Source organism: Leopardus geoffroyi, chromosome B2 (assembly GCF_018350155.1).
Source record: "Leopardus geoffroyi isolate Oge1 chromosome B2, O.geoffroyi_Oge1_pat1.0, whole genome shotgun sequence".
Classification (NCBI taxonomy): domain Eukaryota; kingdom Metazoa; phylum Chordata; class Mammalia; order Carnivora; family Felidae; genus Leopardus; species Leopardus geoffroyi.
Window position 1 is genome coordinate 119078953 of NC_059332.1, and position 144179 is coordinate 119223131.

General features: G+C 39.2%; 2 protein-coding genes across 2 annotated transcripts; one reads left to right on the forward strand and one right to left on the reverse strand.

Moving 5' to 3' along the window:
* The first annotated feature begins 5269 nt into the window (after window positions 1–5269).
* ENPP1 (ectonucleotide pyrophosphatase/phosphodiesterase 1) lies at window positions 5270–79498 on the forward strand. Its single transcript, XM_045499636.1, has 25 exons — window positions 5270–5524; window positions 37574–37646; window positions 40760–40876; window positions 41694–41819; window positions 42957–43017; window positions 45532–45629; window positions 48070–48149; window positions 49053–49172; window positions 50463–50572; window positions 51378–51443; window positions 51751–51823; window positions 54650–54758; window positions 55713–55844; window positions 57386–57417; window positions 58596–58723; window positions 59893–59962; window positions 60877–60964; window positions 62404–62573; window positions 64280–64331; window positions 65881–66035; window positions 67560–67689; window positions 68791–68871; window positions 69728–69860; window positions 71948–72110; window positions 75417–79498. The coding sequence occupies exons 1-25, from the start codon at window positions 5285–5287 to the stop codon at window positions 75585–75587; spliced, it is 2778 nt and encodes a 925-aa protein (XP_045355592.1). The 5' UTR covers window positions 5270–5284; the 3' UTR covers window positions 75588–79498.
* Window positions 79499–121387: 41889 nt separating this feature from the next.
* On the reverse strand, window positions 121388–124580 carry CCN2 (cellular communication network factor 2). The gene is made up of 5 exons (XM_045499637.1): window positions 124274–124580; window positions 123935–124157; window positions 123542–123793; window positions 123199–123410; window positions 121388–122818 (listed from the first exon to the last, which is right to left on the reverse strand). Exons 1-5 carry the CDS (start codon window positions 124337–124339, stop codon window positions 122522–122524), a joined length of 1050 nt encoding a protein of 349 aa, XP_045355593.1. The 5' UTR covers window positions 124340–124580; the 3' UTR covers window positions 121388–122521.
* Between the last annotated feature and the right edge of the window lie 19599 nt (window positions 124581–144179).

Below are 144179 nucleotides of genomic sequence, written 5' to 3' on the forward strand. Positions count from 1 at the left end.
AGTTGACCGATGACAGACAAGTTGAGAAATATTTATTCTTGAAAAACTGCTAGGGTTTTGGATAAGAACAGTGAGAATTTGAGGCTTTCAGCCACCAGAGGGGTGGACTTAATTTGGTGGGGTAGTGGTGAGGTATGAAAATGGCAAAGGTAGAAAACAGCAGGACAAATCTGTAGCTATAAGTCCAGGGGAGTATTAAAAAAGGTCAGAAAAAATAATCAGAATCCAGAGTTGCTACAACACATTACCTGACAGCTCAGCTTTCAACGCAAAATTACAATACATGCACAGAAACAAGAAAAAGTGATTCATATTCAAGGGGGAAAAAATCTGTGTGTGTGTTTGTGTGTGTGTGTGTGTGTGTGTGTGCATGTACTCTGTTCTCTTAATTTCTCTAAAAACACATAAGGTTTAAAATAATAACACTGCATCATTGGCTTTATAACACATATAGACTAACATTAAGAGCAAAAGAAAAGGATGAGGAAAGGAAGATGTATTACAGAAAAAAAAAAAAAACCACTGTATTTTCCCAGAATTAAGTCCGTATTAATCTGAAGCAGGTGATAAGTTAAAGAGCCCTGTTATATAGAGTAACTGCTAAGAAAAACTCCTTTTTTTTTTTTTTAAAGTTTATTTACTTTTGAGACAGAGAGAGACAGGGCATGAACGGGGGAGGGTCAGAGAGAGAGAGGGAGACACAGAATCTGAAACAGGCTCCAGGCTCTGAGCTGTCAGCACACAGCCCGACGCGGGGCTCGAACTCGCGGGGCTCGAACTCACGAGCCGTGAGATCATGACCTGAGCCGAAGTCGGACACTTACCCGACTGAGCCACCCAGGCGCCCCGAAAAACTCCTTTAAAAAAGCTGAAATATAACAGAGGAATTAGCCCCGTATAATAAAAAAAAAAAAAAAAAAAAAAAAATTAACACAAATGTAAACAAGTGAAGGAAGAGCAGAGGGGGGAAAAAGACATGAGGCACCTAGAAAGCAAATAGCAAAGTGGCAGACGTGAATTCAGATTGTTGGCACCTTGAGGTTTTGCTGGACATGAGGTATGAGAGATGACGGAAGTGGCAGAGATTGCGGCCAACCGGAAAGTGAAGGAGTGGGCTGGACAGCAGCTCCCTCTAGACGGGGTACGTGTTTTCCATCTTTCCACAGTGTCTATTACTCTCAGTTACAGTCTACACTTCACTCAATTTTCTGTCTGCTTGATGACAAACCATGGCTCCTCCACCCCCGAGGGGCAAGCATCCCTTCCGGACCCCACAGGCTCTCCTTTTATAGATGCATTTTCAATGGCAGCTCTCAACCCTTTCCAGGAATTAAGTGTAACTCATGCATTATTTTTTAAACATTTTTAAATTTTATTCATTTTTGAGAGAGAGAGAGAAAGAGAGAGAGAGTGAATGGGGGAGAGACAGAGAGAGAGGGAGACACAGAATCTGAAGCAGGCTCCAGGATCTGAGCTGTCAGCACAGAGCCTGACGCAGGGCTGGAACTCAAGGACAAGAGATCATGACCTGGACTGAGGTCAGACACTTAAGAAACTGAGCCACCCAGGTGCCCCTAAATCATGCATTATTTATGTGAAAATTAAATTGCTTTATTCTGTTAGGGATGTCAGTTGAGTGATTTAAATATGGAAAGGGTACACTTATTTTTTTATTATTTTTTATTTTTTTATTTTTTGAGACAGCATGAGTGGGGGAGGGGCAAAGAGAGAGTGAGAGAGCGGGGGACAGAGGATCCGAAGCTGGCTCTATGCTGACAGCAGAGAGCCCCATGTAGGGCTCAAACTCATGAACCACGAGATCATGACCTGAACCAAAGTCAGATACTTAACCGACTGAGCCACCCAGGCAGCCCTAAACATGGAAAGAATACATTTAAACTTTTATGTACGTTGGGGAAATATTAACATTTTGTTGGCATTTGGAAATAATGGTGTAGTTTTATGGTATTATTTGTAATACCAGTTTATAAACGAGGAAGCCAAGACTCAGAGGTCCTGCAATCTATCTGGACAAGGTCACATAGTTATCCAAGCTTCTCCCAGAGAGTGTATTTTTGTGCTCACAAAAAAGAAAGAGAAAAGATGTCATACAAAATCTTAATAATAAGTTAACACTATGGAAAACATTTTTTTCCACGTCTTACAAAGATGAAAGAGCCATGTAGTTTTTTAGACCGGGCTAGATGTCTTTGGTGTTTTACTGGAGAATTGGAGAAAGCTGGAGAAGGTGTGGGGCAGCTGGTAAAAGAATTACTCTACAGCATATTTCCGTTTCTAAAAGCCAAGAAGAGCTGTTCCTCAATGTTGAGAAGTCACAGTTCAAACATAGATAAGTCAGTTTTATCTGGTGTTTTGGTCTTATCTGTGTCTCAAGTTTCAGGCAGCAAGGGAGAAACGTTTACATATGTCTGTAGAGTAAAACTTAAGGAATCTCATAAAATCTTAAACTCTCATCTTTACTGTTATACTAGATTAGAGTCTTCAATCATTAAAGCAAAGTGGTTTAGGACCAAGGATGAAACATTCAATACTATTTTTTTAAGTTTATATATTTATTTTGAGAGAGAGAGAGAGAGAGAACGAACCAGCCGGGGAGGGGCAGGGGTGGGGAGCACAGGATCCAAAATGGGCCCAGAGAGCTCCATGCAGGGCTTGAACTCACAAACCATGAGCTCATGACCTGAGACATTTAATCAACTGAGCCACCTAGGGGCCCCGAAACATTCGTATTAACCTTGCCCTAACCAAGAAAGTTGTGTTGCAGATTTATGTTTCGTGGTTCTGTTGTACTTAGGAGTGTAAACCGTCTCTCAGACTATTTGGAATATAAACAAGACTAAGGCAAATCTTTGCTACAGGCATCTTGATGTCTGTAGCTAAATAATCTGAGTGGCATACTTGATCCATTCTTATTCCTTTGATTTCACAATTTCAATTAGAACTTTTATAGTTACCCATAGATGTTCTGACCGGCACAGGAGAGGCCTGAGCAATGTCAGAGGCCACATCCTGGTGGCCTGTTTGCCAGGCCCACCCTGCAGATGTGTTACATTTTGTTTGGCCTTTCAAGTGTTTAAAGAAATTGTTTTTCTGAGTTTTGTAGACAAAATTTTGCAATCTGGAGAACTCACACAAACATCTAAATTTCCTGTTTCTCTTGAGAAATCTATCTGGCCACAATGGGCACACAATCCTGCTGAGTAAATGCCTCACCCCTATAACAGGGCACACGGTTCACCCACAGTGGGGCTGTCCCTCTTATTTAGGGCATTTGAGTTTGTGACTGCAGACTATGCTGACGGTTCCCATGGGCGAAGCCTTCAAAGTGATGCTACAGTGAAGACACTGATTCCCTGTGTTTTATTAGGTTCAAAGCCACTTTGGACGTCTCTGTTGAGTTTCTTTTAGATTTGATACTCATTTGACCGGTCTCCGTGGCACAGATCTTTGTCCTTGAATCTGATTTTTGGAAGCAGTTAAAGGAAAATTTGGAGCCAAGTTTGGGGTAAAAAATATGTGTGAGTATGAAATAGTGAAAACCTGTTTCTCTTGGGTGGTTTGTAAAGCTGACTCAAAGGTAATTAAAAAAAAAAAAAGAGCTCAATAATGTTTTGAGGGATGGCTTTTACTTCTTCCAGATGTCAGTTACCTTCCCACTAAACTTTCACAATATCCTATTTGTGACTCTATGATGCACATATGACTTGGGTTTTATATTATTTTGTTTATTTTCTTTACCTACTTCGACCAGACTGAGAGCTATTTGAGAAATATGTACTTTTATTCATCTTCGATATGGTATATATAGTTGGAGGTGAAAAGATTGAGTTGAAAAATTCATTATTGAATGAATGAATGAATGAATGAGTCAATATAAACAGAAAGCACCCTAAATTGACCATCTTAATGTTTATTTATTTTTGAGAAAGGGGATTTGAGCAGAGGAGGGTCACAGAGAGAGAGAGAGAGAGACAGAGGGAGAGAGAGAGAGAGAGAGAGAGAGACAGAATCTGAAGTAGGCTCTAGGCTCTGAGCTGTCAGCACAGAGCCCCAGGGGCCCAACTCAGGAGATCAAGGCCTGAGCTGAAGTCTGACTCAACCCAGGGAGCCACCCAGGCGCCCCCTAAATTGACTACTTTAAAGGGAACAACACAAACTTTATATCTATTAAATATCCATGAATTGCCTACATTCGTGTAACCAAAGTGGATTGAAAATGGATTGGTTTTTTACTGTATAACTTTCTTTGGTCACTGAACTCAGTCCCTGGCATTGCAAGGCAGTTGAAAGTCACCGGTTTCACCTTGACAGAGAAGAATCACTTCGCTACACACGTGTGGTTTTTCCAACTGATGAGCCAGGAAATGTAAAAGTTGTAGAATCAAAGGCGAATCAAAACCCATCAAGAATTATAGCCCACCGTTCGTGTCCTAGTTCAAAAATAAGGTTTCAAAGTATTTCAGACTGTGTTAAAATGTTCAATATTGCTAACCAAGCATCAGGGTCAATTTCAGAATAAGGCAGCATGGGCATTTTGAAACCTTCAACACAGAAAGTCTAAAGGAACTAGTAAGTAAATATATTAAAGCCGGATCAGAGACAAAAACCCAGAAACAACACAACACCGTGAAAAACTAAGTATCCATTATATATGAGCACTTTTGTTAACTAGACATGTTAAGGTTGGCTACTCCTGTCTCAGAGTAGAGTCGTAGTGGGTAGCAGGGCTTTGAGGGAATCCTCGCTCGCTTCTACGCAGGAGGAAAAGGTGGCCCTGTCCCACCCTCGACCCTCCGGCCGATTTGCACGTCCACGTAGAAACACAGGTCGGCCCGACTCCACTCCCCCGGCGTTAAGAAGCGGCACCAACCCGGGCTGCATCCTTCTCCTCCTCCCGCTCTATTTTGGGACCCCATGATCTCATGCCCTCTGCAGACCACATTAGGCAATTCCAGTCCAGGGCGATTGCTGCAAGTGTTCGGAAGGTGCCCGGGGCGCGGCGAGGGGAAAGCTCTGGGGGAAGTTAAAGACGCGCCCACGTAAACGACCCAAAATAACCGACGCGCAGAGTGCCCGAAATCAGACAGGAAGCCAAATAATCCGGGGCGTTGAGTTGCTTTCCCCTCACTTCTAGCGCGGGGCGGCGGGCGCGGCGCCAAGGGTCTGGCGGCGAGGGGCGGGCGCGGCGGCGGGCGGGGCGGGGCCGGCGCGGAGCCTATTAAAGGCGCAGCGAGGCGGCGGGGCCGAAGCGCTGGGGGCCACGATGGAGCGCGGCGGCTGCTCGGGGGGCGGGAGCAGCGGCGGCGAGGGCGGCCGCGGTTCCCGGGAGGGCCCGGCGGGGAACGGCCACGACCCGAGCCACGGCCGCGCGGCCCAGGCACCCGGGGAAGGGCAGGCGGCCGCGTCCTTACTGGCCCCCATGGACCTGGGGGAGGAGCCGCTGGAGAAGGCGGCGCACGCCCGCACCGCCAAGGACCCCAACACCTACAAGGTGCTCTCGCTGGTAGGTCCGCGGCCCGGCGCCCGGGAGGGCGGGGAGGGCGGCGCCCGGCTCCTCCGCTCCGTGCGCGGTCAGCACCCGGGGCCCGGAGAGAGGCAGCGTTTCTGCCGCTCCTCTTCGCCTGCACGCGCTCCTCACTGTTCTTCTCTTTACCCCGGGGGAGTAGGTCACGTTCACGTGTGCCACCGATGCTTCTAAGGGCCTGCTTAGGAAATCACAGTGTTCATAGTGTGATCTTTGGAGATACCACCTCGCCCCCCACCCCTCCCCGTGAGAGTACGAAGTTTTTAGAAGGGAAAAATGACCAGCCCGCCAGCCCGAAAGTTGTCGGTCTTAGGAAGGACCAACTTTTTTTTTTTTTTTTTTTTGCGACTGCAGTATTGATGACTTTCTTTGCATTAACTAATTTCACTTGAAAAGATTTAACAGAGCTCTTCAAGTTTTGTCAGGAACTTTAGGAAAAACCTTTTCTTTTGGCTCTACTCAGGAATTTCCTTGCAGCTGTTCCGAAATTCATCAATATTCATGTTATGCGAACGTGAAGAAACGTTTACCATTCTTTGTCTACTCTTTTAACCGTCGGTTACACGGTTTTTGTTGCTAACAAAAGTAGCCATTATTCCTCTGCTATTTGTTAGGACAGTTGCAAGATCCACAGTCACTTTTATAAAGTGTTGGGGGAGGGGGTGGGAATTCATTCTAGATGGATCGTAGGAAGTGCTGGATGGAGTCAGAGCCTGGGTTCCTGGTTTAGTTAGTAGTTGCTAAGGCCTTGTATAGCTCTCCCAAACCTCAGTTTCTTATTTGGTACAATGAGGACATCGTCTTCATTGCCCACTGCATAGAATTATTGTGGGGATCCAATGGGAACAACGTCTGTGGTGAAGTAAATTGAAACTTGCAAGGAGCCGTAATTTTTATTGTATTATATGGAAGTAACATTATCACTTGCTATGACTGAACAATGCTGTGTAGAGAATATCTTTTCTGATATATGAAATCTCCTTTCATAAGCATTTCCATTTTCACTATGTTTTAGGTTTCATGGAGAGGTTATAATGCTTTGAGGAACCAACATTCCTAAAAAGATGGTGTCATATGCTTAGTACTTAGAGGTTAAGCCTAAGATTGGAAGGGTTGCAAACCACATAATGTTTGTATCTCAACATATATTTTTGCATCATATAATCACTGTTTGAGTCTAGAACACGTGTTATTGATGAGAACCTAGGTTTTATCTATTGAGTCACCTTTTTTCTTTCTGTTAATGTGAGACTTTTGTTTCTAGAACATGATCACTTAAATGATTTAGTGTCACTATTTTCACGTGTTTAGCCCACTACAGGTTATCCAATAATTGTACATTGAATCTGTGCATAAGTCTAATGTGAAATCATTTCTAAATGCCTGTAGTCTTGAAAGGTTGCTAAATTGCCAATTGCTATATTCAGTTTTTAAATCTCTCCTACTCATTTACTTATAGATCCACAATAGGTATAAGCAAAGTCCTATTTTTGAAACACGCATTTCAGTCTATGACACGTGCAATCAGCTAAACAGCATTCCATTGTGCTCTGATGGTGCACCTCTAGGGACTGGACATGGAAATGTCTTAGGTCTTCCATAAGTAGTACAATCATGAATGTCACTTATCCCATTAGGCGGGGTCTTTTGCTGTAACACATATTGAATTGGCAGAGAATTCTTACCTCATGACTTTCGATGAAATACTGTGGGACATTAAATATACACCTAAACTCATTGCTGTATTTTTGAAATCTTAATTAGTAACTAAAGTGAATGTGAAACCTTTTATCCATTCTTCTTCCTCTTCCCTACGTCAGTACCCTTCTTTCCCCCCACTCCCTCCTCCCTGACCTTCCCCAAATGATACAGTTCCAAAGGGAAAAGTCTCCAAAAGGATTTTGACAGTTGACATCAAAGAGTTCTGGAGCATGTCTTCTAGAAAGGAGCTGCACTTACGGGTTCCTTTTTTCCAGTCAAACATCAACACACTTTTCATAAACTTGGAGAAATGGACTAGTTGCATCTGGTGTTTGGATTACTAGAGGCCAATCACTGATATGGTCCTCAGCCTCATGGTTTTTATCTAGCAGGATAATCACAAGAGCTGCCTTCCAGAGAATAATCAGTGGCAACTCTTGCATTTTTCTGAACATACTTCGGATAAGCTTAAATGATGCAGTGAAGAAGGAAAGATCCTGCTCTACCCTCCCCTCTCTTTAAGTATGGTGTTTGATCCCAGGGAAAGAATTGCAGTCTCTGGTGGCTTTTGGCCCTGGGCCCTGGAAAGGCCCTGAGCCAGACTGCGGAAAACTAAGAGGGCAAGTACAAGTATTATTCTCTATATGCTTCAGTAGATATGTTAAATACTGAATGCCTTTCCCTGGTTCCAAATTAAATTTTGAACTGAAATTTTGACTTCAACTGAGGTCGGACTTGAAGATTTGAAACAAAATTCTTCTTGTTCCTGGTATTTTAAAGGGCAGAAAACTTTCTTTAAAAAAAAAAAAAATTATTTATTGTGAGGGGGGAGGGGCAGAGAGAGATTGGGGAGGAGGGAGAGAGAATCCCAAGCAGGCTTCACACTGTCTACACAGAGCCTGACACAGGGCTCAATCTCACAAACCATGAGGTCATGACCTGAGCATAAATCAAGAGCCGATGCTTAACTGACTGAGTCACCGAGGCACCCCAAGGGCAGAAAACTTTCAGCCGCAGTGCAGTACATTTTTCCATTCTCCAGTGAGTTCCTCTACAGCATTACTTTGTGTTTGTGACCTTCTGCTGTGCTTATGAATACATACACCTGCGTATGTGTACAGGGCCGTATGTATGGGTGGTAGTTATGGAGGACTACTTTCACCTTTCAGTTAAAGAGTTCTTTGTAAGTGGCCGTGGTTGCCCTTGTTTATCAGAAGTTTGGGCATGAAAATTATTACTTTGGTTAGCGTTTCTCCCCTTTTTGCAACACATTGTCTTATCTCTAAAGTACAATGTGGAGAACAATCAAGATGGTTCTCTGCTCTTAATCAGATTTGGACTTGGCATTATTCTTTGGTTTGCAAAATTTAACATCCAGCCAGCCATGGTTTCGCATATTTCAACATGACCAGAGCGTCTTAGAGGTCAGAGAAGGCTCCTGTTTGCCTCTTACGGTTTTTGTTTCACACATTGTGATAAAATGCATCACAGATTTCTAGGAGCCAAGTAAGGTGGTTGTGTTTACTACTGGACCTAAGAAGGTGCCTTCCACTCAATGTTGGCTTTTGGTTGAATGAGTGAATGCGCTGCATTTTTGCTTAGACCAAGTGACACTTTACCTTGGCAAAGGGCAAGATGGGAAGACAGAATATACATCTATAGACCCACATGACCAATTGAAGGTCAGGAGTCTCAGGAATCTAAATATAGATGCACTGGTAGGTAGGGCGCTTGGATATAAATTCAGGGATAAGATCAAAACTGGAATATCATTCCATTAGGGCGTTGGGAGATGGAAGAGGCAGTGAATGGGCTATGAACAAGTTTCCAGCCAAGGCCAACCTTAGGACAGGCCAGACAAGGCCTCTGTGATCACTTGCATTCAGAATCAGGATCTCACTACTGGGCATTCTCTCACGTTCAAATGACCCAAGTGTGGCCATCTGACATGCACAAGGTAGGTCATCCTGCAGGTACAAAGGAAAGTCTCCTTCACTTGTATCGAGGCCTCTTCTGTTTTGGTGACTTTGCTATCATACTCCAAATTCAGTCTTTGTGGCTTTTGTGGGGTATTGTTTTCTCCAGCATTGCTTTCTATTACTTCCTTTCTTCTGCTTTGAGTCATATTCTGGTTACTCTCTGTCACCATTGATACCTCACCTATTTTCGCTCCATGGGTACACAGACATCCTTTGAACATTTTCTTTTTTCCCATCTATTCCACTTGTTCAGTTAATTCTGGACACTCAGTGTTGCTGTCCCCCACCCCCATTATTTCCTAATCATGATTCTGAAGACAATCCCTAGTGGCTGTGTTAAGAGACCTTATACATTGTGTATAATACAGAACTGAGGACCATTGGCTCATAATATTTATAGAAATTCGTACCATCTTCTCATCTTCCTCCAGCTAGCTTTTTTCTCAGATACTAATATTAAAGGTAAATGAAAATAGTTTTATATTTGGTTTGAGTTTGATAAATTCCACTGCAAAGTATCTGTGTGACTTGTAACTCATAGCAAATGTATTTCATCTGCGTTTATGGGCTTTTTGGACAAGCTAGAGAACTTAATTATGATTCATAATTGGGGGGGTAGGGAGAGAGACATTTCATGTTTCAAACAACTTAGGAACAAATAAGCTTTTGGAATACAACTTGTAATTAGAGAACTACCTTGGTTAAAATAAACATGCCTTTATCTACCATGAAACCTTTTAGCAAACGAGTTCAAGGCAGAGCATAGATTACTCTTTTAAGCCTAACAAGAACTGATATTCAGAAAACTGACTCAAAATAAAAATCCTTTGACATCAAATCAAATCTAAGTGATGTATTTACCACGGAAAGAAAATATAATAATATATTTGAAAGGGCTTTTCTAAAGTGACCAGAATGTCCAGCTAAATATTAACTAGAACACTGTTTCCTGAGTATTTTAGTTATCTGAGGTTTAATTATAAGAATTAAGATAAATCTATAATAATCTTTATTTTATCCTCACTCACATTTAGATTTTAGAATAAGATCTGATGGAAATGTAGGTGGTAAAAGTTTATCATTCACAAAGCACTTTGCAGTTTTAGAAAACATTTTCCCAGATCCTCAACACGTCAGCAACTCTGAAACAGTAAAGTATGGTGACAGTTAATCCTACTTGATAGATTAGGAAACTGAGGCTCACAGGCATGCAGTCAGGTTTCTCAAACAGCAGAGTGCTTAGGAAACAGCCCAAAACTGTTAAGGACAACAGATTGCTGGGCTCCAATCCCAGTGGTTATGATTCAGAAAGCTTGAAATTGTTATGGACTAAATGTCTGTGTCCTTCCCACATTCATATGGTGAAGTCATAAGCCCCCAATATAATGATATTTGGAAGTGGGGTCTTTGGGAGTTGATTAGACTCAGATGAGGTTGTGAGGGTAGGCTGTCATGATGGGATTAGTATCTGTACAGGAAGGGGAAGAGAGAGGAGAGCTGAGCCGGCTCCCTCCCTTCCTTCCTTCCCCCATGCCCATCTGACACTGAGGAAAGGTCCCATGAAGACACAGTGAAAAAAAGAAGCCAGAAAGAAGAGAGTCTTCACCAGAAAGCAGTTTGGCTAGCATCCTGATCTTGGACTTGCCAGCCTCTAGAACTGTGAGAAATTTCTGTTAAATTACCCAGTCTATGACATTTTGTTACAGCAGTTTGAGTGGCACTAAGATAGGAATGGACCCAAAGAATCTTGCATAATTATGACATGTACCTTAAGTTATTCAGGTGTAGTTGGTGTATTTACTCTATTTCTAGAAAGAGTAGGTTAAATTTATAGGCGAAAGTCATCTGCCATCTGTAAGTAGAAAACTATGCAAGGACTTTTAACTACAGATTTTTATTCTGTATTAATGGCAAATGGCATCCCATTCATACGCCTTTTTATCAGTGTGATGTCAATAATCACATGTTATTCTGAACTTCCAATGTATACAAATTTTGAGGAAAACGATTTTCATCTTCTTAATTTGAGTTTCCTTATTTTTTTAATTTATTTTTTATTTTTTTTAGTTTGTTTTGGGAGAGAGAGAGCATGAGAGGGGCAGAGAGAGAGAGGGAGAGAGGGAGAGAGAGGGAGAGAAAACCTCAAGCAGGCTCTACACTGTCAGTGTAGAGGGAGATATGGGGCGGGAACTCAAGCCGTGAGCCGAAATCAAGAATCGGATGCTTAACCTACTGAGCCACCCAGGCACCCTTGAGTTTCCTTTTTAATACATTTTTAAATGTACCAGAATAGGAAAATAGAGTCATGATAGAAAGTCATTGTGAAAGGAGTAAATTTTCACAAGCATGTCTCATTTGTGGATCGATCATTTTCTCCCCATATCATAGGATTTTACACAGATTTAAGGTGGCAAACATTCTATCATAGGCATGGTCTGAGATCCTCAAAGAGCATTCTAGCTTGGTTTTCAGGAAGTATTTCAGAGAAAGTAGCTTGTTTCTAAAGCTGATTTCTTTCCCTTGAAACGCTTTTTGACATTAGTAAGCGTCTGGGGCCTACGGTCTGTCGTGGAGAGAGAAATGGAAAGCAACTCAAGTAGTTTTTTATGATGCTGTTGTGCAGCAAAAGAAAATACAGCCGTCGTTATGACATTTTTCCAGATAGAGTCTCTGTTGCTCCAGAGTACCTTTATTTTGAATAGATATGTTTCTAAGCAAAAGACAATACAAGTAGAACAAAGTTTCAAGAGCCCACATCCACGTAGTTTAGACCGCAGCCCTCAACCTGCAGTGGGTGGCCAGGGGCCATGGATTGCAAACGATTTTAGCAACAGTAGTCAGATGTCACCTGCCCTTTTCACTGTGCTGACCTTGACACTGAGGGCATGAAAGCAGTGGCAGGGACCACTGCTGTCGCCTTAGCAGGGATCAAGGCAATGAGTCGCACCAGCAGCTGCCTGTAGCCCTGCACTTGCGACTAAAACACAAAGAAGTCAGTTTCACTTAAAAGAGTGTACTGGATAAGGTGGTAAAAATGTCCTTGATGAAGCAGATTTTATTAAAGCTCAACCATAAACTACCTACCTTTTTAATAGGTGGGAAATTGGAAGTATGCACTGCCGCGTCTGAAGTGCTTTTGTTTTCTGGAGGGGAAACTCTGTGATTGAGTTGTGAGCTGGACTGGCTGCTTTTTGTTTTTTTTTCCTGGAACACCAGTTTTCATTTTTATTTGAAAGAATGGCTGACACGCACTGGTTATTCGGATTTAGTATTTGGCCCACATTTTCTCAAAATGAATAATGTTAGCTTGTCACTTCAAGGAAAACAAATTAAGGTACCTGTTGCCTATGGTAAAAATCCAGTCTTTTCAGTAAAAATCAGAATTTGGGGGAACTTGTACCTGTTATTGTATGATTGGTAGCTTCCCAACTTTTAAAGACTTTTGTGAAGAAATTGATGGAGATAGTAAGGAGTTCGACTTTTTTTTCCCATAAGGTATGATGACTTGTGTCAACATTTGAAAGAACTACGTAACTCAGTGAACCAGTATTTTCCAAGGGACCAATGGATGATTTACAAAACTAGGAATGGGTGTAAGTTTCATTCAAAGGGCAAGAGAGATTAATGGATTTTAATGTAACAGTATTGAACGTTCGTTAATATTGTTTCAAGTCTGTGTCCTGAATACGTGGTCATTTTTCTTGTGGTTATTGATAAGCTTTAGTGTGACTGAATTTTTTATTTTTCCTTACTCAGGAGACATTCACATCCTTGCTACTCAAGGTGTGGTCTGCAGACCTCAGCCTCACCTCCTTGGCACCTGTACAAAATGCAGAATTTTGGGCCCCACCCCCCCAGACCTTCCAAACCAGAATCTCTGTTTTTGCAGATCCCCAGGGATTGGTCTACACGTTCAAGTTTGAGGAGCAGCACTCCTTAAGGATCATGAACTGGTAGAGAAGGCACACCAGCCCGAATTTCTTGAGCTGGGGCTGCTAATTAGCCTTTGTTCTTCCACAGACCTCATACATGATGCTACGATTAAAAAAAAAAAAAATCCTGACTGTTCCTTAAAGACCTCAACTGTGTTGGCTTTGGGTTGAAATGGCGCTGCTGCTGGTTGCATTTGGCCCCTTTCTTTCCTTGGACCTCAGCGGCGCCTTGCTTAAAAGTGCCCATTCATTGCTCTCGTTGCGTGTACAGGACATGACATACACTGTCTCTTCCCTCCCATCACGTGTGCAGTTTCCATGTAGCAGGAGCTGACCTGCGCTCTCATTTGTTTCTTGTGCTTTAACTGCCTTTTCCTCACTCTGTCCTGGCTTGTCCTTTAATTGCTCTTTATTGCTCTCAGCTGTGCCAGCTTCTGCCTTTGCTGTGACCTGATAATATTTGGATGTTCCTTCCAATTCAAACATCCATCTGAATACCCAGCGGGTTTCACTTTTACATCACACCATCAACAGAACTCTTCAGTTCAGACTTTCCACTGCCAGTACCTTCTCAACGATCAACAATATACTTGACACAAAACCAAAACAAAGAAATCTTGGACCAGGGCATTTTCAGGTGGCATTGAGTCAGGTGAAGTGTCCTTGGTGCAGAGTTTATTCCATAATATTTCATCATCCAAACACATAGGCTTCCTATAGAGAGCCATCCAGCATCACTTAGATTAGAATCTCCTGGAAACTAGGAAACAGGTGAATGGAGTCTATTCAGGTGGGAAGGGTGTGGGTTAGGAGCATTATGAATAGACCGTGTTGTTCTTGTCTCTCTTTGAATTAACCAAAGAAATAAGTACAGAACAACTCTACATGTACACTAAAATACCTTACCGATCAGCTCAAAGAAGTAAATGTGAGGAATGTTGCCATATAAAAGTATTTATACATTTGTCATCTCTTGGAAAGTGTTTTTGGTAAAAAAAAAAAAAATGTTTACTTATTTTGAGAGAGAGAGAGAGAGGTTGTGGGGGAAGGGTGGAGAAAGAGGGTGACGGAGAATCCCAAGCAGGCTCCGTGCTGTTAGCACAGAGCCAAATGCAGGGCTCAAACTCAAACCGTGAGATCATGACCTGAGCTGCAGTCAAGAGTCGGACGCCTAACTGACTGAGCCACTCAGGCATCCCAGGTCTGGAAACTTTTAAAGGAAAAGGGGACATTGATTTTTCTGGGATGACTCAAGCAAGTTTTAAGAGACAGGGGTCATGTAAAGAGCCTGAAACTTGGAGTTATAGGAAGTAGTTGCTGTGTGACCTTTGAACATTTGCTCTGCTTCTCTGACTTTCAGTTTCTTTGACCATGATACAAGGGGTTTGGAGTAGGTGGCTTTCTTCTAGGTCTAAAATCTTTGTATAGAGAGCTTATAATTTTCCCCTTGTTATAAAAATACTACATGTTACAGGTAATGTAAAGTTCAGAAAATGTGAAAAAGTGTAAGAAAATAAAGATTGCGTTCTTTTTATCTGCTATTAATCTTTTTTTTTTTTAACCTCAGGATTTTTCCATGTGTGCATTTCACTTCCTTTTCTAACAAAAATGAGATCACCTTACAGATACTGCTCCATTTCTTTTCATTTGTATTCTACCACGAGATTTTGTCAGTGCTAGACAGTTTTTCAGCCTTTCAAGAATAGGATTTCAAGACTTTTATTTTACTAGTTCATGGGGTAAACTTTGGAGGCGTCCCTACTCATACCTTAGTCCCCAGTAATCAAAACAAATTTTTTTAGAACACATTTTTTGTTTTATTCGTTCATTCATTCATTCATTCATTCAAATTTTTTTTAGAACACAGTTTTTGTTTTTGTTTTATTCATCGCTCAGCTTTACCTCCACTGCTCAGGCTTCTTTCTTATGGTTCAGTTGTTAGTTTTCCTAAACATAATACATGAGGGGAAGTGTGTGCCCCTAAACTCAGCCTTCTTTTTGCCTGTTTCTCACTGCTTGAGTACCAGTGTTACCACTTGGGGACTGGGCGTTTCAGCTTCATCCAGTCACAGCAGTCCTGGACGTCTGTGATGTATATGTGTGGCCATGGGTCAGGCAGTATTTGTCAAGCACTTAAAGTGGACCTTTGTGCATGGTAAGAGCTCTGGAGGTGTTTGGCGAATTTATACGTGCCTTTATGGAGTTGACTCTTTGTCAAACTCGATGTGAAGCACTTTTTCTCCTTTGATTGGCAAAGTTGTACGATGTAAGAGGGAGCACACGTGATGGCTGGTAAGTCCGGTCTGGGACCCACCTGTTAGGGAGACTCTGTGTCCCTTCTGTAAGATGGGACATGTGTACGTTATATGCCCTTCTGTAAGATGGGACATGTGTACGTTATATGCCTAATTTGGATTCAGATGTTCGAAGACTCAGATCATTTTAAGCTTCTGTTTTTATGCTACTGGGCCAGTTGAGAGAGTCAGACAGGGTCTCAGGATGCCTGCCCCCCAGTGTCCCAGCTCTGCTGAAACATACCTTCTATTATCGTCGGCTCAGATTTGTACTGTTTTCCAAGTACACTTTGTGTTAATGATTTCTGTTCTCTACCCCAGGAATGATTTGTTTTTTCTTTTACCTCCCTATTTCTTACCTGACGCCAGATACTCCCTGGGATCCAACTCAGCTTCCCCTGTCACGGGAAACATTCCTTAGCTGCTCTTTGTCTCAATATCCCCTATCCCTGAAGGTCTCAGTTGCTACTTCATCATAGAGAGGTCATCGAGCTTAGTGGTTAAGGGCCAGATGCTGGAATTGAAACCTGTCTTTCCAGTAAGTACTGTGTGCCCTTGGGCAAGTCCTTTAACTTCGCTGTGCCCCAGTTTCCTCATCTGTAAAATGGGGATAATAACAGTAGCTAGCTACCTCAGAGGTTTGTTTTAAGGGTTAAATGAATTAACATATGTACACTAATGAGTAAAGTACCTGAGACAGTATAGATGCTAGATTAGGGTTTATTGTTATTGCTAAGGTTGATAACTTAATAAACAAATATTTAGAGTTCCTACTGTGTGAGCAATCTTGTGTAAGAAGCTGGGGGCTAAATGGAGGCTAGGGGGAGGGAAAGACTTCCTCCCTGTTCTCATGGTCCACCCCCACAGGACCAGAGAGTTACCAAAGAATCCTACAAGACTGTCTCATGTTGACGCAGTGATATGTGCTGTCTAGAAGCTAGGGGGGCCCTGAGGGAGAGTCCTGAGGGGGAGGGGACCTAGTCACAGAGGTCGAAGGTGTCCTGTGGGAAGTGACTGGTGAGCCAAGAGGATTCTGCTGTACACAGGCCCTGGGATAGCCAGGAGTAGTGTCCATTCCCGAATTGGAAGGAGACCAGGGTAGGTGGTGTGCACAGGTGTGTGATGGGTGATGAGGCTGGAAAGGGGGTCTGGGGCCAGGTCCAGGCTGGGCCTTGCAGACAGACTATTGGACAGATTTTGCTTTTTAGGAGCAATTGGAAATCACTGAAGTGTTTTCCTGTCTGTTTTTGTTTCTATTTTCATTCTTAATGACAAAATCTGATTTACGTTTTGGAAAGACCATTTTAGTTTCAATGGGAGGAACAAATTAAAAAGGATGGCAGCTGAGGAAAGTTTGCTTTTACTCTCTTTTTACTTGGCCGTTTCATAACTGCTTTCTCTTTTCCTGCTAGATGTAAGTTCCGCATGTAGCTATTTAAGTTAAAATTTATATCAACTAAAGTCCTATGAAATAAAAAGGAACTCAGGTTTTCAGTCACATCAGCCACTTTTCAAGTGCCCAGCGGTGAAGCTACCAAAGGGGGCAATTCAGGCAAATGCCACAGTAGCGTCTTAAAAACTTCTGTGCTTGGGGCGCCTGGGTGGCGCAGTCGGTTAAGCGCCCGACTTCAGCCAGGTCACGATCTCGCGGTCCGTGAGTTCGAGCCCCACATCGGGCTCTGGGCTGATGGCTCAGAGCCTGGAGCCTGTTTCCGATTCTGTGTCTCCCTCTCTCTCTGCCCCTCCCCCGTTCATGCTCTGTCTCTCTCTGTCCCAAAAATGAATAAACGTTGAAAAAAAAAAAATTAAAAAAAAAAAAAAACAAACAAACTTCTGTGCTAGGACTTGAGGGTTGTAATATTACAGGTTTTGTTGTTGGGTTTTTGTTTGTTTGTTTGTTTGTTTTGTTTTTACTTTTATAGTTCTTCCAGCAAGTTATAATGAAAATGTATATGGAACAGATGTTCTTTGTTCAAGAAACATTTGTTAGAACAAAATAAATTGCTCAAAAGGCTTAATTTTGTGATTGTTCATACAAATGTAATTTTAAGAATTTTTTTCCCAAATGAATGAGTGTAATGAAGTTGAGTTAAGCCTAAATATACACATTAAAAGGTGACACATTTCTAAAATTATGTTCCCTCCTAAATTATAAGCCCTTGTATTCCCTTATAATTTTTAAGTTCTGTCTTTAAGTTTCCACTGTAATTGTGACCGAGTGACTACTGTGTCTCTACTGAAAATAAGTGGCCGTTTGTCATCTCCCTGTTATCCCGTTTTCTGTCTTTGGGGAGAATTACCAGAAATCCTCTGGATAGTTTTTTTTTTTGTTTTTTTTTTTTTTTTTTTTGCTGTTTATTTCCCTCCGGGCCCATCTTTCAAGAATAAATGTAAGGTACTCTTCTGATCATTATGTTCCAAAATTTATTTTGGAAAAAACACAGGAACAAATCACATAAACCTAACTGAGCACAATGTCCTGTCTCCACCTTTTGTGTTTTATCTCTGATCTACCATCTGTGAAGGTAAGATACCTGCCCAGGCAAGAAAAACAGTATACGTTGGATAAAATCCATAGTTCCTTACCTTTTAGTCCATCTGTTTTGTCCACAGCCTGAGGGTACGTCTTATACCATAAAGGAGCTGCTTTTCCCTCTTTTTTTCTGTCTCATGAGCTTAACAGACTTAAAATTTTTTTTTTGTCCTAAAATCATTTACGGGTACTTTTATTTAATGACTCCTATCTGTCTTGATCGTAGCTTCAAAAGAAACACCATTTTCAGGATTATTTTGGCAGACATTATTTTTTTCTTGAAATCCAACCGAAGCAAGATCTAATTAAAAATATATATTTTTGTATCTAGGAGATTGAGAATGAAAAACAAATAAATCTTCAAAATGGAAAGTTCTTTGCCAATATTCATTTTAGTTTAGATTATGCCTTTAGATTATGCCTTGGTGTGTGTGTGTGTGTGTGTGTGTGTGTGTGTGTGTGTGTGAGACAGAGAGAGAGAGAGAGAGAGAGAGAGAGAGAGAGAGATCACTTGCTCTATTCACCAGGGTCCTATCACAAAAAGGCCATACTTGGTAATTTAATTAAGAGAATTTAGTATAAGAAACAAGTTGGAAAGGTGTTGGGAGGACGGTACTGAAAGCCAGACTGGATAGTGTGGCAATGAGGCGGCCACGTGAAGGGGAGCTGGAAGGAACTGCCACCCCCTGGAGGGCAGGAGGGGCAAAGGGAGAAGAAGGTGGTGCAGCCAGAGCCCGGATGATTAACCGCTTGCATTAGTCTGGTGCATTTGTCACAGCTAAAGAACCAATATGGGTATAGCCTTTTTGGCTAGAGTCCTTGCTCTGTTTGCATCTCCTTAGTTTTTCCCTGATGTCCTTTTCTGTTTGCTGTTCCCGTATCCCATCCAGGAGCACCACGTTACGTTTCGTTGTCTCATCTCTGTAGCTTCCTCGTGGCTGTGTTTCTCAGACTTCCTTGTTTTTGATGCCTCTGACAGTTTTGAGGAGTGCTAGTCATGTATTTTGTGGAATGTCCTGCAATTGCGGTTTGTCCGCCGGTTTTCTCACCAGTAGAGTGGGAACATTCACTTTGGGGAGGCAGACCACTGAGGTAGTGTTTTTCAGCGTTCTTTGCTGTAGAGATAGTCTTTTTTTGTACTTGTCCATCCTGTACTCTTTGAAAGCCCAGCCCACACTTACAGAGTAGAGTACGTTCTACTTTGAAGGTGGTTCATCCACATAAATTATGCCGAATTCTGTACTGGAGATTGGTCTGTTCTTATTTATACAGTCATTTATTTATATCAATTTGAACTCATTGATATTTATTTTATGCTTTATATCCAAAAATATGTTATTTGTACTTTTGCTCAAATTGTTCCAGCTTTGGCCATTGGGAGTTGGGGCCTGTGTCCCTTTGACACACCCCCATCACTCTGTGTGTGTGTGTGTGTTTGTGTAACACTTCCTTTACTTTCTGGTACTACAAGAGGATTCAGACTTTCAGGCTCATCTTGTCCTATTTTTTCCCCCCTAAACATTTACTAATATTCTTAATACTATAAACTAGTGAGTATAACCCAGTCTACTTTTCCACTTGAAAGTTAGAAGTGGACTTGCATAAATGTTTGCGCCTAAATTCTCTGTGCATCTGGCAAAGGGAGTAAAGTACTCATCACATCGCTCACATCCCCATATCACTGTGTGGAGTATTTTTCAGGCATTTCCCTTCGTCCAGTGAAGTGCTGAGGAACCAGGTCATTACTCTGAATGAAGCTGGCCATTTGTGTATTTAAGCAGAGTCAACTCTTCCATTGCCTCATTGATCATTTTACCTCGGGAATGATTTAGGCACAAAATCTGGGAGACGTGTGTCCTCTCCTATGGTCAGAGAGGCATACTGGTTGGTACTACCAACTTGATTGATAAATTCATCCCTGTCCAGCATCTGGTCATCAGTTGTGCAGATTCAAAACCCTCTTATGGTATTTGATGAATCAGGAATTTGGAAAAAGCTTGGCGGGGCAGGTGTGGCTCAGGGTCTGTCATGTGGTTGCAGTCAGATGGTGGCTGGAGTTGCAACAGCATGGAGTGGGGCATCTGCTCCACTGGCCAGGCATCCTGCTGGCCAGGCATCCTGCTCCCATGGAGGGACCTCTGCCTGTGGTCTGTATGTATGCATGGGATAGTTTGGACATACGGCATGATAGCCTCAGAGTAGACTGCGTACATGGGGGCTGAAGGCTTTAAGAGGAAACACACTGGTGATGGATTTACCTAATTTCAAAATAATTGATCAGTGTTTTCTATTGTTTGGGTCTACCATAATGTATTCTATTTAGTCAGTTGTTTATTAACAGAAATTGTAGGTTCTTCGCATATTTTTTTGCTGTTATAAATAATGCTGCAATAAAGAAATATTTCTGGGGGCGCCTGGGTGGCGCAGTCGGTTAAGCGTCCGACTTCAGCCAGGTCACGATCTCGCGGTCCGTGAGTTTGAGCCCCGCGTCAGGCTCTGGGCTGATGGCTCAGAGCCTGGAGCCTGTTTCCGATTCTATGTCTCCCTCTCTCTCTGCCCCTCCCCCGTTCATGCTCTGTCTCTCTCTGTCCCAAAAATAAATAAACGTTGAAAAAAAAATTTAAAAAAAAAGAAAAACAAAAAAAAAAAAATAAGAAAAAAAAAAAAAAAGAAATATTTCTGTATGCATATCCTTATACGCTTATGTGAAAACTTCTAGCAGATGAATTATTAAATTCGGAATGGCAGGAGTGGCGATTCTGTACATTTTGAATTTAGGTAGATTAATCTAAGTGACCTTTTGGAAAGGAACATATGTTTTTATGAAGATAGGGGGAAAGTGCCTGTCTCTTTTTACATCCTTGCCAACACTTGTAGTTACTAATCTGTTTAATGATTCTCAATTTCATTGGCTAAGAAAGGGACTCTGATTTATAGTTCTTTGATTTTTAATGAAGGTGAATGTCATATTTTTATTAGCTGTTTCTCTTTTTTGCCTAGACTAGTTTATTACATTTGGTATTTTAAAACCGTGGGTTATCTTTTCCTACTTGGTTTTTATGCACTCATTATCTATCATCGACATGAACCTTCTGTTGTGTGTTGAAAATGTTTTATCCTAGTTCCCCCACTCCAGTTTTTCTTGTGGTTGATGTTCTTTTTCTTTGGCATTACAGACATTTCTTGTTTTTATGGATCAAATACGTTAACTTCTCCATTCTAATTTTTGGAGTTTGTGCCATCCTTGTGATGGTGTTCACCACCCTAAAATTATAAACATTTTGCCCATGGTTTTCTTCTAGTGATTTCACATTAAACCTTTAAATATTTACTCCATCAGTCATTTTATTTTGTTAGAAGGCAAGAGATAGAAATCCAGTTTACTAGACATGCTCCTGAAGATCTTTTCTCAATTGCTTTTCTTAAGAAACCAAAGTAAGTCAGATTACATAAAGAAAAGCCACAAAAATGTAGTTTGCTAAGTGAAGGTAAACAACAGTTAAATAAGCCATCAGACCAAGAAGAGAGTGTTGATATTTAATAATTCTGTCATCACTGGTGGGCATGATCCTTGTGTGGGTGTAAACAGAAGCCCTCATGGCAGGAAGCTGCATCTGAGGAGTTGCCCTCCAGCCTTTTGAAGAGCAACCCCTGCTTTGTTTTGAGGTGTTTTCTGTTCCTGAAAACCTTGTTCATTAGGTGCTTACCTCTCAAGATTCCATGAGGGCGTACAGGTCATGGAGTGAAGGTTGCCATCCGAGCTAAATCTCTATTGAAACCATCACTTTTTACTACTGAAACAGCCACCAAATGCACCAAATGACTGTTTTACCCTTGACCTTTAACTTCAGAGAGAAATGGTCTGTGAGAGCAATTGGTGAGATCTTAGAGAAGTGATTTGCTGGATATTCTTCCCTTTGAAGTGCTTGGTACTTTTTGAAACAAAAATAAACGGACAAGTTTTTCTTTTTATTGTATCTCTGTGAGATGATGGCTTTTAGCCAAACCGTGGCGATCATTTCACAATATATGTCAATCAAACCATCGTCCTATGTGTCTTAAACTTATACCGTGATGTATGTCAGTTATTTCTCAAACTGAAAAAAAAATTAAATGAACATAATAGGAAGGGACACTTGAGAATTCAGCTCTCTGGAGGCCTTGCAGCATCCCAGGAAAAATTTTAACTATGGAGGATATGCTCAGGTGAGTTTCTGATCCCCTTTCTGCTTTGCCTGCAGAAGTAAGGCTCCAGGGGTGGTGTTTCCAGTTCTTTTTATGATAACAGGCCTAATAGTTATTCCACTGGCCTGTGTTCAGCCAAGAATTTTTTTTTTCTTTTTCAAGTTTTTATTTAAATTCCACTTAGTTAACATACAGTTTAATATTAGTTTCAGGTGTAGAATTTAGTAATTCATCACTTATATATAACACCCAGTGCTCATCACAGGTGCCTTCCTTAATCCCCATCACCCATTTAACCCATCCCTCCCCCCCCCCACCTCGCTTCCGACAACCCATAGTTTGTTCTTTATAGTTAAGAGCCTGTTTTATGGCTTGTCTTTCTTTTTCTTCTATGTTCATCTGTTGGGTTTCTTAAATTCCGTATATGAGTAAAATCATTATGGTATTTGTCTTTCTCTGACTTATTTTGCTTAGCATAATACTCTCTAGCTCCATCCAAGTTGTTGCAAACCTTTTTATGGTCGAGTAATATTCTACTGTGTGTGTGTATATGTGTGTATGTATATGCTGCTGTAAACATTGGGACCATGTGTCCTTTCAAATCAGTGTTTTTGTATCCTTTTGGTAAATGCCTCGTAGAGCAATTGCTGGATCATAGGGTAGTTCTATTTTTAACTTTTTGAGGAACCTCCATACTATGTTCCAGAGTCAGCCAAGAATCTCTTTTTTTTGTTGTTGTTTTTTGTTTTAATGTTTGTTCATTCTTTGAGAGAGAGATAGAGTCAGCGTGGGTGGTGGAGGGGCAGAGAAAGAGGGAGACACAAAATCTAAAACAGGCTCCAGGCTCCAAGCTGTCAGCACAGAGCCCAATGCGGAGCTTGAACCCATGAACCATGAGATCATGATGTGAGCCAAAGTCGGTCGCTCAACTGACTGAGCCACCTAGGCACCCCAAGAATTTTAATACATTTACAAATACGGAGTAATATTCCTTAAGAGGGGAGGGTATAGAAGATGGGGTCAGGAGTGATCCAAATAAAGGTAGGATCAATTGTCAGAGAGAAGTAGATTCTTAGGTATTTTAGGTTTATCAGGCACCATAGAAAATATTCCATCCCAGTGTGGGGACTATAGATGATGTGGCTTCCTTGGTATCACAAAACTCCAAATGTAATGCACATCCTTATTTGAAAGTAAAGGCATGAGAGTTATTGGTCTTTTTGTGATTAGGGCCACAATTTTACCATACTTATATCTTTAATTGAAAACAGTTATGATTTTAATGGTTTCCTCATGGTTTATGGCAAAGTACTAACATTGTTTCTGTTTTCTTAAGCAAGCCTTTTAATTTGATATTTGATTTTAATCTGCCCTAAAAAGATTATTTTTCAATGATCATCACCAGCCCTATTGGCTATTAATATGAGCTTTCTTTGAGACTTTTCTAAAAATGCTTGCTTAATGAGGATAGATATGTCATTGAAAATCAGGGAATTGTCGAAATGACTATTTGCTTGAGTATTAAAGATGCCAAAAGCTCTTTTCTGGACTGCTAATTCTAGTTAAGGGAAGAATCTCATAGTTTTATCAGCCCAAGAGACTAGTTCAACCAAATGTGAAATTTGTTTATTCAACATAATTGTTTTGAACTGCACATTCTTTTATCAGCAGCGCCTAACAGATTTATGTTAGACTGGGGGCATTGTATTCTCCATCTTTCATATACACACTATGAGACCTGAATGTTATAAAATATCTATTTGCTATTTTCTTTCTTTCTCACCTAGGAAAAGGTTAAATGCCCAGAGCCCTGGAGTGACAAATGGTAGCATTTAAGAGAGCCAGTATTTAAAATAGTAATAATTTAAGGATTTCTGTTTTGTGTCCTACTACACTGCTCTACCTCCTTCTGACTTTATTTCTCTCTCTCTCTCTCTTTTTTAAAGATACTAGAAAAAGAACCTAAATCTTCCCAAGAAGAGTGTGTGGTTTTTCATTGTGAATATACTTCCCCTTACTCACAACAAGAATCTACTTTGATAAAGTCTGTTAAACTAAGCCTGCTCTTGATTTCCCCCACTTACTAAATATGAGAAATATTTGCCATTTAAAAAAATGTAACAGATTCATAGCACGATTTCTGACAAATTAGAAGCAAATACTGTTTGAAATGGTGGCATACATTCAGCAATTCTGTTAATCAGTATTGTAAAAAAATGTGTTGATGATGGAGTTTTAGAAGGTCAAGCAAAATTTCTGTGATATGTCTTCAAAGATTGTTTTTGTGGACTCCTGTCTTAATACCTCTCACTTTAAAATTGATATTTCCCCCTTTATGTTTGTGGAAAGTGCTATACTGGTATCCATGGAGCAGATTTATTTATTTATTAATTTATTTATATTTATGTTTATATTTATATTATATTATTTATATTTATATTTATATTTATTTATTTAAATCCACAGTACTAGGAATGTCTCTGAGGGACAGTGCTGTGGCTTATGATCTTAGCTTGCTTGTAATAGTGTTCCTAGAAGTGCTTTAGCAGCTGGGTTTGAGCAGGGAGTAGTAACAAGTTGTGCCTCATATGCGGGGATCTTTGCAGATCCAAAGGAACCACAATAGTGTCCCCTCTGTTGGGTTGTCATTAGTCTTCCGATTGGTCCTTCTAGTTACTCTTTGAAGCAGTGGTTTGATAACAAATGGTTTTGTCCACCAAGACCCTAGGGATTTTTTGGGTTTTGTTGTCTCTGTGTGTGTGTGTGTGTGTGTGTGTGTGTGTGTGTGTGTGTGGTTCAATAAATTGCTAGTTATTCCTGAAAGATTCATAAAATGACTGTTCTATTTCTCTTTTGTTCTAGCACCTGCTCCTCATTCTGTCCTTGTAGTCGTGCACCTATACTAGCTATAAGATGATAAATATTACTATAGTGATTTCTGCGACTCTTAATTGAGACCTATTAATGAGATAATAAAAATATCACTATTTCCATAAGTGCCAAAATTGACCTAATTGTGAGGATAAAGGACATTCTACTTAAGACAGTTATCATATTAGATGTCCCCTGATACAGTAAAGGCAAGCATTAATATTTCTGAATTTGATGAGCTTGACCATTGGTAAGAGAGACAGAAATATAAAAGGTGTATTTCTGGAACATATCATAAATCAGAAATAAAGTTTGGAAGTCATTCTTTAAAGAAGCTGTGCATGCTTATATATCTTATATGCTATGAATTATGTTCTAAATATATTACATTTGTATTATGTTATATGTAGTTAGAACAATCTGTGAAGGACCTAGCTACTGTGTAATTTATGGTATATTTCCCATAAATAAAGATATATGCAAGTTGATCTCACTTTATCTACCTCAAGTTGTGAAGGTGGTCTCAAACTTGAAGTTTCTCTAATGTTTTTTGGCAGGAGCAAATATAAATTCTATCTGGAGGAAAACAGTTTTATCCTAGGCTTTAAAAACTCCTGAAAATCTTTAACATCAATAAACAGAACACAGTTAAAAACAACCAGGCACACGGAGGAAAATGGCACCATGAGCAAAAGCCAGCAGGAATACCACACAGCAGAAGCAGACAAGCAGTGACTTCAGATGGTAGTGTTATCAGACACAGGTTATAAAAGCCTTGACTATTTTTGAAGAAAATATGGAAGAAATAATAGTGAATTGGAAGAAGGGTAATTTCTTGTCATCTTTCTTTTTGTGATATATATCAGATAATGTCTTCTGGACTGTCTTCCAGCTTACTAATTCTGTTTTTCACCGTGTCCCTTTTGATGTGAAGCCTCACCACTGAATTAATTTATTTTTTTATTTCTAGACATTTTATAAACATTTTATTTTTTTTTTTTAAATTTTTTTTTTCAACTTTTATTTATTTTTGGGACAGAGAGAGACAGAGCATGAACGGGGGAGGGGCAGAGAGAGAGGGAGACACAGAATCGGAAACAGGCTCCAGGCTCTGAGCCATCAGCCCAGAGCCCGACGCGGGGCTCGAACTCACGGACCGCGAGATCGTGACCTGGCTGAAGTCGGGCGCCCAACCGACTGCGCCACCCAGGCGCCCCAAACATTTTATTTTTTAATGTTTATTCATTTTTGAGAGACAGAGAATGAATGAAAGAAAGAGTGTGAGTGGGGCTGGGGCAGAGAGAGAGAGACACACGGAATCCAAAGCAGACTCTAAGTTCTGAGCTGTCAGCACAGAGCCTGATGCAGGGCTTAAACCCATGAACCATGAGATCATGACCTGAGCTAATGTCAGATGCTCAGCCGATGAGCCACCCAGGCGCCCCTATTTCTAGAAATTTTATTTGGTTTTTTAAAGACTTTCTAGGTCACCTTTTGTAGTTTAATATTTTCCTGTTAATATTATCCATTTTTTTCCTTTTATTTTGAATACTATCTGAAGAGATGGCAATTTTCTAGAATGGATGAAAGGCACCAATCCTCAGATTTAAGTAGCACATTGAATCTTAAGCAGAATAAATTATATATATATATATATATATATAGTCAACAAATGACAGAATAACATTGCAGAATGCAAAAGTAAAAGTAAGCATTTTTAAAGTTATTAAAAAAAGACCTATTTCCTTCAAAAGTACAATAGACTGACAGCTGAATTCTCAATAGCAATGATTAAAAGCATAAGATAGTGTAATGACATCTTCCCTGTGCTGAAAGAAAATAATTGCCAAATTGCAATTATATATCCAGAAAAGAAATGCCTTTCAAGAATGAGAACAAAATAAAGACACGTATAAACTAACAAATACTGAGAGAATCTGCCATCAGGAAAATTCCAAAAGATATATTTTAGGTAGAAGAAAATGGGTTCTAGACGACTCCAGATGAAAGGTGCAAAGGAAAATGCATTAAAATGCATAAAGTCATAAATATTTGGATAAATCTAAATGAACTTATAAAACAACAATGACTTAAGGGGTTTAAAAATTAGAATAAAAGTAATATTAAAAGAGAAAAAAGTGGGGCGCCTGGGTGGCGCAGTCGGTTAAGCGTCCGACTTCAGCCAGGTCACGATCTCGCGGTCCGTGAGTTCGAGCCCCGCGTCAGGCTCTGGGCTGATGGCTCAGAGCCTGGAGCCTGTTTCCGATTCTGTGTCTCCCTCTCTCTCTGCCCCTCCCCCGTTCATGCTCTGTCTCTCTCTGTCCCAAAAATAAATAAACGTTAAAAAAAAAAAAAAAAAAAAAAAGAGAAAAAAGTCTATAAAGCTATAACCTAAGTGTCTATATCTATAACTTATTAAAAGAAAAACAGAGTAAAATTAAACCTAGGCTACAAAAGGAAAGAAAAAAAATAAAGACAAGACCAAAAATCAGTAAAACAAAAAATAAACATATCAAAGAGAAGATTGACAAAGCAAAAAGTAGATTCTTTAAAATAGAGTATTATTTCTGATAAGCCTAATTAAGCCAAGAAAGAAAGAAGGCACATTATATCAGGGAGGAACGAAGGATCACAAATACAAAATGTACAAACACTGAAAAAATAACAAAGGGCTACTATAAATCACTTTATACTAATGTATTTGAAAATGTAGGTGAAGTGAAAAATTCCAAGAAGAAATACAACTTACCAAAACCGACTCAAGGAAAAATTAGAGCATCTAGATAATTCTATAAACCCATGAAGAGATTGAACCAGAAATTAATAAGCTTACTACACAGATCTTTCTAGGCCCACAGAGCTTTACCAGTGAGTTCTACTAAACCTCTAAAGAAAAACTAACTCCAATCTTATACATCTTTATTGTTTTGTTTTGTTTTGTTTTGTTTTTTAAATGAAGTTGGCATAGCTTTTCCTTTAAGGTCTTTTTGTCATTGGTGTTCTGGAATTTGAAAATCATGTAAGTATGAGCCTTCTTTGATATATCATTTTGGATATTTGACATTAGGACTTTTGGATTTGAGGATTTGCACAAATCTTGAATCCCACTGAGAATACTAATTATATGTTTGTTTTTAATATTTTTCTCTCTTCCTCTCCCTTTTTTTTTCCTTTGTGTTGATATTACACTTTTTGTTTATCTTATATTGTAGGCTTACCTCAGATGAGTGGTGAATCATGGCTGTTGACTGATATTTAAGAATGAGGGAGGGGCGCCTGGGTGGCTCAGTTGGTTAAGCGTCAGACTTTGGCTCAGGTCATGATTTCACAGTCTGTGAGTTCAAGCCCTGTGTCGGACTCTGTGCTGTCAGTTCAGAGCCTGGAGCCTGCTTCGGATTCTGTGTCTCCCTGTCTCTCTGCCCCTACCCCACTCACTCTCTGTCTCTCAAAATATAAATAAACATTAAAAAAAATTAAAAAAGAAAGAATGAGGGATATTTAAGAATGAGGTTGAATGCAATGCCTGGTGATTCAGTCGGTTAAGCATCTGACTCTTGATTTTAGCTCATGTCATGATCTCCCGGTTCATGGGTTCGGGCCCCACATCAGGCCCTGCGCTGGTGGTGCTGAGCCTGCTTGGGATCTTGGGATTCCTTCCCTTTCTCTCTCTGCCCCTCCTCTGCTAGCTCTCACTGTCTTTAAAAAAAAAAAAAAAAAAAGAGGTTGAATGGAATCAGAATTTGTTGATTGGAGTTTGCTTAGAGTATGTAGGCAGGGAGGAGTTGCCTTTTATGCTGAAAGATCCCTAAAATGCCAAAATGGGAAAACTTTACTCTGGGTCACTAATACCCATCTACTAGCCCCCTTAGTTCTCCTGCATATGGGTTCACTGTGGAAACTTTGGAAAATAAAGGTAAGTACCAAGAAGGAAAAAAAAAATCACATATGAGCCCATCAGGCAGATGTAAGACTATTTATAAAAAATATACATGTATAGCAGAAAATTAGGACTATACTGCCATTTTATTTTATAATTTATAGTTTATAGTCAATAATGTGTCTTTCCCCATGCTATTAAATTTCTTCTATGTCATCATTATTGGCTGTATAGTATTCAATTACTTAAGTATTTCATATTTAGCCATTTTCAATTGCTGGAGATTGCATATGTGTCTATTTTTCTTCTTGTAAGTAATGCTACATGTAAATATTTGTAATAAATATTTATAGATAATTTTTTATCTTAAAGAAACTGCAAGAAGTGTAATTTTTGAGTCAAACAATATGAATATTTTAAGGTGTTTCAGAATTTTTCTATAGCTTCTTATTCCCACAGCGTTTGAATCAGTCTAAGCATACTTTGTTACATGTGCAAACGTGGATCTGAAGTATTCTTTAATATGCAGATTGGTGTTTATATGGGTCCCTTTTTCATTAGCATGGTTTGGAGAGCTGTTGTATAGATATGACTCAAATTACTGCTACCACCATCCCCTACAAAATACTACTTTGCCTTTTTTCTGTTTCGGTTGCATCCTTTGGATAGGGTTCTTTTTAACCACTGCATGGTCTTCAACAACTGTTGAAAACAGATTACTGCAGAATTAGAAACAACAACAAAAAAGAAAGAAGAAGGAGAAGGAGAAGAAGAAGAAGAAGAAGAGAAGAAGAAGAAGAAAGTGTTAATATAGTAATTTATGGCATTTCTTTTAACAGCCAATAAAAAAGAATACCCTGTAGTTGGCTTAACCATTGGTTATATTGTGGCTGTGTAAGAATCTATAGGGGGCTCTTAGTGAGTTGTTCCTAGTAGGAACGGTCATTTATTGAGCACCTCTGTGCCCCCGTCACCAATCCGGACACTTTCTGTACATTATGCTCAAAGCTTGTGCCCACTTTGTAAGGTAGGTATTATCAGCATTAGAAATGTTTCTAATGTTTAAAACATTAGAAATGTTTTAAAAATGAGGTTTAGTTAGGATATGAAGCATTCCCTTATCACACGTTTCGTGGTTGTCTAGAAGTCACTGGAATGTAAGCTCTATGTAAGCACTGAAATCATTTTGTTCACTGGTGTATTCCCAGCATTAGTTCAGTCTTGACATGTAGGCTCTCAAGAAATGTTTGTTGAATGCTGACAAAAATGAATTGAGAGAGGTGGGATTTGAACCCTAGCCATTCTGAACCTGAAACTCTACCAGGAAGAAGCCAGCTTCTTCAGAGGTTTAATATTTTACTCAGAGATTGAGTTTGGTTTGCCCCAGAGTGATAGACTTGTTCAGTGCTTGGTGTCTTTTTTCCTCATTTTCATTTGATCATTTATATAAATTACATAAAATATCACTGCCATTTGGGAAAACCTTCAATTAAGTCAAACATAACTAAAATGATAGAGAGGGTATAAGAGGCCAAGCAAAAGTGAGAACTCTTTCCTTAAAAAGTTCTTTAATCCACTCAAGCAGTTGTTCTAACGTGTACTTTAAACTTTGTAATACTTAAAAGTTCTTCAAGAGTACCGCATTTCCTTTGAACCTCCCTTTGAATCTCCTGTGGAAGTTTCTGAGTATCTAATCCTCATCTTCTGGGGAAAAAAAAGAAATCCCTGCAGACTCAGCACTGTCGATCTGAGTTTTTACAGAGTTGTTTTCAGGAGGCGTGCAGCTTTGGCCAGAGGCCAGAGGAGTGATAGGCAGTGTGGTCAGCTAATTCATCTTCATTGGATAGGCGTTTATATGACACCTGTCACATTTGAATACCAAATCCAGCTATATACCATTTCCTAAAAAAATGTTTTCATGTCTACGTATTGTAGACATCCTTTATATAAAGCAGATGCGAAGGTACTTAAACTGGCTGACTTTGTGAAGTCATATGGATAAAAGGGGGAGGATTATGGTTTCCCCCAAATTATGTTTAATGAAGTCACAGTTTGCTGATTTTCAGCTCAACAGTTATTTGTCGAATGTCTGCTATGTGCTAGGCACCATGCTAGACATGGAAAATAGAGAAATAAGTAAATCACCCCCCCTGGAACTCACAGTCCGGTCAGCGACATAGATCTCATAGAACATGGTGAGGGCCGTAGTGGTTAGGATGAGGAAAGACGGAGGAGGACAGAGCGTCTCCTGAGAAAGGAGAGGCAGGTAAGACCAAGCGCTCATTTCACTCTTGGACTCCTACCAGAGCTTTCCATAATGTTGCCAAAGACTCTTTTTAGAATTTGTAAATCCAGGGACACCTGGGTGGCGCAGTCGGTTAAGTGTCCGACTCTTGGTTTCTACTCAGGTCATGATCTCACAGTTGGTAAGTTTGAGCCTTGCATTGAGCTCCGTGCTGATAGCGCAGATTGGGGTTCTCTCTCTCCCCTCCTCTGTTTGCCCCTCCCCCCACTCGCTCTCACTGTCTCTCTCTCAAAAGAGAGAAACTTAAAAAAAAAAAGAATTTGTAAATCCAGTCATGTCAGTTTCGTATTTTAATGCCCCAGCAGCTCCCTGCTGACTGCTCCCAAGACACAGCCCTCTTTCAGGCACTCCCCTGTCCCCCTATTGCCCCACTGCTTACAGCCTGACTGCCTAAATTCGGATCTTGCCCCTGCCACTGGTCAGCAATCTGCAGCTCCATTTTCTTAAACCGGGTTAATCTCAGTAATCTGTGTCATAATGTGAAGATTAAACGATTTGATGCAAAACTCTGAGAAAAGTGCCTAGCACGTAGTACTGTAGAAGCCATGCTTATTGTTGTTACCACTCTCCTTCTTTCTCCCAGACCGCGGTGGTTTTCTGTACCTCCCTGCCTTTGTACAAAGTGCCATTGCACGGATTGTCACTACCCCGTGATTTAATTCTTAGGCTGCTTCTCACCATTTCCTGTCTTTGTCATTAACAAATTCTAAAGTCATCACCCTGATTGGATGGTAAACTCTGAGATTAGGGATTTCACCACAAATTCTTTTTTTTTGTTTTATTTTTGGACCCCTCCCTCCTCCTCAGAATTTAAGTACAGTGCATATTGCAGACACTCAAACATTTGTTTATTGACTGAAGGGGAAATCCCTTTGTCTCCAAATCTGTCTTTGTGAAGTTCTTTTAATCACCATTCTTTCCTTTTTTTCTCTCCACTGTGCTATTAGCGTGTTAACATTTTTTAAAAATGTTTTATTTATTTCTGAGAGAGACAGACAGAGCGTGAGTGGGGGAGGAGGAGAGAGAGAGGGAGACCTAGAATCTGAAGCAGGCTCCAGACTCTGAGCTGTCAGAACAGAGCCTGACACAGGGCTTGAACTCATGAACCATGAGATCATGACCTGAGCCAAAGTCAGACTCTTAACCTACTGAGCCACCCAGGCGCTCCAGCATGTTAAAATTTTTTTACATATATCTGCTGTAGCTCCATTGTAATCATTAATTTTCATGCCCTCCACCACCCTCCCCCCCCTCCCCCCCCCCCCCCCCCCCCCCCCCGCCCCCGACCCCAGCTTCATTTCTCTGTCAGGGTTTGAGTTGCTTTCATTTGTCTCTCTGGCCTTTAGCAAAGGGTCTGTGTAAGTAGGCACTCATATTTAAATGAATGCTCAATAAAGAATAATACATGTTGTATTAATATGTTTTAGGGAATCTGTGAGAAAAAAAAAATGGAGTGATTTCTTTATATCTATTTCTTTTGGTTCATTAAATGTCCAAGAAAGGCCAAACAATTTAGGTACTCTAAACAAGCAGGAAACTCCCAAATCAATAGTCTTCTAACGTAGAGGCAAAATATTCTGCCAATTTACTTGTATGTCTGGTGGCTCTATGTGGTCTAAGGTAAAATGTCTCATCTTTAGTTTCTAAGAGAGTATCAAAATATGAAAACTACCTAAATTGTTATAGAGGTAAAAAATGAATAGTGGATTTTGACATTGCTGTTTTAATCTACTTTGAGAAGAAATTAAAATTGAATTAGATTTCACAGCTCTGAAATTTCCTACTAAAAACTATCCTGAGTGGGAGTTGGGTAACACAGTAGTAGGTGATGTAAGTTTCATCTTTTATAGGCGTGATTATAGATGAGAATTGATTGTTCCTCTTGTCATACTTCTGTTTCATTTCCATGCTCTGCATTATCTTATAAAAGTTAAATCTAGGGGCGCCTTGGTGGCTTGGTCGGTTAAGCATCCGACTTCGGCTCAGGTCATGATCTCACGGTCCGTGAGTTCGAGCCCCGCGTCGGGCTCTGTGCTGACAGCTCAGAGCCTGGAGCCTGTTTCAGATTCTGTGTCTCCCTCTCTCTCTGCTCCTCCCCTGTTCATGCTCTGTCTCTCTCTGTCTCAAAAATAAAATAAACGTTAAAAAAATTTTAAAAAGAAATAAAATAAAAGTTAAATCTAAGTAACATTTTTTTAGCAATGAAGAGGTAATAAAAAAAAAAAAATGATCATGCCCCTGTTGCAGTTCAGTGAGAGGAGAGACCTATATATACTGGGTGTGTTTTAAACGCATGCTTACGATTTAAAAGACATTTTTTCCCAATGTTTATTTATTTATTTTGAGAGAGAGACACAGAGCATGAGCGGGGGAGGGGCAGAGAGAGAGGGAGACACAGAATCCGAAGCAGGCTCCAGGCCCTGAGCTGTCAGCACAGAGCCCAATGCGGGGCTTGAACTCTCAAACCATGAGATCATGACCTGAGCCAAAGTCGGATGCTTGAGCCACTGAGCCACCCAGGGTACCCCCGCGTGCTTATGATTTAAATGCTTGCTTACCACCAAATCTTCCCATAGTTTTCATCAAGGTGAGACTTAATTGTAACAGAACTGTTGGCAAGTTCTTTTTTATATTTGGGAAGGACAGTACAGTTGTGGGTAATACAGCTCCATGACTGAATTTCTTACAGCAGTGAGGGAGTATGTCTTTTAAGGCAATACATTTCTGAATGTAAACAAGTTCTCTCACTGTGATTTGTATTTGTTGGTGTAAACTTAACTCTGGTTACTAGTGCAAGTACTTGGACTTTTGGGCCATCTTGCTTCCAAGGAGTGTTTTCTGCCGATTTCAGGTTTCTCCCTTTGGTTTCACCTCCATTCCAAACTGTCCCACTTCAGAGCGCTCAGACTCTGAAATTGCTTTCAGGCTCGTAACTTCCATCCCTCCTCCTTCCTTGCTCCCTCCCTTGTTCCCACTTCCCATGCACCGGATCCCCTGTCTTCTCCCAGTTCTCCAACCTTCACGTGCACATGGTCTCAACCCTGTTCAGCCTTTGCAGCCACCTTTTGACTTTATCAGCTTTTCTGCTCTGTTTCCCCTGCTTCCCATCCCCCATGCCGTGTTATCTTTTTGTCCCATCTCCCTATTCCCAGCCCTGGAATTCCAGGCCACTTGGGTCCATTATAATCCACGTATTGGGGTTCAGCTGGGCTCCCAGAGCTTGAAGGTCTTTATGCTTTTGTTGACTCTGTCTCCCTTGTTACCACATATTTGCAGCCATCCCCACTTAGGATGTCCTGCACCCCCTCCTTACTACAGAGCCCAAGGTAGACTTCTTCACTCTCTGGAGATATTCTTACTTGCCCAAGGAGGTTGAGGGGGTGCCTCCTCAGCTTCTGGCTTCTTCTGGCTCTATCTCAGTTTTGTTGCTGTTATCGTCGTCTTTATCTTCCTCTCTGACTTCTGACATGCCTATCTCTGAGGCTGACCTCCTGAGATTGTGTTGATGAAACTGACTTTTTAAGCCAGTTTCTTAATGTGATGAACGTGGGTTATAGTTCTTGTTTTTTTGTTTGTTTTCATGTCTGTTCATTGTGGATACAAGCGGTTTTGAAATGAGCATCTTTGGACAGCTGTATTGCCCACTTGTACGAGTACAGGCAGCCCAGGTTTGCAGGACTCTGGCATGCTCAGTTTCGGTCACCACAGTTTAATTAAATAACACCCGTCCCCAAACAACATGGTTCAAATTTCAGTTCCAAGATTTATTAACTGGGGGGAGTTGCGTAGAGTGCAACCTTTGCTGCTAGCTGTTTCAGTCCACAGATCACTGCGTACATAACACATGCGTATGGTGGTCAGTGACCAATGTGGCTCCTTTTAAAGCCTGTCAGTGATTGGTTACTGTCTGCTTCTGTTGCTCAGCAGCTCACAGACAGCAGGGCAAGTGGTGGGTTGCTTCTGTGTCTCCTGGTGGTGAACGTACGTGACAGTTTATAAAATGGATAATTGAAAGAGAGAATTGGCCGATAAAGATGCAAACTAAGTAAAGTGATAATGCCAGAAGTGAAATTCAGTTCAAAAGTAAATGGGGTTATGGAAGTTGAAAAGCAAACTGCGGGAATGTTCACACTGCCTCTGTTCAGCGGCCTCCAGCTCTGCGGCCAGAGGAACTCGGGGATGGCGAGGTTATCCCCCTGGTGAGGAGTGTGGTTGTGATGAAAAGGATGCAAATGTCCCAGAGGAAATGACACTGGCACAAGAATTCATGTTAATCGAACTCCTGCAGATACGTGACGATATTGAAAGTGCAAAGGTTACAACGTGGGGAACTGATCTAAGCTTGCGAAGGAATGTAGCGGTCTGTGAAGGCACGGAAAAGTTTCTCGCTGTGGAGTGTAAGTAATGTGACGAGAAGGAGAGAAAGACTGTTCAGACTATTCTTGATAAGTTTATTACTAAGAAAACTTTAACCCTCCATGTTTTAAATTACAGTGTAGGAAATACAGATGAGGTTTGCAATTTTTTCATTTCCTTGTATGTTTATAATTGACCGTAAGAGTTCTTAATGTTTTTGATAGAAACGTAAAAATTACCTCTCATGGAGCGCCTGGGTGGCTCAGGTGGTTAAGCCTCTGACTCTTGATATCGGCTCAGATCATGATCTCACAGTTCCTGAGTTTGAGCCCCATGTCCGGCTCTGTGCTGACAGTGCAGGGCCTGCTTGGGATTCTCTCTCTCTCTCTCTCTCTCTCTCTCTCTCTCTCTGCCCCCGCCCCCACTTGCACTCTTGCTGTCTCTCAAAATAAATAAGCATTATTTTTTTTTTTAATTTTACCTTTCATATGTTTATGTTAGTTTATACCTCAAAAGGTTTAGGAGAATCCCTTAGTGTTCTGGTACTTTGTTCCATTTGTCATTATTTGCATATTTGTTCGAGCTTTTCCTTGGATGACTTTCTATTTGAATGGACGTGTGTACGCTTAGGTTTTTCTATTTCCTTAAAAAAAGGTTTCACCTAGACCCAGTTGTGTTTGAGACCCACTGCACTCTTGCTTTCCCTTCCCTTACCCCATTTTCTTCTGCAATAAGTTAGACCTGCTGATTCAATTTACTTACGGTTTACTTTCTCTTTAGTTTTTACAGTCACTTGACATTAGGCACCTTGAGGACAAAGGTCGTGTCTGTTTTTTTACTGAGTATTCAGTACCTAAGCCTGGGGACTGGTATATATGGTCAGTACTTGATATGTTTTATTTGAGGGAGTGAGTTCCTAAAAGCCTGCACCCAACACCCACCCTGCCCCATTCACCCATTTCTCTTGTGGAGCCTTCTCTGATCTCCCTCTCCCCAACCACCCCAACCTTTCTCCTTCTTTAAACAACTATGTAACTGCAGGTGCCTCCTAGAGCCTGCCAAATATGAGCCATTTATGCTGTTATTTTTACCCTTGCCCACACAAATAGCAGCTCCCTGAGGTATGTCTTTCCTGTGCATAACATAGTCATTACACATAGTTGGTACTGAATGCGTATTTTGTTGGATTTTCCTGCAAAGTGAGATTCCAGAGAGTTGTCAAGGAAACTCCATCCCACTAAAAAAATTAAGGGTTGTTCTACGAATCTACGTATTCCACCCCCCCTTTCTTTTCTAATTCTCAAACAAAAATTCTGTCTGGTGCATGTACTTATTTTAAAATCAAAGGCCACAAGAGTGGGGAATTGAGAAAGTGGCAAAATGTTAGAGCTGGAAAGATTTTTAGAGATCCATATAGTCTCACCCTTTAATTTTATAGGTGAATAATTTGATGTCTGGAACACTTAAGTGATCTTCCCCAAATCACACAACTGGTTTGTGGTAACATTTGGGGCCACAGTGCAGTTGCCTAACTCCGTCCAGTGCCCGTTCCCATAGGCTGCCATGGGGCATACGAGAATATTGTTCAGGTTTGTGTAGTTGACCTGTTCAGAGAGGCAGCTAATATTCTCATATTGCGTTTTGTGGATTAGCAAGTAGGAAATTGAATCTGGAAATTGATTTTCCTCTCTCCATCCCTTAATTATTTCAAGTTCTCTGACTAGATTCATTTGCATTAACTGGGAAATTCTGGAAACATTCGTCCTGGATGGCACAGATTTGTTTGCTGACATGTAAACAAACTTTTTCTTGAAGTATAACATACATGCAGAAAAGTGCACAAAGCGTAGGCGTGGGGTTTGAATTTTCACAAAGCATGCACATCCACGTGACCTGTACCCACAGCAGGAGACAGAGCGGCCCCAGCACGCTGAGAAACATTTGAAGAACTAGAAGGGTTTTGAAGCTATATAATTTTCTTTTTTCTCCCCGCAGGTATTGTCAGTCTGTGTGTTAACAACAATCCTTGGTTGTATATTTGGGCTGAAACCAAGCTGTGCCAAAGAAGGTAATTAATTACTACAGTATAAATACTGTGTGTGTGTGTGTGCACACATGGGTGTGTGTGGCTACTTAGTCCTCTTCAGAATGTGACTGAGAAAAGTGTCCTGTCCTAATCTGTGGGTACTCCATAGTTATTGCAGATGTGATAATGGTTTGAGTCTTCTTAAAACTCTTTTATTATTTTAGCCATGTAATGTTTTATTTAGTTGTAAAACTTCATCCTAAAACAATGAAGAGGGGCTATCACCAAAAAATCAACCAAAGAACAAACCCCCAAAACAACAAAAAATAAATTAAGAGCAGTGAAACATACAAGCCAACATGGCCTAAATGTTTTGGTGCTGCACCCTGGAGCCCTTCTCCCTGGACTCTCTCCAGGAACTCTGAGGACACTCTTTTTTTTTTTTTTTTTCCCAAGGAGTTAGTTGCTGAAGCAGCCTGGAAAGATTACTTGGTAACCAGTTAGCATGGCTGGGCAACCAGAAATTTATCGTTATGTGCCCTAACAGCTTTTAAAATTACGAGCATTTGTGGTTTCAAAGCTATAGTGAAATGACAGTTTTAAGCTTCTATATATATTTTTTCTTTATATTGAGTGCAGAAATCTATCCAGCATTGATGAGATTACTGTAACTAACAAAACTCTGAATCATAGTACCTTGCAGTAGTCCTTATTTTGGCTCTGAGGTAGGTTTCTCCCCCATGTGAAATCACTGATGGTCTTCCTAGGGAATTCAGTTTTTTAAACTTTTTTTAATGTTTTAATTTCTTTTTGAGCCAGAGAGAGACAAAGCATGAGCAGGGGAGGAGCAGAGAGAGGGGGAGACACAGAATCTGAAGTGGGCTCCAGGCTCTGAGTTGTCAACACAGAGCCTGATGCGAGGCTCGAACTCACGGAGTGTGAGATCATGACCTGAGCTGAAGTTGGATGCTCAACCAACTGAGCCACCCAGGCGCCCTGGGAATTCAGTTTTGAAAATTGAAAAATTATTTTCCTGTTCAACTCTTCTGTGATTGTAATATTGGTCATTTAAACAAGTGTACTGATTTTTAAGTTTTCACTTATTGCTTAAATTAAATGTAGTAATTAAATGTAGTAATTTCATGTGTTTGGTCAGCCATCTATCCAGAGCAAAAGTGTCTTAAGTTTAACAAGATGAAATAGCTACAGACTTTAATGTTCATCTAGGCATAGGTATGAGGTAGTTTAGTTTGAGTTTAAACTTTGAGTTTAGTTTAACACATAAAAATAAAACTGAAGGTTTAAAAAAAGTAATTTTAATCTAAACCTAACATAGTATGCGCAGTATTTTACAAACTACTAGGTGCTTAATAATGAGCCTCAAGTAGTAGCTATTACTCTAACAGCTTTCCCTGGCCCTGCCCAAGTCAGGAATGTTAGTATTCCTGACCTTAGAAATTACTGTTGTCATTTCATGTCTTTAAAATTGCCAATTTTCCCAGTGTCATGAGGGTTAAATTCTATGGCAGTGTCTTCTTGGGTTAGGAGATCCCTAAAGTCAGGAGCTAGGATTATTCTTTTTTTTTTTTTTTTTTTTTCTGTTGGACTTTCATTATTTTACAAGTGGGTTTGTTTTTTTTTTTCCTCACCATCCTGATGTTTTAGTAATCTGATGAGAACCTAGCTTTTTCCAGGTATATAGTAAATACAACATAAAATTATTATATGTATTATAAATATGTATATTTGTATAAATATGTATATATGTATATATGTATTATAGTAATACAACATATAAAATACAACATAAAATTATTATTTCCAGGTATATAGTAAATACAACATAAAATTATAGTAAATACAACATAAAATTATTGTATTTAATTAAAAGTTTTCCTTCCATATCCGCCATTTATCCATTTAACAAAAACTTACTGATACCAGCCATAGTCAAGCATCTTGCTGGGCGCTAGGGATGCGGTGTGCTGGGTACAATGCAGGTGTGGACTTTGCTCTCAAGAAGTTGGTAGTCCAGGGATGATGCCTGAATGGCTCAGTTGGTTAAGCGTCTGACTCTTGATTTCAGTTTAGGTCATGATCTCACAGTTTGTGGGTTTGAGCCCCACATCTGGCTCTGTGCTGACAGTGCTGAGCCTGCTTGGGGTTCTCTCTCTCTCTCTCTCTCTCTCTCTCTCTCTCTCTCTGCCCTAACCCTGCTTGCACTCTCTCTCTCTCTCTAAATGAATGAATGAATGAATGAATGAATGGAAGTTGGTAGTTCAGTGTGAGACTGGGATATTAACCAAATATTCTAGTTCAAATGGAATTAGTGACTGAGGGGAAGGACAAGGTTTTACAAAAGCTTAAACAAAGGAAATTGGACCTTGACTGGGGAGTGTAGGAGCCAGATCTGAAGGTGAATTGCGTACTTTAGGTGATGGTGGGAGGGACAGTCCTGCAGAATATCCTGCATAAGCACATTACTTCTTTGATACACCCAGAGTGAGAGTACGGTGGGGCAGGTATTCTTTCTCCTCCTGAAATATTCAGATAATCACTTTTAAAGTCTTTTCTCACAGTTTGGAATTTTAGAGAATGTTATATAAGCATAAAACTTTCAGAACAAGTCCTTATTCAGAGGGGTGCCTGGGTGGCTCAGTCTGTTAAGCGTCTGACTCGATTTCTGCTCAGGTCATGATCTCATGATTCCTGAGTTCGAGACGTGCATTAAACTCTGTGCTGACAATGTGGAGCCTGCTTGGGATTCTCTCTCTCTCCCTCTCTCTGCCCCTCCTCTGCTCGCTCTCTCACTCTCTCTGTCTCTCAAAATAAATAAATAAACTTAAAAAAAAAATAAAAAGAACAAGTCCTTATTCTGACTTTTCTTTACCATGCCATAAGTATTGAAGTCTTATCAGACCCGGTAAGGTTCGTAATAAATTTTAAAACTTCTTTTTTTTTCCCCCTATGACAAGAGATAGAATTTTCTTTTTGTGCCACTTTCTATGTGTATTTGTGAAAAGATTCTTGGGTAACTTCATTACCCCATCTGTATTTTCTAAGGTAGGATTTGAATCTAACTTATGTATACTAGTTGATGTTTGCTTCTTGATTCTGTGATTAGAAACTTCTAACTCATTATTCGATATTTTCAGTTAAAAGTTGCAAAGGTCGCTGTTTTGAGAGAACATTTGGAAACTGCCGCTGTGATGTTGCTTGTGTTGACCTTGGAAACTGCTGTCTGGATTACCAGGAGACGTGTATAGAACCAGGTAAATAAAAATACGCAGGGGAAAAGATGAGGTCATGGGCACTAGTCAAAGATCAAAAAAAAAAAGTTCTGCATTTTTTAGAAATGTGATGTATTGAACTCACTTGAGGCTTTTTTTTTAAAAATTGGCCTTTGCATTTCCTTAGAGAAGAAATTTCATGTATTTTGCCTTTGTTAAACACTTTATGGATAGCAAAACTGTGCTTGTGTTTAACGTATGCCGAGAGCCTGCGTAATCGAACTTGCACTTACACTTCAAAAAGTCTTCTTGAAACATACGAGTACTTTCAGTGTGGGCTCGCTAAAGCAAGAGTTCTTAGACATCCACTTCTTTTTACTGAAGTGTAGCTGACACAGAATGTCCCGTTCGTTCCAGGTGTACTTAGAAACCTGCTTAACACTTTGAAATAAAACCGTCAGAATGTGTATATTTTCTGTTCCATTCGGGTTTGTCTACATAGGACATGTTTCCTATTTAAGTGGGAGTAAGCCAGTTTCAGATTAAATGTTGAGAACCCTGAAAATGGCTGGTGGAGAAAGCCAAGATCTGTATGTGAATTGTATAATAACCATGTTTGCCCATGTTTTCAAATGATGAAATTCTGTTTTCTTTAGTGAAACAATAACAGCTGTTGCTTGCATGCTTTCTGTCTGTTAGTTCAGGTCGACCCCTGTGGTGGCAGATTCTGTGAGTAACTGAGTTATGAAATAGTTCGTTGTCGCTCCTGGATCGTGCTCCAGAAGAGAACAGTTCTGTGTCTACTTCGGATGTGTTAAATTGGGACCACAACACGTCTTTTGTTGTTATTTGTTTCTAGAACACATATGGACTTGCAGCAAGTTCAGGTGTGGTGAGAAAAGATTGCCCAGAAGCCTTTGCTCCTGTTCGGATGACTGCAGGGACAAGGGTGACTGCTGTGTCAACTATAGCTCTGTGTGCCGAGGTCAGGTTCCCATGCACCCATCGGGCTCTGCAGCAGCCCGACATCCTTCTAGGTGTTAGCTGGGTTTTGCACAGGTGTCATTTTTTACATTAGGAGTCATACTTGTTGACCAACTGTCTTAGCTGAAAAAATACTTAAAAAACATCTTATTAGAGTAAAATTCAAATAAAGAAAGTATGTAATGAATCTCGTACTCATCAGTCGTTTAAGAATCACTATTATCTACACATGGCAAATCTTGTTCTGTCTATAGTAGTTCACTCTCCTGCTGCCACCCCTTCATGTTATTTTGATATTAGCTACATTGTTAAAAATTTTTTTTATTTTTAAAACAAAAAATTTTTTAATGTTTATTTTTGAGACAGAGAGAGACAGAGCATGAATGGGGGAAGGTCAGAGAGAGAGGGAGACACAGAATCGAAGCAGGCTCCAGGCTCTGAGTTGTCAGCACAGAGCCTGACACGGGGCTCGAACCCACAGACCGCGAGATCGTGACCTGAGCCGAAGTCGGACGCTCAACCGACTGAGCCACCCAGGCGCCCCGATATTAGCTACATTTTTAATGCTGCTTTGTGGAAAGATCACTTTTTGTAGTCCTGGCTATCTTTACGTTCCAGGTTCCCTCGTAATGTAAATGAGGGCAATGTATGCCATGTGTTGAAAGAGTAGATGTGAAATTACTGCCCGAGGTTATATAGGGTATTATGTAAACTGATGCTATTGTGAGGTTTCATCCAGTTACAGGGTTCTTTGAAACTGATAAGAGGAACTAAGACATCAAGGATTTAATACTAGAAGATGTTAGTGGATAAAAGGAGGGTTGTAAATGTTGGCTGAAAATACGAACAACTTGAAAATGGAAAAGATGCCTTTAAGTTCTCACAAATACAGTCACATGTTTGAGTCTTGCATTTAGTTTTCCGTTCATTGTTTTTCTTCCTGATATCAACTGGCTGTTATTTTGAAACATAATAACTTACTGAATTTATTGTATTTCCCTAGAACCATGACCCATATTACATATATATGTGTTAACATGTTTTGTTTTTGGAATCTGTCCTAAGATGTCTCACAGCATCACAGTTATTGTCACTATTCAGTATGTTCACTTTGTTTTATTTCTTGAAAATATTTTAGGAGAGAAGAGTTGGGTAGAAGAAACATGTGAGAACATTAATGAGCCAAAGTGTCCAGCAGGGTAAGATGATATTCTGAGATACTATTTTGTTAAGGTACTATTTTTTTTTCTCTTTCCAAATTGAAAAGATAAAAGTAATAATTAGTCATTGGTTCATTAAATGTTATTTTTAGTCAGGCCCTGTGGTGGGCACTTGTGGCATACGGTTGATTATGGAATGTTCCCCACTCTGGAAGCTAATGGAAAAAAGAGAGGCCACGACTATTTAGTCTTTGGTATTCATGAGGGTCGCTGGAAGTGTGTTGTCTTTCTCCTTAAGAAGAAAGGCCCTTTACTTAGTTTTGAGAATCAAACCTGTAGCAAGTTACTTTACAGCTTCCTTTTTATTTTTTATATTTTGGTTCACTTATAAATTCGGGGGATAAGCAATGTGTCTGTGAGAGAATGTTGCATAAGTTTTATAATTCATCTTTGTTCTTTTTGTCCTTAAAGTATTTTGCCCAGTACCTTGTGTATACTAGGCCATCAAAAAATCTTGTGTGGAATTCAAAGGGGGAGATTTTGTGAAGATGTAACGTAAATTTTCTTTGCTCCACTTGAGATCTACTATTTCATATAATTTGACTTATTCATCTTCAGAAAAATATTTTTACCTTTTTAAAGTAATGAGTTTTTTCCCAAACTATTCAACATTTTAAAGCTGTACGTTAGCTTATTTTGTTTGTGTATATAATTTAGTTTTGCTTTATAAGATGGGCGTTTTTTTTTCTTTTGGATGAAACAGTACTTTTTTTTTTGTTTTGTTTAAAAGAACAGTAATAGCAGCAGCAAAAACTAAACCCAAACCAAAAAATTCCAACAGAAGAGACTTTTTTCAAAGGGTGCGCTCCTGTGCCTTGAGCTGTCTTTTAAGTTCAAGATATCTTGGAAAATTTAGATTTAGTGAATTTTTAATCTTTCTTTTCCTTCTACATATTGATCATTACTTTTCAGTTGTAATGTTGATCCTTGTAGTGGATATGTAACTCTTCCTTTCTTTACAGTAAGATCATAAGTTAGAACATGTGTTATTCTACTGGAAGTTATACCAGTTTATTTACCTGATGGCACAATAAACTGTTTATGTTTTATGTTGATTGAATACAAATAATTTTATACAGTGATGGACCATTGAGACCCTAGGCATTGGTTCTGGAATCTTCCAGCTGAGCTATGATGCAAATACTAGTTAGTGGAAATCACATACCAATATATATATTTTTTTCTTCTTCCTTTTGTGTTTGCATGTGAGAGTAAGCTGAGGAGGAGGTAGAATTGAAAAAGGCAAGAAGAGTTTAGCATTTGCTCTCAAATTTTAAATTACTGAGTAAGCTTTAAGTGGAAAGTTTTTTTACAGTTATCCTGCAGTGTTCAACTCCCTACAGTCTCCCAATTATCATTAGAAGTTCAAAATTTCTGAACCATGCCCATTTTGGTTTGGCCATGTAACAGTTTTCCATAGTTATTCACTTTGACTGAGCACATCATTGTACGTGTTTTTTTTTTTTTTTGTTTTTTTTTTTGCCTCCTTTGGATTAGTGCACCACATACATCGTGTGTGTGTGTGTGTGTGTGTGTGTGTGTGCACATGCATGCACACGCACATGCCCTCATTGTTCATTTCTAGCTTTGGATCATTTGTTGTTTATTTATTTAAATGTAGTAAATACATCTCAAACTTCTCAACTAAATAGTAACATCTTTCAAATACAGTAAACTTAAAAACCAAATGTTATGGGGGCACCTGGGTGGCTCAGTCAGTTGAGCGTCTGACTTCGGCTCAGGTCGTGATTTCGCTGTCTGTGAGTTTTAGCCCCGCATCGGGCTCTGTGCCGACAGCTCAGAGCCTGCAGCCTGTTTCAGATTCTGTGTCTCCCTCTCTCTCTGACCCTCCCCTGTTCATGCTCTGTCTCTCTCTGTCTCAAAAAAAAAAAAAAAAAAAAGGAATAAACGTTAGAAAAAAAATTTAAAAAACCACAAATATTATGTATAATTTTTGTGATATGGGGTACCATCTATTAGATTCATGTAGACAATATCAAAAGGTGGTTGTTCAGGAAAAATCTTAATGGAAATAAAAACATAATTTAGAAAATGCTGTTGCTAACATTTATTCTCCTGGAGATTGGGAAAATATTATTACATTTTAGTAGCATTTGGTCCAGCTTTTGGAATAGCAGGAACCATGAGTGATGTTCTCCATATGGTGGCTCAAAATGGTGTAAATGCTTGAAGATACTATTAGACGATATATGTATATATATATATATATATATATATATATATGTGTGTGTGTGTGTGTGTGTGTATGACATATATATATAGTGAAATATAAAAGCATATATATGAATATAAATGTAATATCTCCTTTATAAGAATGCTTGTTGAACTTGTTAATTTACTTTAGATTACATACTGACCTCAGTGAAAAATTTTCATTTTTCATTTTTCCCTGTGCCAGGGAAAAGTCTTCATTGGATGTGTATCCTCCTTCTGCTTCTTTAAACATTGTTTTTCTTCTTTCTCATTACCCAGGTTTGAAGCACCTCCTACCCTCTTATTTTCTTTGGATGGCTTCAGGGCAGAATATTTACACACTTGGGGTGGCCTTCTTCCTGTTATTAGCAGACTAAGTAAGTAACTTCGGAGGTCACTGTTGAGGTGTCACAGTTTCGGTGAGATAGACTAGGGAGGCAGTCTTTTTTTGGAAAAACACTGGCAGAATGTGTTTTACCAAACCTCTCTATGGCAAAGTAGTTGAACCTGATGATAAGGAACTCGTCTTCAATATTGTAATTACTTTGAAGCTGCCTTTTAAATACTTCTAAGATAATAGTTATACACACACACACACACACACACGTGCGTACAGCATGTGTATATATACAGTTATATATAAATATATACACACGCATATAAATCTGTATGTATTAGAATTTTGGATTCCTTTTGTGGAAAAATCATTTAATAATGATTACATCTTAAAATAGAATTTCAAAAACTGAAGGTATTTCTGATATGCTTCTAGTACTGTAGACATTGAATATTTGCTAGTTATCCTATAGTACCATGTAGCATCCTTCCAATTTCTTTGCTTCACTCAAGGCCTTAATTGGGTGATTATTCTGTAATCAGAATTGATTACAATTGATGCAATAGTAGAATAGTCTTTTCTTAATATTAATGCCAGAGTTTTAAATCACATTAACCCCCAGTTATATGGGTATTACTTGTATCATCGTTACTGAAAAAGGAAAAAAAAAATAGTTTATGGGTATAAAAATTAGAGAACTTTGCTCATTATCAGTGATCAATAATTAAGTAGTTCCAGTGGAACGCTAAACTGAAATGGAAGTAAATACAACTATGTTGGAGTTCTGAATTGTAAAATATTATTTATTAGGCTTGAGTGTATGAGATTAGTTTAAACTTTAAAATCACTCTCAGTAAATACTCAGTAAATACACATTTATTATACTTCTTTTATGACAAACCAAAATAATTTGGGAGTATCTTTTTAAAATTTCAGTTTTTCTAAATGTTTATTTATTTTGAGAGAGAGAGAGAGAGAGAGAGAGGGAGAGAAAGGAGAGTGTGAGCAGGGGAGGGGCAGAGTGAGAGGGAGACACAGAATCTGAAGCAGGCTCCAGGCTCTGAGCTGTCAGCACAGAGCCTGATGCGGGGCTCGAACTCATGGACTGCGAGATCATGACCTGAGCCAAAGTGGGATGCTTAACTGACTGAGCCACCCAGGTGCCCAAAATTTCAGTTTTTAATTTCTACCTAAAAGAAAATCGTTTTTGTAAATAATTATTTGACTTGGAAAAAAAAAAAAGTCTTTAGTAAAAAGCATGCAAGAGCAGGGAAGGCTTTATTCTTACCTGTTAGGCCCATGATGGGCTTTGAAGCTTGAATCTGGCCCTTTGTTGCCATTGAAAGGAAAGTTTGTTTCAATGGCACCAAACATTGCATCCTGAGTTCAGAATTAAATAGCTGCAGCTACCTGTATGTGACGTTTAAAAGAAATCAGTACACCATTTGCCTAAGCCCCAGCTTTGGATAATTGAGGAACATACTCTGTAATTCTGCACTGTTTGGAAGGCATTGAGATAGACACATGCCAACCTGAGGGGCATTTTTTTGGCAATGACTTACTGAGATGCTAGAATCATTAGGTTTATGTATGTTTTTTTTTTTTTTTTTTAATAGTAGAGGTGGGAGAAAAGGAGCGTGACACCAGGGCTAAATCTGGAACAGTCTGACTTCTGTGCCTTTCTCTAACTTGAAGCCAGAAGATGCCTTTTTGTCTTTAGAGCAGTGTTGAGTATATCCAGAGTGAGCTGATTCTGGATTTTCAGGCTGAGACACTGCCACCCCAGCTACTGCTTCACCGTTGTTTTAATTTTGCAGATTTTGCTACTCGTGCAGTTTGTTTTTTCTCTCCTTTATTTTCTAATCAGTGATTCATCACTTACATATGACGCCCAGTGCTCATGCCAACAAGTGCCCTCCCTTCATGTCTATCACCCATTTAGCCCATCCCTTCACCCAACACCCCTCCAATAACCCTCAGTTTGTTCTCTGTATTTAAGAGTTTCTTATGGTTTGCCTCCTTCTCTGTTTTTATTTTATTTTTCCTTCTCTTCCCCTGTGGGCATCTGTTGAGTTTCTCAAATTCCACATATGAGTGAAATCATAGGATGCAGTTTGCTTTTTTTAAATTATCTCTTGTAATTTAGGTATGTGACCACCAAATAATATCAGACAAAGATCTAGTAGGCATCATTATTACAAATGGTCTACCCGGAACTTAATGTTTTTGATAAGTATGGGATAATTATTTCATAGACTTAATTATTTTGTTTAATATTTATCTGAGGAAAACTAACTTGAACACTGAATTTGAATCTGCAGTGTTGCTTTATAATTAACCCTAAATTTTCATATGGTTATAAATCCCTCCTGGGTTAGTTTTTTTTAATACTATTTAGACTTACTTCGTACCAAAGCTAGATGAATTAAACAGATTATTGATTGCATTTAACAACAATCTTTGATTTTTTTCCCTTATAGAAAACTGTGGAACATATACCAGAAACATGAGACCAGTATATCCAACAAAAACTTTTCCCAATCACTACAGCATTGTCACTGTAAGCTCCACATTTCAATTTTTATATGTTCACAGAAGTGGGATGTAAATGTTACATTTTTCGAGGGAATAATTAGACATCAGATCAGAAAAGAATAACTTTTTTCCAAAATGTAGTTAAGCAAGGAAACCTAGGTTTTGGTCTTTGCCTCTGCCACCAACTAGGTGTAGTTCGGGGAGGATCCCTTTCATTCTGGTCTCAATTTTTCCATCTTGAAAAGAGGTGACTGAAGACTCTAAGAACTGAGTTCTTGGTTTCCTTTCGGCTTTAAGATTCTCCAATTTTTGTGTCTTGTTTCTTCTTATGGTTTTGTAGCTTGCTTTGTTGGTACAAATCTGTCCTACACTCATGGATTCTCAACCTGTTCCAGTCATCTTGATGTATGAATTTAAGCAAGCCACTTTGCCTGACTCTAGATAGGATTACAGCCCTGTTTTTGTTTCAAAGTTTGCCAATTTAATTGGAGTCCAAGAGAAAAGTCAAATTCATTAGGTGTTAGGGTTCAAGCCAGAAAATGAATTCTTTAGCTTGTATTAATGCAAGCTCTTCTCAGACTGAACCAAAACATAGTTTGTTCTACAGAAATTCCTTACTCAGCAATGCAATGGGAAAATAGGGCACTTTTTTAGAAATTGAGGAAGCTGCCTATTAATATAGGCCCTTATCCATAGCATTCCTACTTACTTTCTCCTGTTAAATAAAGTACAAATACTATATAAAATCTTGAGTGGTTGGTTGTATTTTAAAAATCCCAAAGTTTTGTTCTTCCCTCCTTAACTCTGCCGAGTTCCCTGTAGCTTCAGTTACATGTTTCTCTTTGATGATTTTGTTTTGTGATTTTATTTAACATGAAAACAAAAAATACCTCACAACTTGCATAAAACCTGTTTTTATATTTTTTAGGGACTTTATCCAGAATCCCATGGCATAATTGACAATAAAATATATGATCCCAAGATGAATGCTTACTTTGCACTTAAAAGTAAAGAGAAATTTAATCCTGAGTGGTACAAAGGAGAACCAGTGAGTTGTTTGTTTGTTTTGGCTACTAAGATTTTTTTTTTTTTTAATTCTCTTCTATTTCAATCAGAGTAAACTACCAGATTCTCTGGAGCTTTTAATAACCTACTTCATTTATTGTGTCGTGGCCATCCTTTTGTAAATGGAGACAGATGCTGATCATCCTGAACACAGCTTGTATCATTGCATAATGAGAGTAGTTTATTTCATAACTGGGTTTGGGTAATTCTGAACCATTTTTCTTTTCTGCTTCATTCCACCTTCTATACACTAGGAGTGTATAGAAGTCGTCGGGGCAATCTTTTGATCCACATAACACTAATGGTTTCTGAAGGAGGTAAACTTTGACTTCATTTGCATTGGCTAACACAAAGATTCTTTCTGGCCATGATTTAGATGTGTTTCTTTGGGGGCGCCTGGGTGGCGCAGTCGGTTAAGCGTCCGGCTTCAGCCAGGTCACGATCTCGCGGTCCGTGAGTTCGAGCCCCGCGTCAGGCTCTGGGCTGATGGCTCAGAGCCTGGAGCCTGTTTCTGATTCTGTGTCTCCCTCTCTCTCTGCCCCTCCCCCGTTCATGCTCTGTCTCTCTCTGTCCCAAAAATGAATAAACGTTGAAAAAAAAAATTTTTAGATGTGTTTCTTTGTATTTTTCAGAAATTTCCACAAAAATCCCATGGGGTCTTTTTAGATAGTCTTGATATTCTTCTTAGAAGGAAAAAGAGCATGATGGGTAATTTACAGGGTATAAATTCAAATTTTAGTGCTGACACTTAAAGCTATGTGACTTTGGGCAAATTATTCTTTCTCTGCCTCCATTTTCTCATGTTTATACTATAGATAATACTGTTAACCTTACGGGGTTATTGTGAGGATTATCTAAATTAATAATTGGGATGCTTAGGGGGATGCTATTTAGAACTGAAATAGGCAATAAGTGCTTAATAAATGTTAGTTACATAACAAAAATGTCAGCAAATTAAGCACATGTATATTTGGGGGTTTTTTCTTCTTTCCAGGGGAAACCCCGTTAAGTAGGGGTGTGGCTCTGAAAGTTGCAGAGATTTCTGAAAACGGACTGTCTATATTTTTTAGGTTAATTTAAGTTCTAATTATTTCATTTTGCTGCTGTTCAGAGTCATATTAAGTGATTATTTTATAGTCTCGCTGCTGGAGCTCATTAACCTCAAACATAGTCTAGCACTTGAGAGAAACACACTGATGTTACATGAGTGTATACTTTGCTAAGAAGTGAACAGTTGTGTAATTTTCTGACTTGCCTTCATTCTCTTCCCCAGATTTGGATCACTGCTAAATATCAAGGCCTGAAAAGTGGTACATTTTTCTGGCCAGGATCAGACGTGGAAATTAATGGAATTTTCCCAGACATCTATAAAATATATAATAGGTAGGTATAGATGCACTTTTTCAGAATTGCTCATTTATTTATTTTTTAATCTCAGCTTCTCCTTTTTATCAAGTTCTAAGTTCTAGCATTTGCATAGTGCGTTAGCTGAAAAAGGAGAATGGCCAGAATAAGAACTCTATCTCAGATAGCTTTTAGGTGGAGGGTAGGTGAGTTTTGAAGGGATGGATGGTCAGTGAAACTAGACAAAGTTTTTTCTGAAGGTTTTCTAGAAAGTGCTGGTTACATGTTACAGTTTGCACTCAGATCTTTGGGCAGGAATAAAAAATGAAGTCATAGTGACTGACTCCAACTTTTTAAGAGTCACGAGCAAATGAGTTCTCCATCAGGTACCTTTTGTGAAATGTGTGGTGGACACATGGGTTATTCATGTGGTAGCAATTGCTATTCTCAGATACAGGCATAATATCATCAGGTAGATGTCAGAAGCACATTTTTAAACCTAGTTGCAGCTTTCATTGGGATGCTTATGGGGACACCATTTAGAACTGTAATTGGCAATAAATGCTTAATAAATATTAGTTACATAACAAAAATGTCAGCAAATTAAACACTTGCCTTCATTCTCTTCCCCAGATCGAAGCTTCCCCAATGTGAACCTTAACTTTTGGTCCTTTATTGGGAAAACAAGTTAGAGTTTTCAAATAAAACTTTTACATTGTTTCAAACACAATTAATGCATGTAATTGCTTTAGTCTTTCAGTGTGCTTGTCAATAAGAAACACACTGATATTTTAAACTCAAACAATGTCACAGACTATTTAATTTTGTTTATCCTTAATTTTAGTTCAGTACCATTTGAAGAAAGGATTTTAGCTGTTCTTAAGTGGTTGCAGCTTCCTAAAGATGAAAGGTATGTAGATGACTAATTTGTATGGTAACTACTCCTTTGTTTTATAGATATCACAGAATATTTAAAAATAAGCAGCAAGAAAACTTTGCAGTTGGCTCTGGCATTTTATATCCAAATAAACTCTTTAGGGAGCTCTTATGGCTACCATTTTGAAGAACTCCAAATCTGCAAATTATTTCTCAGAAAGATTAGAAATGTTACCCCAGTGTTGTAGACTTTTTAATCACTATCAATTGTTAAATTATTCTTTCCATTCTGTTTTACAATGTGTTTATAAAATATTACATTTTGATGCTGTTTGATTTAGACCACACTTTTACACTCTGTATTTAGAAGAACCAGATTCTTCAGGTCATTCATATGGACCAGTCAGCAGTGAGGTAAGTACCTTTTTATCAGTGATTACTTCATGAAACCTGGTGTCATGTAGCTAAACCTGCTTTGAAGCAGGTTTCTAGACAATTCTAGCAAGATTCCATGATTCTGGGAAGAGTAGTAAGCACAATTTTAACTAAACCAAAGGATGCACTCTAGTAAAAATAACAGTAGTCTTGTCTATACTTTCCACAGTGCTCAGTTGAACTGATGGTAAATTAAATTCCATATTCTCATTTCCAAAGCCTTTATCCACTACATTTATCCCTACATTGGCTTAAAAACTAAGGGTCTTTGGAAGTTTTGTAAATGGGTAAGACTCCAATTTTCTTTTTTTCTTTCTTTCTTTCTTTCTTTTTTTTTTTTTTTTTTTAAATCTTGACTTATTTTATTCTGTGTTTGAGAAACAAGAGTGTGGATAGCAAAGGTTCAGGTAGCCAGGGTTCTGGCCTGTCCATAGACTGGTTTCTTTTTTTTCTTTTTTTTTTAGTTCTTGTTTTGATGTTTATTTGTTTATTTATTTATTTATTTATTTATTTTTTTTGAGAGAGAGAGGCAGAGTACGAACAAGGGAGGGGGGCAGAGAGAGGGAGACACTGAATCCGAAGCAGGCTCCATGCTCTGAGCCGTCAGCACAGAACCCAACGTGGGGCTTGAACTCACGAACTGTGAGATCATGACCTGAGCCGAAGTTGGATGCTTAACTGACTGAGCCACCCAGGCACCCCTAAGTTTTGTTTTTTTTCTTCTTAATTCAAGTTAGTTAACATACAGTGTAGTCTTGGCTTCAGAGGTAGAACCCAGTGATTCCTCTCTTACATATGGCATCCAGTGCTCAATTTTCTATGTAAATATAGGAGAATTAGTCAAATAACACAAGAAGCCTACTATGATCTCTCCACCTTAGGAGATCTAGCTCTGACCTCTGAGATCATGCTTACAACAGAGCTTGGGCATTAAAGAATAGGAGATTTTGTCAACACTATAGAAAATTTCAAACAACCATGGTTTTATTGAACAGTTACTAGGAAGTTAGAGATGGGGAAATGGCTCATGTACTAAGGCTGTCAACATGAGATCTTACTTGACCTGATGCCCTTTTAGGAACTTAGCCAACCCCTGGCTAGGTTTGTAATCGGTATAGTGCTTTGAAAGATCAAATACTGCTTTCAGTTTTTGTGCGGCCATAGAATTTTTATATCTTGGAGCAGAGGAAGCATTGGAACAGAAAACGATTTGAGCTTCTTTCCTTGTACTTCTAAGCTGACTTCCCTTATGCCGCATATTTTATCTGTGACCCAAGATCTGAAAAGAAACAGGGAGTAAGGATCTACGAATATTGGTGGTCATGGTGAAAGGAAGAAGAGGTATAGCCAGGGTCCCTAATCTCAGAATCCTTGTTATCTTTTCCCCCATATGACTGTAAGAGATAAAAGACTAGGAATAGCTAGAATTTCACCCTAGTCTGCATAGTTTGTGAGCCTCAAAGTCTCTTTAGCACAGAGTCCAGACCAGAGCCTATCCTAACATGTCTATTGGCTCCTAACATCTCCAGCAGCTCTAATATAGTTAGTAATTCTGTGTGCCCTTGCTTTGCTCTTTAGAGGTGGGGTAAGGAAGACACATGGTCAATAGGTGACTGGGTCATAATTGGTGACAGGGAAAAGTTTTGTGTCAGTGTTATCTTGGTTTGACAATTGACCAGATGCTAGTGTAATTTTTATTCTTTCACTAAATTCACTGACACAACTCATGTCTAGGTCAGTCTGGCTACAAGGAAGTCTGAGGATCATTTTGTAATTGTTTGGTTATCAGCTCATATAAATTATGAAATCGGTGCTGCCTTTCTAATTTCACTGAAGATTTTCCAAAGGACTATTTTTGTGATTCATCTTCATTCAAGAATTCTTCATTCAAGAATTTTTGTATCATCGTCCCCAGCTTGTAAACTCTGTTAAATTCTAAAATTACTGGCACATCAAAACCCACTTGATTTTAATACTTAAAAACTCCAACTTGCATTACTTGGGTGACTTTGAATGAAAGACCATATTGAAGGAGGTTGTTTCATTATTACAGTGGAATAAATTGACTATAGAGATAAGACTGATTTGATACATTACAGAAAGCACATGTAGAGCTGCAAAGAATTTTCCTGGTTTTGCAAGGAGAGCCGAAAAGAGAAATGTCAAAAGCAAGTTACTAAAACTATTTGCTAGTCTGTCCTCGTGATAGATGTGTGCAAAATACATGCAGTTTGCAAGGAAATAATGGGTTCCTAGGAGTTCAAATTTAAAACATTTTTGTCAATGTTTATTTATTTTTGAGAGAGAGAGACACACACAGAGTGTGAGTGGGGATGGGCAGAGAGAGGGAGACACAGAATCGGAAGCAGGCTCCAAGCTCTGAGCTGTCAACACAGAGCCCGATATGGGGCTCGAACCTACGAACCGTGAGATCATGACCTGAGCCAAAGTTGGAGGCTTAACTGACTGAGCCATCCAGGCACACCCTAGGAGTTCTAGTTTTAAAAATCAAACATAATGAACTATAAAGCATTTCATGAATAATTTTAACATTTTTGGCAATTTAGACGATCAGGTCGGCTAGTGACATTTCCAGTACTTAGGATTGAGCATGTACGGGATTTGGGCCCTTCTTTTTATTAATGGGCACTGTCTTACCTGGCTTGTCTTAGCCTAATGCAAATCATATGTAGTTCATCATAGTAGTTGCATCCACTGAACTTTTCCTTTATGAACAGAGATAGCTTTACACAGAAATAGCCGTTAATATGGAATCCATCACATGAAATTGCTTCCCTTTCTTAGGTCATCAGAGCTTTGCAGAGGGTTGACAACATGGTTGGCATGCTGATGGACGGTCTAAAGGAGCTGAACTTGCATCAGTGCCTGAACCTCATCCTTGTTTCAGATCATGGTAACCTGAATTTTCATCATTTACCCTTCAGGTTAAATGGTGCCCCAAAAAAGGGTTCCTTGACTGGTTATTGTTTCATTATTTATTTTGATTGTTACAGTTAATTCTTTGTTGTTGTTTTTTTTTTAATGTAGTTTGTTGTGGAAAATGTTTAGGAAAAAATCATATAAAATATAAAGTACAAGTAAAGCACAGAATTCACAGCTATCAATGATAATGCACCCATTTCCTGATTTGAGGAAGGTTTGTACCAGGAATTTTGAAAAGTTAAAAAAAGTTTTTTAATGTTTAATTTTGGTAAATGTAGTGTAATAATTTTAGATTTAATGAATACATTATTATGTACATCTTCTATTTAGCATAAAAATCTGATTTTAGAAGCAGTATGTATTAATGTTAGCACTATGTTAATTTCACTTTTTACTTATTTGGCCTTTAGAACATGTTTGTGTAACAGCCTTGAGAGTGCAGAAGCAATCAATGTACAAGAAAATAGAAAACATGCCCTTTTCGTTTGTTTTTTTTTTCTTGTTGTTATTGTTTGTGTCAGAAATAATTGCTAAAAGCTATTTCTAGAAATAGCTGTAAGAAGTTTTGTTCCAAAGAAAATGCAGTTCTGGAATGAGACTGAGAATTTTATAATACCAGTTACTATTCTAGGTGATCTTATGAAAACAACTAAGCTTTGCTATTTGGTCTGAAGCTGTGATATTCCTCCTCACCTACCTAAATTAGAAGAAACAATAACGTAATTGTGGATGAAGGGGAAAAGATTTTTTTTTAAGTGAAATGGTGGATACAGTTGAAGTTCTGTGTCTTACCTACTAGATGTTTAACTCACATGAGCACTGAGCACATATTTATTGAATTAAATTCTGGAAGTGAAGGAAATTCTCTTCTATGTGTGAAATTCTTTATTGAAGTTATAACATGTTTGGGAATTTTTTCTCCTAGGCATGGAACAAGGCAGTTGCAAGAAATATGTGTATCTGAATAAATATTTGGGAGATGTTAAAAATATTAAAGTTGTATATGGACCTGCCGCTCGCTTGAGACCCTCTGATGTCCCGGATAAGTACTTTTCATGTAAGTATATATGGACGCTAACTTTGAATGTGATTACATTCTGAATATATTCCTCTAAATTATTGTATCTCCACACTAAAGTGCATCAAGTTAATTTCCTTTGCATGATTAAATCTCCAATGCAGGTCTTCTGCACCCAAAGGGATTTTATTCAAGACATAGATCTAACCACTTATTTTTGTTTTTTGTTGCTAAGCATATTATGTGTGTGTGCTCAGTACATTTTTATGTCGTAGTGTGTGTTTTACTTGTATTGGGTTCGAGATTACTTGTACTAAAAATAAAAACAAAAACAAAAAACAAAACAAAACTTAAAAGAAAAGTTCATCTGCATTTATTCAAGTTTCATTAATGACATTCCATTAAAATAACTTAGAGCTGTTATAAAATAATATTCTGTCACAAGGAGGAATGCAGGAAATTCTGTAATTCTTATAATTCCATAAACAGCTGGTTTCTGTCCTCAGAAATGACTTTCTTTTACCATTCTAAAACACAGTGAGAATGTGTTTCATAAACAGAGAAGAAGAAATTTCAATTCTGTGTTGACCACATGTGCAACCCAAATTGCCAAGGAAATTTTTTAAATGTTAATTCTTTTGCAAGTCAAGTGCATTTCCTAACTGTTTGCACCTCTGTTATAGCCTGCTTAAAAGTCGTATACAATTGTTATAAAACCTGTTATAAAACCCTATAGGCAGAGGCAGTGCCCAGAGATGTTTAGTATGGAATGCCTAAGCTTTAACCTTCTCTCATTAGGCCTCTGTTTCCCAAATTAAGGCAAAAATATCTATATTTATTTATCAATATACATACATGAAATATATATACAAAACATTTATTGTATCTGAAATTTTTTTTCAAACTTGTATAAAGTATGGCTAGAAGAATCTTTGGAAATCTAGACATATATTGATTTGTAGCACAGAAGACACTACGTAAATCTGTGTGGTCTTGCTATGCAAATTCAGTTACAAAACTATCTACCTGCTCTCTCTTCTACGTTCTCCAGTGTCCTTTTTATTTGGAAATTCTGGAGTTACCAAATATCAAAATATATAAAATAAAAAGTAACAGTTTCCTTAAATCTCCCTAATTCACACCTCATTTCCTCTCTCTAGAGATTAAACACTGTTAGGCTTGGAATGTCTTCCCAGATATCTGCTATGCGTATATAAAACACTATTTTTTTTTAAATTTTTACACATGAAATCATACTAGATCTAGATGCATGGTCATATTTATGGATGGCCAGGTGAATGGACACACATATGGATGAACAGATGGATGGATACATAGATATTCCTTAACTTGTCTCTTCATTTAACAGTACGACATGATTTCACAGGCATGGGGTGGTTCCTAAAGATCTGTCTCATTCCTACCAACCACTAATATATAATGGTTTAAATAAGCTGTTTGGAACCTGCTTTGTTATTTAGATACAGAGTTTGAGTCTGACATTCAACATTTTTGTTTTATTTTTATTTCTAATTGTAGCATAACATCCATGATTAATTCTTATCTTTGTCCCCCTTCAGTTGATTATGAAGACCTTGCCAGAAATCTTTCCGTGAGTGTATTTATTTTTCCATTATTTACTTATTGTTAGTTTTAATATATATTTAGAAAAAAAGTTCAGTATCTGTTCTTGGGATTTTTTAGCATTAGAATTTTTGAGTATGTGGGCCAACATTTAAACGCCCTATAGTTTTTATTTTTTTTTTATTTTTTTTTTTAACGTTTATTTTATTTTTGAGACAGAGAGAGACAGAGCATGAACGGGGGAGGGGCAGAGAGAGAGGGAGACACAGAATCGGAAACAGGCTCCAGGCTCCGAGCCATCAGCCCAGAGCCCGACGCGGGGCTCGAACTCACGGACCGCGAGATCGTGACCTGGCTGAAGTCGGACGCTTAACCGACTGCGCCACCCAGGCGCCCCTAAACGCCCTATAGTTTTTAAAGATTTTTAAGGACACACCCCAATAAACCAGCATTGAAAGTTTTTAAGAATTCATTTATTGTCATCAATTAATTTTTATAACAGTAAAGAAATAATTGGAAAAAATAGAAGGGAAAAAGTCTATAGCTATCTCAGCATAGGTACTGTTGGCATTGTTATATATTTCCTGCCAATCCTTTTATGCCCATTTAAAAAATAAATTCTTGACTTGGTGATGAGTTATCTATAGTACATTTTTTTACTTGATATGTTTTATTTATTTATTAAAGTTTATTTGTTTTGAGAGAGAGAGAGCACACAAGCAGTGGAGGGACAGAGAGAGGGAGAGAGAGAATCCCAAGTAGTCTCTGCACAGTGTGAATGGGGCTCCAGCTCACAAAACTGTGAGATCCTGACCTGAACTGAAACGAAGAGTCAGACACTTAACCGACTGAGCCACTCAGGGGTCCCGAAGTGTTTTAAATATTGAAGAAAATGATTACCATTGCAGTTATAAGAATGTTTGGAAATGGCATCATCGATAGTAACCCAAATATTAATGAATGGCATAGTCTAAGAATTTTAGTTTTTTTTTTTATGTAGCAATTATGATTTCCTGTAAAAAATACGAATATTGAATCGTTGGGAATAGAGGGACTCCGTTATTTTTGCACCTGCGACTTACTGAGCAGACTGGTAAAATTTTTGATAGAAAAAAAATCTTACGGAATTAGAATACAGTCTCAAGAGAAGTTTACATCTAAGAAAATATCGAAATAAGAGTTTTTCTTTACCTTCTGTAATATCAGTGCCGGGAGCCAAACCAGCACTTCAAACCTTACCTCAAGCATTTCTTACCGAAGCGTTTGCACTTTGCCAAAAACGACAGGATTGAGCCCTTGACATTCTATTTGGATCCTCAGTGGCAACTTGCATTGTAAGTTCTGATGGTTTCCAGGTAAACCTCACCTGATATGTTAGTCATTCCGTGTAACCATTGGGCCCTTTTGAACAGTGTTGTTGTATGAAAACTGTGCACAGATGATTCTCTTCACTCTGTCCTGGGGCTTCTCAACCCAGGATTGACCTTTTGGGGTCAGACCATTCTTTGTTGTGGAGAGCTGTCCTGTGCACTGTGGGATGTTTGAAAGCATCCCTGGCTTCTACCCACTAGATGAAAAAGCACCCTTTCCATAGTTGAGCCAACCAAAAATGTCTGCAGACATTGCTATAGGGTTCCCTGGGGAGGGCCATCCACCCCCAGCTGAGAGCCACTCCTCTGCCCACATCCATATTGATTATTTATGTTCCATGTTGGTGTTACCACTTGCCGCTCTTATCTCTTCTGCACATTACAGTTATCCTAATAATACCTTCAGATCCAGCGAATAATTGGTAAAACCTCTTTATGATAATGAGCAATTGCTTTCTTCATTTTACAAAGTTGTTTTTTCAGCTCAGTTTATTGATGTGTTGGAGAATTATTTGGATGGTTAATATTGTTAATATCTCAAAACCTGATAATTAACTCTTTGGATGGTTGCCGGGAAGCCAGGGACAATAAATAACCCTGTCAAACAAAACCTAAGCAATGAACCAGGATTCACTTTAAGAGTTTCACTGTCTCTACTTCTACTAGAGGGCTGTGCTTTTCGTGTTTGGAAGAAAAACATTGAAAGAAGGGATGGTCCTTGCCTTCATGGGAGAACCAATATTCTATGAACATCTATATTCCAAAGATTGCTTTAGGCTAAGCCATTTAATTTGTACAGACAACCCAATACAACAAGATTGAAACGAAGATAAGATAACTACATGGCCAGTGTCACAGCTAGCAAATAGCATAGTCAGGGTTCAAAACTAGTTTTGTGTCAGTGCTAGTGGCTTTTTTCCTCTATGCCAACCTGCATTTATGGTTGATTTGTCTGCAAAATAAAAGATAAGGGTGGCCTCCTACTGCTTTGCAAAGCCAGGTGGTTTTGTTTACCATTTTTTGGTTTGTTTAACAAAATAGTTACTTATTCTTGATTAGCAGAAATAATGTGACTTTAAATTTTGCACTATGAATAGACTTCACATCATTAATTCATACTATGTCAAAATTAGGAATCCTGCAGAAAGGAAGCATTGTGGAATTGGATTCCATGGTTCTGACAATATATTTTCAAATATGCAAGTAAGTAAATCTGATATACTTAAAAAAATAGTAGTTTGTATCTGAAGAAAAACTGATATACAAAGTTTAGATTTATTTACTTATTTATTTAAATATGAAATTTATTGTCACATTGGTTTCCATACAACACCCAGTGCTCGGTCGAAGAGGACGACCTTCCCCGATAGAGGAGGACCGTTCTTTGGTCAAGGGTATACGAGTAGCTGCGCTCCCCTGCTAGAACCTCCAAACAAGCTCTCAAAGTTTAGATTTAGAAACACGGATTGTGCTTACATGTCTTGGATGAGAATTAATGAAGCATATGATTGCATATAGTCATTTTATTTTGAGCATGGTATTAATAGAATTTGTTAAAATATTCATGTTTCAGGCATGTATGACGTATTATATGACTTATACCTCATACTAAATTTCTAATAATCATTTTGCATATGTTTGTGTTCCGTTAAGAATATTGCTTTCACAGTAAATGAAAGCTGGTGATTTAAGAGGAGAAAAGATATCATACTTGTTCTAAATGAAGGTAATGCCTTACATTCATCTAGCAATTTAAAAGTTCAAAATATACGCACAACAGTTATTTAATTTGATCCCTACAGCACTGTGTAGGGTGGGCAGAGTGACATTTATATCCCATTTCACAGATGAGAAACAATTTCATCATCTATTCTCTTCTGACTGTCAAGTCAGAATCACAGTAAAGCTGAGAGAAGTATCCTACATGTCCTTAGATTACATGTGCAACAGGGGTTAACACCATATCCTATGAAGCCTGTGGGCACGGTATTTTTCTGATATCTTAACATAACCAGTTTATATATGTACAATATGGATAATATAAAATAATTTTTTTCACCAGCTGCATGCATAGCTGATATGAACTGATAAACTGTTAACTTTTCTGGCCAATCTAGGCTCTCTTTATCGGCTATGGACCTGGCTTCAAGCACAGCATCGAAGTTGACTCTTTTGAAAGTATTGAAGTCTATAATTTAATGTGTGGTAAGTGTGAACAGGCTTCTTTCATTTCTTCTGAAAACAGAGCTGGAATAGGATTATGAAAAGTAAGTCACATGGTGGGCATCTCTGTAGAGATGATAATGATGTGAGACAGATCACATTTTTACCTTTCACCTTCCTGACCCAGAGTCATTGAAAAAAATATGTGGATCATTGCCATCTGATTACTGGTGTCTCTTCCACGGGTTTGCACACAGGTAAACTGCAACACCCAGAGCTGTGAGGTCTGTACATCCCGAATGCCTAGCAGTTTGCCAGGCCTTCGGCTTAATGATACGACAATCGACTCAGGCGTCAGGTGGAAGCCCGGGAAAGAGTTTGGAGTCTGTGAAGGGAACACAAAAGAGGCAGAACCTCTGGTAGCAATAATAGTTGAATGGACGACAATATCACAGTTGTAGAAATGGAAGAGGACCCATTAGATATATTACTGACTTACTCTGTACTTTCTTAATTAATACCTTTATGGTTGGATATTATGTTTTAAGTATTACTTCCTTTTTCTGATAATGATACTAGACATTTGCAAAACCTTAAATATGTCCTGAGTATGATTCTTTCAGTGGGGGCCTATACACTCAAATGAATTAATATATCCTAAAGCACTTAAAACAGTGCCAGCCATATCCTAAGTGCTTTACTGTTTAAGTGTTTGCTATTGTTATTATCAAGAGCATGAGTTTTCTTTTCTTTTCTTTTTTTTTTTTAATTTTTTTTAACGTTTATTTATTTTTGGGACAGAGAGAGACAGAGCATGAATGGGGGAGGGGCAGAGAGAGAGGGAGACACAGAATTGGAAGCAGGCTCCAGGCTCTGAACCATCAGCCCAGAGCCCGACGCGGGGCTCGAACTCACAGACCGCGAGATCGTGACCTGAGCTGAAGTTGGACACTCAACCGACTGAGCCACCCAGGCGCCCCAAGAGCAGGAGTTTTAGACTCAGACAAAGCTGGTTTTGAAGCGTAGGTCTTACTACATTAGTAGCTTTGAGGCCTTGAAAAGCACTGTGATTATTCATCTACCAGATGTTGACAATAACTTATTAAATTGTTTTGAGGATTAATTAAGAAAAATATATTGGCACAGTGATTGACATTAGTATGCAATGGTGGTAACTATAGTTATTATACACTTTAAACTTCAGAAGTTTCGTTAGAGACGTACAGCAGAATATCAGTAATTCCATTAAGAATAGCATAGTCATGTGCTTGCTTCGGCAGCATATATACTAAAAAAAAAAGAAACAATAGCATAGTCCTAAATGCTCTCAAATTCAAGAGAGTTTTATAGTTTTATTTTAGGTAGAGAGTAAAGAAGCCTTACATACATTTAGTTCTAAAAAGATAAAAATAGTGTAAGTCTACCATTTATTTGATTTTGAAACCTCGAGGTAACCATTTACCTTTCTTGGCATTATGCAGATTTACTGAATTTGTCACCTGCTCCTAATAATGGAACTCATGGAAGTCTTAACCACCTTCTAAAGAATCCTGTTTACACCCCAACGCATCCCAAAGAAGCCCACCCCCTGGCACAGTGCCCCTTCACAAGAACGCCCAGACATAACCTTGACTGTTCATGTGATCCCTCTGTAAGTATTGACAAAAAGTGTAGCCCAGTTTGTGTGATTCTGCAGCACCCTCTGCATAGCATGTGCTATAGAAACACTTCATGATCGGGGCGCCTGGGTGGCGCAGTCGGTTAAGCGTCCGACTTCAGCCAGGTCACGATCTCACGGTCCGTGAGTTCGAGCCCCGCGTCGGGCTCTGGGCTGATGGCTCAGAGCCTGGAGCCTGTTTCCGATTCTGTGTCTCCCTGTCTCTCTGCCCCTTCCCCGTTCATGCTCTGTCTCTCTCTGTCCCAAAAATAAATATAAACGTTGAAAAAAAAAATTTAAAAAAAAAAAAAAAAAAAGAAACACTTCATAATCAAATTAAAATGTATAAGTGAGCATAAATATATATTTATGTTTAATTCCAAGTAAGCACGCACGTGCACCCCTTTTATAATTTATTTTTCCTCTTCCTGGTTTTTGCATTTTCACATACTTTTTAATTTTTATTTATTTATTTTTGAGAGAGAGAGAGTGCAGGCAGGGGAGGGGCAGAGAGGAAGGGAGACGGAGAATCCGAAGCAGGCTCCACACTGTCAATGCACAGCCTGTCATAGGGCCCAAACCCACGAACCGTGAGATGTGACCTGAGCTGAAGTCGGATGCTTAACTTTGCCCAGGCAGCCCTCACTTCTGTTTTTATCCCTTGGTGCTGTGGCTTGACTTGGGTTCAGGTTGGGAGAAGTCCAGCTAAGTTCTGGAGCATCCTGAATCATGGAATCTGTGCTACTGTCCTAGCAGTGAGGTCTTGATTATAAACCAGTCACAGTATTCTTTTCCTAAACTGTATCTCAGTCTATTTTAAAGTATTTTTTAATGTGTATTTATTTTGAGAGAGAGAGAGTGAACTGGGGAAGGGAGAGAGAGAGTCCCAAGCAGGCCCTGCACTGACAATGCAGGGCTCAATCTAGGAACCTGTGAGATTATGACTTGAACCAAAATCAAGAGTCCAATGTTTAACTGACTGAGCCACCCAGGTACCCCTCAGTTCATCTTAAATTTAGAGGCAAAATAACATTTTTTGGCAAGAAAAGGATATATGGCACTTTACTTTTTAAGTTTATTTATTTTGAGAGAGACAGAAACAGTGCAAATGGGGGAGGGGCAGAGAGAGAGAAAGAATCCCAAGCAAGCTTCAAGTTGTCAATGCAGAGCCTGATGCAGGGCTCGGTCTCATGAACCATGAGATCATGACCTGAGCCAAAACCAAGAGTTGGACGCTTAATGGACTGAGCCACCCAGGCGCCCTGGCACTGTTTTCTTTTTACTCCTATCTTAACATATAGTTTTAAGAAGATAAACATTTGTGATAACAAGTGAACAAAATTGATAGTGTCCATGAACATAGAGATTTGGGGAACAGTTGATTTTATGCCTTCCGTTTTGTTTTAGGCTCGTAGAAAGACTGTCAGAGTAGGGATAAAAATGATAAAACAGCAATTCTTATTTTTCATTGATAGTGTTGTGCTTATGTAACAATTTTGTCTTCTTGCAGCTGTCATCCGAATTTTTATCTTCTTCCTCAAAAAAAATAACTTTCACTTGCACAAGATGGTTTTATCATTGTCCCACGATGGAACAATGAGGCTGTAGAAATTGTTACAAAATTAAAACACATATCAAAACAAAACAAAACAAAAAAAAACATGTCTCTCATTGCTTAAAATAGTGTTATTAACTTTTAGGTTTTGCCAGTTGTGGATTTTGAGATACAGTTGAATTTGACTGTGGCAGAAGGTAAGGAAGGCATCCTTACTCTTGAGCTCGGAATGTGGAAACAGGCTTTTTCTCAACAGTGTCAACCACAGAAAACTGGTCTGGGGACATTAGCTGAGAATAGCCAGTAACATAAAGGTAGTAGGGGAGGACGACCTGATGAAACATGGCAATGTCCTTGCTCAACAGTCTAGACTGCTAGTCATAAGGAAGGAAGGGATAGTTACAGCGCATCATGCATTTAGTGGAAGCTGAAAAACTCTTTATGAACAGAGTTGAGGTGGTTTGAGGTTTTGGAGATTTTTATAAGTTTATAAGAGACCCTCAGATTTCCATTGAAAATACTGTTAAATTTCTATCTCACCTGGTTCTTAGTTAATTACAGGAGAGTATAAGTTGATTGATTTATCTAAAGTTATTTCTTCATAAATTTTTTTTTTTTTGGGAGAGAGAGTGTAAGCTGGGAGAGGCAGAGAAAGAGAATGAGAATCTTAATTAGGCTCCATGCTGGGCATAGACTTTGGGGCTCCATGCAGGGTTAGATCCCATGACCCTAAGATCGTGACCTGAGCCAAAATCAAGAGTCAGACGCCTAACTGACTAAGCCATCCCAGTGCCCCTCTTCATAACTTTTGAGTGAAAATTAAGCATATTTAATACACAGACAACTGAGAACATTTGTCAGCTGGGACTTGGATGCTCAGTGTCACTTTGATATGATCTCTGATACACTTTGATGTAGTCTCTGATCCTTAAGTTACTTGGCTCAGTTTTTTCCTTCTGGAATAAAAAGGTGAATACTACATTATTCCCAAATTGAATTTGCCTATATAAAATCTCTGTACATGTTTAGAGAAATCTTTGATGGCCCATGGTGACAAAGCATAGTGAAAGATGACACTTTTGGAATTGAGTAGATCTGTGTTTGAATATGAGCTTAGGAACTGTATGTCCATTGGAAAAGTATTTATTCCCTGTAAACTGCTGTATTCTCATCTGTACAATGGACATATAACCTTAATTCATAGGACTATTTAAGAATTCAATTAGACGATGTCTACAAAGGACTCTACAAAGCACTTGATGCTTGGAAAAAGCGCAGTAAACGGTATATATACTATCACTGTTTCATTCAGCTTTATCTCATAATTTCAGTTCTGAATTTTTGTTTTCCAAGCATATACATCATCCTCAAATTTTTCTTTCTGGAGATTTGCTCTAAAGAATAAGTCATTAAAGTAATATTAAAGAATTTTAGTAATATTATTTAAGACCTATTTGCTGAAATTTCTAGCAATTTCACAGTGTCCCTTTGTGAGATCTTGATATTACACTGATCTCTCAGAATCTTCATAGGCAAAAACTGTGGTGAATCCCTTTTGTTTTCTAAATCATTTATGGTTCTGCTCTTTGTAATTTGTTTGTGTTTTTTTTTTTGTAGTAAAAAATAATTTTTCAATAGGGTCTTAAGGAGAGGAAAGAATTAGATGAATGTTATCATTATGTATTATCATATAGTTCACAGTAAGTTTGTTTGAACGGTGGTTTCATTTTTCCCCTATGACCCAAGAGAAGGTTATTAAGCGTGGCACTGTACCCTATGGAAGACCCAGAGTTCTCCAGAGGGACAGCACAGTTTGCCTTCTTTACCAGCACCGGTTTGTGAGTGCTTACAGCCATGACATCCTGATGCCCCTTTGGACATCCTACACTGTCGACAGAAATGCAAGTATTGGTCGCCCCTCTAGCTACGTGTGATTATTTCATTAATTATCATTAAGCAGAACATTAAAAGCATGGTAAATTTGGGCCAAACTAATCTTGGTTTCATAATCAGTTCCTAAATTAGGAGATCACTGAATTGGGAGTTGCAGGAATTAAGTTCTGATTCTAGCTCTGTGACTTTGAGACTCCGAGCAAATTTCTTCTTCTGGGAAATGAGGAATGTGCATGAAAGTGTCTCCCTTGCCTTGTGTTTGTTTGTTTGTTTTCATGTTTTATGATTCTAACTTATGTAATCAGTTTTGCAGTCAGTCGCAAGTATTCGTCTCTAAATGCATAGATGTATGAGTATAAGGACTTTCCTTGGCTGTACTCACCTTAGTGGGTCCTCACTGATGGGGAAGGCCATTAAAACTCAGTAATTTTTCAGTGTGTAACACCTATGGGAAGATCCTCAAATCAAACTACAGAGAGGCTGGGGATCCCGTCCACCTCCCAGACCACAGGAAGCCCTTGAAAGGAGTTGTGGGTAGACGTGGTATGGAATATCCCAGAATAAGACCGCCATTCCCCCTCATCCCTGTCCCCTGGCTGCTGTAGTAGAAAGAGAAGCAGAAGATAGGCCTTGAAAGAGAGAAGGGGGGAGGGAATGAGATTTAGATTTTGATCAAATTAAAGTTTTAAACTAGTCTGACCAAATTTTCAAAGACCGAATGCCTGGCAAGCTACAGGAAGCCCTTAAGGGAGAGAAAGGGGATTTGAGAGAGCTTAGTTGAGTCTAGCAGTTGGATTTAAAAAATAAAACTATTGTTAATACTCACTGAGAAAGGTAAATAAAAAAGGTAGGGATGTATGCATGTATATATGTAATGTCTATGTTAAAAAAATATGTATATATTACGCACCCCCACATATTCTCATATTTACATAAAGTTTCAGCCATAAATTTGTTCTAATTTTGACGACTATCTTCAAACACTACAAACATGTTTTGTACTTGACTTTGTAATATATAGGAGTCTAGCCAGTATTGTGTAGGTCCCTATCAGATTTATTGTTTAATGCCTTAATTACGGTGTTCTTTGCTTTGGTTTGAATGTTCTGTTTTGTAATACAATCAAAGCAGCATAAATTCCGTCATCAGTGCCCCCGAGGTTTTCATGCTGCATTGTTAATTCAGTGGGTCCCCCAAGCACCAGCTTTCAAGTCTATGCAGTTGTCTTTGGAAGATAGGCTCAGGTCCCCCCAGCATATAGGCCCATATTGAACCCAGCATAATAGGCCAATATTTGCACATATGACAAATGACTAATATCCTTAATAGTATAAAGAGTTGTTGCCTTTCAGTTAGAAAAAAAGATGAATACACTGTTAGAAAAATGGGAAAATGGAGTAGGACCTAAAGGGACAAGTAGGGTGTTGTTCACAGACCTTGTAGGGTGTGGTTCACCCTCAACTCTTCATAAAGCCGTCTTCTTTTCTTTCATATGCCTGATACCTCATGGCTCTTTACATTTTGTTTTTCAGGACAGTTTCTCTACAGAAGACTTTTCCAACTGTCTCCACCAGGATCTTCGAATTTCCCTGAATCCTGTCCATAAGTGTTCATTTTATAAAAATAATGCTGAACTGAGTTACGGGTTCCTCTACCCACCACGTAAGTTTCTTCCTCCCTGACCTGCCCTTTCCCTGGTCTTCTTTCTCTCTTCCTTCTCCTTTTCTTTCTTTTGGGGCAATGGACACCATCTTTTTATTGTTGATCATCACGAATGAGAAGTATAACTCTTAGGGGAAAATTTCTAAAGCATCTAAAACTTAAATTTTACAAAACCTTTAGCTTTTGTTTGGAGGGTAGTTGATTTAGTGCAGACACTGTAGATAGGACATTCTTCATTTTTTCTACCTTTCTTTTACACAGAATTTGAGAAAACTTGAGTCAGAAGGATACAGCAGGGGTCTTAGGAGGGAGATATCATTTTGTTTGTTAAAAAGAAAAATAATTTGTCAAAGAATTAGGAATAGGCAGAGCCCAAGTGTGCTTGCCCTTTACGGGGACAGAGCCACTAGGGAAGATTTTTCTCTCCCTCTCTCTTTTTTTTTTTTTTTTTTTTTTTTTTTGAGGTTAAGTGTTTTCTTTTTAATGTGGCAAATTTGTATGTTAATGAGAAGACATTTTGAGGCTGGCCTTAAAAGGCAAAAATCAGAAGTCTCCAGGTGCTTAAATACTTTCAGTATCCAGTCCAGTCCCCAGAATAAGTGTCTCAAGTCAGAACTTGGCAATTGCTTTATGAAAATAGAGCAGATCCAAGCTGAAAATCCATACAAAGAAGCCTTGTACAGCATTTCGAGGCAGACGTCCTGTGATGTTTTTTTAGGGCAGTAGGTGTTGTGCTGAAGCCAGATATCCTCTTTTTTCCTTTCACTGTAAAAGAGTTGAAGGAAAGAAGATTGTCCACACAATACATCGTAGTTGAACTAAGGCAAATAAGGGAAAAATTGAACACGTTTATTTTGGGGCTCTTACTAAGCTTTTGTTTCTTTGCTAAATTCATCTTGAGGAAGAAAATACTTATTTTCCTTTTTTTAAAGGGACTTGACCAAGCACATTGCCTTTTCCCTTGACCCAGTACCTGGGAAACTTTTATGGGTTTAAGGTGATAGTTAATTTTTAAAAATGCTACTCCCATGAAAAATATAATGTCTAATGCTACTCATGAAGAATGAAATAGTTGTCTTTTTTATTTTTATTTTTTTGTAGAACTAAATAAAGGTTCAAGTCAACTATATTCTGAAGCATTGCTTAATACTAACATAGTGCCAATGTACCAGAGTTTTCAAGGTAAAAAATTTTAACCCTATATTTCATAATCTCAATGAATTTCTGTGTATTATAGGTATAGTTTATATTAATAAGGTTGACCCTCTAAATTAAATGACTATCTGATACATTCTTATCGGTTTAACTTGGACAACACCAATACACAAAAGTTCTACAACTATTAGAATCATGATATATTCCAATACCATTTATTCTACTCTGTATTTAAATCTCTATAAATGACATTTTTTGGTGGAAAAAGTATGTAGTCTTCTTGGAAAGTTATCCAGTTAATATAATCTACAACATTTACATAAACTTTCAGTATGTTTCCTTATTTAACTTTTGGAAGTTCTCGATAATTGCTTTTGATCTTAAAATGTATGGATTTTACATCACTATTAATTATCGCAGCATTTGGCTCTTACAAGGATAAATATAAATTTATACTTCAAGTGACATATAGGATTTCACAATATAGAGCATACAGGAGATTTTTACTCCAATTTACATGTAGAGTACTTGTGACTATTTCAAAAGGAATGTTCAGATATTAACAATAAATCTGAATAACCTGCCTTGTTTACTGATGTTCATGGTTTTTTATGCTTTGTGGTGGTCTGTGATCACAAATTCATGGTGATGCACATCATCAGTCATGTCCAAAATAGTCTTGAATTCAACATTTGTTTATTAGTTCTGCCAAAGGCCAAAGTTGAGCAATGGATTTTTGGCCTCACATTAACACTGAAGCCAAATTTGACTTTGTCTCTGATTATTACAGATGCTGATTTCAAATGAGGTTGTTGAGTTTTTGTAACACAACAGCATGGCACCTTATTCTTTTGAAACTGCACTGACTTCCTTCTTGTTTCAGTTATATGGCACTATTTTCATGGCACCCTACTGCACAGGTATGCAGAAGAAAGAAATGGTGTCAATGTTGTCAGTGGCCCTGTGTTTGACTCTGATTATGATGGATGCTATGATTCCTCAGAGACCCTGAAGCAGTAAGACATATTTCATTTCCTCTTAAAAACAGCTGTCAAGTGGGATTACCATCCAGTTGAGTCACCAGAGCCTTTTCTGTCTGATAGTATTCATATTGATGTACGTGACATTTCCGATTACACTGAGAGTCCCTTGAAATACCTGATTAATTTTGATGTTTTGCTCAGTGTTCAGTAAAATGTTTTTTGGAGGAAAGAAGGAGTGTTTCTCTCTCACGCAGCTTAGATAAGCAATTCTTGAGCTCAGATTAAGCACTGAACTCATTGTATGTCAAGAAGGTAACATCCATGTTTAAAATCCCTATGTGTGGCTGATTGTTAAAATACTGTCTTAATTAACATACTGCTGGCTAGAAGATGAACACGTGCTGTGGCTAGAGGCATCCTGAAAGAACCAACAGGGTTATAAATCTATAGTGTCCAAGTTTAGGCCTTGAGTGAATGTCACAGCTTTTACCCAACTTTGGTTAGAGGGAGATGGAGTGACCATCTTGAAAAAAAAAAAAAAACCAACAGTGGTTTTTTATAAAGGAGAGGAGGAGAACATTTTTTTTTTTTTAATTCACATCCAAATTAGTTAGCATATAGTACAACAATGATTTCAGGAGTAGATTCCTTAGCGCCCCTTACCCATTTAGCCCATCCCCCCTCCCACAATCCCTCCAGGAACCCTCTGTTTATTCTGCATATTTAAGAGTCTCTTCTGTTTTGTCCTCCTCCCTGTTTTGATGTTATTTTTGTTTCCCTTCCCTTATGTTCATCTGTTTTGTCTCTTAAAGTCCTCATATGAGTGAAGTCATATGATTTTTGTCTTTCTCTTGACTAATGTCACTTAGCATAATACCCTCCAGTTCCATCCACATAGTTGCAAATGGCGAGATTTCATTCTTTTTGATTGCCGACTAATACTCCATTGTATGTCTGTATATACCACATCTTCTTTATCCATTCATCCATCGATGGACATTTGGGCTCTTTCCATACTTTGGCTATTGTTGATAGCGCTGCTATAAACATGGGGTTGCATGTGTCCCTTCGAAATAGCACACCTGGATTCCTCCATTTGATCTTTCTTAAAAAAATAACATGAGTTTTGGAAGCAATTTTGCTATTAAGGCTCCAGGATAAAGAAATTGAAACATCTGCTGAGATTCACCTCTTCCCTGAGCACCGTTCTTCCAGGCAGGCTTGGAAATTACTCTTCACACACATATATCTGTAGCACATTAGTTTGTAAAATGACAGGGGTTTTTTTTGTTTGTTTGTTTGTTTTAAACTACATCCCTTGAGGAATAAGGGTCCTAACATAACTGCCTCAGAGGTCACAAATGGGTAAAGAAGAGAACTTTATACATTTTGCATTCTACCAGAGCTCTCTGTTTTAATCCATCTTCTATATTATGGCTCCACAGAAGACTAAAATTGAAAACAATGCTCCCACTACCTTAAATTTTGAAAGATGCTGAAAAACAAACAAACCTAGCTTTGAGCCCCAAGGAAATAGAATTACGATGAGGTAAAGGTGTTACTTGGGACCTCTTCAAGAATATACTACAGTTTAAAAGAAGTTATTGGGATGGGAAAGGAAATGCCTTTAAAACAAAGAAGAGTCACAGTTTACATCAAAATGTAAAAACATATGACTTCTCTGGAGGGGATGGAACAGAAAAAAATCCCAAACTAGTTTCCTCTCTGTCTACTATCTGCACAGTTGCATAGGGTTGAAAATACTTATCAATAATGCTTTAGAATTTTGGCTGTAGGTATTTGAGAATGATACATATTTTTTTTCTTTAGCATCTCCATTCCAATGTGTTAAGGTAGAAGCAAAAAAAGAAATCCGAAGTTCAATAAATTCTTATAGAAAACAAAAAGTATTTCGTGTATGTTTATCTGAGTGTCTTCTAATTCATTGTCTCAATCTGGCAGGATATGTTGAGGCATCACAATTACTAACTTCATACTAACATTTAATTATTTGCATTGTATTTTTAGATGCATTGCATTAAAATTATACTTTCCTGAAGTATTCATTAAAAAGAAGATAGTTATTTGTTTCTTAAAGTGAATATTGCCTTATCTTACAGAAACAGCAGACGCATCCGTAATCGAGAAATTCTGATCCCGACTCACTTCTTCATTGTGCTAACCAGTTGTAAAAACACATTCCAGACTCCCTCACAGTGTGGAGATTTAGACACCTTAGCTTTCATTTTGCCTCACAGGACTGACAACAGTGAGGGCTGTGTGGTAAGTAGCCTTTGTTAGCTTACCTGACACGTTGAAAATACGGATATAAGTATATTGGTGTATTGTATCTAACATTACTCTGGGCAAAAACGGAACTTGAATATGCATGTACTTTGAAAGGATGCACTTCACATGAACTTTGCAGGACGGTTTTAAATCTGATACTCTGAGATGACCTATCTCTGGAGAAGACCACCCTTGTCTGTTAAAAATACAAACCAGGGGTGCCTGTGTGGCTCAGTCAGTTGAGCGTCTGACTTTGGCTCAGGTCATGATCTCATGGTTTGTGAGATCGAGCCCCACGTTGGGCTCTCTGTTAGCTCAGAGCCTGCTCGGGAACCTCTGCCCCCTCTGTCTTTGCCCTCCCCCCCCCCGTCCCCGCCCCATGCTCACGTGTGCATGTGCCGTGTGTCTCTCTCAAAAAAAAAAAAATTTTTAAACACAATAAAACAGATCAAAATGTAAAACATACGAATGCCTTCATATGGCATAGCCACTAAATTCTAGGTTTATTTGAGCTATGAATTTACTCTTGTTCCCAAACTGGATTTATAATTCCCAGAGTGTTAACATTGTTATAAATTAGTCTTAAAGTTATAGTTCTGTAGTATTTCAGATTAATTTTCTGTATACGACTTTATTATAAAATTCATGTTTGTCTTTAATTATCTTTTCTTATTCTATGGTCATTCAGCATTTAGAAATAATTGTTTTATGTTACCTTATTTGCTCAGAATTTAAAATACCTAAACTCATCTTTGAACATCAAGACTCCATTAAAATTTTAGGAATTTTAAAGTTTTTCCTTATGGTGAGCCAAATTTTTTTTTGTTTTTTTTTTCAGAGTACTTCCCAGATTTCCCAGTAGATTTTTTTTTCACTTTTTTTTTTTGTCCATTGAACTTACACACTCTAAGTTTAGATCTAAGTTGGCAACAAGATGTGGCTTTCTTACCAGCCTCATTTGGATGGGTGGTGGATATCTGGAGTCCTGTGGTCAAAAGGATGAGTCTGAGCTCAGCAGGAGAGAGTGCTATGATTGCTTATTCATTCCTCCCTTTATTTATTCATGTATCCCTTCTTGGATCCAGCCGTTCTTTTCTTTAATAACTACGTGTTGCCAGGGACTCTTAGTACAGAGAACACAGCAGTGAACAAAACAGATTGTGGTTTCTCCTGTGGGCCCAGGAGTGGAAAATAGGGATGTATTGCCCTCCTTGATCTAGGAGTCTATGTGTCATTCATTAAGAATTAATGAAGATATTTCACTCTTTAATTGTTTCTCTGATAAACTTTGAGATTGATCAGTTCTCATAGAAGATATTTCTCATTAAGTTATTTTTCCTTATTCTTAAGAATTAAGTACGGAAGAGCAGGATTTTACCTTTTTTACCTATGCCCAACAGGCATCTAAGTCTGCTAACTGTTCAATGTTCAACACTGTATGAGTATTCCCTTGTTCATTGATTTCTTTTTTCTCAAGAGATTAAATGATCACTAAAGGTATCAGTTAGTGTTCTGCAGAAAATAAGAGGACCATGTACAGTGACTTGAGCAAGTCCTCGTGTAATGGGCCATCCAGAGGTAGACAGTCTTGGGTCAGCAGCACCATTTGGGACCCAGACCTTTCCTGTGTTCCTTTGCTGCTATTATTAGCATGTAGCATATGTGGGCTGAAGATGGTTTCTACTTCTCTAGATATCATGTCTGAATTCTGGTCCCTTTCCCCCCAAAAGAAGGCAACAACAGACTTACGCTTACATTTCATGACCAAAATAATGTCAGGTGTCATGAGTTAGGCACCGAGTTCCTTTCCTATCTCTATCATTCCAAAAGCTCTTGTACAAACATTTTATCAAATTCTATAATAGCAATGTGCCTTGAAGACACTAACTATTGGACTTGAACCAGAGAGAGGATTATTTGAAGGTATATCACCCATACTTACTGATTCCTTCTGTTTCGTCTCTGAAGTAGTGACTAAGGATCAACAGGATATTGGCCTGAGAAAACAGATGTCTTACATGTACTTTGCATCTATTCCTGTGTATGTTGGGACAGATGAAAAATATCTACTGGCCAAGTAATGCACTGAGTCAGGGCTATTCCTTTGAGGGCCAGAGTGAAGATTGCTGCAGAGAAAGACTGAGTGGGCCAGCAGTTAGTACTGGGTATAGTGATGATTGGAGGCTAATGGGAAAATGGAAATTATTGATCCATTCCCTTTTTATGTGAAAAGTCTATATTTATCCTTTCCAACTAATAATGTCCCAAGGGTACAGGGATCTTTATTGAAGGATGTCTTTAAAGTACGATCATAGGGGCTCAGTCAGCTAAGTGTCTGACTCTTGATTTCCGTTCAGGTCATGATGTCATGGTTAACGCGTTCGAGCCCCACATCAGGCTCTGTGCTGACAGCACGGAGCTTGCTTGGGATCCTCCGTCTTCCCTGCTCCCTGCCTCTCCCTCACTCTCTGTCCCTCTCTCAAAAAATAAATAACGTTAAAAAAAATCAAATACAATTATAGACCACCAATCAGTGGATACTTTCTTCACCTGACCCTCTCCAGGAGCCAGATGCAGAAAAATGGTACTTATGCATGAATGTATGATTTCTATCTCTGTTACCTGCCTCAGCTACCACTTCTGCTTCCATGTGCCAGAGCACATGCCTTTACTTCTTGTCTGATCTCATGTTAGCTGAGACTTCGCTCCCAAACCAGATGAAATTGTGTTTCCCCGCTTCCCCCAACGCTCTCTTCATCGCAACTGTGTAGATAACGGATTCTGATAAGAGCTGGTGTTTTTAGAGTGTGCACACATCATTACATTTGATCCTCAAAAACAACCTTATAAGGAGGGTGCAGGTAAGAGAATCAGGATTCAGATGTTAACCAACTTGCCTCAGTTTACGTGGTATGAAAATGATGGAACCAGGACTTGAACCCCACTTTCTTGCTACTAATTCCCACATTCTTTCGGCCATGCCACATTGCTTCTGTTTTCCAGCATTTTTTTTAACCTCACACTGATCCAGTCTCTTGCACCAATGCGATATATGAGCATCTATTCCAGGTGTACTTTCCTTTCCCCAGATTTGAGACATGTAATGAAACAAACGTGCAGAGTATATGTTAGATAGTGAGCTACTCAAGAGCAGGGATTGTACCTAACAAATCTTGTGGCCTCTGCCACCTGGGAGCCAAAGTGCCATAGCTGATTGAAATGGGAAGACAAAGTGCTTGTAGAGAAAATGAGCGGACTGTTCTCCAGTGACTGTTTGTTTTACATTTCCCACCTTCATAGCATGGGAAGCAGGACTCCTCGTGGGTTGAAGAGTTACTGAAGTTACACAGAGCTCGGATCGCAGATGTCGAACACATCACTGGACTCAGCTTCTATCAAGAGAGAAAAGAGCCAATCTCAGACGTTTTAAAGTTGAAAACACAGTTGCCAACTTTTAACGAAGAAGACTGATATTTTTTATTCCAAAAAACACATCATAAATGTTTTTGAAAGAACCTTCTATTTTATACAGCCCTCTGTTCACGCTGTCGCGTTGTTTGGAAACTGTCGACCAGAGTTAGAGCTGAGAATCCTCTGTGATACGACCGTCTCAGGGAACCCTGTGGCCTCGGCCTGGCAGTAGGAAAATGTTCTTCTTGAGTCTCGCACATGTTTGAATGTGTCAGAATCGTTCCGATTTGGGAAATAAAGACAGACCATACCTAAAACTGCTCTTCTATATTCCCTTAAGGGCAGAAGTAGCTGTGAACGTTGTCTGGACACCAGACATTTGAATCTTCCTTTCGTTAATAAACTTCTGTGGGACTGGCAAACAGGGCGCTAATGGATAGGATTGGAATAATCCGTGTTACAGCATTAGTATTTTCGTAAGAATTTAAAAGTGATTCTGGATTCTTTTTAACTTGGAGTTTTATTCATCTGAGTTTTAACCAAAAAATTCAGTGGAAGTAAAAATATCTCTGAGGCCCTCTTTCTGTCTTTTCTGTATACCCTTTCCAAAGCCAAACTATGCAGTCCTGTGGGTTTTTGTTTTTAATTGTGATTTAGCAATTTCAGATTTAATGTCTTTAGCAAGTTAAACTTTGAGGCAACATCTGTGAATTATCTAGCATATCTACCTGCTATAAAATTTTACCCTACATTTGCATTAAAGAAAAGAAAGATATTCCCATCCTGCTCACTGGTAATTAACATAGGTTGAAAATAGCTCTAAAGTAGTTGTTTTAGACTGTTAAAAATGTCTTGATGAAACTTCAGAGAGCTTGTCAATACATGCAAGGTGACATTTTTCATCAAGGTGGTAGGAACATTTTCCTCTGTGCATAAAAATGACCCCACCAGTAGCAGAATCATGCTGAATTGTTCATTTTGTTGAAGAGAATGTGTAGCCATTGCTTTATATCTTCTTGGTGGTCATGATAAATGAACTTGATCCACTATATACACTATACCTGTTAGTCCTGGCCTGTGGACCTCCAAAGGTTACTTTCATTTTTGGCTACATGGGTTTGATTTAGGTGTTATATTAGTACACCACAATTTTTATTGTCGTTCATATGTTGATCATTCTTCAACAGACTGTGGACCACAAAATCCTTTAGATAATACAATTTATGTCTAAAAATTATTTAATAATTTGGAAGATGTCATTGGTTTTTGTATTAGTCCCATTGGCCTGGAGGGTTTGTACATTGTATTGTTTTGTTTATTTTTTTTTTTTCTTCCAGTCTGTCTTCTCTCTGTTTTCCGTTTGGGTCATTTCTATTGTTCTAAGTTCACTGATTATTTTCTCTCTCTAATCCATTTTGTTGTTGAGCCCATCCATTGATTTTTGTATTTCAGTTACTGTTTTTGTTTTTGTGTCTAAAATTTCCATTTGGTTCTTCTTCATATCTTTTATTTCTTTGCTGAGAATTTGTATTTTTATTTTGGCTGAGACTTTGTATTTTCTCACTTATTCCATGCATATTCATAATATTCACTGAAGCATTTCTGTGATGGCTGCTGTAAAATTCTTTCAAATAATGCCAGCATCTGCATCATCTCAGATGTTGGCATCTTTTGTCTTTTTTTCATTGAAAAAGATTTTCCTGGTTCTTGGCATGATGGATGATTCTTGATGAAAACCTGAATACTTTAGGTATTATGTGGCTAGGGATCTTAGTTAAACCTTCTGTTTTAGCTGACTTTCTCTGGCATCAGCCTAGCGAGGGCACGGGGGCCTAGTGTGGGAATGAAGGACACTGTCTAGTTATTTCCAGGTGTGGCTATGAGTCCAGGTTTTCCATTCAGCTGCCATTGACACTAGGGGCGAGATGGGACCCTTGTCACTGCTGGGCAGGCTGGGAGTGCAGCTCCCCACTGGGTCACCATTGATGCCTCCCTGGCTGGGACGTGTAGGGTGTCTTGTCACTGCTCCCACGTCGTGTCCACTGACACTATTGGCAGGAAAGCTGGGAAGACTTTATTATGACCAGGTGGGGGTGAAATGACCAGTTCCCTGCTCAGCCTTCTCAGAAATCACCCTGTCATGGGAGTGAGGGCACTTCATTACAGCCTGCCAAGAGTGGAAGTCTAGGCTCCCCGCATGGCCTTTGCTGGTGTGGGTGGGGCCGTGGCATTTTCTGTGGGGTTTGCTGGAGTGGTGCAATTACTGTTCTCTCTCTTGCTAGGCTGCTTGTCTTCTAGTCCTTTGGCTAGAGAGCAGGACTTTCTTAGGACTTCTTTTTGGCTGCTCTGTTGGCATTTATAGGTTGGGAACTCTTCAGTTCCAAGTCTGGGACATTTGAGCTAAAAGAGCAAACTCAGGAGAACTTATCACAGTTTTGTTCCTTGGGTTCCAAGATCCCTAGCCTGCCTGCCTTGTCTCCACCTTTGAGAATCTTCCTATTTTTGTTTTATGTATATCTAAGCTTTTTATCTGCACTTAGCAGAAGGATATATACTTCTTTGTAGAAGTGTCTCATTGATTTTTATATATTCTTCAAAATACATGCAGACACATGATTGCCTCTATGTAAAGCATTCTAGCAGATCTTAATTAAATGGGTAGGTGTCTCTTGCCTTTGCCAGTCACCAGGAATATGAAGAGTGACAAGTTATAATCCTTACAGTTTGGGGGAGGGAGAGAAGGCAGCAGAAGTGTATGTGATTCCTAAGGGGGGGCGGTAGATTTTTTAATGGAGCCACGGGCAGGGTGCTAGGGAGGACAAAGAACACACTGGGTGGGACTTGACAGGTCTCAGCAGTAACTTCCTAGATGTGGTGGCATTGGGCTAGAACTTGAAGATGAATTGGAGCTCTTCAGGTGAACAGGCAAGGAAAGGACATTCTAACATCCCTTGGATAGATGTGTTTTTGGCATTTTCCCATTTACCACTACTTTTGATCTTTTCTACAGGTGTTGCTATGACCAACTTATGACTTACAACTTTTATTTTTCCTACACTGTTATTATAATCTCCTGTTCTTAAAAGTCAGACTGTAAGTGAATGCTATGCTGACTCTTTAAAGGGCATCCACATCTGTTCCTATTAGTTTTTTTTTTTTTTCAGTTGCTCTTATGCAGTATTCTTATTCTTATCTTGAAAGAGATCTCTCCTCTTACTATTTCATCAGTTGAAAACATGTGACTGGCCTACTTCCCCAGTTTGAATGGTAAATTCACATGACTATATTTGAAAATGTCTTTACCCTACTGTGTACAATAAAGGCTATTCTTGGCTTTTCATATGCAAAGCAAAACCTTTACTTATCCCTAACTTTATTGCCCTGCCTCTGATCAGTACTTCCTTAATGAGGTAAATAACTTCCATATAAGATTTCATAGCTAAGTCAGCTCATTCATGGCAGAGCAAACAACCAGGTGGAACTTAAAAATATTTCCAAGTTTCAGAGAAAAGAGGGCAAACCTTAGGGGGAAGAAGGCAAATGTTCCGGTGCCAGGAGGGCAGGTCAACGTTAGGCTAGTTGGTCTAGTCCTGTTTTAGACCAGATTGGAGCTAAGACCACCTACTTCCCCAGGAGAGGCTGTTACACCCTGACCTTTACTTTTTTCTGTCGTTAGCTACAGTAGCTGTACTGCCTTGACCTGTGGGTACGTGCTTATCTATAATAGGAACAGGCATTTGAACTTTGAAACTAAATGTGGTGATTACACTTCATGCTGAAACCTATCACAGGGATTTGGTGTGTGGGTGCTTTCGTAAGCATTAAGTAAAATTTTAACATGGCTACAGTCCAAGGATGTTTTCCTTGTTTTTTGGCAGTCTCAATATTATCAGGGAGAGGGAAGAATCTACAGAATATAAGTCTCTAAAGTAAGAAATGTGGATTTACCAATAAAAGTTGTATATACAGAAGCTTGGCTGCTTATGTCTGTGTGTGTGTGTGTGTGTGTGTGTGTGTGTGTGTGTGTGTGTGTGTTTGGAGGGTGGGGGCAGGGAATGGGTGGTGGTGTTTTCCCAGGGATGATACTGAGTACAGGGGTCGTAGACAATTAACCACAGCTGTATTACTGGAAGGAGAAAAAAGTTCCAAAGTTCATTTCAAATTCACAGAGTAAAACATCAGCTTCTGACCTATATTCTTGTTTTTGTATTTTAATTATTTGCAATCATACTTCCAGGTAAAAACAAGACAGGCATGTATAAATTTCTTTCCAGTATATAGAATTGTCTGAAACCAGAGGGAAAGCATCCAAATTGTAACTTCCATAGATTTTTTTCGACGTGAAATTTTTGTACTTATCCTTTCCATTCTACATAAATAACAATTGAAGGAAAAATAAAGATTTTACTAGAAATTATAGCCATGGAAGAAACTAGAGATACGTAAAATGTGTTTTAGTCTTCTAGAAATGAAAGAAACTCTGGAAAAGGATTCATCTTCATAAGAAGTCAAAAGGAAACAACAGAAAAGATGCACCTTTCATTCCACCCCAGTGTCATTGTTTTAATGTTTATTTTTGAGAGAGAGTGTGTGAGTGAGGGGCAGAGACAGAAGGAGAGAGAGAGAGAGAGAGAGAGAATCCCAAGCAGCCTCCATGCTGCCACTGCTGAGCCTGACGTGGGGCTCAAATCCATGAACCCAAGAGATCATGACCCAACCTGAAATCAAGAGTCAGACGTTTAGCAGACTCAGCCACCCAGGTGCCCCCACAGTGTTATCATTATAAATTTAACTTCATGCTTGCCCATAAATCCTCAACTCAGGGGGCAGGATTTTAATAAAAATAACACATTCACTTTTAAAACTCTTGTAGGATTTCTGGGTGCCTCAGTCAGTTAAACATCTGACTTTGGCTCAGGTCATGATCTTGTGGTTCATGGGTTCAGGCTTCATGTCGGGGTCTGTGCTCAGAACTCAGAGCCTGGACCCTGCATTGGATTCTGTGTCTCCCTCTCTGCCCCTCCCATGCTCGCATTCTCTCTCTCTCTCTCAAAAATAAACATTAAAAAAAAGCAAAAAATAAAGGTAATAAGTCTTTAAAAAATAAAAAAAAAAAACTCTTATAGGATTTCATTACATATCAAATTCAGATCTCAGGATTAGGATACACTTCAGCCTTCACAGAATTGAGATACAAAGCAATATAATAAATATCCAGGAAATGAGGTTTTTCTGTCTCTTGATAATTTTACCCCAGGACATCCAGGTACTTTTTGCTATCAAAATGTTTTATACCAATGCCTAGATAACATTGTGCTGAATATAATACAAAGACAGTGAAACAAAGATCTCAGGACTGAAAGTTCATGAGTTAATAGACACTGGAAATGATTTTAAATAAATGAGACCAAAATTTTCTCAGTTCAATGAATAGATCTCATTGCTCGAATTTTTATCATTTAAAAAAATCTCAGATAAAAACTATAATTTTGAATCTTCCATCATAACCCATGCTAGACCTTGACACAATTTCACTGTTTTGAACAGTCGCTCACTTTTATGAAAGTCCGAACAGAAAGAGTGGTTAATCTGTGAGGCCTTTGTGCCCTTGCGTGTTTTTCAGATCCCACCCCTGTTTAACTCAATAGAACACTTTAACACATTCCACTAGATTAGATTCAATTAGATCAAGACTGACAACAGATTTCAAAGCTGTGTTTACTCTGTGTCAAGGAAATAGGCATTAGGGCTAAATCCGGGGAACAAGACAAATGGGATACCTCCCCCTTGGTGCTTACTTAGCAACAGTCCATCTTGATTTCAAGATCTCGCCCAAGGCCTATATCCTTTTGACACCAGTCTTCTCTGTACCCCTAAGCATGGTCATGTGATCTGTGGTCAGACCCTCCCAGATCTTGTAGGTGACAGAGCACGGGCCCTCAGGCGAGTCATTGTTGGTAATTGCAACCAGCTGTGTGCGTGATGCATTTTATTGCCCTATAATCTGTTTTTTTTTTTTCAACGTTTATTTATTTTTGGGACAGAGACAGAGCATGAACGGGGGAGGGGCAGAGAGAGAGGGAGACACAGAATCGGAAACAGGCTCCAGGCTCTGAGCCATCAGCCCAGAGCCTGACGCGGGGCTCGAACTCACGGACCACGAGATCGTGACCTGGCTGAAGTCGGACGCTTAACCGACTGCGCCACCCAGGCGCCCCTATTGCCCTATAATCTGTATACAATGTTGTTAGATGGACTTGCAACGTCCTAAGAAGTTGCACTCAGCCCCTGATGCTAGATCCAAATGCATGGCTTGCTAATGGTGGGTGGTCTGCTACCATAAAAGGGAATAATTTCAGGGTGGGGTGGTTAGTAGTATGTGAAGTTATTAGCTTCTATGTGGGGCTTCCAGGAACCTGGGAGTATCTTATCCTAAGGAGAACACATTCCACAAACCTCATAAGAAAACTAAAAAGTCCCAAGAAGCTGTATTAGCTGAGCATTTCCTAGCCTGTGATCTTCTGTTAAACTTGCTAAGGCTGTACCCTTGGAGTTTTTTCTCCGAAACTGTAACTTTGATGAGATATATGTCAAGAGTGCACTGTTCCACAAGGAATACAACTCAATCCTGTGGGATTTTTCCCCGGTGGTTGTAACTCCATTTAACATTAAGCAGATATTTTTTTAAATTGATAGATTTCTTCTCATGTATTGTCTCCAAAATCATCTGTCACAGAGAACAGAAAAACTCTTTATAGCTGCTGTTTCTAGTACGGTGCCTGGCACATAGTAGTTGGTCAATTAAAAAAAATGTCCAGATGAATGAAACTCAATAAGATGATCCTACCAAACATCCATTTAAGATAGCTCAGGAATCACAGGTTACAGAAATGTAGCTAGAGGACAATCACATTGACATTAATTATTCTTTGCCTCTCCACCTTTTTTAAGTGCTAGATGGTATTTTCAATGGGGTATTTTTAAAAAGCAGGGCATCTATAGATATCTTCCTAGTGCACAAGGCAGAATTTTAAAAATATTATAAATATAACACAAATATAAAAAATAAAAATACAATAAAAAATTCCTTTCAAGGGCCATTCACAGTTTTCATTCACCACATCCTGCGTAAAGTATCATGCCTGGTGAACTTTTCAGACTTTTGACATCTCCAATGAAAAACCTCTCTACAAACCATATGGTGTATCTCCAGCAACAAACTGCTGTCATAAACATTCACTGACAAAGGTAGAGAAGCACAGGAGCATCTGTTCGTTCTCACTTCCATCAACTTCAGGTAACACTTCTGCTGTGAGGAAAAGCATATCAGCCTGGAAGAAAATAAGTAGGCGGTAGCAACCATGCTGGAGCTTCTAGAACAAATATTTCAGGCAACTTCACTTTACTAAAAAGGAGACACATACCCCTTCTTACTATCTTTGAAATTCCAGGCAACAGAATTTAGCACTGGCTGAGATAGTCATGAACTAAGTATTAGTGATGTGAAATCATCTCTCTCCCTCATGGAAGGTTGACAGTAAACAAATTAAATATTTATATGCCCTATGAATCAGTCACATTATTATGATAACAAAGACATCTGTGAAACTAGATCAAATATGATGACAATTATAAGAATAGCTACTCTTGGGGCGCCTGGGCGGCTGGGGGTTGAGCGACCGACTTCAGCTTAGGTCATGATCTCATGGTTCATGGGTTCAAGACCCGCATTGGGCTCTGTGCTAATGGCTCAGAGCCTGGAGCCTGTTTCGGAATCCGTGTCTTCCTCACTTCTTGCCCCTCCCCCACTCGCACTCTGTCTCTCTCAAAAATAAATAAACATTAAAAAATTAGGGGCACCTGGGTGGCTCAGTCGGTTAAGCGTCCGACTTCAGCTCAGGTCACGATCTCGCGGTCCGTGAGTTCGAGCCCCGCGTCGGGCTCTGGGCTGATGGCTCAGAGCCTGGAGCCTGCTTCCGATTCTGTGTCTCCCTCTGTCTCTGCCCCTCCCCCGTTCATGCTCTGTCTCTCTCTGTCTCAAAAATAAATAAACGTTAAAACAATTAAAAAAAAAATAGATACTCTTCACTGGGTACGTATTTAGTTCCAGACATTGTGCTAAGTGATTCACATATATTTTCTCAATTATTTTCTCAACAAGTCTGTAATGTGAAACTACTAACCTTTACCCTGGCTAGTAGGTTATCCCTGGCAGGGATCCGAGCCCAGGTCTTGCTAAAACTCATCTATTTAAACAGCATGTCACATTGCCTCCTTGAAAAGCACACTGAAAATGTTCAAATTCATCAAATTCTACTCCATCAGCAGTTGATTCCCAAGCCAGTTCTTGAATTAAATTCATTAATGGCATATTAATAGCTTGAAATACCATCATTTAAAAAAAAGCGCTTGTAAACAAAATAAAGGGGTGCTTGGGTGGCTCAGTTGGTTAAGCGTCCAACTGTTGATTTCAGCTTAGGTAATGCTGTCATGGTTTGTGGGATAGAGCCCTGCATTGGGCTCTGTGCTGACAGTGTGGACCCTGCTTGGGATTCTCTCTCTCTCTCTCTCTCTCTCTCTCTCTTCCCTTTCTCTCTCTGCCCCTCCCCTGCTCTTTCTCTCAAAATAAACAAAAACATTAAAAAAAATAAATAAAAAATGTTAACTCTCCACTGAAAAACTGGCAAAAGTCTGGAATAAAACATTCATAGGAAAGAACTGTAAAAAAACAAATTCACCAGCATGTTTTAGCTCATAAATTAAATGAAAATGACATTTTTGTGTTTACCACGTGGGAAAAGTTTTAAAAGGCGCAGACCCCCAGTGTTGCAAAGTTAATCGGCACTGCCGGGGTTTGGGGTGGTCCTCCCTTTCTTGTTCCCCTATAAGTCATTACTTTTATAATCTGGAAAAAAAAAGACACTAGTAAAATTTGTTTAGACAAAAAAATACTCTTCAATCATAAAGTATTTGAAGTGTCTTCACCCTTATCTATTTATGTGGTGATGCACATCCAAACAGCAGAAAAGGTCCCAGTACCTAAGGATATCGCTTAGGTGTTGATTAAGCGGTGAGTGATCCTCCCTCATTTCATTGCTTGTCGCCGTGGTGATGTTAACACAGTTCAAAAGGCCCACTGGGACTTGAATTCCACCATACTACACAAAACCTTTGTCTTTGGTCATCTTCCTTTCCCTTCCAAGCTTCTGGCGTTCACACCTGCCCACCTTCCTTCCAGTCCCTCACGGAGAAAGTGTGATTCTTTTATTTTTTCAGAGCTGAGTTCTCATTTCCTCCCAGGCTCTGTTTTCTTCGTTATTGACCTTTCTTTCTCATGCACACTTCTGTGATTCCCATCTCTCTGTTGCTGCCGTCTCTCTGCTTTGAGTAGGTACTTGTCCTTCCGTTTTCCAACGGCGTCCACCCTGTTTTGTCTGTCCCTCGAGCTCTCACCGTGAGACCGGACAAATAGGTGCCTGGTTTACATCTCCTCACTTTATTTCCTTGTTAACTTCTCCTGTTTTTTGAAACTCTGGTGAGTTGGTTAATGACCGCTCCCCTCGCCGCCCTTCCCATAACCTCTCTTTTTTTAAAAAAGAACGATTTCCTGGGGCGCCTGGGTGGCTCAGTCGGTTGAGCGTCCGACTTCAGCTCAGGTCACGATCTCACGGTTCGTGGGTTCGAGCCCGGCGTCAGGCTCTGGGCTGATGGCTCAGAGCCTGGAGCCTGCTTCCGATTCTGTGTCTCCCTCTCTCTCAGCCTCTCCCCCATTCATGCTCTGTCTATCTCCGTCTCAAAAATAAATAAACATTAAAAAAAATTTAAAAAAAAAAAGAACGATTTCCTAATTGACAGATTTCATTTTTATTTTGGAAATGACAAAATGTGCTGCAAACTATAAGGAGGGAAATAACCATCATCCCACGCAGCCTCTCACTGTTAACATCCCAGCTCCTTTATTAGCTTCTTGATTATCACATTAATCTTTCTTGAATACATTTTCAATCACTGCTACTGTCTCAAACATCCCTCTATGCCCCTGATTCGAGTTTTCAGCATGTTTGTTCTCTTCTTTGCTATTTGTAAGTTATTATTTTTGTATTATTATTTCTTTGGGCCTGCCATCCCCTCTTTTGAAATCTCCTTTTATGGTTTTACCCTATCTTCTTCAAGATTGTTTTTATTTATTGGATTCATGCGTCTGTTTTCTTCTTGTTTGACCTATGTTGTCTTCTAGGTGGAATTGATGGAATGACCTTTCCTTCCTTCCGTCTCACTCCACCTCCTTCCTTCCTCTCTTCCTCTTCCCCATGTACCTTCCTCCTTTTCTAGCCCATAGTTTATTTGCTGAGTTTAATGCCATTTCTTTTCATCTTACTCCTGTTTGACATTCCATTTTACTCTGAGATGGGGTAGGTAACCATCTTCCAATTGTATCTGAGAGTCGTTTGTTTTTTTCCTTTAAATTACAGTTTCAGGGAGGAATATTCTGCTTCCTGTCCACTGTTTTTAAAGCCCAAGGGTAGAGTAGTGGTGGGAGAAAAGACAATTTGAGATTGTCTTAGACTTTCTATGATATTTGGGCTCCTTCCCTCTTCCGAGATTGTGCCTTGTACAAATGTTCACATCATCTGGAGTGTAAACAATTCCAGTGTTGGACACTCATGGACTTTGGTTCATTTCCTCAATTTAGTTCATGCCCAGGAGATTTCACAACTCTGTCAACCCTTTTTTCTCTTTCCCTGTTTTACTTGTAGTTTCCATTACATTTGCCAGTTCACCACTATAGTAGATTGTTTGCTCTTTTTGTCCTGCATGCTTCTCTGCAGTGTGACTTTGTTCCTCCATGCACAAAAGCCTTGTGACTTGCTCTGACCATTAGAATGTGGCCAAAGTGACTTTTTTTCACTTATGAGGTTGTCCTTAAGGGTCCTTACACCCTATGCTTTGGGCTCTGAAAATTCTCCTACCACCAGGTAAGGAAGCCAGGGCTAACCCGCTGAGTGATGAGAGACTGTGTAGAAGAGAGGCTCAGCCTACAGCTGGCACCAAGGCCCTGTAAGAGAGGGTAAGGCCATTTGTGCCCTCCAGGACTAATGGAGCTGCCTGAAGGCTGCAGTGAAAGGTGTGAGGGGCCCTAATGAGACCACCAGAAGAACCACTCAGCTGAGCACAGCCAGAACCATGAGAAATATTGAATCATTCTTTTAAGCTACTATGTCTTGGAATGTTTTTAGGCAACAATACAGAATTGCAACCTGAGTAATACTAAGTGCTACTTGAAAGATGTGGCATTGGCTTTGGCATCAGGCAGTGGGCAGAGGCTGGAAAATGGGAGACTGACATACCGTTGAAGGCAGAGGAAAAGAGGACTACCTTTACGATATGCTATATAATGTTTGGATCCTTCAAAAATCTATCTCCAGTTGTTTATGAAGGCAACAAGGCTGAGTTAAAAGTTGAGATCCAAGTCACTCGTGTGTGTGTATGTACTGATTCATATTTAAAAGGCCAGGTTGATGCATACCATGTTTGTGGCGGAACTATTCACAATAGCCAAGAGGCGGAAGCAACTTAAATGTACATTGACAGTTGGATGGATAAGCAAAATATGGTATATGCATACAGGTAAATATTATTCAGCCTTAAAAAGGAAGGAAAATCTGTCACGGGCTACAGATGAACCTTGAGGACATGGGGCCAAGTGAAATAAGCCAGACAAAAAGCCAATCTTGTACAGTTCCACTAATATGTGGTATCTAAAGGAGTCAAACGCGTAGAAGAGGAAAGAATGGTAGTTACCAGAGGATGGAGAGGGGAAGGCTATGAGAGCAGTCTAGGTAGAGAGCTTCAACTTGGCAAGATGGAACATTCACAGCAAAATGAATATATTTACCACTGTAGAACTTTACACCTAAAAATGGCTAAGATGGCAAGTGTTATGCTATATGTTTTCTTATTTTTACCAGAATTTAAAGAAAAATTGAGAAGGGAGAGGACATGGTGACAGATTAGATGGTAAGTCTTGATTACACATGGGGAATTTGCAGGTTTATGAATATGCTTCACAGCAATAGTAAATATAACAATAGTAAAAATAATAAAAACAGTCATCACTTTAGAAACATCTTTAACTGTATAAATGTAGGCATTGGATAAAATCAAACATACCATAGCCACAAATAAAGGTTTCCCCCACTCTCCGAAAGTAGAGCAGTCCTGTGAACCTTTTTCTAAGTAGAAATGGCATAAAGTAAAGAAGCAATTACCATTAACTTCTGGGGGAATTTTTTTGAGCATTCCCAGACTGATACCTTAGGACACATCTTGCTAACAGAGGCACAAACTAAACTGAGAGAAAGCACAGATGCTCACAGACACAGTTCAAAGCTATGGGATCTTGGTGCTGAAATGCTGAGTGCAGTTCTGGGGCCAGGGGCTTGACGGGGTCACTCTCGAGACTGGTGCATGCTGCCTGGGTCAAGGCTGCAAACACTGCAAAGCAAGTGCTGAACGCTATTTTTGCTCTTCGACGTTTTTGTAAAAACAAAAACCCTCTTCGCATTTCTTTTGGTTCGTGAAAACAGGTACTAATGTAGGTTGGTTGGTTTGTTGTAAAAGCAAGGAGGCGTAACGTGCACATCGGAAAAACAGGGGTAACTGTTGAGTAGTTTGGATGCCAACTCTAAACTGAGGAGTAGTTCTCCCCCTGCTGGTCATCTTGGAATTGTTCGGTTTTAGGAAAAACCGGGACTGCTGGAGTGAGAACATACCCCGTAAGATTCTGCTGTCATTAAAATGTGGACAACACACACACACACACACACACACACACACACACACACACACATAAATTAAAAAAAAATGTGGACAAAAAACAAACAAACAAAACAAAACAAAAAAAAACACAAAACACACACACACAAAGTAAATAAATTAAAAAAATTAAAAAAATTAAATGTGGGCAACAGATGAACATAGGGGAAGGGAAGGAAAAATAAGATTAAAACAGAGAGAGGCAAGTCATAAAAAACTCTTAAATACAGAGAACAAACTGAGGGTTGCTGGAGGGGAGGTGGGTGGGGGGATGGGCTAAATGGGTGTTGGATATTAAGGAGGGCACTTGGGATGAGTACTGGGCGTCATACGTAAGAGATAAATCGCTGGGTTCTACTCCTGAAACCAAGACTACACTGTTAACTAACCTGAATATAAATACATAAATTGAAAAATATGTAGACATTTTCATTCACCAAAATATTTCCTGTAAACTCTCATAGCCATTATCTGCAAGTATTCACTCATTCATTCTTCCATTTATTAAAATTAACATCCAGTTTATTTGGATATAGCTTATTGACTGACCCATATATAATCTTAACAGCGTCAGGAACTGTACTAAACACTAAGGTTTCAAAAGGTGACATTGGTGTGGACCTGGGTGTGACATTTAATGGAATAATATACACATGTGAATCATTAAATCAAATGCAGTATAGAGTTATGAGTTGATAATCACTCATGTACTAGAGTATAATAATTGGGGCATAAATAAGGCAGTAAAGCAATTCAGCAGAACTATAATTAGTTAATTGGATTCTTGCCCTTGGAATTCATTAATAAGAGGTAATCTGGTCATATACAGGTACACAGATATATTAATTGTCAATAAGCATTTTTTTCTAGTTGGATTTTTTAAAGTAGCTTTTTACTTTGAAATAATTATAATTGACCCTTGAACAATGTGGGGATAAGGGGTACCGACTCCAGTGTTGTAAAAAATCCTCATATAACTTTTGACTCCCCCAAAACTTACCTACAAAAAGGCTACTATTGCCCAGAAGCCTTACCAATAGCATGAACAGTTAATACATATCTTATATATTACACATATTATATACACTGTATTCTTACAATAAAGTAAGCAAGAGAAGAGAGGATGTTACTAATAAAATCATAAGGAAGAGAAAATACACTTACAGTATAGTGTAGTTTTATACTGCAAAACTTTACTTTTATAGCATAGTTAAAAAAAAATTTTTTTAACATTTATTTATTGCTGAGGGACAGAGACAGACAGAGCATGGGCAAGAGAGGGGCAGAGAGAGAGGGAGACACAGAATCCAAAGCAGGCTCCTGGCTCTGAGCTGTCAGTACAGAGCCCAGCGCGGGACTCGAACCCACGAACTGTGAAATCATGACCTGAGCTGAAGTTGGACACTCAACCGACGGAGCCACCCAGCCACCGCAAGGCAGGCTAGCATAGTTTTATCCATACTATGAGGCTATGTTATCTGTTTACGAGATAAATCGTCAGTACGTCAGTAAAACATAAATACAGTTTTATATGATACAAAACACGGTAGATGCTACACATATTACTAACACTAGAAATAAAAAATGAAAATTCATATTTATTTATAGGTATAATAATTCATGCATTGATAAGCATCAGCAATATGCTTACTTTATAGCAGTCTAGTACAATCAACATGATTGCTTCACGTAGCTTAGCTTGTACATGAATGGTCCTTATAAAATTTTATAGCATACAATATTACAGTCATGTTTATAACACAGCATTAGAAACATTGTTACAGTCTTTATAAAAATCACTTACGTGTGATGATAGAATGATACCCTGTTCCTCCAGTTATGAGCGAAGCATACAATATGGTACTATAATTCTCTAGAAGCAAAGCTATAAACAGTAACAAAACTAACATCTTATTAATTTTATGTAAAAAGTTACTCACCTTACACCTGTGTAAGGATAGGCTGTCCACTTCCATATAGTCTTGCAGACAGTATTCTACACAATGAATACTTAGGCGATAAGACTGATGACACAAAAATGTCTCATACAGTTCTTGCCATAGATATTTTCACATGAAGACATTCACACACACACGACAGATAAGTTGATGAACTCTATAGCATGATGATTATGTACTATTGTTAAGTGGAAGTGGATCATCGTAAAAGAGGAAGGGGGGGTGGTCTTGCTTTCTCAGGGGCAGCAGAGGCAGAAGAGAAGGAGGAGGTGGGAGGGGAGCAGGAGAGACAAACAGTTGGTGTAACTTTACACAACTATATCGTAATTTCTGCCAGACATTTTTGGTACACTCCTTGGGATTTTTTATGTAGGCAATCATACCGTCTGCAAATGAAGACAGTTTATTTCTCCCTCTCCAACCTATCATCATTTCATTTCCTTTTCTGCTTGTTTTATTTCACTGACTGGAACTTACAGTATCATGTTAAATAGCAGTGGTGAGTGGAATTTTTACCTTGTTCCCAATTCTACCAGGGAAACATCGTCTTTCACCCTGAACAGTGATGTTAGCTGTAGTTTTGTGTGTGTGTGTGTGTGTGTGTGTGTGTGTGTGGCAAATGTTGGTAGTTTCTCTTGATAGACATGTAAATGTTTAACTTATCCATTATTCTAAAGTGCAAGAAATGCCATTTTATTTAATTTTTCTCAAATTAAATCTGAACATCAGTTGCTACATTTATGATGAGTATTCATTGTTTTGTATAAAAACAGGAAGTTTTAAAATAAAAAGTTAGAAAAAAGAATAAATAATACAAAAAATTTGCACTCCTAGTAAAATTTTATAGTAATCGTATGGATATATTCATAAAAAATTTTAAATTTCACCTTGCAGTAATTATGTGAAAAGCAGTGATCGCATTCATAGTTAGCTAACCAATTAATTTGAAATACCTTTTGTGTCATCTTTTGGGTGCTTGATTTTCTTTTCATGATGAAGTTCTTATCCTTATGCATTATAGAAAATAAAGTAAGTCAGCAACTTACTGGCCTTAGTTGGCCTTGCAATTATGTTTATGTAGAATTGATAAGTTTTTTTTTTTTACATAATGACTTTGACAAAAAAAGACTCATCTTATTGATAGAATAAAGTGGATACTATGAACTTTTAAAAATACTATTATTAGATCTCAGAGATATATCACCATAGGTGTCTTCAGTTTAGGAAATACTAGGGGCATATGGACTAAATATACAGACGACATAGGAACTCCCTGGGAACCATGGCCTGTTTGAGTATTCATCGAGAGCACTGAACACAAAGAGGAACTATTTACAGGAGCATCATATGTGAGAAGCACCTTTTGTTGTATCTGAAAGGTCCCTGAAGTCTGGGCAAATCAGCAGAAATCTTCACCAGGCGTGTAGAAGCTCTGAGAACAGCCATCAATGGCTGAAGATGCCACTGGTTATGTTTCTGTGAACTGCATGGACCATCTTTCTTCAACTGGCTTTTACTTTAACAATAACAATGACACCAGGGCCATACAAATAGCCCAGAAGTTGTAGCTTATGCAGATACTTAATTTGACCTTGAGTGCTGCACCTCTTCACCCAGCAGGTGGCAGTAAGTGATTACAGAAAACACGGTAAAAGGCATCAGTGTAAAGGACCTAGGAACCAGGGCTATTTGGAAAGGTCATTCCAAGAGCATATTGGACATGATGCTAATACGAAGTTAATGTTGAATTTGAATATAACCTGCCATACTGTTTCATTTGGGCCCTCTAACCTGGTGAAGTGATACTTGCTGTTTAAGCATAAAGCAGATTAACAACAGAGCTGCTTTCTTTGAATAGGGGCACGAAACCCAGAGCTTCACTTCTCAGTGCCACGTTCCCCAAATATAGCAGACCTCTGAGACTTTGAAGACCTTGCTTTGACTCAGCTTCTCACAGGAACAAGAGACTTGTAATTCTTACTGGTCACCTTCATCTAGGTGTCTGCCAATCATTTCAAATTCAACTTGTTCCAGCTAGGCCGTAGTTTACTGGATCCAGCCTCTAGGGGCTCAAGAGAGCCAACTGATAATTTGTCAGAGATTTTGCAAGCTGGTGGACTTTGAGATTGGCTATCATGGAAGCATTTACAGTAGAAAGTTTCTATTGTTGCAAACCAGGACCTTTCACCTCTTCCAGCTGGTTGTTAAATATTCACCAGTATTCCACTGATGCAAGCACAGGTACTTTGTCCCTTAGCAATATCTCTTCTTCTGCTCACATGTCCTGTCAATTCCCAAACCTCTGATTATCTCACTCTGCAAAGCCCGGTTCAAATTCACCTAATATCTGTGACCAACCAATGTTTTCCAAGAATATTCAATGGAGAAAAGACAGTCTCTTCAATAAATAGTGCTGGGAAAATTGGATATTCACATATAAAAAAAAAATGAAACGACCCCTATTTTATACCACTCACAAAAATAAATTTAAAAGGAATCAAAAACTTACATGTAAAAACTTACATTAAATTCCAAGAAGAAAATACAGGAAAAAAGCTTCTTGACAGGTCTTGGCAATGATTTTTTGGATAAGACACCTAGAGCACAAAGCAACAAAAGCAAAAATAAACAAGTGAACTATGTCAAACTAAAAAGCTTCTGCACAGCAAAAGAAACGATCAGTAAAATAAAATGACAACCTACATAATAGGAAAAACTATTTGCAAACCATATATCTGATAAGGGATTAATAGCCGAAATATATAAGGAACTCACAAAACTTAACAGCAATAATAATAATAATCCAATTTTAAAATGGGCAAAGGATCTGAGTAGACATTTTTCCCAAAGAAGACATTCGACAGATACATGAAAAGGTGCCCAACATCACTAAGCATCAGGGAAATGCAAATCAAAGCCACAGAAAACACAAAACCTTACACTGTTAGAATGGCTATCATCAAAAAGACAAGATAACAAGCATTGGAAAGTGTAGAGAAAAAGGAAGTGTAAGACAGTACAGCCATCATGGAAAACAGTATGGAGTTTCCTCAAAGAATTAAAAATAGACTATCATATGATCCTTTGGGTATATATTCAAAGGAAATGAAATCACTGTCTCAAAGAGATATCTGCATCCCCTTGTTTACTGCAGTATGATTTACAATAGCCAAGACATGGAAACAACCTAAGTGTTCACTGATGGGTAAATGGATAAAGAAAAAAATACACACACACACACACACACACACACACACACACACACAAACACACAGTAAAACCTTGGCTTTTGAGCATAATTCATTCTGGAAACATGCTTGTAATCCAGAGTACTTGTATATCAAAGCAAATTTCAAGAACTATTGGCTCAGTTGTGATCATGTGACATTCAGCATCATGTACTACTTGTATCACAAGACATCATTGGTTTATCAAGTTAAAATTTATTAGAAATGTTTGCTCATCTTGCAAAACACTCTCAGAACAAGTTACTTGTAATCCAGGGTTTTACTGTATATGCAATGGAATATTATTCAACCATAAAAAAGAAACAAAACTTGCCATTTGCAACAACATGGTTGGACAGTATTATGCTGAGTGAGGTAAATCATACAGAGAAAGACAAGTACTGTATAATCTCACTTGTATGTGAAATCTAAAAACAAAAAGCAACAACAAAAAAACCCTTAACTTCTAGAAACAGAACAGATTGGTGGGGGTAGAGAAAATGAGTGAAGGTGGTCAAAATGTAAAAGCGAAAGCCAAATTCACCTCCTCTCGCAGTGACACGGAACCTCTGGCTTCCTGAGGCACTTTGTTCATTACGGGTTAAAATAGCCTCGTATAATGTGTGTTTCTCAAGAGTCTAGTGACTAGGCAGTAGACTGAGTTCCTAGAGGGGACTTTGAGGACTGTGCCTGAGACACTGGTGGTAACCTCAGTGGCTATGGTAGAACTTGGCACATAGCAGATACTAAGATGGTTGTGGTTTTGGTCATCACCACAAAATAACTTTGTACTTCTTTTACATTCACCTCTGACCCCAACCAACTTACTAACATTATTTTTTATCCCTCATCTTTATTCATCCTGTTTAATTTGTTACATTTTACTCACACCGAGGCCCTTGGAGTGCCGATAGCCAACCTCCCATCTTCTCCATCTTTGAGTCTGCTTTTCCGTGTCTCCGTGGAGTGTCCTTCCCCATTTCCTTCAGGCTGTTGCTCAAATGCCACTTTTTTCCATGGAGCTTTTCCCTCCTTACCCTTTCGATTCTACCACTCTAAGTTATCTGATCTCTCAACAGCAAGAGTCTTGAAATCGGTCCACTAACTCCTAAAATTCTGTTAAAATGGGAAACTGAACTAATCCGCCGTGGTTGGCTAGACCGCAAAGAGGAATGCTGGAGGTCATGAGGAATATTCTGAGACTTGCCAAAGTCACTCCCTTGTCCAGACCAAACAGTGCGAATGATGGATAGAGATTTCGGATGTGGGGCACGATGAACGGGAGGAGGGCCGAGTTCTGTCTATTTAAAGTGGCTGCCTGTTTGGCAACCTTCCCTGGAGGCGCAAGGGCTGTTTGTGCTCTCATCCATATCAAAGGTGCCCTTAACACCCCACCATCCAGGTCTGTTAGCCTTCCTCATAAAACCATGTTTGGAGAGATATCTCTGGGGAGGGAATTTGGGTTTGAAACAGGAAGAAAGCAAGCCTGAAACTTAATTAGGAAACAAGAGATAGATCAAGGGGGAAAAATCAACAATTCTGAAGTGGAAAATATCTTGAGGAGTAAAAATAGTGGCTTTTACGTGGCATCTGAGGCAGTTCTGCTGCTAACCCTTTCATTAGCTGACTTCCTGTGCCCCACTGGGACTGTTCTCTGAGGGCTGATTGCTGCTTTTGATGCTTCTAACCAGCTGGTGTCACCCCTCAGGTCCTGGATTCTACGATGCCAGAAAGATAGGTCTTTGAGCAAAGAGTTAAAGAAGCTTTGTTTCGGGAAAGCTGATCTATCAATCACTTACCAAAACTTTGTTGAACACCTGCTATGTGCCAAGAATAGTGACAGGTGCTGGGGGAGGGGAAGGATGCAAAATAATTTTTTTTTTTTGGATGCTCCGGATAGAGTGAATGGTTCTCGTTTGTCTGGGAAGACGACGTAAAGAATGAAGGGATTGCCTATGTTAAAAATGATTCGGTCTTCTGACTTGTAACTCTGCCCACTCCTCTTCTTCAATTCAATTTTGCACCCTTTTATTAAAGTTGATGTGCTAAGTACTTTAATAGGCCCAAGGGATACACACTTGAATGAAATATTGTCCATTTTTCTCCAGGAAGCTCATTGCCTAGTGCTGGAGACAGATTCATAAACTTCTAACCTTAGTCCCTAAAATATTATAATAAACAGGTGTACAAAATGTAGTGGGAACACACAGGAGGGAGTAAGTTGAGGAAGGACTTAATATTTCACTGCTACTCCTTTCTCTTTGAGTCACAGACGTTTTCATCACTGTTTGACGGGTCCTGGCATCCCTCATCAGAGAGATAAAATAAACAAAAACTTCCAATTGTAAGAGAACACTATGTATGACAATTAGGCTTTTCCACTGAGCCTGGACTTGGCCTCAGAATCCTCTCAACACAGAGCTCAGGGGAGCAACGCGCTGCCGTTACCATTTGCAGAGTAGAGACCTATTTCTCGCCGCCTCTCTGTCCCAAAATGATGTCCTGCTCCTGTTTTCTGTGAATTCTTAGGGGTCTAAAATTCCTACTTTTGTGCCCTAACATTCCCTCATGAGAGATTACTTGCATACATGTTTTATAGTTTTGAATTGTGAATTCATCTGTATCTATGGAAATTCTCCACAGCCTGGTTTGGGAATATGCATCTCCAAGAAGGTTTCCACTTTGCTTTAGTTGGGCACGCTGGAAATATTAGCATTTTAGAACTAACTTCATATTAATGTCCTAACTTGGGGGTTCCCAGACCACATAAATAGTGTTATTTCAAACCTCAAACTGCTCGTGGGAAGGCCCACAGCTACAAATGCCAGGAGAGATTATTTCCTATTCGGCAGACCAACTTTTTCCTCCTGTGCTAGTTTTTTGTTTGTTTCTTTGTTGTTCGTTGTTTGTTTTTTTGCTTTCCCCCAAGTCACCCTTCTAACCTCCTGGGTTCATCTGGTTTCATCTAACCTCCTGGGTTCATCTGGTTTCATCTCTACCTCCTGGGATCAGGGATTCATAGTCTGTGCTCATGTAGTCGCTAAGACCCCAGACTTCTGGAAACCCTCTCCCCTTCCAAGGTAGCCTCTGTGTTATTTTGCACTCATAGCTTTGGTTTTTAAATTCTGATTATTTGAAGTCCCTATAGGATTCCCTTTTTTCTGGAGAGTTCAACAACGCGTTTTAAAGAATGTTGCTTATATTTTACCCAGCATTTCTAGCTTTGCAGTGGGAGAATGTTCATGTTATCCTCCACTGTCCAAAGCCAGAGATCTTTCCAGCAAATCCTTAATACCAAGTATCATTCAAGCACTCCTGAGCATCCTTCGGCACACAGGACAACACAGGGTACCTGTGACCGCTGCTCCTTACCTGACTGATTATCGGCATCTCTCCAGGTCTAGATACGGAACACGGAGTCCTGCTGATTCTCCCCATAGCAGAAACAATATACTTCAGGCATGAGCCAAGTCACCAATGTTTAGTGACAAATATAGTCACTTTTCTTTATTTTTCTGTGTAATCACTTGAAATCCAAATGCCTTTATTGAAAGAGTCCAGTGTCTCTCTCTTGAGGCCTCACTCTCTCCAACAAATCACTCAAGAACTCCCAGGGATTATTTAGTACAAAGGGAGGCAGTCCTCTTCCAAGCGCCGGACAGAGCAAACTGTTCTGTCCCTCAGCACAGCTATTGTCAGTCATGGTCACATGGTGTCACTGTTGAACATGGGTCCTGCTGGGCCCAGAGCCAGTTCTTGACTGCTACAATTTCTTCCTTGCTGGTACCCTCATTTGGACAGAGAGGTTACAGCTCTTTTAGTTCAGTCCCAGATTTTCAGCAACTGTTTTCTAAAGCTGTGACAGAATAGGGCCTTTGAGCCTCAGCCAAGCACTGTGCCAAACCGGCTCCTTCTCACCCAGATTCGCCCTCCCTTCTGCTTTGCAGTAGTGTTTAGACTGCATTTATTTTTCCAAGGATATTAAGCTGTCCATTCTTTTCATTTTCAATACTAGTATAAATAGTAAGTGTCACTGATGTGGGGCCTTACCATTTCAGAATTCATTGACACTCAAAACCCACTCTCTGCAGGCAGCCCAGAAGTCCAGAGAGGGCAAGTGACTTTCCTAAGAGAATTCTACAAATAAATAGAAAAACTGGAACTCCCCTTGTCCTTGTACTGTGTCTTTCAGGCTAACTCTTGCCACCCAGGTGAAAACCAAATATCTCCTGTAAATCTACACACATCCTTGCCTATGAGGCTGCTATGAGGCTGCTCTACAGTGTCTGGATTCTAGTAGATTCTCAACGTGTGGTCCCTAGACCAGGAGTATTTAGCATCACCAGGGAACATGTTAGAAATGCCATTCTCAGATCCCACCCCAGACCTCCTGAGTCAAAACCTCTGAAGGTGGGGACCAGCAATCTTTGTTTTAACAAGGGCTGCAGGGATTCTGATGATCACCAAAGTAGGAGAAACCTTTATTAGAACACTTCACTGGCTGGGGCACCTGGGTGGCTCCGTGGGTTAAACATTCAGCTTCAGCTCAGGTCATAATCTCACTGTTTGTGAGTTTGAGCCTCGCATCAGGCTCTCTGAGCCTGCTTCAGATTCTCTATTCCCTTTACCTCTCTGCCCCTACCCTGATCAGCACTCTCAAAAGTAAATAAGCATTAAAAAAAAAAAAAAGAACTCTTTAAGAGTTTTATCTGTTAGGTATTCTAAATACAACACTTGCCTAAGGGCAAAAGGTTTTGCAGGCTTACAAAGGGTTTATAATTTGAAAAACAAATTTGAAAATATAATTTGAAATTTATAAAATTTCAAATATAATTTGAAAAACAAAAACAAGTTTTGGGGCGCCTGGGGGGCTCAGTAGGTTAAGCATCAGACTTTGGCTCAGATCATGATCTCAAGGTCTGTGAGTTCCAGCCCCACCCTGGGCTCTGTGCTGACAGCTCAGAACCTGGAGCCTGCTTCACATTGTATCTCCCTCTCTCTCTCTACCCCTTCCCTGCTCATGCTCTGTCTCTCTCTCTCTCTCTCTCTCAAAAATAAATAAACATTAAAAAAAAAAAGGAAAAACAAGTTTTATTTCCAGCCAGAAAAAGAAAATACCAAGTTGTAAATCAGACTTAATAAATAGTTCATTAATTGTCTATAACACAAAACAGTATATCCACTAGTCAATTAATTTCAGTTCTTAAGATTATCAATATAATATTTTTAAATAGGAATGTGTATGCATTTGACTATGTTTGATATGTATAACAGAGCCTCCAAAATACGCATATACTTCCATCTTGTTTTGTCGTTTAATTCTTGAATATAGAGACTGAATTCCTCATATGGCATCTCTGCAGATTAAGGTTTAATAAATGGGAATGATAATTGTCAGTTTCCAGACATGTATTTAGATGACATCAAATATCAGTATAATTAACGAAAAGATCAAATGAGTACATTTCAGTGGACTTCCACTAAAATATCTTTTAAAATTAAGTTATTATAAGTAAGTAAAATGAGAAAAAAAAACTCAAACTGTATATAGTCCTAATATTCTATACTGGCAGAGTGTTGTGCTTTCTTTCAATTTTCTTCCTTTTTTAATGTTTTTATTTATTTTTCAGGGAAAGAGAGAGAGAGAGAGCATGAATGGGGGAAGGGCAGAGAGAGAGAGGGAGACAGAGGATCTGAAGTGGGCTCGGCGTTGACAGCAGAGAGCCTGATGTGGGGCTCAAACCCACAAACCCTGAGATCCTGACATGAGCTGAAGTCAGATGCTTAACTGCGGGTGCCGTGATTTTAATTTTCTTCTTATCTCTACCCTTTTCCCTGTGTATTCTCTAACCAGATTAGATGTTTAAGTAACATGAGGTGGAGAAAGAAGAATATTTACCGATTGCTTATTATATATCAGCTAAATACATAATAAATACATCCACTGAATGCAATACTCATCTGACATTCATCTTGAACTACAAGGCATTTATTAATTGCTTCTTTTTACAAATGTGGAAACTGAGATTTAAGAAGCTTAAATTATATTCTAAGGTCATACAACCAGTAATGTGCATCCAGGATTTACATGCCAGCCTTTGAGACACTAGAAACTCATGATTTTCCCACACTACCATGTACCTTACTGAGAGGTAGAATTAATAGTGACTATTGCTTCTGAACAATTTTTGCTGTGCAAGGAATATTGGTGCCAATAACTATTGCTTTGGCACATGGAAATTTGTGAAGTAATTAAGCCTTTCTATGTCAGTATCTGTAGATTATTCCTTATGGATGAGAAGTCCAGCTTTGCTCTTTGAATTGAATTTCAGAAGTTGACATTTAAGGGGAAAACTGCTTATAAGAAAATCTATTTTGAGACTTTATTACTCCCTGTTCCCTTATAAGACTTTAACATAGCAAATCTCATCAATCTGTTTTGTATTGGTTGCTTAGAGGCAGTCTATGACTATTGCATGATTTGTCGATTATACAGAGTCACCTCCTAAAAATAGTATTATTGCTTGATCATAAGCCTGTGTGAGAGAATAGCCCATAGCTACTGCAGACCGACAATATTCTGTTATTTTTACCTCAGCTAGGGCAAATGTAAAGATTTAGCTCATAAATGCTCCCTTCAGACATCTGATTCCTGGAAACACAGCTCATTGAATGGTCCAGGGCTCTGCTACCTGTAATATCTCCACCCTCAATATTTTAGAAAAAGTCTAACTAAGGAATGGAGATTCAGCTCATAAAATCTTCTCAGCAATAAATTCATGTCAATAAACAAGTATCTCATTCATTTTAGTCCAGATGAAGGTGCAGATGGTATCTATTCATAGGACAAAATGTTTTTGACATGTTAAGAAGTGAAGAGGTTATTAAATAGTTCATATAGTATTTTACCATTAAAATTAAAATCTTAATCTAGAGGATGTATATGAATATGTAATAGAGGAGCATTGTTCAATAGAAATATGAGTCACATATGTAATTTTTAACTCTCTAGAAGTTAAATTTAAAAAGTAAAAAGAGGGGCACCTGGGTGGCTCAGTCAGTTAAGCATCCAACTTCAGCTCAGGTCATGATCTCACAGTCCATGAGTTCGAGCCCCAGGTCGGGCTCTGTGCTGACCGCTCAGAGCCTGGACCTGCTTCAGATTCTGTGACTCCCTCTCTCTCTGCCCCTCTGCCTCTCACGCTCTGTCTGTCTCTCAAAAATAAATAAACATTAAAAACCATTTTTAAGAGGTAAAAAGAAACAAGAAAAATTAATTGTAACAATATATTAATTTATCCTAAAATGTTTTAATTTTACATATATAATTATATATTTTATATAAAATATATGAATGTTTAACATATTTACATTTAAATATATTAGGTTAATATGTAAGTAATATACTTTAACAATAAATCTTTACTTTTTAATTAATTTTAATAATTAATGATATATTTTATTTAACCCAATATACTATTATTTTAACATGATATTAATATTAAATGATTACTATATTTTACATTTCTTTCATACTTAGTCTGTGAAATCTAGTGCGTATTTGCACGTGTAGCCCATCTCAGTTGGACACTAAATTTGGGGGAGAAATATTTGATGTGTTTAGATTACGTAAATGCATAGCTATAAAATAGCTTCGTTACCCAAGTTGTTCTCATCACGTGAAATTTTCTGACAACGGTACTGAGTAGCAACTTTAAGTTAATCAAAATTAAATACGTTTAAAAATTAGTTCCTCAGTCACCCTAGACACATTTAAAGTGCTCAACAGCTACCATTCTGGACGTCGCAGTAGTAATTTCCATCAAGTCTTAAACTCCATGATCACTTCAGAGCTCACAGGGTGGCTTTGCTTGCTCTGAAACCCTGGATGGCCCAGGCTCTGCCCTCTGCTGGCTTGTCCTGCTTCCAACGCCATTTCTCTGTTGTTGGGCTGAGTTCCCTTTGTCAAATCCATAGCGCACAATCACGCAGATGGTGCACTGGGTAATTTTAAGGGACATCACTCACACCGCAGTGCGCGGCGAGTGGCCTTCAGTGATAACGTTGGGTCAGATGCCTTGTTGCCTGAAGCTTGGCATGATGGGGTAAAGCATCCAGAGAACCCTCAATTCCAGGTTCTCCCTTCATCAGCCTCCTTCATGCTCTGTTCCGTCTCCTTAACTTCCCTCCGATCTTCCCAGGATTGGGGCAGGCACCCATGTTGTCTCTGATGATACTTCTCTCCAGAAGAGCTCTTTACCATGGACAGACACCTCCATAATGGCTCCATGGTCAGAGAGAGTTTGAGAAAATATCTTGTCCTCATCCTTCCTGATGAAGAAGGGATGAGATTAGGGCTGGGAGTCCTCATCAACCAGGGTATCATTACTAAAGATGAAAAAAAAAATTTTTTTTGTAAAAAAAAAAAAAGAAACAGCAATTATATTTCAGAAGTTCTTTTGCAAGGATGAGGTAAACAGACACTTGATTTTACCATTAGAGAGAAACTGTGGAAACAATTTTACTGATGGTATATCCATCATCTCTGCTTCAAAGTCAAATGAAAACCTAGTGGTCTTCTTCAGACTGAAAACATGAAGTCAGTGGGAAATGGGAAAAGTCAGAGGGCTGAGCTGTTCCATCATAGTCAGAGAAACCCTTTAATCATTGAGGCCACATGGCTCCATGAGTAACGGTTAGTGTTAAGTATAAGGGAGTGAGGATGGACGTGGATGGAAATCACTTTGAATCTTGGAAGCAAAAGTCAGCTGCACCCACAGAAGGAATCTGCCTCAACAACTGAACAGACAGTTTCCATTAGACAAGTCCAATCAAGAAGAAAGAAACACATCAGAAAAGATATAGGCTTTTCCGGGATCAAGTCAACAGCTCTCCATTCAAAGTTCAGGACAACCAAACGTCCAAGGGAGGAATCTCAGGGAAGAGAGTCCCTCCTGCAAGGAGCCCGGAAGGAAAGCTACAGCTCTTAGAAAACTGGGAAGGGTAAGAACAGTGTCAGTGTAGGAGTTCTGTACTCCAGGGGAGCAGTCATTTGGGGCAAGAATGTGAAGGTACATTTTTTGTCCCAGGTCAACCATAAAAACATGCTGCTTCTTAGTGGCCCCTACCTCCGCAGAAGCCACGGAGGCACCAGTACCTGCAGTGATCTCACTGCTTAAGAACCCCTTTTCCCCTCCCTCCCATTCCTCCTATTCTTCAGGTTTAATCTCAAATTTATTGCTTTAGTCCTGCTGTCTCACACATAGATTCTACTCTTTGATCTTTGGACAATATTTGACTTTTTATTGTAGTTTCTTCTCAAGGCTCTGTCTCGGGCCCCATGTTTTAAGGATGCATTTTTCCTCACCCAGAATAGTTCCGGGATAAATCATCTTCAGGGCTATTTAATCCATCGGGCGGCATAGGCACAAATCTAGGAGCCTAGGAGGTTTTCAGAGACCAGGAAGCATGTTTGAGTCCTGAAAAAAAAAAAATACATATGGGCTTCAAATAAGGTAAAGAAACTAAAAAACTGGAAGTGATAAATGGTTAATTAAAATCTACAAATATAACAGTAGTCAACTGTCTTGTCAATTTTAGTATTTACATAAATTTCATTGCATTTGGATATAATTTTGGAAGTTGAAGTACATTACATTGAAATACTTCCAAAGTATAAATAGTAATAGCTAACAAATCATAGCCAGTCATAAATTAAATGCTACCTGTAGCCAAATAGTTTTAAAAGTAAAAACATCCTTTCAAAAAAAAATTTACAGCCGAGAATTATATTTAGTGTGGGATGAAGGTTTGTTTTGATACGTTTTATGTGATGCACAGTGGAGCCTCCATAGTAAAAGAATTCAGAGCCTACCAAGGCCTTAAAATGACCCTGGAAACCACTCTCCACCAAGTCCATACGCAGCTTTTCCCTTTCCTGGATGAGGCAGTTTCACATCGTAGCAGTCAGTGAAATTTACATCCTGGACATACCAATTTCCAGCAGCGAGGAATTTGGCAATTTCATTAGCCTCTCAGACTTCCACTTATGTGAATATGCAGAGGATTCCGTAAGATGACAAGTGGGTCCAGTGCCTAGTACTAGGCTGGCAGGAGTACCTAGTAGGTTGGTAGCAGAGTCTACAGAAAAGAGATGGGTTCAATCCTTGTGTCCTATGGGAGAGCAGAATTGAGCACAATTCAGAATTCAAGAATGGAATTCAAGATCAAGGATGTAAGGAGTTAAACTGTAGGAGGCTTCAGAACCTCAAACCTTATAAAATTCAGCATAGTCTATTAGGGGGAAGGATAGACTTAGGATGAGTGTGCTCCTGGCTCCTCGGGTAGGTTGCACTGTTGTCTCCACCGACTCCGTCCCTTCCCCGTGGGGTGATTATCCATTCTCACCCATTGCCATGTCTGTTGCAGAGCCACCATATGGGTAGAATACACTTCCTGCACCATAGCAGCTTGGCCACGTGACTTACCTCAGCCAATGGAAGTACAAAGGCCACGTGCAAGCAACAGCTTTAAGGGCAGTTGTGTGATTTGGCTCTGTCTCTTGTATTTTACCCTCGGCTTAATAATGATGTTGTGTACCAAAAAGGGGCTACATTTTTAGTCGGGCTCTTGGCATGAGAAGGCACACGAGAGCAAAGCCACAGCTGCTGAGGTACAGCTGCTAACGTGGAATCGTGCAAGAAATAAAACTTTTCTTTGTATAAGCCACTGGGGTTGGGGACCGGTTTGTCACTACAGGAAAACCGATTAATATGGGTGTTCAGAAAGAAAGATCCCCAAAGAGAGAGGGCTATTCTCATTGTCCCTTTATGGGTCTCATTTGAAAAAAAAAAAAAGAAAAGAAAAGAAAGATTTTTGCATTAATCAGCAAAAAAGAAAATCAGCACGTTCCACTGCCTCCGTAATTATGTTGTGCATGCTTTACAGCAATTAGCACTTTAACAGAATTAGAAAGGTAACATTAAAGTTAATCCCTGTGCCACCCACGTCACACAGCCACAAGGGTCCATGTCAGGATGCTGGGAGTAAAGTCATGGAGCTGTTTCCACGGGCAATGAAGTTACTAGTCTGTCCCTAATGACACCTTTTGGGATTTACGGACATAGGCATTTTACGATTTTCAATTACAAGTGTGAAATATTGTTTGTTGCCAATTTCGTTAGCATTAGCAATTCTTTGCAAAATTCTTTCTGCGCTCCTTAGAAAATCAGCATTAATTAAATCAGCTCATTTCCCAATGGCTTAATTTAGCACAGTACTTATTTCTCTATGGTGCAAAGCTGTTCTCTGAACTCTAGATAAATGAAGTACCTTGATGAAGAGAGCATAAACTTTCATCAGTCTTAGTGAAGTAGCCACTACTAAGATTTTGTTGTTGTTCTGGTTTATTTTTACTTATTGAGCGGATGCTACTTTTAAGTTTTCTTAGTATAGCCATCTGATTAGGCACTGAAACTTGAAACCGAGAGATTGTCTTTCTTTTGGAACCTTGGAATTACGGCACTAATCTGAACATTTTTGCATTATCCCATCGTCTACATATTTGCGCTCCTTAGTCTTACCGTATTTGTTTTATTCATTCATTCCGAAAATATTTACTGGCTATGTCAAGTACTGTTCTGTACCTTAGATATGCTGGAGAATAAGAGAAAGAACACATCACTCTATGAATTTCTAGATTTAGAAATTCATAAGAAAAGATCTGCCTAGGTGGAGGGAATAGAAAGCTCAAAACCATGACACAAGGCTGAGCTCAGAGCATTTGAGGGATTTCCGGAAGACAGTGTTGCTAGAAAGGTTGAGAAAGTCTAGACCTTCAGGGCCTTGTGAACTATTCTAAGGAGTTTGGATTTTATTCTAATGGCAAGCCATGGGAAGATTTATATTTGAGAAACATCACTCTGGCTGCTGAATAGAGAAAGGGTATTAGAGGAGCAAGCAGGAAGGAGACCCATGAGAAGGCTCTTGGAGAAACATACAGGATGGTCAGTAGTGACATCGACTGGAGTTGTAGCAGTGAAGGTAGGAAGAGGTGGTCAGATTCAGTATGTAATTTGGATGTGGAACTTGCTGACTGGCTGGCTGTGCAGTGTGAGCAGAAAAATGTCAAGGATGACACTTCAGCTTTTGACCTGGATGATTGGGTAAAAGGCAGTACCATTACCTGTTATGGGCAAGATTAGGAAAGAAGCATATTATTTTGGGTAGGCCAAGGGGGAGATATTACATGTCTTCCCATATGAAAGTGTTATATCTAGGGGGAAATTATGTGTTGCTGAGCTGCCTACAGGCTTGTTACTACGATGGCTGTCACTTCTCTTGGGTTCTAAGATTTGCAAAAGCCACCTGGACATCTGGTAGACCATTTTAATTTGAAGCCAGGTAAACTTGCAAGAAAGTTGCAAGAAAGCCTCCTAAAAGTCATCTGTTAAGATTCTCATTATAAAGGAGGAGATGATTCAAAGACCCAGAAAAGCAGGCATATCTGTACTACATTATGCATGTAGCAGACATCTGCTCATATTTGTTTTCGTTGCCTGACTTCCATCCCAGTAATTGTACTCAGTTTCTCTCTAGTGCATGAATTGGAAAACTATGGCCTGTAGACAAAATCTGGCCTGTCTCCTTATTTTATAAATAAAGCTTTATTGGTACATAGCCATCCCTATTTGTTGCTGCAATGTCCGCGACTACTTTTAAGCTACAATGGCAGAGTTGAACAGACAGAACCCGTGTGGCCCACAAAGGGTAAAATGTTTATTATTGGTCCTTTTACAGAAAAACATGGCTGATTCCTGCATTGGTGGGACCATCATCCCCCAGCCTTCAGCCCATGTGTTTTGGGTAAAGCTGCACTCACAGACTCCATGGTTCACCTGGGCTAAACCAAACTCCACATTCCCTCTTACTGGCAGGAGTGATCCCTTTAGGGGTAAGTGTTGACCCCAGCTTGTCTAATCCATGAGAGCTCAAAATTTTGCCTGGAATTCTGGGACAAAGACTTCAGCTTTTTGGGCTGCTTGTGAGTCTAGAGGATGAAGCCCTAGGAGTGCTGGGAGCTACTTGGGACAGCTTTTTGGGGACCTATAGTAACATAAGACAGAAAAGAAGAGGTCTAGAGAGAGAGAGAGAGAGAGAGGGAGAGAGAGAGGGAAGCCTAAATTCTGGTCACGTGTCTTGAGTTCCTTCATCAAGTCCTGCCTGAAGCCAGTGCTAGGACTTTCCTGTCAAATTCCTTTTTCTTAATAAATTCCTTTTTGCTTAAGCCAAGCTAGATTGATTTTTTTGTCATTTGCAACTGAAAGAAAACTAATGTATATAAATAGATATAATGATGGATTGTAATGTATGTGATCTGATAATGAGATGAAATTTAAAAATGTGTGCCTTTTGACATTCTATCTTTCCTATAAAATCCAGCTCAAATTCTTTCTTTGCCATAAAGTCTCAGCTGAAAGTGTATTTTCATTCCTTTACCTTCTCATAAGATTTTTTTCCTATGCAATTTTTGGAATATTTAAAATGTTCTACTTTATTCCATGGTTATTTGAAGGCAATTGTATCTTCTGTACATGTGTTAAGGTCTGTGAGAGCAGAAGCCACATCTTACCTTTGCATTTCCCCTACTACCTAATACAATGCACAACATTCCTGTAGTAAGGACTAAAGAGATGACAAATTATTGAGTGTGCCTCAGTTTTGCACACTACCAATTAAAGATGAGGCAAAATGAGAGGGAGAAGTTTGAATGAAAGAGAAGATTAGTCCTGTTGCTTCCCCACCACCTCTGCAAACTTTGTCCCCCCACTTCTCTGAACTGGGAGGAGAGAATATTTAAATTAGATGCCAGATTAAAGTGTTGAACTTTTAAAAGTACTTGAATGATAAAAAGCGTATAATAACCCAAATAACCCTAAAGCTCTGGGATCTACCCAAATGTTGCAAAGAAATAGGATCATCAGATCTATCAAAACATATTTAAGGGCTTGATGTTGGGGGTGGGTGACAAAGAAAACCTTTTTCTAAGTGTACTCTACTGAATTCAGTCCATTCCATACTCTATTTATAAATTCTGTGCCTGGTTACTTTGTCTTGCATTTTTGGCTTTGGAATTTAAATGCCAAACATCAAATCTTTAAATATTTAAATTCTTTATCTACAATGAAACATTAGACTTTACAGAGTAATTTATTTTTAAAGATATATTCCATATCATGTAATTCATCATTATGTATTATGTATTCACATTAGCTACTCATCAAATGGTATAATTAAATAACCAATTTAATTTAGCACATGTTTATTGAGACTATTTCATGTCCAAGACGAGTTTCTGAGCTCAAGAACTCTGGAGCTGATAGGGAGAGAAATAAAACAAATCTATACACAACTAGAACAGTGCTTTCAAGTATAGCTTCCTGTGATGATGAAAGTGTTTTACCTTCACATCATCCCACGTAGAAGCCACTGGCCACATGTTGTTCCTGAGCGTTTGATATATTCCTAGTGCTACAAAAAATTGAATTTCACATTTTATTTAATTTTAATTCCCTCAAATTTAATGGCCACATTTGTCTGTGGCTACCATCTGGACAGAAAAGAACCAGGATATGACATAAGTGACATAATACGGTTATAAACAGAATGTTTGGTAGAGCATTTAAAGGAAAAAGGGGCTGTTGCTGGTGAGAGGACCCATTCAAGCGATTTCTGGGAAGAGCATACAAGGTGGGTAGGATTGATTTATATATAAATGTACGCAGGGGGGATGGGTTCAATGGGTGGTGGGTGTTAAGGAGGGCACACGTTGTGATGAGCACCGGGTGTTGTATGTAAGTGATGAATCCCTAAATCCTACAATTGAAACTAATGTCACACTGTATGGTAACCAACTGGAATTTAAACGAAAACTTTGAATACAAAAATGAGTGCATAATTGTATGCACACACACGTTATGGAAGGAGCAGAGAAAGAATGTTCTAGACAGAGGAACTAGGGTGAGTCAAGGCAAAACTATTTGGGAAATATGAGTAAGTCCGGTTTTGGTTTTGGCATAAAGAAGTGTACAGGAGTACTTGGAGATTATTCTGACTTGGTCCTTTGGTACCAATTTGCAGATCTTGAATGCCATGCTGGCTGAAAGGGTGGTGTTTACCTTGACAATAGTTTTTGCTTCCAATTTTGGAGCATCAAACTTATGTGACCAGAGATACTAATCTGGTGGCAGTAATTAGGGAGACTTGTGGAGGAACAGGAAAACTAATTAGCAGTCCCATCCAAATATCACTGGCAAAAATCATTAGATCTGTAATAAGAATGGAAATAATGATGGAAATGGAAAGTTGGAGATGGTTTAGAATTTTTTCAGTTTGGAGGCATGTGAATAGAGATTGGTACCTACTTTTTTGTCTAGGGATTTGTGAAGATAAGATAGCTTGCAGAAGTAGCTTTCACCATTATGGTGAAATCTGGGAATACGCTGGAGGAGAGTCCAACCCAATGTCAGCTTATGAAGACTTCAGAGAGAGGAAAGAAAGAAGACCTCAGCGGTCTCTGCTGTTAATTGAAGCATCTAAAGAAGGGGCAGAAGTGACAGAGCTTCTGGTGACTACTTGGATTCTTCAGGAAGCTCTGCTGAGGCAGTCATTTAGTTAAGAATATTTTAAAATTTCTCTTGAGATTTTTCCTTTGGTCCATGTGTTATTGAGAAGTGTGTTGTTTAATTTATGGGTAGTTGGGGGGTTTTCTAGCTAGCTTTGTATTACTGATTTCTAGTTTAGTTCCATTGTAGTCTGAGAGAGCAGACGTTGTATGGTTTCTATTATCTTAAACTTGTTAAGGTATATTTTATGGCCCAGAATATAGTCTATTTTGGTGACTGTTCTACGTGAGCCTAAGAAGAATGTTCAATCTGCCGTTGTTGGATGAAATAACCTATATATGTCAATTATATCCAGTTATTTGATGGTGCTACTCAATTCAACTCTGTCCTTCCTTGCTGCTTGCTGGATTTTTCCATTTCTGATAGGGAGGTGTCAAAGTCTCCAGGTGTAATGGTGGATTCATTTATTTCTCCTTGTAGTTCTATCAGTTTTCGCATCATATATTTTGATCCTCACATGTTGTTAGGTGTACACACATTCAGGATTGTTATGTCTTTTTGGAGTAGTGGCCCCTTTATCATTATGCAATGCCCTTCTGTATCCCTAGCATTTCTTTCTCTAAAGTCAGCTCGGTGTGAAATTAATGCAGCTACTCCTACTTTCCTTTGACTGCTGTTGGCATGATATATCTTTCTTCACTCCTTTATTTTTTTTTTTAATTGAAGTATAATTGATGCACTATGTTACATTGGTTTCAGGTGTATTCCACCCCTTTAAAGTGGGTTTATTGTAGACACTGGGTAGTTGGGTCTTGTTTTTTGATCCATTCTGGCAATGCCTGTCTTTTAATTGGTATGTTTCAAACACTGACATCTAATGTGATTATTAATATAGTTGGATCGATAATCTTGTATAATTCCATTTTCTCTCCTTTCTTGGAATATCAGTTATATGCCTCTTTTAAAATTTTTTTAGTAGTTGCCTAGAGTTTGCATGATACATTTACAACTAATCCCAGTCCACTTTCAAATAACACCATATCACTTTTCAGGTAGTGCAAGTATTTTATAATAATAAAATAATCCTATTTCCTCCCTCCAATCTTTTGTATCATTGTTGTCATTCATTTCACTTCCATATAAACATACATAACTGAATACATTTTTGCTATTATTATTTTGAACAAATTGCTTTTTTAGATGATCCAAAAACCAAAGTTTTTATTTTACCTTACTTATTCCTTCTCTGATGCTCTTTCTTTATGTAGTTTCACAAGGTAGAGAATTCTACATTGATTTTTTTCTCTCATTTATTATTTCATACGCTCTGTTCTTTCTTGCATAGTTTATGAGAAAAAGTCGATAGAATTCCTATTTCTGCTCCTCTGTAGATAAGGTATTTTCTCTCTCCCTCTGTCTCCTTCGAAGAATTTTTCTTTATCTTTGGTTTTCTCAAGTTGAATATGACATACCTAGGCGTAGCTTTTTGTAGCTTGATGTTCTTTGAGTTTCTTAGATCTGTATGACATTAATTTAGGGGAAAATCTCAGTCATTATTACTTCAAATATTTCTTCTGTTATCTTCTCTTTCTTCTCCTTCTGGTATTCTCATAATGTGTATGTTATGCCTTTTGTCATTGTCCCAGAGTCTTTGGATATTCTGGGTTTTTTTCAATCTTTTTTTCCTCTTTGCTTTTCAGTTTTGGAAGTAGCTAATGTCATATCAAGTTTAGCTATGTCCAGTTTACTAATGAGCCCATAAAATACATTCTTCATTTGTTACAGTTTTTTTTTTATCTTTAGCATTTTGTTTTGATTGTTTATTAGAATTGTCATCTCTCTGCTTACACTATCTCTTCATTCTTGCATGTTGTCTACTTTTTGCATTAAACTCCTTAGCATATTAATTATGTATGTATTTAAATTCCTAGTCTGATTATTTCAACATTTTTGCCATCTCTGGCTCTGGTTCTGATGCATGTTCAGTCTCTTCAAACTGTGTTTTGTACCCTTTTAGTATGCTTTGTAGTTTTTTGTTGAAAGCTGCACAGAATGTAGTGAATAAAAGAAACGAAAGAGGACTTTAGTAATGCAGTAGTAAGGTGTGGGGGAAGGGGGAGGACTCTACAATTTTATGATTAGGCCTCAGTCCTTTGGTGAGCCTGTGCCCCTATGAACTTCATCAGTACTTCTCAGTTTTCCTCTCCTTAGGTGTGACCACATAGCTAGAGGAAACTGGAGTTAGGTATTTCCCTTTCTCCAGGTAGGTTAGGTTCTGACAAAACCCTAATAGATTAGGCTTTGGTAAAATAATTTATCCTGAGGGCTGGCCTTGCTAAGAAGAACAAAGTGCTTTGGTGTCAAATGGTTAGGGGCGCCTGGGTGGCTCAGTTAAGCATCTGACTCTCGGTTTCAGTTCAGGTCATGGTCTCAGGTCGTGGGATTGGGCCCCATGTTGGGCTCCATGCTGGGGATTCTCTCTCTCTCCCTCTCTCTCTCTCTCTGCCTCTCTCCTGCTCACACTCTCTTTCTCAAAATAAATAAATGAACACGCAAAAAACGGTTAATTTTCCCTTTCCTCTGAACGAAGCGAGAGGGGATTTTCCTTCAATATTCATAGACCTCCTGGAGGTAAAACTCACAAAAGCATGGAGCCCTTTGTGATTGGCTCTGGGACCACTTTCCCTACAAATGAATTTATAAATAAGAGTTAAAATATTTGAGCATGGGTAAAAGGGAAGTGGAGGATTCCATGATCATGGGGTGTTTCCACCTGGGTAATAAAGGGATTAATAGTGCTATTAATAGAAATGCAGGATCACACGGAGAAGCTGATTTTGAGGGAAATTATGATGCCTTTAGTGTGGAGCACAATAAGATCGATAGTATTTCTTTTTTCCCCCTAACGTCAAGAATGATTCAGCTAAGCATGTTTAAACAAAACAAACAACCTCCTCGCCCTAACTCAGGTAGATGATCCCAGACACAGTTCTCTATTAGTGACACCCATTGGTGCTTCCAGTCAACATCTCCCAGTAAAGTCTCTCACCTGTTGTTCTTGGCAATGACAGTTTCCACTGGCTACTACTTCCAACAGTGGTTAGCATGAGTTGCCATAGTAACAGCTTCCAGTGGCCGCCCACGTTGTCACAGGTCCTAAGCAGCAACACCTCCCAGCAGATCTTCCTGCTGGTGAGCACTGCTCCAAGTGATTGCCAGCAGCTCCTGACTTCTATTTTCTTGGGATCCCACTAACATTTTTAAAAAGTTAAATTTTTTTTTAATTTGTTTTTCAACGTTTATTTATTTTTGGGGGGACAGAGAGAGACAGAGCATGAACGGGGGAGGGGCAGAGAGAGAGGGAGACACAGAATCGGAAACAGGCTCCAGGCTCTGAGCCATCAGCCCAGAGGGGGCTCGAACTCACGGACCGCGAGATTGTGACCTGGCTGAAGTCGGACGCTTAACCGACTGCGCCACCCAGGCACCCCTAAAAAAGTTAAATTTTAAAGGACCTGAACCCCAAAGACCTCAAGAAAGCTCCTGGTTTCCCTCAGTAGCTACTGGCAGCATTAGACTTCCAGCATCATCCCTCAAGGCCAGCTCTCAATAGGCTCCCTATAAAGCCATTCATTAGGAGTAGTTACAGTGCCCCACTGTTCTTTCCAAGTTCTTTGTATCTCCACTGGCTACTCCACATACCTCTGGTAGAAAAATCCCACAGCTGGAGATGTTGAGCTTCCAGCTTGAAAGACCAATATGTGCTTTCTCACTGTGGGGTCCCCTATGTACTCCAGCTCATGGAACAATCTGTGTGTGTAGGAGGTCACGAGACAACCATACCATGTTTGGAATAGTGAGACACAAAGACTACCACAACAGAGTGTAGAATATTGACAAAGACTCATACCCAAAACAATGAAAGCCACCAATGTTGTATGAGTGAACTAACAGTGTGTATAGTAGCCCCCAGGACCCTGTTTCTCTTGCCTTTCCCACTTTCTTTTGCTGGGTGTCGAGGCAGAACAGATGAACTGATTTTCCCCGAGTTCCAGCAGAGCCCCCGTCGTCCCTAGAAGGCTGTCTCCCAAAGGTCACACTATTAAGTCCATGACGCCCTCCCAAAGTCCATGGAACTACATTGTCTGGCTCATGCCTCACACGCATCCCTTCTCCCACCACACCTCCACATTGAGACGTCTATGCAAACACAGTCTTGGGAATTGCCCCAGACCTTTGAGAGCTTCTTAATGTAAATATACAAACTTGCCTAATAACCCTGGGTTAAAAATTATGAATGACCTGAAATAATCTTCACACTGGGATTCATCAGCCCAAATTATGGGTGAAGTTTAAAAATCAACAAATAAATAAAGTGCAAAAAGGAGCAGTCGTGATGTAGAAAAATTTTTCCCAAATCCTTGCATTTAATGTCATTTTCAGTACCTCCTAATACCTCACTAAAGAGAGCATAAGAAATACTGATCACAGATCAGAAAAAATTTAGCTACAGAGGAATTCAGACTGGGGAGAAAAAAAGGGAATTGTGTTTATTCTCATTAAAAAAAAAAAATCCCCTAGAATGATATAAAAGAACAAAAGAGATAAAAAGAATAATAGTTTATCTTTTATTATTGTTAATGCTAAGGGTTTTCACTTTAAAGGATGTCAATCCCAAATGGAATAGGTCAGTATAAATTGGATTGAAAAACAGAATAGTCAACACTATTAACAGTGAACAAAGATGTATAAATTCAAAGATTTTTTTCATATGATAATTGCATTCAAAATTTTGATCCCAATTTTCTAATTCAAATTACTCTACTGAATTTTGGATTATATATGGTTTTGTGTTAAATCTGTGTTTCCTAAATTCTATCTTTTTTTGTATAGCACCCATCACATCAGCATTTAGATCTGGATACTTCATGTGCTTGGTATATTATTTTAATGAAGATGATGATGATTGACTGGAGGTTACTTGAAAAATGCACGGTAATGACTACAAGATAATTCTCAACCAATTAGATTCATGGGCCTCATTATTATTCTCTTTGTCTTTATTACATCTTAGACTAAAAATGTAATTACTGTCGTATTTATTTTATAGCCCAACCTTTTCAGGGAAAGGACCCAGATGCTCTAAAGGACATTCATAAAGTCTGGTTTCTTGTATGAAACTGAGTCTATACAGAGTAATGGTTTTTAAAATATCAGACAGCTGTACTTGTTTTGAAATTTTATTTATTCATATATGAGTAAAACTTGCTGAGAGTGTTATTTCCTCCCCACCCCCCTTCTCTTGGCTTCTCCTGCTCTGCCCCATGATGCTTCATGAATTGGTGTCACCAGTGCTGTTGTTTGTTTGTTTGTTTTAATTTGATAAGGGCAGTATGGATAGGAGCAGTTTTTGTTTGCCATAAAAGTGGTATTTTATGTCCATTTGCCTGCTTGTATCTTGCTGAAATGCACATACTCATAAAGTAATGTATTGATAACTCTTATTGCCAAAGAGAAACTTAACGTGGTGAGATGTTACTTTTCACGCGAGGGTTCCAGATACCTTAAAATCTTGTTGTGCCCTATAATTAAATAATGTTTATTAAGTCCCATTAACTATACATCAAACATATAGTTTCTTGGTTTCTATTCATTAATTTCATTTTGGAATTATGTTTCAATGAATGAGCCTGCTGATAAGCTAGTAAAAAATAAATGTTGGAAGAGGTCAACCTGTCCTCTGAGATTTAAATAAAAATTAGTGTGAGTCCATCTGATATTAAAAGAGAAATCCAATGCCTCCCTAAAATATTTGTGCATTTGGAGGACTTTCTTCTTATAGATATTTATAGCTTTGAGCTTCTACCCCCATTAAATTCTCACTCTCATTTTCCATACTTATGATGCTATAATAGTTTCATTGTGTGCGAAACTTGTTACATGCACTATGTGTTATTTTTCAGAAGTTCATCATCTGAAACATCAAAAATAAGTTAACTATTTTCTGTTTATAAAGTAATAATTATTCTTTTTTAAAAGTTTATTTATTTTTGAGGGAGAGAGAGAGAGAGAGGGAGGGAGAGAGTGGGAGAGGGGCAGAGAGAGGGAGACAGAGAATCCCAAGTAGGCTCTGCATCATCAGCACAGAACCCTCCTCGGGGCTCGAACCCACGAACCATGAGATCATGATCTGAGTTGAAATCAAGAGTCAGATGCTTAACTGACTGAGCCACCCAGGCACTCCAATAATTATTCTTTGTAAATAATTTTGAAAATCTAGAATACTATATAGGCGGAAAAAATAACCCCCAGATAATCTTTATTAATGTTTTGGCAATATTCTTTTAAAATTAAAAATGTGCTTGAATTTATTTACTTCATTTCAAAATGTTTTAGTTGAAATATAATATACATTAATAAATGTATAACACATTTTCTCGTGCTCCACTCCAAAGTAACCACTATTCTGAATTCTATCACTGTCTATTAGTTTTGCCTATTCTTCGATGTCATATAGATGAAATCTTACAGTGTATACACTTTTGTATCTGGCTTCTTTCATTCAGCATAATATCCATAGTTCTTTTTTTATTGATGTATATTATACCACTGTATCAATATTCTACATTCTATCCATTCTATTGCTGATGTACATTTGAGTTGTTTTCAGTTTGGGGATGGATAGAAATGCTTCGAGAATTTTGTTTGTGTATTTTTTTAATTTCTCTTGGATCTATACATAAGAGTAGAAGTTTACTTGCAGTGTCATAGGTAGTTCTGTATTTAGCTTTAACAGAGACTGCCATATAGTTTTCCAGTTACTATATTTGTCTAAATTACATATGTTAACTGTGCTGACAAAAATTGTGTTAGAATTTGTTGAACTAATGCAAGTCTTAATATGTTTTACGTTCTTGAGATGTAAATTTTAATTAATCAATAATTAAGTAATTAAGAGTTCTTACTCACTCTTTTTTCACTATCTTTAAACATCTGATAGAGGATACAGATCTTCATGTCTATTACTTTGGATCCTGTATTTGGATATGGAATCTGACTTAGTATTTGAAGGGCATATTTTACATTGTTTATTCTTAGTCTTAGCAATAGTGTGTATATAATCAGTATGATTCATGAGGTAAAGAATAGCTATTAAAAGACTTATGAAGGGAAAAAACTTATGAAGGAAAAGCTTTCATGGTTTCATTTATGGCATGGGAGAATGAGGTAAGAAAATACACTGAATATATATGAATATATGTGAATTCCCTAGAGGGCACATGTGTTTTACACATGCTTCTAGGCACATGGCTAATTAAGGAATACTGGCTTGAATAGCTAAGCTATTTATTTATTTACATGTTATGAATAGTTCAGATAAATCCAAAATCATGAAAACTTCAAACACATTTTGGCATATTCTCTGCTATTTTACAGTGAGGAGGTGAAAGACTTATTTTAAAAATCTTTCTGATTAGGGGCGCCTGGGTGGCTCAGTAGGTTAAGTGTTTGACTTCGGCTCAGGTCATGATCTCACTGTTCATGAGTTCAAGTCCCGCGTTGGGCTCTGTGCTGACAGCTCAGAGCCTGGAGCCTGCTTCAGATTCTGTGTCTCCCTCTCTCTCTGTCCTTTCCCCGCTCATACTGTCTCTCTCTGGCTCTCAACAAATGAATAAATGCTAAAAAAAAAAAAAAAAAATTAAAAAAATCTTTCTGATTATAAAATAATGCATGTTCATTTCTGAGAATTTGGAAAAACTCAGAAAATTATTGTAAAAGAATACAAAATTACTTTAAACTAACCATCATGAGATGAGTACCATAAATTAAGAGATTTATTTCCTTTAAAAGTTATCTCAGAATTATGTCTGATGTTGGAACAGAAGGGGCCAATTGCTTCTGAGGTGCTGTGAAATGTGTAGAGTAATAAAAATCTGATACTGAAATCATCAAAGATTTTGTGTAGAATGACTAGATTCTCTGTCATTCTCAAGTGACCGATTAGGTGTTTTTCTTCAACTATCAGAATGAACTAAAAATTTAAGGACAGTTGATAGGCTTAGTGCACTGCAATTCTTATCCTTATAGAAGTCCAAATTGCCCCATCTTTAATAGGAGTCTTTTAAATTTGCCTCCTGTACCTTTTTGATATGATTTCAATGGTCTTTGTTAACTTCCTTCTTATCCAATATGAAAAGGTAGTCCCTGAATAAATGTGTTTATCTTACACATTTCTTGTGCTAGACCTGGAATAAGCCTTAGTTTCTTTTAGTGGAAAATAATATTTGAAGAGCACAGTATTGGCCTATGGATGGTTATTCCTCTTGAGTTGTCATTGTATCTAAGCCTTTTTAGTGAGCAGATGTAGGAAAAATTGTATGTACGTGTATGTGTGTGTTAAAAGATAAAATAGATCATAAGTTTATGCTGATTATTTCTACTTCAAATTCAGAACTACAGAATTTAACTTAACCACTTTTATGTTACGTCTGTATTTTGAGACTTCCTCACTAAGAATCCCAGTACTCACCAACACTCATGATAGAATTAGAATATTCATAATGGCTTACTTGCTTTATCCCACATTATACAACCAATAGTCTCAGAATAACAATACCAGCACCACCAATAAAAGCAGTTAAATGTTTAGGGAGAGGCATCTATGTCCATTCTCTTAAAAATAGCTGCAGTCTACACTATCAGAGCATGCTGTATAGCCACTATACTGTGTACATTCTCCTCTGTAAACTTCATTAATTTTAGTTCTAAAGATAAGCTATATTTAATGTTCATACACCAGTTCTTATATTAATATCTCTCAGATATTTTTGTTCTCTGAGCTTTCTATCTAGTAGGTTTTTCAGAAAGGGCCCATAGGAACAATACACTGTAAATTCTTCCATATTTTGGCAGTTTGTCTGTGTCTTTTATTCTTGAATGTTAGTTCTGTAGGATAAAAATTCCTTAATTAATATTTTCTTTCTTTGAGTATCCTAAATGTTATTCCAATTTTTTGGTATGAAGTGTTACTGTCAAAAAGTCTGATACTGAGTTAATTTTCTTTTACTTATAAGGTTCATGTTCTTTTTGCCTAGATGTTCTGATGGTTTTTCCTTGTCTTTATATTTCAGCAATTTTGCTAGACTATGTCTTGATGTTGGTTGATTTTATCAGGTACATGGCATGCTCTTTCTTTAAAAAAAATTTTTTTTAAATGTTTGTTTTTGAGAGACAGCACAAGTAGGGGAGGGGCAGAGAGAGGGAGACACAGAATCAAAGCAGGTTCCAGGCTTTGGGCTGTCAGCACAGAGCCTGACGCGGGGCTTGAACTCATGAACCACAAGATCATGACCTGAGCTGAGGTTGGACGCTTAACCGACTGAGCCACCTAGGCACCCCCATGGCATGCTCTTTCAATATGTGCTTTCAAGTCACTTTTTATTTCAGTAAAGTTTTCTTGATTTATACTTTTTGTTTTTTTTTTTTTTCTTCTCCAGGACCTCCTACTATCCATATGTTAGATCTTCTTTGCCTCTCTACAATATTTATCAATTTTTCTTGAAACATTTTCATTTCTTTTAATTTAAAAGATTTCCTTCCTCACCATCTATTCGGTTTTTTTTTTTCGTTTTTTTTAATATTTATTTAATTTTGAGAGAGAGGGCATGAGTAGGGGAGAGGCAAAGAGAAAGGGAGACAGAAAAGCTCAAGCAGGCTCTGCGTTGTCAGCACAGAGCCCAACACAAGGCTTGAACCCATGAACCGTGAGATCATGACCTGAGCTGAAACCATGAATCAGATGCATAACCAACTGAGCCATTCAGGCACCCTTCTTGTGTTCGTTCTTCTTTGATACATTTCTTTTATTTCTAATTCCTTCCTGAGTTTTATCAACACATTTCTATGTTTTGCTACCTCTGATTTATATTGCTATTTTATGTCATTAGTTGTTTCCTTTGTATAATTTATGTCTAATCTTATTTTCTTAATGTTCTTTTGAAATAATATAGTTTTGATGTGTTTCTGGACATGTATTTCTGACGTGCTTTTATTATCTGTAAAGATTTATTCTGCCCTTTATTATTTTCATATAATAACTTTGTATGGGATTTGGCTATGATAATTTTGTTTTCCAATTTGTTATGTGAAAATAGTTTTCTTGAACTGGGTTCAGTAAGGACGCTTGGTTTAGACAGCTTTTTGAATTTCACGGAGATACTCTTTTATTGTCTTCATGCGTTTATAACAATATGGCAGTTTACTTTCCTCAGATTTCCAATCTTTGTTCTCTCCTCATTTTTATCTAGACCTTCTCTTTCAACATCTTTGTTGTCTCTGACCTGCTCAATTTTGATTCCATTCCCATGAGCATGGATTCCCCCCTTGGGAGAGAGCCCTGGTTTGTAAGATTTATTTGAGTGGGCACAAGCTTTACCCTCAAATTGGTCTCCCGTATTTCACTGTTGGCAATTTTGGATCTCTGTTCTGCTCAGAAGCCTCAGATATCCTGTTGCAACTCTTTGCTTGTTCCCACACATATGCTGACATAGGGCACGTCTTGTGGTGGTTAATGATTTTCTCCCCCTAACATTTGGGATTGAAGGGATGCCTTGCCACCTAATTTTGTTATAAATATTGTTCCTGGGATTTTGATTTTGCAGTGCAGTTACTCGGTTTTTATGTGGAAAATGGAACTATCTAAAATCTATGCTTCCGTTACTACTTCTATTTTCCCAGAATTCTCAAATTCCTTTGAAAACACTCCGGCTCACTTACCATGGCCCTTCATCTTTGCATCTAGGAGTAAATTGATGGAAAAAACATGTGAACGGGACAGTGTACCCTGTACGTGTATGTACATGTGGGTTTATTTGGGGAAGTGAGGTACAGCTGCTGACAATGTGGCAATATATGTATATAGGTGCATCCTAAAAGTTCAATGTTTTGACTTTGCACATTTTGACCATGGGAAGTTTTCCCTTTGGTTTGTGGCATCGCACTGTTTGTAGAACCAGTCTTTATTTTCGAATGTATTTTTGTCTCTTGGAATGGCACTGACACTACAACATTGCTAATTACCCTGTGAGGGGTTAGTTTGTCTACAACTATTTTGTTCCCCCCTAGAATCCACAGCTCTACAGATTCTGGGGAATACTGTGCTTTAAGCTGTCTTTGGAATATTTTTGTTGGCCACATACTTCAGTTCACTTTTTGGTACGGGCCCACATAGGCCCAGTATCATTTCCAGGCTTCTTGAACAATTTCCTTTTGTCACTTACCAACCTCTTGGTAAGCTATTGATCTTGAAATCTAATAGTCAAAAGCTTGGGACAATAGAAGAGTTGCTTTTAATTGAAGACAAATTTCTATTAATGTTAGCAGAAATTATCCTCCTTTTCTACTTATGCCATCATCTATTTGTGATTGGTTATCATGGCAACTGAAAACTGAATTATACAAAAATGCAACTTACTAATGGTTCCATCAGGATGCAGATTTTATACTTTCAAATTTAACAGTAAACTTTTTGAAGTTCAAAAACAGATATGGTAGAGCATACAAACTCAAAAAATAGTTAAAACATTTTCTATGTGTAAGGTATATAGACTATAGTATGTGATATGAAGGGTTGGAAATTAAATGCCTACAATGGTCAGAGAGGTATTAAATGTAGACAAGACCAAGTGTAATCAACAGGGGTTGTTGGAGACTAAAGTTACCTAGAGAGAATTTAATTTTTCAGTGTTATTATTTATTTTTGAGAGAGAGCAAGAGAGCGCACACACGCAAGCCGGGGAGGGGGCAGATGATCCAAAGCAGGCTTGCTCTGACAGCAGGGAGCCGAGCCCAGCCCAATGCTGCATGCAGGTCTCAAACTCATGAACTGTGAGATCATGACCTGAGTCAAAGTTGGATGCTCAACAAACTGAGCCACCCAGGTGCCCCTAGAGAGAATTGAATTTAAATGTTTATAAGGTACTGTGAATGTAACAAAAAAAAATGCCTATGCGTGTGTGTGTGTGTTTGTGTATAAATACATACTGTGTATGACTGTAAGTTTGTGACACTTGATTCAGTGTGAAATAGGTTTATGTAAAATTCTATTGAATTGATTAACCAATTTATCAGTATAATAAAAGAGCCTTAGAAAATTATAGATGAATTATTTTAAAACAAAAGCTTCCCATAGAAACTCAAGAAAACCCAGAAACGTTTAGAAAAGTGAATGGACACACTTTTTATAGAAAAAATATATACTTTATTTTCAACTAGAAAGGTGCAAACATGTAACTTTTGGTCACATTCTCAACAAATAAACTGTCCAAAAAACAGTCATAGTCAAAGTAGAAACAAATGCTTCCAGGTGGAAAAACTGATCATCTATACAGAGCCACTCATTTTTTTGTTTTTTAATAAAGGCCACTTGTTCATTAAAACAAGACTACCACATTTTCAACTGACAAATTAGACTTCTAAGGACATCACTGCCTCATATTCAGTAAACAATCTGTTTTGATGGAGTATCACTCTGACCAGAATTTCCATTTGAATATCCATTTCATGCTTTGAATTATCAGATAAGCTTTCCATCCTACCTATGGTGTTCAGAATTGAGGCTAACATTTGAAATATCAAAGCATAAAAACATAAACAAAAAGGCACAAACAACTTTAAATTAACTTAGATAACTGTACAAATATATATATATATTTATATATATATATATATATATATACACACACACACAATATTTACAGTGTCAATAAAAAAAAAAAAAAATCTGGCTTGTTACAGGCAAATTAGCTTGCCACAAGCTGTCCAGTCTAATAGACAGGATTCTGATTCCTGAACAGTGTCATTCAAATCAGAATGTCAGAGCTGAATCTGCTGTTCTGACTTAAAGAAGAACTTGACCCAGCCTCATGAAGGCTGGAGGACACACATCCTAGCCGTTGCTGGAGCTACAGTAGGCAGGTCAGTGAGCATGCTAAAATTTTCCTTCTCAATCACACTCCAGAGAGCAGGCCCCTACCACTTTAAGGTGACAATCATTTCTACAGGTGCCCCCCCCACCCCCCACTGCTCCTCAAGCCACACCTTAGTCTACATTCTGGTGCTCTGTGCTAATGTAGTCCCCCCACCCCGGTCAAGTCTTAACTTTCTTCAAACCAGTGTCTGGGTTGATAAGACTCTTTTGTTTGAATGTCACATGGCACAATATTTTGAATTCGGTGGGACTGTTTCTCTCCCCCAGTTAGAAAAACAGATTTAAATAACTTGTACTACTGAAATCATGTTTACACAAAAATGAGATGTGAATCAGTTCAAGTTATAGCCTAATGAGTTACTGTCTCTCACACTCTCTGGCTTTAGGCCATGTCTCCATACATCTTCCTGTAGTACAGGGACTCAAAGATGTCATTGTCTCCAGGACAGTTGTAATGGCAGGCACAGGTCTTGATGAACATCATACTCTTCTTCATGAGCTCCCCGTCGGGGCACTTGAACTCCACAGGCAGAGTCGTGGTTCTGTGTGGGGTGCAGCACCGGCCATCTGTGCACACTCCACAGAACTTAGCCCGGTAAGTCTTCACGCTGGTACAGCCAGAAAGCTCAAACTTGACGGGCTTGGAGATTTTGGGGGTACGGATGCACTTTTTGCCCTTCTAAGGAAGACAAAGCAGAAGAAAAAAAAAATCAATGATTCTCTAAGGGGAGTGGCTTTCTTCAAGCTCTGTGTGTTTTAGCCTTATGTTGTCTGACTTTTGTTTATATTTTGAGGAGAGGAAGTTGGACTCTCACTTGCCAGTTTTCCAAAAATAGACATGGCCTCTCTCGGGATGTCTTGAATTAACTAACCGTGTGGAGAATTTCATAGTGGAAAGCTGGTGGTTTCTATTACACAACAGCCCATTCCAGCAAAACAGCTCAACGGTTAGATATTTTTGGAGATAAAAGGTCTATAATAACAAGGATGGGGAGGTCCAACTTTAGTCCTAACCATTATCATTCCATGCAAGTTCGTCCATAGGAGCAGAAAATGTACCTTAATGTTCTCTTCCAGGTCGGCTTCGCAAGGCCTGACCATGCACAGGCGGCTCTGCTTCTCCAGCCTGCAGAAGGCGTTGTCATTGGTAACCCGGGTGGAGATGCCCATCCCACAGGTCTTGGAACAGGCGCTCCACTCTGTGGTCTGGACCAGGCAGTTGGCCCGGATCATAGTTGGGTCTGGGCCAAATGTGTCTTCCAGTCGGTAAGCTGTGAGAGCAGAGCACACAAACACAAGGTAAGACGCCAGGATAAGACATTTCCCCCTTCCCTTGGCAGAGTTAGGAGTCAGCCCCTGGGGGGAGGATCACAACACTGACTTAGAGGAAGATCCAACTCACCGGCGAGGGCAGGGCCAACCACGGTGTGGTCCTTGGGCTCGTCGCACACCCACTCCTCGCAGCATTTCCCCGGCAGCTTGACCCTCCGCGGGAAGGGGCAGTCAGGGCTGGGCAGGCGGACGTCCATGCTGCACAGGGGCACGCAGCCCACCGCCCCGTCCAGGCAAGTGCACTGGTATTTGCAGCTGCTCTGGAAGGACTCGCCGCTCCGGTACACGGTCCCTCCGAAGACGCAGGGGGCACCATCTTTGGCTGAGGGAGAGGAAGGGAACAGGGGTCAGGCATCGGTGGCGGGAGGCGAGTCGGGGGTGCGCGGGGAGCAGGGCTCCGGGGTGGGGAGGGGCGGCCGGGACACCGCCGGAGGCGGCGAGGGGCCCGGGCCGCGGCGCTTACCGGTGCACACGCCGATCTTGCGGTTGGCCGGGGAGCCGAAGTCGCAGAAGAGGCCCTTGTGTGGGTCGCAGGGGTCGCGCTCCGTGCACAGCTCGCCCAGCTGCTTGGCGCACACGCGGCAGCAGCCGCAGCCGTCCAGCACGAGGCTGACGCCGGCGGGGCAGCGCGGCGCCGGCGCGGCCGCACACTGGCACGGGCCCCCGCAGTCCTGGCCGGCGGCGGGCTGCGGGGAGGAGGGGGCGGTCAGCGGGCGCACGCCGCTCGGCGCCCCGGGCCCTGCCCCGCCCTGCCCCGCACGCCCTCCCCCAGGCGGCGGCCGCCGCGGGGCTCTCGGCTTACCCGGCCGCAGAGGGCGAACAGGAGCACGAAGGCGCAGCGGACCGGGCCCAGGCCGGCGGCGGACATGGTCTGGCGCTGCGGGCGGGGCGGACGACGGGCGGAGTGCGGCGGCGGCGGCGGCGGCGGGGTGGGCGCGGCGGTCCCGGCGCTGGATCGCGGGCTCGGGCTGGAGGTGGGTGCTTGGGCGCACCGGGCTGAGGTCTGGGAGCTGTCGGCCGGGGCGGCTGCCGTCGGAGGGAGGCGGTCGGTCGCCGGGGTTGGAGTTGCACTGGCTGCCTCCTCTCAGTGGGAAGAGTTGTTGTGTGAGGCTGAGGCGGGCGGCCCGCGGCTTTTATACGCTCCGGGCGGCCCCGGCTCGCCAATGAGCTGAATGGAGTCCTACACAAACAGGGACATTCCTCGCATTCCTCCCCACCTTCCTGCCTCATCAACTCACACCGGATTGATCCTGACCCCTTGACACTCAGCATTCCTCCCGTCTGAAAAAGCTGGCACACTCTAGCTCACCAGAAAGAAAAAAAAAAAAAAAAAAAAAGCCTCAGTATTTCCAGCACCAAATAGGATTTTTTTTTTCCCCTTGCTTCTTCGCACCACTCCTGATTTATAGCATTGAAAAACGCATCAGCAATTACTATTATTTTTTATACCACTCTCTTCTGTTCCTAGCAACTGTGCCCGCTCTACCCACTGACATACATGCTTTTTAGGAGGTAGGCAGCCCAAGAGGCTAACAGCAGGGCTTCCTAAAAAATTCGAAAGGGTTTCTTTCCTGATTACTTTTGTAATGATTTTAATTTTAGAGGCTGTCTTTGAAAACTCTTCAGAGAGCAGAGGAGGAGTTGATTGCTTTTAACCAGCTGGAATCTCCAAGAAGCTTACCTGTAAACTCCCAAGTTCCATATTGGAGATGTAGGAATTTGATCATTTGTCACTTGAGATAATGGTTTGGATGCCTATTGCCCTAAGAGAAAGAGAACAAAGCCAGGGGTCAGGGTATGGATGCAGTTTTCTGGGGGAGATTTCCAGCACTCTTGCTTTGTTTTCTCTTAATATATGTAACAGTTTTATTGTTGGGGGTATAGGGAGGGAAAGAGATGAATGGGCATCAGTATTTCCAGAAAAGTGGGTCTGTTGTCATGTCAGAGCAAATGATTATGTGTTGAGGAGGTAGAGGCTCGGTGTTGGGAAGAGAGGAGAACCATCCAGGAGAGACAGCAAGAAGCTTGGGGTTTAGTTGGGGTGTTTTAAACACAGTTTGGGTCTTTGAGAAATGAGTGCTTTTTTTTTTTAATACTAAAATCTATAATCTTCGAATGTGGATCGGACTTGGTTTGTTGCAGTAAAAAAATCTGATAATATAACAAGAACAGTGTACCCCATTAATATCTGGTTGTAAACTTAGAGTGTCTATGTATAATATATTTTAGTGACTCTCCATACATCTGTGAATAGTGATTGTGACTTCTTACTGCCCAAGGAGCCTGCAGCCTAGTGGAGTGAGATCTGGTGAAGGAAACAACAGGTTTTGTCCTCTTTGCTTGTGTGCAGATGCCAAAAACAGCCAATAAAGTCTAAGCACATTTCTGTTTCTTAATATCGCTAGTTAGTTTCACTAAGGACTTAATTAACCATACTTTCATTTAGAATCTATTAACTTCTCCCCACCCTTTTTTTTTTTTTTTTTTTTTTTTAATAACTCCAGTTACCATTGTCTGTAAAGAGACAGATTCCAGATCGGGCCATTTTTTTCTATTGTGATGCCACCTCATTTGACCCTAGTGTTACCAATGAGTAAATTCATTTCATTTGCGGATGTTTCATTGTATAGGTTTAAGATCAACATACCTGGTTTTGATGCAGAGACGAGTGTTCGGAAACAACACTATAGATTTATAATTTGAAAACAGCCTGTTTAAACTGGCTGCATTTTTTTTTTTTTTTATGTTTCGATTCTTTCTATCGAAAAAGAGCCAAGAAGAAAATAATCACTCCATCTTCAGCATAGACCACATCATCTGTGCACAATTACCTCCCTAAGCAATCCACATGTTGTACAGCGTAGTTGCATGTCAACAGTGTGAGTGGCCAGCAAGGGGCGGGGGGTGCCTCTGAAGCTCAGGAAGAATTTTCAACATTGTTATTTAATGTTCTTTCCAAGCATTCCTCAAAGAGAGGAGAAGAGGCCTAAAAGTTCCTATTTAAAGACAGAACATTCCAAGTTATGTTAATAGCCACATGTGTATTAAAGGCAACTTAGCCCCCAACTTTCTCTTCCCTCGTGGATGGTTTTAAAAGTCCAAAATATGTGGGAAGCCACAGTGAAATCTTTCAAGACCTAAACCTCGAATTATGGCTACCACTAATGGTTGGAAAGGTGTGGTAGATGGGGAAGGGTAGGGATGTGAAGTTGGAGCCTCACCTGAGGTGGGATGTGGGCTCCGTCTTGTGGCTTGCAGGGTGAGGTAGATGGGAGAATGGTTGGGAATTTTTGAATGCTCTGGAGAGTCTGAGAGCCACCACCAATAGCTTCACGTACAGCAGAGTGGAGACTCTCATTCATGAAAGGGATAAATTGCTGGGCTGGGTTCTGGTTGGGTGACCTGGTTTATATTCTTGGAACTGCCATTCACAAATCTTAGGGAAGTCACAAGTAAGAGCCGTATTTCCAAGTTGACCTTATTAAAATGATGATAATGAGGATGTTTTATGTCACAGGATTCAATGATTAATTGGATCAAAGTTCTTAGGGAATCGGTGCTCCCGCCCACCCCCCTCTTTCTTGATTTTCTTTTTTTTTTCCACAAACGTACTTACTATTCTGCTGGGTTGTTAAAAATACCAAGACGTATTATAAAAAGAATTTGGTTTTACTATAAAATTCACGTGGTCCCTCAAAGTCTCGAGAAGTCCATAGTTAGCTCCAAATGGATGGTTTTAATATTGGCTACGAGAAAAAGAAGTGTACTGAAGTATATAGAACATGGAGTCTCAGAATAGAAGAATAATGCTGTGCTCTATAAGGTTAGGTTGAGGCTTTATGATCACAATTCCTCTGAAGAGTTGAACATAAAAGATTATTAAGAAAGTGACAGAGGGGCACCTGGGTGGCGCAGTCGGTTGAGCGTCCGACTTCAGCCAGGTCACGATCTCACGGTCCGGGAGTTTGAGCCCCGCGTCAGGCTCTGGGCTGATGGCTCAGAGCCTGGAGCCTGTTTCCGATTCTGTGTCTCCCTCTCTCTGCCCCTCCCCCGTTCATGCTCTGTCTCTCTCTGTCCCAAAAATAAATAAACGTTGAAAAAAAAATTAAAAAAAGAAAGTGACAGACACACACACACACACACACAGAGAAAGAGAAGACACCCAAGACATTCACAGACTCAAAAGTATGTTTACATTGTGTTATGGGGTCCATCAAGTGCCAGGAAATTCAAAGGGAAAGGCTGACACTGTCCTTAACTTATGCCATGGGATCTGAATTCTTACACTATTATAAATGACTCAGCAAATGTTTGTGTGCACCTGGGCGGTAAAGTGGAAATAGTGGCTTCTTATAACTTTGTCCAACTCTGACTTATCCCCTTATCCATGACAGCAGGTTAGAATTGGGAGAAAAAGGTCTTTGAGTTTATATGCAAAATGGTTAAAATGCACTAATTTTGTCTTGTAAGCAAGTGTTTATCTAGCAATGCTTTTCAGAGAGGTGTTTTTTTGTTTTTTTCTTTTTTTTTCTTTTTCTTTTTTTTTTTTTTTTTTTTGGTAAATGAGGCATTCACTAAGCTGGCCACTGAGTCCTGTTTACAGAGCTATATAAGGTACGTGTGTGTCTACTCAGGCATCATTTGTACAGGTCGTTTGGTTAAGTCTTGTAAGATGTTCAGCTGTGGATGTATTACATTCCTTCTCTTATGTTTTTTGTTGTTTTTTTCCCCCCCTAAAAAAAGGTTACTTGATCAGGTATCAGACATAGAGAAAAGCTGGCAGGACTACAGGAAAGTGGCCAGACTTTGGAGTGTTTGTGTACTTAAAGAAGGAATCTTGCACATTTTCAACTTTCAGCCATAGACATTTTCTTATAAGAGCAAGTGGGAGTCTGTGCCAGCCCTCAAAGCGGAAATCAGAGCTCCCAGGGAAACATACTGGAGGAATGTGGCTCAATGCCAAGACCCATACGCAATGCATACACTGAGCTGTCAGATTAATGGGAAGTCTGGCCGTATAAGGGCATCTGGACAGTGAACCAGTTTTTTACCATGGTGGGTGGGGAGTGGGCTTCGGGCGTTTCTAGCATGCCTCAGATTCAATCAGGTAAATGAATTCCACCAGAAGAATGATGTGCCGGATGGCTTTTTGAAAAATAGTCATAAATATCATCCCCAAAACTTCAGGGACTCTGGCTTGGTTTACATTGCCTTATATTTGCTTAAAGATGAAGGTTAAAGAGAGGGCGTACTCACTGGGAGTTCAGAGGTGGAAAGAAGTGCGAATGTTTACTATCTAAATTACATTCATTTCCTCCCTGCTCTTTCCTCCTGATAATCAGTTCTCTGTCTTTCTTGGGATATTTTCTAATGCAAAGGTGTTTGTCAAGAATGTAGTCTTGTTCCGTGCGGTCTGTGTTGATGTTTCCCTGTCCATTTACTTGCTTGTAGATGGAGTTGAGGGTTAGGGTGAGAAAGGAAAGGAATTTTTTTTAAAAAAAATGACATTTTCTTCAGTTTACTACTTGTCTCACTTGTTTTATTAGTTTAATGAAAATCCTGTGCTGCCTCTACTCTGCTTGCATTAATCTGAGATGGTGCTGGAGAATATGGATGCTACTATGGATGGAGATGGGTCTCAGACACTTTTCCTGACATATTAGCAACTCCAATTTATTACAGTTTAGCAACCCTGAGTCTTTACAGCCCTTGTTTTATCAGCTTAAATGGGAAGGGTCTCCTTGGGGATACTTTAGGTGATAAGAGGCAATGTAAAAGAAGGGAGGTAACTGTTCTTTCAAATGTGCCATTTGGGGAAACCAAATCAATAGGTTTAGGAGGAACAGAGCATTGAGACTAGATAACTTGTTTCAAAGAATGGGAGTAAGGGGAAGGATACATATTTTGAAAGGACAAGTGTAAAATAGATAAGTGAATGTGTCCCAAGAGATTCTGCCAAGGTTTGGGGAAGTGGGGCAAACTAAGGCCCCATCAATTCACCCTTTGAAATGTGTTCCACCTCCTACCAACAAGCCTGAGCTCCTTCTCACAACTTCAGAGCTCCCTGGAATACAGTGTTTGTTTTTAATTATTTATTTATTTGAGTAATCTCTATACCCAACATGGGGCTCAAACTCAAGAACTTGAGACCACGAGTCAAATGCTCTTTGGACTGAGCCAGCCAGGCACCGCACTCTGGAGTACATTTCAAAAACCATTAGATAAGGACTCCTGGGGTGCTCAGTTGGTTAAGCCACCAACTCTTGGTTTGGGCGCAGGTCATGGTCTCACAGTTCGTGAGTTCAAGCCCCGCATCATGCTCCATGTTGACAGTGTGGAGCCTGCTTGGGATATTCTCTCTCTCTCTCTCTCTCCCTCCCTCCCTCCCTCCCTCCGTCCCTCTGTCTCTCTGCCCTTCCCCTGCTTGTGCTCTCTCTCTCGCTCTCAAAATAAATAAATAAACTTAAAAAATGAAAACATTAGATAGGGCTCAGAAGGCTGGCCAGAAGGCTGGAGGTATGAGCTCCATACCTGCCTTTTGCCTGCCATGTGAGCTGAGGAAGGTACTAGTCCTCTCTGAGCCCAAATTTCCCACCTGTTCAAGGTTATTTTTCAGCCCAAGGACACCATGTTTATGCAAGTACTTTTACATGACATATTAAGATTTTAAATTTACCAATTTCTGTTAGTTCTTCAATGGTTCTTCCTTGCCCTTAAGATTAAGCCCAACTCAGCTTTAATTTTCAAAACCCATCACAGTCTGAGTTTCTAACACCATTCAATTTTGCAAGGATTTTAGAGCGTTACAACTCTGTGAGAGCTCAGACAGAATCAAATCCTGCTTCTTCATTTTTTAGATTAGATGCTCAGAATTGACAGAGACACTTCACAAAGGAAACTTTACTGTCTTATGCCCTTACATATCTCCTGTATGGAAGAATTATCACAATCTATTTCTCTTTTAATCGTAGTTTTCGGGATACATAAAAAAGAATTCTGTACTTAGCTTGTTTTAGTCACATGATGGCATCTGCTTCCTTCATTTCCATTTTATAATTTTTGTTCCAGTTTTTTTCACGTGGAAGGGAGGTCCAAATAGTCCTCCTTTCTTCGGTGAAAAGCATGTAAGCTACCACTAATCCTCAAGTAAGAATACGGTGTGTAAATATTGAAGAAAGAACTAAAAATTTATTATTGCCTGTGTCTATGATGTTTTCTTTAGACTTTTTATTTCTCAGAAACCAAGATGGTATTCTTTGGCTTCACATAATGCAACAGACATTTTACATTCTACATACATTTGAATTAACATTTTTCTTTCGTTTCATTTTGCAATGTGGACTGTGCAACCGTGATATTGACAAGCAGGTTTTCAAATTAAACGGTAACTGGTAGCCAGTACATTCTAGAATGCTGAAAACTAAGTTGTTCAAGCTATCCAAAGAGTTTCCAAGATGTTTTCCTCTGTGTGGATTTTCAAGTAACTATATCTATGGGAATCTTATGTTAAAGTCTTAATACATGGATAAGGCTTTCTCAGAAGGTGTCTTACCTTCTAAGTCAGAGTTTACACCATATCCGAAGAAGAAAAGAACACTCAATTTAAACTCTCGACATCATCAGATTTGAAGTAAAAGTGAACTAATGCATTGTTTAATTTGACAGTGGAACGTACAATGCCGTTTTTGTCTGGTCAATTTAACAAGAATGCTACTTAGAGCTTTGCCTGAGTGCCTGGAATGGATGCCCTGGGTGGCTGTGTCACCTTTCATTGAGGTGGAAATTTTAAATTTACAAAGCCCTCTCACAAACGCTGTGTCTCTTCAGCTTCATAACAACTGTGTGAGGTCTTACCCTCCCATTTTTCAGGTAAGAGAATTGAGGTCCAAAAAGGCACCTGGCATAACCCAAGCTTGGTCAGAGGCAGGGACCTGCAAATTTGAATTCAGTCCTTCTAAAGGGAACACGCTTGACTCTGCCTCCAAACTCCACTGCGTCTTTTCTTCACATTCTATATACAGGGATCTCTGAACACTGTATGTTCTTAAGATAGTTATCTCCAATTTTCTTAAACTCTTAAAGCACACACCCTAGAAAGCATATGAAATAAAGTACTGTGGGTTAATTGGCAGAGTCAGTATAATGCTATGGTCTGAGATAAGCATGAAATACAAAGATAATGATTACTGATCTGCATTAGGAGAGAACCTTGGGCTTAGACAAAGTTGTTGTTGTTGTTGTTGTTGTTTTTTTTTTTTTTTTTGACAGTTAAGATTTTTGTGATTTTGCTGGATAGACAGATGTGTTGCTTGTTATCTGCTGATGAACTGAGGTAGCTGAGAAAGGAAAAATGAATCAAGACGATGGGTATGCTTTGGAAGGCTTAATATCAGGGTGTGTACCACTGTGACATCAGCTTCAGCCCACACTGAAAATGTTCAGTCTCTAACTCAGTTCAATCTTGTTTAGACTGAGTCTCAGACCAACCACAGACATCACCAAAGTCTTCTTGAATAATTGCATCATTCACCGATTAGCTACCCTGATGAATAAATATCGCGACAGAGCCTCAGGCCATCAGCATTGAAGCAATGTCCACCATAAGTAGATTCGTCACAAGTATCTCTTAATAGACACATTCCAGCATGCTGTTGGCATAATGCTTATTTTATGAATTTCATCTTTGGTAAAAAATGCACTTTCCTCAAACTGAATACAGTTTGTATTTCAGGCTTACAGCTTTCCCCTTGTCTCCCTTCACAGTGAAATAATGTGATTTGAATCCTGACTAATTTCATGTTTAATGGAATGAGAGCCATGTCATAACTGCACAGAGTTGTGGCTAAAGAGTGTTGTCTAGGAATGGCAGGTTTATAACAAGGGACTTTTCTTAGGGACCCATGCACGTACGTGAAAATGAACAACTGTAGGAAAAAGTTGCATATGACGATAGACTTGCTAATGTCTGGACACATTTCGCCATTAAGCTATTTCTCACATACAAATGATGAAAGCTGATTTTGTCCACATGAATCTTCTGTGATGATTTTCATCACTGCTAGCTGCTCTCTGTTTATTCTTCTTGCTCATGTGTGTTGCCCTGCCATTTCCATGTATGGTTGATTCTCTCGACTCTGCTTGTTTTCAGCTCTGTAGGTGAGCAAGCAAACTTCCAGTCCAGCTTCAGAGAGACTTTGAACCAGTTTTATTTTGCAGTAGGGCTGGGCACTGCTACAGCCCAAGTATCCCCTGTTGGCTTTCACTGCTTTCCAGGCAGGCCTCTCCCTCACCAGTCAAGCGGATTTTTCCCAGCTAGCTTCTGGGGGAGCTGCCAGAAGAGGGGCCCCGTAGCATGCTGATACCACTTCTGTTTCTCTGGGGTTCTCATCTCACTCAGCTGAAGCCTGACCTAAATCTAAGGGCTCAGGAACTCCAAACTCCTAGATTTCTCATGCATCACATCCAGATTTTGAAGAAGGGAAAACGACTTTATGTTGAGTACAAAGGGCAATCTGGAACCTACTTTGTCTACAGGAAGTAGACTTTTAAGACTGACATGAAGGCAGGTGACCTGAGGCAGCACAAGGCACCAAATGCATTGACAGGTGCATCACCTGGCATTCTTTAGAGATGCACTGCTGAGGGTCACTTTGCTTGGGGCTTTCTTACTTTCCCTGGTAGTGCTGGTGGGAGGGAAATACTGTTTTCCCATTGAGGTAGTCCAGTATTCAATCAGGCTAGGCCTGGGAGAGCAAAGGTGAAGACCCCAGTAGAACACTTAAAAAGAAAAACAACAACAACAACAAAAACCAATAAACTGAGACGTTTTCATCCGATTTTAAAGATCGCAAGAATAAAGCCTGACAAAATAAGCTTGGTTCATATTTAATTAAACAAGTTTTTTTCAGCAGTTCTAGTTTAATATTCTAGTATGAAACTTTATTAAAAGCTCATTAAAGTAAGCTAATTCTGTAGTTAAAAGCATTTCATAAAATTAGCCACTATTTTGGATTAGCTAGACCAACTTTTTGTTATTTTGAGTTCAAATGTTCTATTAATAGAGGTAACATAGAATTGACTTGAATATAGAATTTGTTGGGCTTTCTATTTCTCTTTTTGACTATTTCAGGAGAGCGCTTTTTTCTTTCTTCTTCCTTGTTCCATTATTTAGCTGTGTCTGTTAAATGTGTGACATAAGGCAAACTACTCAATCTAAGCCTCACTTGGCTCCTTTTAAGTTGGAGATACCAGTACTATCCACAAGATTGGTGTGATAATTTGTAAGGATTAAATACCAAAAACTTGTAAAGCATCAAGCACAATGCTGGTCAGAGTATAAGCACTCAAAAAATGTTTGTTAAAGTAAAATAAAACTTTCCTTTTAGCTCCTATCTAAATATTTTCAGATACTAAATTTCTGCCTTAACATTTGCCAAAAATGAGCCCTTAGCCCAGTAGGTTTTGGGGTCATGAATTATGCAGATTACACAGGATGAAAAGAATGTTGTGACTGTCTGTTGACAGCCTTTTTCAAGCAAGCCGCATACCATTGTTATGTCACTTCTGAATGATTTATGAATTGTGATTCTGTCCTTAGGATCCCGTTTTCTGTTTTTTTTTTTTTTTTTCCATCAAATTGCCACAGGGGGGAGTATAGGTTCTTGAAAGAAGCAAATAATACAGTTTAAAGGATTTGATACCAATTATTTTTAAGAATGCCCATATCTAGGGGCGCCTGGGTGGCGCAGTCGGTTAAGCGTCCGACTTCAGCCAGGTCACGATCTCGCGGTCCGTGAGTTCGAGCCCCGCGTCAGGCTCTGGGCTGATGGCTCGGAGCCTGGAGCCTGTTTCCGATTCTGTGTCTCCCTCTCTCTCTGCCCCTCCCCCTTTCATGCTCTGTCTCTCTCTGTACCCCCCCCAAAAAAAATAAATAAATGTTGAAAAAAAAAAGAATGCCCATATCTAAAACATCTAAACATTATATTAATACCCTTGAGGAAATAGAAATATTTATGATAAAATAATATGGAAGGCCACCGTTCAATCTTAGATTTAATAATTTTGTAATAGTTGTAACAACAGTGCCTGGAAAATGTCTCTCTGTAGCATGGAGAGGTGAATGCGTGTGTGTGTGGGGGGGGGGGCATTATTGGCACTATAGGAGAAGGAGTCATTTTAAGTTTCTAGTTTTTGCCATTAAAGTCATAAAATGAAAGAGGAAGAGGGAGAGAAAGAAATAGACTAAGTGTTAATATATATAAAATGAGGTTGAGAATGACTTGGATACAATAATGTCACACGGCTTTATAATATGGATGATACTGAACCCACTGGGTACATATGGGGAGATTTAACCTGATGAAATTCAATAGCTAGATAATTCTAGTTCTAGCTAGAACTGTGGGAGTGGAAAATAAAATGTCTCTTTCAATAATACAATTGCATTTAAGAGCTGCAAAAATTGTGACCTGATTTTATAATACTAATAGCCCAAAACATGGTTACTTCCTCTACCTCCATGGTTACTTTGGAGAAAAGTGCAACAGAAGTCCTAGAGAAGCTGAATAGAGAAACTTACAGGTTGGGCAGGTTGTTTACGGGACCAACATGACCCCTCCCTATTGGGAGATAATTGTCTTTGTAGATGGTTGGTCAGCCCTCCTATCTCTCTGCTTCTCCAGGAAAGTCCCTCTTCAGGACTTCCTGATATGCCACAGTTGAGAGCATATTTCTCACACTTGTCCTTCCTTTCCCTCTTGAGTTTGGTGCAGTGTTCTGAGGAAACCCTGTCCTAAAAATTCTTATTCTTATGGGATTTCTTCCTGTGTGTCATTATAGTATGCTTACTGATTTGTGGACATGTTGGGGCTTTGTACTTGACTCATGTTCTTTCACTGAATATGCCACCATCATGGGTTGTGTCAGTACTCACCAGAACAACCATCCAAACTTCTAAGTCCTTGTTGCCTGCTTCTTTTAAGCCGATTAGGACTTGCTCCAAACCCTGACATTACCTAGAACTACTCCATACCCTGGAGTCCTAAACCACCTATCCTCTCCTCTTTCACTCACTTACCCTTTCTATTATTTGACCCGATCGAGACCTTGATCTCGTGCCCCCTTCTTTTCTTCTGAGCATGTGGCTTTGCTTCCTTACCTGTCCATGGCGTCATGTTTTATGTCAACTGTCTCTTGTTAGGACCTCCGGCATTCAGCCTCCCAACCTTTTATCAAGCCAGCCCCCTGTTTTAGTTGTTCCTACACTGCCTGCATACATTTAGGGTCTCCAGTCTCAGCTGGACCCTCAGTTCTGCTGTGTTGTGCTTTTCGTTGTTCTGGTCAGCTCTTTCTTATCCTTTACCTTATGTCCCTTCCAAACCTCATTCTTCCCTCAAGCGTCCTACCCTGCCCCTACCCCATCTCAGCAGAGCAGCCCTCCTTCCTACATGAAACCATCAGGCATGACCAGCTCAAATGCTCTTCCCAGGACTGATGGGTCCTCAGCCTCATATTCTTCCCATTAGTGTTGAGCTGCACTGTTCAATTCTGTAGCCAGAAGTCATATACAGCTGTTTGAGTTTAAATTAGCCAAAGTTTAAAATTCACTTCCTCAGTTGTTCTAGTCACATTTCAAGTGTTTGGTAGCCACATACGGCTAGTGACTACTGTCTTGGATGGTGGGGTGAACCTTGATGTCATTGCAGCAAGTTCCATGGGGCAGCAATGGTACAGACAGACCTCTGCTTGTGCTGTATTACAACTTTGCTTGTCTCCTATGCAACCATGTTCTCTCTTCTGACTTTCTCTTGTCTTTCAATATCTTTTTTTCTAGTAGTTTCTTCTCAACCTATAAAGATGTTCACATTGCTTTCACATAAGAAAAGAATCCCCAAACAAACAAAACAACCTTCCCATATGCTGCTCTTCTTTTCTTTTTTTAACTCTGAAGCTCCTAAAACATGTATACTCATACACACACACACACACACACACACACACACACACACACACACCCCTCTGTATTTACTATCGCCACATACTTAACGTTTGACTTACCATTTAACCCACTGCAATAAGGCTCCTGACTGTAGCACTACACATTAGCACCAAAGCACCTCTTCATCGCTAAATCCAGTGGATTCTTTTCAGTCCTTACTGGGTAGGTCTCTGTGGGTATTGTTGTTGAGTCCCTTCTCGTTTCATCTCTTTGACCATTTCCTTTGGCCTCCCTTGAGTCTTATTTCCCTCTGCCTTCCCCTTTGGTGTGGATGTCCCATAGTCTTTTGTCCCCGGTCCTTTTCTTACTTACATATTCTTTAACCACCACATTGATGATGGTTTCCTGCTCTCTGGCTCTCAACCAAAACGTGTTTCTGGGTCCATCTGTGCTGTGTACAGGACATTCACCTGACTGTCTTACACAGGTCTTGAAGTATGCATGTTCAAAGCCAAACTCATTCCCTCTACCCCCAAATCTGTTCCCTTTAATGTGTTCCCAGATTTAGTGATTGGAAGCACCATACCACTCTATATTAAAGCCTGTGCATTGTCTGATGTTCTTTTTTTCTCTTTCACCTCCTGTATTTAATCAGTCACAAAGCTCTGTGGTCTCTACTTTCTCAGTATATCTTCCCAACATATCATGCCATCAGTATCTTTTGTCTGAATCACTGCATTAGCCTTTCTGTTAACTGGTCTTTTGACCCACATTATTTGCCCTCTTCAATTTATTCCCTCCACTGCTCCCTGAAGAATCTATCAATGCAAAGTGCTTGCTCAACCTGCTTAGAATCTTCACATAGTTTCCGTTGCCTCTAAGATAAGACCCTGTGTCTGGCTCCTATCTTGTCCATTTGTATGTCTCACTGCCCACCGACCCTGCTGTATTCTCTGGTTTTCATTTCCTATTTTGCTCCAGTTAGTTTCAGTAACTTGCAATTTTATCATGTATTTCATGCCCACATAACTTTGGTCATCTTGCTCATTCAGCACTTAGGGGAGTTGTAAGGTGTGTTTATACCAAATACAGTTTTGACTGCAGTGGGATTTCATTTTATATTTGATCCAGGACATATACACTCACACATATACATACACAGTGAACCAAGAATTTCACAGAAGATAGTTATTGTTAATATATGTGATACTTTTGATATTTTACAATCGATTCCATTCCATTTTTTTAAATGCTGGTCTTGATCTCTAAGTTTACTTTTCTGTCTTATTGAACCCACTCATTGGACATTTGATATCTTTATCTATTTATCTAGATACACATAGACACACACACAGATATATGTATACATATGGTTTCTGGATATTGCACTTACAAAACGTCCTGGTGACTACAGACTTCATCAGTGTGAAAGAGATATAGTTTTACTTTTACATTTGTATTTTCTAATGCAATTACTTATAACATTTTCTAATTATGTCACAGTATTGGGATACAGCAGTACTTTTCAGTGTTTTTTTTTTTTTAACATAATGGAATGAATAGAGATAATATTTTTATGACATTTTAGAACAAAGGCTTTCTAAATTTCTAACATTTTAGAATGACGAAAGTATAGGAATTTTTTTTTTTTTTTTTTTGAGATATCAAAGATCATAGCAGAGCTTACTGGCAAATTTCTTTTTTTTTTTTTTTTTTTTTTGAATTTCTAGGTAATTTAAGGTTTTTCTTGGAAGTTGACTTCTGAGTATTTGTGAATAACTTCTCACATAGTATCAACTGCAAACAAATCCACCACTGAATGAATTCCTTATGTAAAGTTTGGGAACTAGCTTGAACTTTAAAATATTCTACAAATATTCTATATTTAGCTAAAATTGCATAATTACTAAAGTTTTAGGAACTATGGTGATTTATATTATAGCATATTTATATCAGTTCATAGGTATTTTGTATTTATTGATTATATAAATGAAATTTCTGAAGCTCATGTATTCATACATGGTAAGTTTATGTGTTTTAGAATACTAGGGAATACAGTGGTTATTTTATTCAAGGCATAATTTATTAAGGTAAAAAATTCTCTAGAAAAATGAGTAGTAACTTAGGTATTTAGGAAAAGTTGCTGACTGGCTGGATGGCTGATGTCATTTAAAAAATTATACAGTTGTTAAGGTTGCCTAACCTAAGGCATAAGAAGATCTTAGTGGGAAACTATTCCAGAGCAATAAAGCTATTCAGATAACCCAGACTAAAGTAAATCAGTCATTTGTTGTTGTTTCCCTTACAAATAAATAATTTACAAATGTTTTGAGTTTTGGAGCATTTGCTATATTTCTAACATTGTTTTGAACACAGTGGGATATTAAAAGATCCTAAGTTCCTGCTTACAATGAGGTTACAGTCTATTTGCAGAAGCAGATCATATGTGGACTAAGAGTTAAACCATGGGGCGCCTGGGTGGCGCAGTCGGTTAAGCGCCCGACTTCAGCCAGGTCACGATCTCGCGGTCCGTGAGTTCGAGCCCCACATCGGGCTCTGGGCTGATGGCTCGGAGCCTGGAGCCTGTTTCCGATTCTGTGTCTCCCTCTCTCTCTGCCCCTCCCCCGTTCATGCTCTGTCTCTCTCTGTCCCAAAAATAAATAAACGTTGAAAAAAAAAAATTAAAAAAAAAAAAAAAGAGTTAAACCAGTGATCTCACATTTGTGTGACATGGGAACCATAGGACATGGAGAACTCTGGAGAATTGGTGTGATATAATATTTCATGACCCTGAAATTAGAACTTTTGTGGAACTTTGAAGCATAGATCATGATACAGCCACATGCTATGAGGCTCAGGAACTCTTGCTTGGGTGTCTGTGGGTCAGTGGTAAGGTAGTCAGTGGTCACAGATAGAAAGATAGATATAGCAGTCAGTGTTCTGGGAGTAAAAAGAAGTAAGTAACCGATATGGAGAAACCTGGTATGACTTTTTCATGGACATAAACTATGTTAAAAGGTAAGGAAAAGAGGAGCAGTAAGGACATTCCAAACCTTGGGAATGGTTACAGTCTTGACTTTGTAAATGCTGTGGCATATATGGATGAGAATAAATGGGCTGTTTTGACCTGAGCCAACATGGGGATGAACTGGAAAGATTAAAGGGTGGGGGTGGGGTGTGCACGGTAAGAAGCAGAATCATAATTTCTTTCTTTTACTCTAATGTTGAGTACATCACTTTTATTTTGAGTCCTCTAATCTTTTGGAACATACACATAGTACTTTGCTTTATAATAGTTCATCAGAGCTTAGAGAGTGCTAAGAAGACATTTGCAGATTTATAGGGTAAAATTAAGAGTGTCAAAACTAAAAATTAATAATGCTGGAGTTGTCATGTTCTGCTTCTCCTCTTGCTTTAATAAATAGCATGTATTACTTTTTTTTTTTTTTTTTCTCCACAACCTGCAGAGTTCCAGGCATATGGACAAAACTTAAAGCACAATAGATATTTGTCGGATTAAGGCCTTTTTCTTGAGGGCAGAGTTTATATTTTTTCTTCTTTTTGTGGTTCTTCATGACTCCTCATACAATGTGGGCATCCAATAGCTCTAATGGACTGAGAATGTTTATATCAACGAGGAACAGACATGGCTAAAGTGAATATTACTTGATCCAAGCTGTCTCACACATTCTTTCATCATCCATTCGCTCAGTAATGGGTGCACAACGTAATGGGAGGTCTGTTAGTCTAGCATGAGGTCTGTTAGTCTAATGAAGACTTGAGCAAGAGTTTTGTGTTTTTATGTCTTCGTGCAGGCTGGCCAACTCTTCTTCATTCTTCAGCTCTACCTGCTACATTCTGTCTTGGCATTCCAGACCTGGCTAGGGCTTATCCTTCACTAGCCTTTCTCTACCTGGATGGTGGTTTGTCTATATCCCTTACCAGACAGGGTTCCACAAGAGCAGAATTGAATCATTTCTCCCTTCGCCCATTGTATCACGCCCAGAACCTCATTTATAGATGTTACTTGATGGGAATTTGTTGAGTGAGTGTTTGTAGAACAAATATATTCTTTAATGATGGTATTGTCAGATATCTGGCTTTGAACTGGCAATTTGGCTCTTAAATATTGTGTTCAGGGACCTGACTAAAAAAAACAAATGCCAGAATGATAACACTTTGGAGACACAAGATGAGCTAACAAGAAACAAAAAGTGAAAAGTCACACAAATGCGAAGTAAAATGTAAAATGAAACTTACATTGCCATTAATAAGGTATTCACATTGAGTGGGCATATACATTTTTTTCTGGTGCGAGACTTTTCCTGTGCATTTAGTGCCTTGTTGAAGCTATCCAGGTGACCCTTTCAATATACACCAAGTGTGAGAACACAGGGTGGTGACCTTAGACACTATTCACTCCAGATACTGGTTAACTGAAGAAATAAAACCGGATCTCAGAGTGCACAAAAGCAGGCATATTTCAGTGGTATAGTCTCCTCTGGGCGGCAGGCTCCTCTCTCCACTCATCTTCCTACCACACCATCCTGTTTTTCCAGCAACCCCCTGTGTACAGTCCAGAAACAGCTGCGGGGTCTCAGTGGATGCTGGGTGGACTCCCTCCTCATACGCAGTTTCCCTGGGACCATCCGTGTGGTTGGGAGAAGAGAGTAGTGTCTCCACAATCTGCAGAGGTGACCCTCACGTGTAGGGTGAGGCGACCTTCATTGAGGACCCATGCTACATTGATAATACAGCTTAGCTCAAATCCTCACACAACCTGCAAGTTTATAAAATTAACGTCCTTTTTGTAGATAAGGGGAGTGGCAGAGTGGGGGGTGAGATGGTGTACCATGTCTGTGCTGTGGAGCCAATGAGTGGTCAAACCAAGATTCCCACAGGCCTCTCTAACTCCCCAAATTCCGTATCTTTCTCCAGACACCACATCACCTTTTGTAAAGTAAAGAGGATATAGTGACCTATCAATATTTGTTAGCTAAAATGGTATGTCACAAAGAACAAGACATAATGCTTTCTGTAGAGTTTAAATACCTACCTACTGCTGGATAAATGACTACATGGATAAGCATGTGATTCTTAAAAAAAAAAAAAATCCCTCACCTGTCAGAACACAGATTTAAGGTCATTACAGTAACTAGAATTTCATGAAAATATGAAGTAGAAAGGTAAAGTTCAGGGACTTTTTTATTTTTTATTTTTTAGTAACCTTTGCATCAGTAATAAAAAAAAAAAAAAACCTAACAATTTTCCTAGTAAAGTGTACTTGAAAGAAATTATAGAAGTTGTGTAATGTACACAGTATATTTTTAAACCAATATACCTGCCTACTATCTCATTATTTTTAGGTTGAGCTATTTTTTTTAATTTAAAAAGCCTAATTAAAATGTAATGCTTTTTTTTTAATTTTTTTTTTAACGTTTATTTATTTTTGAGACAGAGAGAGACAGAGCATGAACGGGGGGAGGGTCAGAGAGAGGGAGACACAGAATCTGAAACAACCTCCAGGCTCTGAGCTGTCAGCACAGAGCCTGACGCAGGGCACAAACTCACTGACAGTGAGATCATGACCTGAGCCGAAGTCGGCTGCTTAACCAACTGAGCCACCCAGGCGCCCCATAAAATATAATTCTTAATAAAGGCATAATGTTTATTCAAATTTAAGTTAATAAAGAACTGTCCATTTAAATACCCAACTTAAATAACACTCAAAAGTTTATTTTTGACACTCACAGAAGAAAATAAGTAATAATTGTTACCTTTAGGTTAGAAATGCAGGCTAATTCATTTTAAAATATTTTTTAAAAAACTTGGCAATGTTATTTGTTAACAAATACAGTGAAATCTACCATATCCTTATTTATTTGGTTGGGGGTTTTCAGTTCCCACCAGAACTTTTTGAGAATAAATAAAATTTATATATAAGGTTAATGTAATTGTTTACTTTATATCAAGACATATACCATTATATGGTTGGAACTACAGGCACCTCATATGTCTTGGATTGCGTGTTAGCAATTACATCATTCTGCCCTCAGAACCTATTTGGAAGAGAAGTGAAAACAAATGCAAAACCAGAGGAAGACTAATTACTTTTAGCATAAGCACATTTTTGTTTCTCCAGATTTGACGAAGCGTACTATTTTCTCTAGAAACTCTTTAGGCCCAGCGTGTACCTGTCTTAAATATCTCTGTTATCTCTAGTAGAGTGCTTTGCATATTAGTAAGTATGAATTGACTTGAATTGAATTGAGCCTGATTGGATTGGGCTACTCTTGGGTCAGCTTGCAGCCTAAAGGCATGGAGATGGACTATTCCTTCTTACTAACTAATGTGTGAAACTAGTTCCTACTCTATAAAACTCTTGGAAATTCGCTCAGATAATCGCCAAGAGTGGAAAATGACTGGGTATCAAAATAGGACGTTAAAGACTCTGTAAGTCAACCGTGTTAGATTTCTCTTCCCATCACCCCAGATTAGAGTATCAGGAGTTACGTATAAATATAAACTCTGAGCTACACTTCTCTAAAATTCTGCAGGGTCATTTAGGTAAATAGCTTGTGTACATGGGGTGTGTTTACATATGGACTAAGGTGGTAGACTCGCTCTCAGAGAATACCGTGAGTATTACGAGGAGAATTCGATAGCTATTTAGATGTTATGAAGGTGGGCGATTGTTATCAGACGGTCAAGAGAACCAACAATCGGATTAGAAGGTGAATGGGTAAAACAATACAGAGTCAGTGTTTGGTGGATGTCTTAAAAAAAGAAAAAAAAAAAAGACCTAACACATTAAATCAAAAGTAAAACAAACTGAAAAACCACTAAAATTGGTGAAACTTATACTCATTTGGTTTGTGGACTAATTCATGATGCATACATTTAAACAAAAATTAAAAAAAAAACAAAAACAAAAACAAAAAAAACAAATGCAAAGTAAGGTCAAATGTCTGTCTCCCCTCCCCACCCCCAGAAGGAAGTTAGACTTATTTAACGCACACATTTTATTGGGTTGATTATTAAAACTGAGTTGATCTAACCACTTATAAAAGTTCTACATACACAGAAGTGAGCAGATAGCGTTAGATGGGCAAATCCGGAAGAGAAGGGAAATGTAATTTCTGCTTTGAATATATAATCGGCAAATTCAAGAATAAGAGTTTTCATTTTAGCTTGTCTTAAAAACAACGGCATACTCTTTGGTGTCAGGTAGCAGGAGGAAGCCACTGACCGCCTACTTGCCGCTGTAAGGAAGGTAAGGTATTTGAGAAGGGAACCAGTGCCCATGGAAACTCAAACATATGATCACATCCTGACCGTCTCACCACTTAGCATTTCCATTTGTAAGTTAGATTTTTATTTGACATAAATGTAGCAAAAACATGTGCCTTCTTTTAATTTCAGTTTATTTTTTCTTAAAAACAAAAGGCAAGGCATCCATCCTGTAAGGTGAATAAACTTGAGGAAGTGTTTGCTAATTGCTGTCTTCTAAATGTGGCCTCTCTAGAGTTGATCTAATGCGGTTTGTCTTTAGAAAGTTGCAGGGTAATGAAGACGTGTCATGCAGGAAATACTGCCAATTTTACTCCTATTTATAGGAAAAGACCCATGAAACAAAGGAAACCATTTTTAAAACCATCTTAGGATAGTTTTTTGAAGCTCAGTTTGGTGATTAATAATACTATTGATGTAACTCCGTAAAGCCCTTGTGAATTTTCATGTAGGTAAAATTAAAGTCACCCCCCCCCCCCAC

What these genes read in the sequence shown, in the direction of transcription:
- ENPP1 (XM_045499636.1), top strand. Translation starts at nt 5,285, where the DNA reads ATGGAGCGCGGCGGCTGCTCGGGGGGCGGGAGCAGCGGCGGCGAGGGC. An exon ending in GGAGACGTGTATAGAACCAG is followed by an intron (nt 40,877 to 41,693) that starts GTAAATAAAAAT and finishes ATTTGTTTCTAG; the next exon opens with AACACATATGGACTTGCAGC. An exon ending in ACAACAGTGAGGGCTGTGTG is followed by an intron (nt 72,111 to 75,416) that starts GTAAGTAGCCTT and finishes CCACCTTCATAG; the next exon opens with CATGGGAAGCAGGACTCCTC.
- CCN2 (XM_045499637.1), bottom strand. Translation starts at nt 124,339, where the DNA reads ATGTCCGCCGCCGGCCTGGGCCCGGTCCGCTGCGCCTTCGTGCTCCTG. An exon ending in TGTTCGCCCTCTGCGGCCGG is followed by an intron (nt 124,158 to 124,273) that starts GTAAGCCGAGAG and finishes TCCTCCCCGCAG; the next exon opens with CCCGCCGCCGGCCAGGACTG. An exon ending in GGTTGGCCCTGCCCTCGCCG is followed by an intron (nt 123,411 to 123,541) that starts GTGAGTTGGATC and finishes CTGCTCTCACAG; the next exon opens with CTTACCGACTGGAAGACACA.